At 44.2% G+C, this 130,214-nt stretch overlaps 1 protein-coding gene across 1 annotated transcript; it reads right to left on the bottom strand.

The window, feature by feature from the left end:
* Positions 1-16,235: 16,235 nt before the first annotated feature.
* ABCA12 (ATP binding cassette subfamily A member 12) lies at positions 16,236-106,830 on the bottom strand (the record flags this gene model as incomplete). The annotated part of the gene is made up of 54 exons (XM_082312432.1): positions 16,236-16,355; positions 17,606-17,743; positions 18,472-18,577; positions 19,576-19,668; positions 19,931-20,034; positions 21,412-21,546; positions 21,692-21,836; positions 22,465-22,574; positions 24,225-24,435; positions 25,077-25,345; positions 26,688-26,847; positions 27,451-27,566; positions 29,479-29,656; positions 30,150-30,204; positions 34,020-34,125; positions 35,537-35,624; positions 36,542-36,669; positions 38,214-38,307; positions 39,510-39,596; positions 41,451-41,703; positions 43,064-43,202; positions 44,393-44,617; positions 48,460-48,620; positions 49,019-49,215; positions 49,872-50,090; positions 51,648-51,825; positions 52,606-52,761; positions 53,519-53,653; positions 53,755-53,824; positions 54,730-55,059; positions 56,393-56,507; positions 59,080-59,395; positions 60,859-61,038; positions 62,403-62,493; positions 63,668-63,787; positions 64,364-64,503; positions 65,088-65,289; positions 66,256-66,420; positions 67,344-67,517; positions 68,328-68,452; positions 68,908-69,020; positions 69,139-69,392; positions 70,788-70,894; positions 71,597-71,712; positions 72,341-76,498; positions 76,626-76,725; positions 77,827-77,939; positions 81,449-81,627; positions 82,423-82,608; positions 83,351-83,460; positions 84,877-84,965; positions 87,598-87,745; positions 102,407-102,500; positions 106,762-106,830. 54 exons carry the CDS (start codon positions 106,828-106,830, stop codon positions 16,236-16,238), a joined length of 11,970 nt encoding a protein of 3,989 aa, XP_082168558.1.
* Positions 106,831-130,214: the final 23,384 nt, after the last annotated feature.

Genomic DNA, 130,214 nt, shown 5'->3' with positions numbered 1-130,214 from the left:
AGTTCAGCCCAATCTCCCACTTTTTACAGGTTGCTGTTTTTGAGGTGGTGCTTCCATAGACGCAGCCCCCTGCCTTCCCCGTACAGTGTAATTACTGAAGCACATAAAGCAGTTATAGCAGGAATTTATCACTTTCAGGTAGAAATACTCCTGGCCAAATAAAAGATAGAGCAGGAATGCCAGGAGCGATTTATAACAGGCTTACTGACATTTCGCATCGAGAAGCTCCACCGGTGAATAAGCATCAAGCCATAAATCTTGGGGCAAACATGATTAAAGCGAGCGAGTTATTCTTTGAGGGAACTTCATCATCAAAGGACACGGTGGCGCGGAGCCACAAAACAGCCGCCAGCACGGGGTCCCGGCAGCCCAGCTGAAATTCCAGTGGCGTTTCTCGTCCCGCGTCTCCCTGCGCTCGCTTCCCGCGGGCGGGTGGTGTCCCCTCGCCCCCGCTCGCCGGGCGAAGCGAAAGCAGCGAGAGGTGGGGTACCGCCGCTCAGCTGAGCCACGGCCGCCTGGCCAGGGGGACTAATTTGACCGCTGGGGGAAACAGGGGCATTTTCCACAGCTCTTGCCTCGTTTAGAGAGAAGGACTTCTGCCCAGATGCGTGTTACATAGGGGCTGAAAACTTTTCTTAATCGGCAATCCTTGTCTTCCAAGAAGGAGGTTCTTCAGTTTTCAGGTTTCACACTGCTCTGCTTCGGTAGTTTGTTCCCTCTGTAGCTCCTGAACACCGGGGATGTTTTAAATTGGGATTTTATTTTTTTTCTTTATTTATGGAAGGTTAAATATTTATCTTTGCTACTAACATTAGCCAGAGGTGCAAGGAGTTCAATGCCACACGGGATGGGGAATCGTGAAGTCTCTCAGCGCCATTGATCAGAGAAAATTTGCCTCTGCCGTCCAGGGCAAGACGATGTGTCACAGGGTGAAACACTGCCACGCTGATTTGAATGGTGCCATATTCAGCCTTTATTAAATCAATGCCATTGCATCTCCTAACCTGCTTGACCCCAGCAAACACCGTCTTGGCTTTCTCTGTCTTCGTGATAAGTCTTGATCTTTATCCATGAGAAAGGAAACTGTGGAGGTATATGGAGGGTCCGAAGGGTGAGACAACAGCCTGTCCTTTGCAGGTGACTCTGTCCTTGCAGAGTCGGGGCCTGAGCCCTGAGGGAGGGGATGGTTGTAGGCGTCCCCATTCACACACGTCTTGGGTTCACCGGCGCGGAGAGGAAGGCTGTTTGTTGTCATCGGCAGCGCGGTAGCTGCGTCTGTGCGCCTGGATCCAGCTGTGAAAAGTGCGGTTGTACCTCTGTAATAGCCTGTTGTTTTCTGGTGCTCAGCAATCCCCCCACTGCGTTAACAACACTGAGCGGCGTCCCCTTTGCTGATGGCCTGTCATCCCCAGCGGTGGGGATCGGCAGGCCCTCTGCCACGGAGGGAAGCAGCTCTGGGGAAAGAAACAACAGCCTCGGAGGTGAGCGTGGAAGTAAAACAAAACCAAATGCAAACCGCACCTTGTTAAGAGACATGCGTAGGTGTCGGATGCTCCTGGGCGGCAGGCGGGCTCGGGTGTGTTTCTGGCAGGAGCTGACTGAGGTGAGCTGCTTCAGAGCACAGCGTCCTCCTTGCCTACCTTGGGGAAGGCAAGGGGCAGGGAGAGGTGCCCCGGGCCCTGTCCTGCCCAGAGGGGAGCTTGTCCCCAAGCCCAGCGAGGTCAGGGACCGGCCCATCCCATGGTGTCTCTTCCCGTCCTGCGCACAGGTGCCAAAACATCTGGATGCAGGAGAGGGATGACAGCGAGGGACACAGCTGGACAGGGCACCCTCGCTCCCTTCCCCAGGCTGCAGGGGATGGAGCTGGGACAGGGACTTGCTCCCTCACACCGCCAAAACCAGGATAAACTCACAAAATAAGCTGAAAAAACAGTCATTTTTCCCTTAAACGTGAACAGTTGACAGATGCAACCTTAATGTCCTACTCCCTCTTGGCCATTGTGTGCTCGTCCTGTGCTCCAAAAAACCAGTGCCCAGCGTCTCCGGGTGCGCCAGGGTTACTGGAAGATGGCAAAAGGCTTCGCTGCCGAGATGAACCTTTAATACAATTTGAAGTGTTCAGCGCATGTTACAAACAACACTTGATCCATAGATCTCTTGAGTCAACCTGGCATTTATGTTCACGAAATATGAGATGCCAATATATACTGTATAGGACAATAAAACAGATAAGTACCTCGTCTTCCTTTCCTCCGGCTGAAATATGTTTAGTGTCCCTCTCAATAAATCCGTGTGTGCGCACGTAGTCTCCATTGTGCTGAGATATTATGTGCGAATTTACAAACATCTACAACTAAGTTAAACTGAGGCAAAGCACTGCCCTGGGCAGCCAGCATCTAACAAATACTTGTGTTTGAGAAAGATCTAAAAGTCACGAGTGATTCATTCTCCCTAATTTTATAAAGCTTAAGGAGTTGGCGCTCTTGAAAATCTAAGAAACGTCTTCCTCTGCAGTGAATTACTGCATCCAATTGGACAGTCAGAAGCAAAAAAAATGATGCAGAGAACAGGGGGAAGCGAGAAATATATCTCTAAATTTGGTTTATGCAGTATTTAAAGTACGAGTAAAGCCATTCCAGGCAGTATAAGGCCCACACACTTTAAAATAAATTTGTTGCATGACAGAAAGCCAGTAAAACGGTTTCAGCAGTGGTGTGATATAGTGCGACAGTCGCGTTCAGTACGTGCATGAATCAGCCGCTCCGTACCCCGCCGAGGCAACGATCATCTTTGCCGTGCTAAACTGATAATGTGATTTTCAAACAATGCAGGGCTTCGGAGCAAAATCCACACTGAAGAATGACGCTTGGCTTCCCGGCTGACGAGGAAGGTAAAAAATCCTCATCTACCTCGTGCTTCATTTCAAAGCATTGCCCATCTGGTAAAGACCTTTTTAAGTAAATACACCGGTACCTGATATTTTATTCATTAGCGAAGCTCCCCCGCTGTTTTTCAATAAATATACAATTATTAGGTGATTCATCATGTAACGGCAAGGAGTGTGCAAAGGGAGGCAGTTCCCTCAAGTCTCACAAGTCAGTTGTTTTCCCAGGAGTTGAGAGCCAAAGCATCTGTGAAGGGGGGGTCCCACTCCTCTTATCCGCTCAAATACCAGGCACATCCCAAAACCACTGTGCCCTGCCAAGGAAGGGTGCTCAGCTTCGAAGTGCCAAGCGCCCACAGCAAGCAACAGGATGGATCTGCTTCAGCAGAAGACTGTGGGGAAAAAAAAAAAAGGGGGACAGGAGCAGCCTCACGCTTTGAATTCCCTCTTTCCCCAAATGAGTGAATCAAAGCCTTTAATGGGCTTAGTTTGCTCCTCGGGCCGCCCCTCTGGGGCCAATTTTGCCGCACACCCAAAGCCCTGCAAGCTCACCGTGGTCTCAGAGGAATCGTGGGCTGCGGCGCCAACTTGGGGCTGCTAAGATCATGTGGCGCAGTAATTGGCTAGGGCCATTAGACTATCAAGTTTTAAGATTTCAAATATTGAGGGATTTTGATCCCCAAAGGGAAATAATAAAAAAAAGTCTATTACGCTTTCGGACTAAGCAGCACAGTCAGCATTGCATTACACGGCATTCAGTTATTAGTTGAGTCTCGACAGCAGGAACATCTGCTGGTGTTAGACATGGCATTTTTAATTAAAGGCAGCAGCAGAGAAGCCTGTGGTTCATCGGTTCTGCTTTTACCATGCGAATTGCTAAATCCAAAGGGCACTTGTACAAAAGATTTGGTCAGAGCACATGATCTGGACCCTGTGCTGCAGAAGCGCGAGTGGAAAAGCAGCCGAGGTGACAGGTAATTTACACCTGCGTCCACTGGGCCCGTCACTCACTGAGAGCTTTCTGTGAATTCCCAGCTGGGCCAAAATTACAGGGGATTTTACAAATTTGAGATTACCCTTCTGTTTTTTCCAGAAGAGGGAGAAGAGGGGTTATCCAATAGAAAGGCAAGTAACAGAGAAAAGCAAAGCAGGAGGAAGCTCTGCATCCAGCCATGCAGCTGGGGACCACATGCAAGCCTTTGCTTCAGCAGCCGCTGATGCTCCCCTGCTCCCGGGGCTCACCCGTGCTGGGGTGCATGAATGGGTGGCACAGACCCTCCATATCAAACAGTGCCCCACCCAGGAGTTTTACTTTCCAAAGGAATAAAGGTTTGAACAGGGAATAATTTGCACCCCCTGTCAGCTGCCCACCCAGACCCCTGGCTCTAAGCAGGTCAAGCAGGACCGAAAATCACCATCAGACCTGGACCAGGACTTCAAGTGTGTCTGGAAAATGCCCAAAGCCCCGAGCGGCATGGATACATCCAAGAAATACCTGTGTGGACAGAGCCAACAAAAAAAAAGCCTTCTTGCCCTCTTCCACCTACCGCCACCCCAAGGCAGTCCCGCAAGGCTGTGTCAATGCTAGGCAATCTCCTTTGAAGGGACCCAGCATTTCCGTAATAAAATCTGCATTTTAAATCTGTTCACAAGAGGCTAGGTCCTAACTCAACTCGGCGGATGGGCAGAGATGCAGAGCAGAGAAAAGCTCTCGTCTCAGAGTATGGATGGCAGAAACGTCAGGCCCCACGGACGCACGCGGCTGCCTTCCCATTGGAGCGGAGGGGGCCAGGATTTCCCTCGGTGAGCCCCGCAGATGGTGTTTGTTTGCTCAGCCACGATAAAAAAGGAAAATATTTGGTGCAATCTGCTAGCAGGCAGAGGCAGACATATGGTCGGTGCGATGCAAGCCTGGATGCTCGGGAAAACTCAGTCAAAGCTTTGCAGCAGCTTTTAGATGTTGGATTGCCCTTGAGTTGAGTGGGATCTGAGTCCACCTTTGAAGAACTTGGGTGCGGGTTTTATACAGTGGCTGCTATAGCTTGAACCCTCTTATTATTAGCCCCACACTAATTAGTTCTATTATACTATCCCTATTGTACTAGAGTTATTATAATTAACCCAATTTTAATTAATGTGAGCCTCAGCTCTTCCTCAGTGCTTGGAGAAGTCCTCCGTGGTTTGATGTCTGTTCATCTGGCATGCAAAAAACACAGGTTAAAAGCGGCGGAGGCAATTAATGGCAATTGCTCACGCGTTCGGACACGGCAGGGTCAAGGTGTGGGTACAGCATTGGTTTCATTCTTTTTACCTGTGACTTACAAACCTGTTGTTAAATGTATCGTTGCAGCATCAAGCCTGTGAGAAATCTTTGGGCCACCCCAAAACATAAAATCCTTTTAATTTCCCTTTTAGTTAAATTTTAAAAACCCAAACCCTAATTCTTCTGGTTTCTGTTTCCCAAATATCGGAGGACTAACCTAATATCAGTGGGGACTAACCTCCAGCTAAAGCAGCGCTGGTGGCATTAAAGGTTTCGGCAAGGTTTCCTGGCTGGGCTGAGGGGGCGATGGGGGCAGTGGACCACAGCTGCAGAGCTGCGATGGGGCTGTGACACGAGCCGTGATGGGACCCTGCACCTGTTTGGAGTCTCCGTGTCCATCCGATCCCAAAGGAAAATGCCGAGGGCAGTGCATGCTCCACTGTAAACACTGCTTTTTTGGGTGTTGTGGGGTTTTTTAAACAAAGAAAGTATGATCATTTCCTTTCCATCGGGGTGCTTTTGTCAGGATTTAATTCCCTTTGCCCCATACATCTCCTTTTGAAGACGTACAGCTGAGTGCCCCTTTGAAGTCCTTGCTTTTAAATTTACCTTTTGGTTGCCTTGTGCTCCACGAGGCTGGTCAGGGATCCCCACACCATCGGTCAGGGCTCAGCGCCTCCAGCTTCATCAAGATAAAAAAGATTACTGGGACTGCAGGCAGTGGGCTTGTTTCAGCTGTAAATGTGCTTTGACTCATTAACAACAAACCTGCCTCATTTTGAAGAATTCAAGTTATTTTGGGGGGTTAAGTAGACCCCCCCTGCTATGCCCAAGTGCTCAAAGGCAGGGACAGATGCTGTGTCTGAGCACCAAGATGGGGATCCCTGCGGGGTGAAGCTCTGTCCCCACCGAATTCAGAAAGGCTCTGTGGGGAGGGATGGGGCCACCTCTCCAGCCCTGGCATGAGCTCCACATCCAAAACACCGGGTACGGTCATACTGGTGCTTCTGCCGGCCTTGCTCTGGTGCATGAGCGGCTCAGCCACACCTTTTAGCTTGAATAAAGTAAAATCAGGGGGAAAAAAATATAGCAGCAAGGAGTATAGCTGGCATTTCTGGAGAATATGAAATGCGTGGGTAATGCTTCCTTTACTTAAATTAAAATGCTCCTTCCCTGCTGAGCCTTCCTTCCAAGGGCAGGAGCACAGGTCTCCATCATCCCACAAAACCCATGCCTCGTGCTTTTTAAACACAAAAGCCACAGCTGAGCTGCAAATGGAAAAACCCAGAACTCCGTGGGGTTACTACAGCGACACACAGATGCGATGCAGTACCTGGGAAACGCCAGCCCCAGGCCCTGCACAGGGGCTGGAGGAAGGGCTGGGGGGCGGCGCAGAGAGCTGCCCCTCTGAAACGTGTCAGAGACCTCCTGCTCTTGCTTTTCCCTAGGTGCCAAGTTAGCGTGCAATCGCCAGACAGATTTTGCTCAGCTGCAACTTGGCCTGAACCATTGCACACCCTCACATGCAAAGCTCACACCCTGTTTTCCCGACGCGCTTCCTGGCAGGAGGAAACTAAGGAACAAATACCCAGTGCATCTGTATGTGTTTACAAGTAAGGGAATATATTGTTTAAATAGGTAAGGATATTCTTTTTTCTATACTAATCTATACTAAATCCAAATTAACATGATAGCAGTTCCTGATGATTTATGTTGTTATAATAAATAACAGCAACCGCGTGCCGCTTGGCTGATGATTAATGATCCTTATTTACAGTGTGTTCAGCTCAGGTCTGCAGTTTACACTTGCAAACATCAAAGGAGAGTTCAGCTTTCCTTTTCTCCTGTATTTTGACGCCACATCGTAAATCCTGTAGGAGCAGCCTTGACGGCTGCATTTTAATCCACAAATAGGATTGCTATAAACTGCCAGAAGAAACACCAGTCTGGCCTGGGAGCCGCGGGGGCTGTTTCCCTTTGGCCTGGGAGGCACAGCCGGCTTCGCCAGCCTCTGCAGGGAAGAGTGCCGAAACCGTGGCGGCAGCCAACGCCATTGCAGCCTCTCCTCCGAGTTATCAGGGTCTGTCATTCGAACGTACCAAGCACCAACCCCTATTTTTGTGCTCTGATTTTCCTATAATCCCTCCTCTTGGTTCACTTCTGAGGCAAGTGAGATGGTTTGCGAGCGCCTCTGCAGAAAACCTCCCCTCCCAGAGCCTGCGGGCGTCCCCAGCCCTGCGCCCACGCTGCTCCATCCCGCTGCCGGGACCCCCCTGCCCTGAGCCATCCAAGCCCAAAGGGCTCCTTTTTCCTGCTCTGCCTCACAAACAGGCCCTTGGGGACGGGAAAGCCCAGCGGCACGGACCCTCTCGTTTTCATTAGGTCAGTGCTGAGCACCTCAATGTCACAGCCTGGCTAGATGGAAAAACAGCTTCCCATTTTGGCGTGCTCTATTACACGGGCCAAACGATCTCACCCGGTAATTTCTGCTTGAGCCAGAGCTCAAAAACGCTAAGGGGGGTGGGAGAGAAACACAATGCAGCAGCTTTGATTTATCAGGATGAGGCTGATGAGTAACACAGAAACTTAGCAGTCCTGGGATGACACCTCTCTCTCCCATTTCACTTAGCGTGAGAAGTGGTGGTATATTGTGCAAAGGGGCACTATGTTAACGTGTCATATACGAGGTGATTTCAAGCACTGAAATTACCCCGTGTAGGATATTTACAGTGGAAAAATAACCCCTATAACATCAGGACTCTCCAAGGGAGCTGTGGAGGTTTCTTGCTCTCATGGGTCAGGGCTGAAGCCCCACTAATGCTCACCCAGTAATTACATTTTTCTGTACGCCGGCAGAGTTATGTCGTTTTGGCACATGGGATTTCTGTAACGGTTGCAATATGAACTCTGTCTGAAACTGCATCCCTCGGCTCTGCTGCCTCCACCATCAGCAAAAGCAGGGCAACACCTGTGGAGCAAACCGTCCCGTCCCTCCTCCGGATGGCCGTGGCTGAGCCTTTTCCAACATCTCCACCCCTGCAGGCATCTGGGGGCTCAGCTCTGACACATAAAGGACCTTTGAAGGTTTGGTCTTTTTTGTTGTTTGTGTTTGGGTATTTTTTATTGTTGTTGTTGTTGTTGTTGCTGCTGTTTTTTAAAACACCTTTTCCCAATTTAACCTTCAGCTGGGGCTGCACGGCTAGAAGGCGCGTCCCCTGGGTGGTGGATAGGGGATCCCTCTCTGGAGGGTGCACCGGATAAAATTGAAGAAGGTGCCATGAACCAATGCAGCCTAAGGGAAGGCCACCCTGACAGAAAAACCACTGGCCCTCCAAGTCATGGGGGTTGGGCAGGAGGCCAACTACCTCCTCCCGGACAAAAAAAATAAAAAGTTGCAGAAACAATGAGCATACAACTTTCAAAAAAACGAAATGGCGGGGATGGAGAAAATCAGTAACGAAGTGAGGAGGAGGAGATGGAACTGGATCGGTCATGTCCTGAGGAAAAAACCAACAGAAGACTGCGCTGTGGCCCTTGGACTCCAGAGCACGCAGCCGCAGACCGATCGAAGTGGAAGAACGATGTTCGCGCCTTGTGTGCCTCCTGGCACTGAGAGAATTCAGATCAGATTTCCCAATTTAAAACTGAAGCTTGATGGGGAACAGTTCACAAGCAGCCTCCCCAAACACGTGCTTGTACCTTAGGTGCGCATACCTCGTTTTCAGCCCCAAACCTCCTGGTGAAGGTCCTCATTGCTGCAACTCTGTGGTATTCCCTAATCCTGCCCAGTTTCGCAAATCCCAGTTTATAACCCAACCCTGAGGAGCAGGCGGCTCCGTTTAACCCAGCAAACCTCAGACAGACAACCAGGGTGGTTTATAACGAACGTACAAGCTTTGCCTTTGCTGCCATCCACTGATGCGTGGCAAAGAGCTGTTTATGGGTAAAAAAAAAAGCTGCTTGCTGAGTCTATAATGAGGATGGTCAAATGCTGAAGATGTAGAAAGCAGGTTAAAGGAGAGGCCTCACTGCCCATGTGAGGGAGGAAACCCGTACAGCCGCTCTGGCACGTTCACGCAGGGGGTTATCACAGCGTGAAGCACCAGCCCCTGAGTAAATGCTCCCTTTGCGGCACTGCGCTCCCTGGAGAAGCTTTAATAATTTCTAGGGAGGCTCTGAAGGCTAATAAAAAAAAATGAATAAAGAAGTCAGCCTGAGCAATTGCTCTCTTCTTCGTTCACGGCAAGCCTCGAGCTGCCCTTGTCTGGCTGATCAGGTGCAGCTCTGATTTCCCAGGTTCCTGAAGCAGAACGGATTCAGCAGCGTCACAGCCTGCTTTGTGGTGATGGATGGGAATGATTATAATTGTTAATCTGATTAAGCCTGTGGTCTCAAATTGTGTTCGTCTTACTGACATTGAAGGTACTTAAAGAAACACTTGAGGAGGAGCATATGAAGATGTATGAAGCACGTGCTTCTGTGCACCTATCAGTATTGATCTTAGGGCACGATCTTGTGCAAGGTGATGTGATTTTGTGTTAAAATTGGGTCCCTGGGTTATCAACACACACCAGCCCTCAGGCTTGGTGCTACAATGGGCAAAGAAGAGTCTCCTTCAGCTTTGCTTTCTTTGACAGGATTTTAAATAGGAATTTTGGGGGAGCAAGATGTGGTCCCACAGCCTGCTGCAGTCCAGGGCAGCCTGACTATAGGCTTCGACAGGGACTTCGACTAAGGCTCCAAGCCAAGGGCCGCACTCCTGACTTCCACCTGCTGCACCTGGCTGCTTTGAGGGTGGTGGTGTGCTCAAGAGTAGGGGTAGAAAAGTATTTTGAGTTCCTATACCTCACATAACTCCCCAGAGATGGTCGAGGAACAACGTAGAAGTACTCTGGTGTTTCTATCATTTCCTTAATGTTTGCATTGTCAATTTTTTAATGAGTTGTCTTACCAAACTCAACTCAAATGCTTTAGCTTCCACAGTTCCTGGGAGTAGGGTATGTTCAGTCACTGCAAGAGGGAAAGCCCTATGCACCAAAAAGGGTAGAAAAATCTCTTACCTTTCAGAAGCACCTGGATCTTAATTGCTTTCCAGCAATCATTTATTAGAGAAAATTGCTGTTAAAAAGCTGAAAATGGTTTCTGTGTTTTTCCTCTGCTTTGCTTCTAGAGCCAGTTGAAGATAAAAAAGAGGCAGCCCCTTGGGGTTAGGTTACCCAGCTCAGGTAAAGGCCCCGACTCAGCCTGCGAGCTTCTCCAGGCTCCCGCTGCAGCCACCCAGTGGAGCAGAGAGAGGACCCTTGAGAAGGCGATTCAGGGCTCGCTCTTAGTGAGCTCCATCCCTTGTGATCCATCCCAAAGCAGATCTGTCCGCAAAGACTTTCCACTGCTGGCCCTTGTACGCTGGGGCTGCAGGAGCAAGGGAGGAGGCCCCCAGAGCAGAGGTGCTCACGGCTGGGGCTGACACCCCGAGGAGCACTGGGTGCCCTGTGCAGGCAGTCACCCTGCTCCCAGGCCCGGCTGGGCCACCCCAGGAGCTCTTCCCCCAGTAGACAAGCGGGCCACCACTTGGTGATGCAAACGCATGCATAACTCCTCTGGAGTCCTCACGGATATGGGTCACCAGGCAGACTTCAGCTCTGTGCTGATGGTCCTCTCAGCACGTGTCTATTTGAAACTGCACTGGTGTAATTAAAGGTACTCTACTAATTGGATGTGCAACCCTAAGGGAACTCCTTTAATTGCATTTCAATCTGGTTGGTATCATTTTAACTTAAATTCATTGCTGTCTTGCACAGGAATAACCCAACTGGGTCTGGTTAGGGAGAGGCATATCATCCTGCTTCCTCCTCCCCATCACACTCTGGACGCACTTCAATTTGTTAGGCTCTGGCTGTGAAATAGCTACTGCGCATTAAAGCTGAGGGCTGCGTAAAACCCCTTTAGCTGGTAGCTAGGACATAGACAGTAGAGGGCTGCGAGTTCACCTTGACCTGCTAATGGAGGTAAAAACCTCAATTATTACCCTGTCTTCACTTAGATTTTATCTCGTATGTGTTACCATAAATTCTGTCCTGCCCTGAAGATGCATTCTTTTGTTTCTTTCTTTGGAGTCAGTGAAGACCTGGGCTCTTTCTAAGAGATGCTTTATTTCTACCCAACACGCTTGTCTGTAGTGAAAGACCCACTGCTTAAGATTCAGGAGCCTCCATTAAACTGGAGGTTGGGGTAGGTGATCAGATTGTTGCTTTGAGCCTTAAAGCTTGTGGGAGCACCGCCATTTATTTCCCTTATCTCCCAGCACGGGGCCCTCAGAATTGCTCTCCCTGGCAGTGGCCTATTTCCAAAAGTCTCTTCTAGCAGCAATTAGCAATGAGCGGGGGGCTGCACCCCGCCAGGAACCGAGGGCTGCGGGGAGGTGCCGGGTTTCAAGCTCTGCTCCGTGGGTTGCAAGCACAAGCTCTATCTTTTTTTCACCCTGGGCCAAATGTGGCCACCGTGACTGTCCCCTGTTTTGGCATGTGCTGGCTTTCAGGTGCTGCAGGATTGTACCATGACACGGGTCAGTATTGATACCCCTTGGGGTGGCCTTGTGCAGCTCCCCCCATGCCACAGATAATTTGGGGGGCCCGGTCTGGCCCAAAATGGGCCGTGCTCCCCGCGCTGCTCTGAGCGCGGGCTGCTCCCCAGCGCCGCGGGGCCTATTGTCCTCCCGCATTACCAGCGCTGCGTATGCAAGTAGCGTGAGGAGCGGAGCCAACAGTAAGTTAGAGCTGGCTGTGTCCCATACTAATGTTGTTCTTACTATTTCAGTGTCATCTTCCTTATTTCCACCCTCTCCCTGAACAACTAAATTAATTAGAGTGATTTTTTTTATTTAAATACTGTCGTGGAATAATAATTCTGGTGAATTCTTTTTTTTTTTTTTGTCATTCCCCACTGCTACTTTTCTCTGTTGTGCTCTCTTTTAATACATTGTTGATATTTTGTTATAGCTATGCAAGATCACAGCTGTTGCCTGCAAAAAAAAAAAAAAAAAAAGAGAGTAAAATCATGCTGTGTGCTGTTGCCATCCAACAACCATTTTTCTTCCTCCACCAGCTCACAAAAAAAACCCTTCCCCTATTAAGAGCAGGAGCATACATTTTTCTTGGCTTGTAAAAAGCCAAAAAACCTCACAGCAGCTTCGGTGAAGCTGCAGCAACGTAAGGAGGCCGAAGCCGCTACGACAGGCTGGGGCCCTATCCTGAGCCTGTTACGAGGTCGGATCCTGCAAGTCCTGGATCCCAGGAGTGACTTCACACAGGCAGCAGGTCTGTGGGCATCACCCACTCCTGCGCTTTACGAGTCACGGAGTTATGTTTACCTGGACGTGTTCGTCTGACCTATAAACATGTTTTCTGATCTGTTCCAGTAACAAAACCTCTCCTGCGGTTCTCATGAAAGGACAAAAAATATCCAATTAGGCCCTGAATTTATATTTACAGTAGTGGTCAGGGCTGAGAGAACCAGTGCACAACGTTGGCCCTTCTGGACAGCTTTCCTCGGCCCCTGCCAGACCTTTTCTGACCCTGCAAGTTCAGCCCTCGGTGGCCGTTTGCGTGGAGACCGAAGCTAAGCGAGGATCGGGCTGGAGAAGCACTGTGCTCTCAGCAGCGGCGCAAAGTGATAAATGAAGGGGAGCCAGGATGGAGATTTGAACCGTTGTCTCCGAGGCCACAGCTCCAATTACAAAACTGATTTGAATCAGTCTCACAATCCACATAACCAATTATGAAATTCCTCCTTGACTCCCTCGCCCTGGACTTGTTTAGCGATTGCACTGTGTATACCTTGTGTCTGTAATATTTTAGAGCATTTTTAAATTAAGCTCAGTTGAGGCCCACGCAGTTCCAGTTAACGCATACGGGCCGCGTGATCGCTCCGGCAGGGCTTGCCCAGCACCGTTGCTCCCTGTTGCCTTCAACAAGGGTTATTAGGGTGGCTGAAGTGAGATTGTGTTAAAGAAGTGAGATGAAAAGCTTGTTTTCCCCCCAGACTGCAGCATTCATCTCTCGCTCCTGGAGAGGTGACGTGCAGTGGTACGCAGAGCGCTCCTCCTTCCAGGGACACCAGGGTCAGCGTTTTCAATGATCTTAACCCCTGCTCAGACCAAAGAAAGGACCGAGCTTGTTGGCTGCCTGGCTTTTTTTGAAAGCAGAGTCATGTAAAGCAAAAATTTCTGAGGGGATTCAGAGAGGGCTGACAACAGGGGGCACCTGCTATTACACCTGTACATTGGCAGGATGAAGATGACCGCAAGCACTGAAGACAGGGGAGCATCCCCATCCTTCCCCTGATGCGTACAATGTGCTCATAATCTTTAAGACAGATTTTTTCAGTAGTTTTTTTAGGCAGGGCTATGTATTTCTGGTTACCCCTGGAACCCCCCCTGGGGAGGCAAAGGGGCAATGAGAAACCTGGAGCTGGCGTTCGGAGGCAGGACAGTATTAGCTATCACATTTATCGTCCCGGAATTAAGCCTGGGGTGTGTCCTACCTCCGAAACGGACAGGTTGCATCTGTGCGGCTCTGCAGGGAGCAGGGATATTTGTAATGTGGCACAAAAGGTAATTCAGCCCCTGGTGATGTTATATACAACCTCCTTGCCAGATGCTTCAGCCCCCTAAACAGTTGTAACTGCTTCTCCACAGGTTTCAATTAAATTCCCTTAAGTATGTAAACTTCGGCTTGTTCGGACCAATACCTACAGACCTGATTGCAATAGCAGATGTTTTATTTTTACCTGCAAGTGAAAACGGCGAGCGTATATCACGGCAGTGACACATTTTGCGCGAAGCAGATGTTTCTATTAATGCCAGAATTGGGTGGAAATTCAAAGGATGCAACTTGCTGAAGTATTCCAATGAATCACTTCTTTTTTTTTTTTTTTGATTAGTAGGCTCTAAAGGGACCAAAGAATAGCTTTGTATCAGTCTCCCTCAATTAAATGTAAAGTACATCTGGACAGAGTCTGAAGATCCATCTTTCACTGGCAGTTGCAAAGCCATCGACATAATAAAATAATACTCTGATTGGTATTACAAGGCTGCATTTAAATCATTGGCATTCATGCTCTGAGTCCTTTGCAGGGAGCGCAAGCCCTCCATTAGAGAAAAGCTTAATTTTATACTGTGATCTGTGTAAGATATGCAATGAAAATGAGAAAAAAGGAGCTTTTGCAGAGCTGGAGACATAATAATAGAAGCTACAATGAATGTCTGGGCAGCTTTTTCAGTTACTTATAAACTGCAGGTGTCAAATGCATTCTGGAAATAAGCTGAATTCCAGTTTTAATTACAGTCAGCAGGTTGAGGCATAATTCAGGGCTTGATAATACCTTCAATCCATACCAAAACTTCTCCTGCTATCGGTAAGAAGTTTACACCAAGATCAAGGAGAAAACGTGACCTCCTTGCAGTAACTAAACTCTGAACTTCAGTATCCCACTGTAAAATCCCGAACACCCTTGATATTTAAAGTACCTGTTCCTTGCATGATTATCTCAGCAAGCCTTAGCATCAGATGGGAACTGAACTAGTAAAAATACTCTGATGATCAGGGTGAGAAAGATGTGTCATTGCAGCTTTCATCTAAAGCTTCCTTTGGCTCAAATTAGCTTTGGGGGGAAAAAAGCAAAAAAACCCCCTCTGGCTGGAATTGTGTGTGTGAACCCAAAACCGAGTGCTGTACGGGCCTTCCCAGGTCTTCCAAGGTAAGTACAACCTGGCTTTATCGGCAATCTCTTTTACCAGCAACAGTAAGTTTATTGAGCTCAAAGAGTTTAAGTTCATTATGTGCTTGAATGTACATCAATGCCCTGACCCAAAACTGAGTCTTTGAGGTCTTATGCTGATACGTATAATAAAGAGTAATTTTAAACTCTTCTACCTATTAATGATTGTGTGGGAAAAAGCAGTATGTACGTGGTGGTGTGCTGAACTCAGCTGCTGGGGGGCTGCTGCTCAAAGGAAGGCAGAGGTCTCATTTAAAGCCAGCAGGCAGAGTCTTTGAAGGAGAAGTTAATTATGCCTTTTTATGTGGGAAAACACAGCTTAGAGTTACAGGGGCAGCCAGCGCTCGGGCGTTGAGGAGGAAGGTCACTGAAGAGGAAGGAGAGAGGCAGAACCTCCTCGGAGAGGGAGGTTTTCTGAACAAGGGAGATGCTCGTTGCTTTTACTCTGCTCAGGGAAACACAATCTTATGAAGCATACTTCGTACCAGAGGATTCAACCAATATACCTGCCTCGTACCATTCTGCTGCTGTAATGGACAAGCCCTGAAGAAGAAAGGGCTGGTTGGTGGAATGATCTTCTGTTGGGTACCAAGAGCCAGGAACTGCCCGGGACTAAATAAACTACAGGAACAAACCGAAACCACTGGAAGTGCTGACTTTTAAAATAATTATATTTGTACTGACATAACCCACACATAGAGATAAGCTTTATGTCATTACCAAAGACGGCCCCCACCAACGGCATATGCGATTCTCAGTACGTAACACCTATGTCCTCACAACACCCCTGTGAGGTAGGGCAAGGCCGTGAACCCCATTTCGCCAGTGGGGAACCTGTCAAAACTGAGGGACTTTCTCACAGTCACCCAGAAAGTCTGGTGCTGAGCAGGGAGTGGAGCGGGGGCTTTCAGAGAGTGCAGCCATGAGGCTGCTTTATTTGTCAAACACCCTGCACTGCCAACAGCTCCTCTGCTCCATCATGGCCATTTCTGCTGTAAGCAAATGGCCATGAGCAGCAGGTGATGTCAACTAAGTCCTCACAGGCGTTAAAGTGATCATAAAACAAGAACTGAGGAAAAAAAAAAAAGAACCTGTGGAAAGACCAATCTGACTTGTAACCAAATGCCAGTCTTAAATGCCTACCATGTTCCTAGTAACAAAATAAATGCATATCAAAAAAAAAAAAAAAGTACTTTAAGAAAATGTGACTTTTATCCGCACCATCCCAGAATCATAGGAGACAGGGCTGGAAGAACCCCGAGGGGTCATCAGGTCTTTTCCCCAGCTTCTGTGATCCCCTGTGGTTGGGTCCCTTCAATAGATGGAGCTTACGGTGCTATCTTGGCTACTTGTGTCAGAGCTGTCCAGTGTCATATCAGGACCTGCATCCACGCCGTCAGGATCTGCTTGATCTTTAGCAAAGTTGATGAAAACCTGGAAGTTTAAAGGAAAACATTCAGTATGTGACAGAATAAAGAATTTATAATATGAATGAATATAAAAAACGAATGGCTGTTGGTTTGACTGTGAGCCTTGGAGAGAGTGCTCAGGAATGGATTCACACTGGATTTGAAAATTGCAAATGTTGGGCTTCTCTGGGCTAATGTAAATAAATGGATGCACACTCCCATACTGCTGAATTGACACCTGGGATGCAAAAGTAGACATTCCTGTACAAAACCTAACTGTCCTGCAACTCGTGTTTCAAAAGTACTAGCGAGGTAATACCCGTGTGGTAGCTCATTTTGATCACAGTGTAATACAGCTATATTATTACTTTATAAACCCATCTGTCTATATATAATTGACATCCATGCATGCACAACTGCATATTATATAGATAGGTATATATAATCACACCTAACAGTCTTCGTTTGAACAGTATCTAATGAATACATAAAACATTCTTACTAGAACACTACCTGCAATCACATTTGCATATACACAAATCCAAGCTGTCCTCCCACAAAACGTGACGTGGGGCTTCCTGCGGTTCATCTGCCCGTTTCTCTCACCACTGGCCCTTATTAAAACAATACTGAGGACCTCCTCCCCCAGATCTCTGTTTAACAATTCGTAGGATTACAGGGCTGCAGTTTTTGCTCCTGTCTCTGGGGCAGACCTAATACATCAGATGCTGATGCTCAACAGGATGATTTCTTCTGGATAGTCTTTGCAGCATCGCTTCAGCTGATGTGTTTCCTATAAGATTTTAATGCCAGTGGGAATGTTCTTCCAATGGAAAATGGAAGAAACTTAACAATGAAGCTAGGTTTGGAGTAAGGCTAAATGAACTTACAACCCACATACGGTACAAGAAAGAGAGAAATCAAGCAAATTTCCAGGATTGATGGGAAAAGTCCACTGCCAGGAAGGCTAGCACTGGACTCCGGGGTGATTCATAATCCTCCCCTTCCTCCACACCCACAAGGCTCCTCAAATCAGCAGTCACAGAGGGAAGAACAGATCCTTTATGCTACAGACAGCTTTCTATGTGCGTTTTCCTAGCACCAGCACAGGTATCTGGAGGCAGTAGTACTGATAAAGTATCCCCAGGAGGAATATAGATGGAATTCCCTTTCAAAATGTAGTCTATTGTGTGCAGCAGTCCATTATGTGTAACCATCAGTCTGCTCCCCTGTTAACAGTTTTAAATGGATGGCCACACATCTTTAATTCCTTACCTCCTCTAACGTTGTTTGACTCACTGAGAAGTGCCTGATATTGAAGGCTGCTTTGCTGGCTTCCAGGAGATCGAATATATTTGCTACTCCTCCGGCAGAGACCGGAACGTGATACTCCACCATGCTGAAATGCTGATCCTGTGGGAACAGGAACGATGGGGTAAAGTTAAGAGGTTGCTGCCTATAAAGAGCCAACAGATCTGATGGCTGTTTGGCTGAGAACGAAAGCGAAGAGGAACTGAGCCATGGGAGAATGAAGGGCCAGAGGGTGCGTTCTCTGCTTCTGGCTCCCAAAGGTGAGGAATATTATTGCCCAGGATTGACTGGTGTTTCCCTATTGGAAGTTTTTGTGGTTTTTGTGACTGGGAAATGAAAACTAAGCCCCAGAGCTGGAAGCTTGAAGGTAGCCATAGCGTTTTCCAGCTCCAGGCCTGCTGTTTTGATGCAGAGACTGGCTTACAGTCAATGGATGGGATTTGTGACTCAAGTTACTCTAGTTTTACAGTTATTCAGTTACTAGAAGCACCCGACCATCTCATTACCCACTGAATACGAACTGCATCTCCATGCAGTCCAGGCTTCAGTGGGACCATTCACAGGGGCAGAGGGTCACCTAACAGCTGCCTTATGGGATCACTGCAGCTGTTTGCCTGTGGTTATTTAAGCCACCAAGGAACTTGGGTGCTCCAGCCCGTGGACAATGTGGCTGATGACAGCACTGACAAGCATGTGTGTATGAATCCCTTACACTCTGAGAGCATGGATCTATGCGCACAGTATGTTACAAGATGCCTGTCTTGCAAGATCCTCTTGGTTAATTTGAAGGGATTGAGAGGGCCTCTCCTGAAAGCATTTGTCCTGCTTACCTTCAGGCATGTATTTGGAAAGTGTGACTTCATGAACTCTGTCAGCGTCTCAGTGTTAACTGTGTTGCTATTTAAGTGCATCTTCACAGTGAATCCTCTTCCAAACCTAGGGGGGGAAAAAAGAAAATCACAATTAACACAGTAGGAAAGAGAAACAGATAAAGAAAATCCTTTGAGAGTGCTGCACAGCCTCTTCGGGGAAATCTAATCCAGGCAGAGTGCAGCTTGAATGGGGTCAGGGTTGTTAACCTGGAGTGAATCTTAATAGCTGAGCTATTGTGATAACTAATAAAATCAAAGCTCAGGCCTAACACGCATTTCACATTTTCAGCAGTGAACAGATTACTTTGGGGAACACATCTTTGGGAAAAAAGGCTGTGAGAGAGTAGAAAGTACATTAGTTAACACAGAATTTCAATGGTGTAGTAAGAAACATCAACCAGAAAATGACGTTATTTTGATGCCCTGTTAACAAAGGTCTCATGTTCTGAGCCCTCAAAGCTGTAGGTGTCGTGGTTTAATCCCAGCCAGCAACTGAGCACCACACAGCCGCTCACTCACTCCCCTGCCGGTGGGATGGGGGAGAGAATCGGAAGAGTAAAGGTGGAAAAAAACCTCGTCGGTTGAGATAAGAACAGTTTAATAATTGAAATAAAATAAAATAGTAATGATTAAAGAATATACAAAGGAAGTGATGCGTGATGGAACTGGCCACCACCCGCTGACCGATGCCCAGGCAGTCTCGGAGCAGCAGCCCCCTGGCCAGCTTTCCCCTAGTTTATATACTGAGCATGACGTCGTACGGTATGGAATATCCCTTTGTCCAGCTGGGGTCAGCTGTCCTGGCTGTGCCCCATCCCAGCTTCTTGTGCCTCTACCAGTTGGTAGAGCATGAGAAGCTGAAAAGTCCTTGACTTAGAGTAAGCACCGCTCAGCAACAACTAAAACATCAGTGTGTTATCATTATTCTCATACTAAATCCATAACACAGCACTATACCAGCTACTAGGAAGAAAATTAGCTCCATCCCAGACAAAACCAGGACAGTATGTTAGTAACTCCATATGCTGTTCAGTAAAAGTGGAATAGGTACGCTTTACTGACCTGCTCTTGATATGCTGCAAAGAGCCAATGCACTGAAAACTCCCGTTCACCATAATAGCCAGCCTGGTACAGAGGGCTTCACATTCTTCCATGCTGAAAAACCAACCAAGAAACTCTCATAAGTCATTGAGAAGGTGTAAAAAAATAGTTATTTTAGTAATCGGAGATCGTTACTGATCTTCCCTAAAGTGTTGTGGGTCTCCATGGGCACCCACATTCAGCCACAACAAACCCCCAAACCTGTCATAGCTCGGTGCCCTGAAATTCTGCAAGGACCAATGGGGAGTGTGAAGGACAGGCCTCTCCATACCTCCCGCAGGCCCTCAAACTGGAGACAGAGCCAAACCAGCCCTACCTGTGGGATGTGAGTATCACTGAGCATTTGTTCTGCACTTCCTCACTGATGATTTTCCAAAGGTGGCGCTTAGCATTTGGATCCATTCCAGAGCTCGGTTCATCCTATTGGGAAAGATAGGACTGAATGTAAATTTGCACTCAAAAATCTTGTGTTCTTTTTAGGTTCATCATTACTGTTATGATGTTTGCTAGTAAGGACCCACAGGAGAGCTGACACTGGTACAGATCCGGGAGAAGGATTCTATTCAGTTGCATTATGGATTTGACTGAGACATCCTACTCTCCCTTCAAGCAGAAGCAAGTCAGCTTGACTAAGACCTCCATCCTCACTGCCCTTTGGAACCGCACAGCTCCCGTGGTGACTGGTGGGAACTCTCAGCCTCTGTTGGGCTCTAGAGGAACTGACTGGCTGTGACAGCACCATCCAAGATCAACCCGACCGTGCATTTTATGCCATTGTTTTTTAAATATCCATAAACACCACAGGCATAACCTCAGACAAGAAGTTGTCAACTGGCACTTGGTTCCCACGTGCACCTGCATTTTGTCTCCCTCTCAATATGCTGACGAAACAACTGTTGCATTTCTCCATTTAGAGAGACAGTAAGCCACAGATGAAAGATGGTATACCATCTCCTATCTTATGCATTGTGGATAAAATGGTTAGCCAATTTCCGATTGACAAATTGTTATTGTTGAGGATAACGCCTTATGTAAGGCAGAAATAAAACAGCTTGGGTTCAGGCAGCAGTCAGTACAGAGGAAGTTTCCCCACCTTCTATTTTTACTGAGATTTTTTTATGTCACAAAAGCGGCTAAAGGGCTGGTGTATGTGGTCAGAAGTAAAGGCAGTAGTGTTGGGCTTGATAGAAGTTGGGGCAAGGGCGATTTATGTCCACTAGATATCAAATTTAACATTGGGAAACCTGTTCACAGAGCACTGCACACATTCAAAACACAGCAAGTGGAAAAACTGCACAAAAAGGTATATTTTAACAATGGCATATCTCATGGAAGAACTAGAAAGTTCAAAGTGAAAGACAAAAGGGGAAGCCAAACCTAGGAAAATAGATTTATGTTCTAATCCTGACGGAAGTTGCTCCTTTGCTGTCCTACAGATTTGAAGCCTTGGATGCCACTTTTCTTGCAACACTGTGCAGGGTAGTCAATACAAAAAAACCAAGAAAGCGCTGGGAACAAGGAGAATTTAATTGGCAAATACAGGATCCATTTTTGACCTCTGAAAGAGCCTAACAGAGAAACTGGCAGACTCACCACTCTCTTATGCCCTCAGAGAAAATGTAGGTGGTTGGCTGGAACCTAAACTTTCCTCTGATGCATATGTTGTCAGGCTAAGTATGGGTATTTGGGGAGTGTCCTGCAAGCTGTGCCTGAGAAGGTTTCACTAGACTGTCAAAGTACCTCTGCCAGCCCAGAGATCTGCTCCTCTTCCCCCCCAACGAGGCCCCCATTTCTCACCAGCAGCAGAATTGATGGATTCCCAATGAGAGCCAGAGCCGTCGACAATTTTCTGTTGGTGCCATAACTGCACATAGAGGTGACTCTGTCTTTGTAGGCCATCAGATTCAGCCGGTAGAGTAGCTGGAGTACAACCTATAAGAGCAAGAGTACAGCTTTCACAACAATGTCCAGGCATAAATTACCACACACATATCTATTTATTGAAAGACTAATTAAATCAATGTAAAGGCTCTCAATAACTGGAAAATGCTCTAAGTCAAGCCCCAGCGTTACTCACTCCTTTGATCTCTCTCTCTGGGATGCCATGGAGCCTAGCATAGTAATACATGTGCTCTTCCACTGTCAGCAAGTCATCCAAGGCATCTTCTTGAGGACAGTAGCCAAAAAGTGACCAGTGTGCCTCGCTGATGTCATTCAAGGACCTGTGTAAGGAAGTCAGCAAGTCATTTTAAACATACTGAATTGCCAATGCACTCTGGAATCAGACAGAAGAGAAGGAAAAAAAACCCAAACCTTTCTCCTGCTTCTTACCCCTTCCCCAACCCTGGAAGGAAAATGCTATGAATTTGCAGACCTTCAGCTTTTAGGCCCTCAGTTCTGCAACGGAAGAATTGTATTTGCGATGTCTGTTTGCCACAATGTCTAGTACATCGCTCTCCGATTACCACCAGCACTTCAGATGGCACAGCTGCCACCAAGCCTACTCCTGTTAAAGAGGGCTTTGAGATGAGTCCTACTGGTCTCCAGATACTAGCTCAGAAGTGGGATCACACTCAGCTGAGGATCTGAGTCTGATCCCGTTTGCAATGGAATGAAGTGAAAGAAACACCACTGAGAACAGCAGAGGTACGACAGCAAAATGCAAACCCTAGGGAAGGGACCATACTATCTTCAAAGGATGAAATTCCCTGCCTTATTTATTTTTGCTCTGTTTTGAATGTGTTGTTTTGTTTCAGACTTTTACATTTCTTTTCCTTTGCCATCTGGCCTTAAAAACTGCTCCCAGGCTGATTTGCTCATGCGCCTTCCCCAGAAATCACATCCTCATACCCAGAATGATCCTGGACCCGCAACCTTCCACTGGATGCTCCGATATCGCCTGTCAGCATCTTGAAGATGGTCGTCTTTCCAGCTCCGTTCACACCAAGCAAGCCAAAGCACTGAGTTGTGGGAAAGAAAGGTAGAAATGTAACCATGCTCTATTTATAACACAGAAATATTGCTCCGAGATGAGTGCTCAGTGCATCTTGTCTCTTCTTTTCTCTGGACCCTTGAGCAAGATGAATCGCAAGAGCAGCAGAGGTACTCAGAGCACACGAATGTTATAATGGAGGTTGTTTATGGTGCAATATACTGCAGCTTATATTAGGACCATTTGTTTAATATGGTGAAGAATCAAGGATGTGTCTCTAATAGAGTCATTCCTTTTACTGCAAGGTGCATTTCTGCAGCAAGCTCATCTGATGGGCCAAATCCTGATCATCTAATTTGTGCAAAGCCTCCCATTGACAGGAGCAGAGCTGTTCATAGGAATGAGGTGAGTGAGGTTTGTGCTGTCATTGGTAAAACCTTAATGCGACACAAGATTTTTGTCAAATAATCTCACTAATGCACTACATTAATAAGATTAAGAACTGGCTCCCTGTAGTGCAGTTCAGTATCTCATACTAAAATCTATGTTTTATTGCTAAGGTTGGAGATATGCAGTTGTGTGTTGCATAAGCAATTACCCTTGTGCTGATAATTACTATTATTTTGGTATCGTTAGTACAGCCCAGCTGATGTGAGAATCCTCACGTGTTGGGCCCACTGCAGATGCACAGCATCGATCCAAGGCTCTTCCCCACCTCGAGGTCCATGCAGGGACAGTATCTGTGCACAGTCTCTGGTGCAGGGCCATGGCCTCTGCTGGCACCTGCACTGGGCTGACTTTTGCCAGAAGCTAGAAACCTCGATGCCAGTTGTGGCTTGCAAAAAATCCTCCGCCAGAAAGATCAGCGCGACAGTCTCCACGTGAGGCTGCTGTCCTCCTGCCCAGCACCCTACATCCTTTCATGTGCCCAGTATCTCAGTGGGACCCAGGCAATTAAAAAAATCAGGTACCAAGAATTACTTCCAAGCTTCCCCACAACTCAGGTGGACAGCCTGAGGCAGGATCTGGTCTCCAGAGGCCCCATGAACTTCCCTTTGGGTCTCAGAGGTGCTCCGTATGCTCCTGTCTTTTTTCTTGAGTCAGTGCTTTTGCGGGTGACTGCACTGACATGACCGAAGAATCTTTTTTTCTTTAGAGTTAGTTTTAAGTCTTGATTCGTGAAAATGTGTGTTCAGCTGAAGTGATTTGTCTTTCCCTGATGGGAAATACAAGCAGATAAGCCTGACTCACTGTCTCCCACGCAGTTTAGGTGAATAACTGCAACTGGACAAATTCTGCTGTCCTCATTTACCATATGGTAATCCACAGTGACCCCCCAAAACTGCACTGCGCTAGGTGCTGTACAAACGCAGTAGCTGGACATTTTGCTCTGAATACAGCTCCATCACTGTCCCATCCACATTTCCTCTTTCTAGGGCCTTCAAACTGTCACTTCGTGTCCCAAATCCACCAGGAGCCTTTAGTCGCTACTGTAACCCCAAGAAATCAATAAATAAGGCAAAAGAAGGAAGGAAGAGGTCAGAGCAGAACAAACCATTACAGTTGTGCTGGGAGAGCAGCAAAGGACTGAGAGAGAAGATGACAGTGGGACTGTGGATCTGTTCCAGTTTCCCTCCCCCAGGGCAGAAGGTGCCCGCAGCCTTTTCCCCTCACTTACCTCTCCAGCTGGAATCCCGAGGCTGATATTTTTCACAGCCACGATGCGTTTGTGAGGCAGGTGGTAGATCTTTGTGAGATTCTGGAGCTGCACCACATCAAAGTCAGCTTTGCCAGACTCCACCCGGTTCCTTTCTGCCTGGACGTCCCCGTCCTCTTCAGCCGCAGGTGGCAGAAGTGAGACTTTGCCATGCACTCTGTCAAACAGGAACCTGTGGGGAAGGCAGAGAGGGGACCTTACCCTCTGGTAAGCAGACAGCAGTGGGCCTGTGTGCTTAGGATACTACGGAGCCTTCCCATGAGATCCCACGGCATGCAAAAAATACACAGATACCCAGACAGTTTCTATTCTTTCCTGGTATTCGCACCATTTTGGGAATTTAAAAACCCAGTGTTCTCTTTCTGCCTAATTTTTTTTCTCTTTTTCAGCAAATAGTCTGAGCTGGAGGAGGTCCTGCCTTGTGGACACATTTGTAATGCAGGTTGACAGGACTGTTCTCACTCCTCCCTGTGTGCACCCAAGCCAGAGGAGATGGGGAAATTCAAACAGCTGTCTATGGACTGACTGCTCTTACCAACCAGCTGAACATCAGCCCACCAAACCCAGAGCCCTGAAACGAGGGCCACAGTCTCAGCCAGTAAGGAGCATCAAGGGACTCTGGTAACCTATACCTCTATTAGTTAATACTCTAATTACTGGGACTGCTGCCAGAGAAAACTTACTCCGTGTTTGCAAAGTGTCTTGGAAATTTATGGGCTTCATAATTGACAAGGATGGTGTGAGAGCCCAGAATTAAACCACTGAGCGCTGGCTTGGTCTGTTTTCATTGCGAGGACTCCAGATGTTACTTACTCTAGTACGTTGTTCCAGACTCTCTGAATCATCCTGTCGTGAACTGTAAGACGAATGGCAAAAAACACAGTGCCCTGGATAAACATGGCAAATAGCTTGGATGTGGTCTTGTCCAGCTCAAAGGTTTTGTCAGGGTAGTCCACTCCATAGGCTTTTAAGAAGCCCACCAGCGCCTGATCCTGCGACAGTTCAATCAACCCATAGCCAAAGCAAAATTGTGGGAACAGAAGGAACGCATGCCTTAAGTTTTCAGCGAGATCATGCAAGCCCTGAAAAAAAAACCAAAAAGCAGCACAGTCAGTCACTGTTTTTATTCATGAAATAAATTCATAGGCTTTACTGTGGGACTGAAGTGTAACAATTACATTGGGATTTGCTTGTGTCTCAGAGCAGAGATAAATTGAGAGCAAAGAGCTCTGGAGACAGCTCGTTTCACAGGCACAAGGTCAGAAAAGTCAATAGGCAGCTCTGAGGTTGTGATCACCCATAGTAAACAGCAGCCAGTTCCCAGCGCAGTCCCTCATTGCTGCTCCAGCTGCCTCACCCCGTGCATGCAGCAGCCCGAAACCCACCCGTGAGCCAGAGCTGAATCCTGCTGCTGAGCTGCACTGTGCCTCCCAAAACTACAGAGCTGCTGCGCCAGCCCGCTGCGGGGCACAGCCCACTCACCAGTCCTGCTCCTCTGGAGAACTGTCCTATCTGTTCTCCTTGGACAAACATCTCCATAAAACACAAGATTTGGCTTTAATAGATGTAGAAGGGCAGTCTCACACTTATGAACTCTCATACATAAAGACTTAGTACATTTCTAGCAGAAGAAAGGATTAGTGCACACAGCAAAATGGAGAGGCAGTAAACTAGCATGGAAAGAGACTGACTCCCTGCCACTGGGGCACAGAGGGATAGAAGATGATCATAATTGCACATCCCTAAAATCCAGGGGGTTGCTAAACAAGCATTGTCCAGCTAGAGAGAAAAATCCAACCAAGCTATTGTTTTACAAAGTAATTGCCCTTCATGACAAAAAGAAAATGAAATGTAACGTGTACATTTTAGCCCAGTGATTCCCAGGGATATCTCAGCTTAAGAGAAGGCTTTATTTTAGGGAATCATCAATGTCTCTGAGTAATTTTTCATCCTTGCAGGGAGAAGATGATTGCATTACAGATCTAGATGACAGACAGTCAGTGCTGGGCTTAATGCAGCATACAACAGACTCAGGGCAATGACATCTAGTTGTCACTCTCCACAGTTTGTGCTGCAACAACTTAGCAATGGTTCAAAGTCTCCATCAACTTCTTATCAAACACCTACACCCACCTCCTGCCCTTCTCTGCACGGGCAGTTTTCTACCTCTCTTTTTGTATTCTCCCCTCTGTCACCATCATTTCCTTCTTTGGTGAGGGGGCAGATTTACAGACAAGCAAGATTCATATTTGACTCATGTCCTGTCTATAGGGAACCCCATTAAGTCCTGCGACGTGTCCTTTGCTTGGTCTACCTTAAATATCTTGAAGCTGGCCAGTTGCTAAGGTCCTAATCAAACCCACCATACTCAACAGGAAGCCTCCTGTTGTTTCACCAAGGGCTTAGTATTAGTAGGGTTCCTACCTGGTCTGTGGCCTTTTCCTGGGAGAGCAGAAATACAACCGAGTGAGTAATGATGGTATTGATGCCAAAGAACAAGTTGACGCAGACATAAACGATGAAGGCCATTCCTGTTTCTTTGAAAAACCCAGCCAGCAGGTACATCCATGAAAACGTTGCATATCTATAAATTGTCAACAGTGCAGAGAAAGTAACTCAAAGTGTGACTGCAAACAAACTAAAGACCTCAGACAACATAACAGTTCTGTTTTGGCATGTGACTAGTTTTTCATATTACAGGAACTTAAAGAAGGAAAAATGCCTTTGTATCTGTTAGAATTTGGGGAAAAAGTTTATGATACATACTTTGAACATGGAGCCCTGACTGAAAGCAGGCAGACTGGGCCTGGAGGATTCAAAGCCAGGGAGACAGTTTTGCTAAATTTTCCTGAATTACACTGCTGGGTTTTTTTTCCTCTCTGATTTTGAAATGCTTCTATATCTTGAACTTTGCAATAGTTCAGTAAGCATCTGCTTACAGCTTGGGCTGTCACTGTGACCTTGAATATTTCATACCCTCACATAGAGTTTGCTTTGAATAAAGCAGGCATGACAACAGTAGTTTAGCTCACTGCTCTTGGAAGGAGCAACTAGTCACCATTTTTAAAGTGCACGTTGAAGAAAAAAGCCCACATATTCCTCCCTTGGATCTCAAATTGCAGCAGCCTGCAATATCCAGTTCCTCACTCTGTGCAATGATATTTAAATAACTAAGCTCCACACTTACCCAAACAGTAACAGCAGAAGAAATACTGCCAGTAAGTTATTGTTGTTGCAGAAAGCTGGTATCTGGAAGGATGAAATAACTCCTATTGAGAGTCCAATAGGGACCATAAAAAGTACCTGCAAAACGATATTAAAAAGATGTTACTAGGATGATAATTCTTAAACATTTTTCTAGAACTATGCAGAAGCAACAATGCCAGGTCTGAATCTGGTCCCACAAGTGCAGCTTGGGTTTTCTAAGGGATACCAAATACAGGTGGGGTCTCAGTCCTCCTGAGACTTCTGGAAGTCTTGCAAATGAATTCCCACAAAGCCACTTTGAATAGGCTAAGCCTCAACTTTCTGGACTGGGCAGAAAATGCCTTAAAAAAAGGTTGTGAATGAAAAATACCCCTTTGGGTTTACTGTTAGCCTTGCAGTCAGGCCACTTCATTGTGCCCTGTAAATCTAGTCTTCATACTGTTGAGTCAAGCCAGGGACCTACCAAACATCTGCCTTGAGAGGCTCCTCTCTTCCCCAGCTTTGGGATTTAACAGAATTTACTGGCAGGGATTCACTGAGAAATACGAAGTTGCCGAGAGTGCTGGATTAGTTTCAGCCCACTGAATACTGATTGTGGCAAGGACTCTGGGGATTTTTCCACAGGCTGATTTGCAAATATGCAGTGCTGGAGCAAGGGCCTGGATCAGGGAAGCAGGCAGACACAAGCCTGCTCCATCCTCACCCCTGTGCTGCAACTCGGGGCTGCTCTGCCAAGCAAGACTGCAGCCAGGCTGCCTTCAGACCCCTTTCAAGCCCCTCCTGCAAGGCAGGAGATACTTGTGCTGTTGCCTAATCACACCAGCCCCTATAAGCAGGCAGTTTAGACTACTTAGTGGCGAGAACTGTATTGTTAGGATGACTTTGTTAGTGCGCATCCGTGTCACCTAGAAGATTAGGCTGTGCTCTGCAGAAGGAGTCAAGGCTCACGTTCCCCAAGGGATTTCAGCCCTTAGCCCTCACTGCATCAGAGGGGGCTGGCCACCCAAATGCCCTCGAAGATTTCATATTTTCAGGAACTGATGATATCACTGGGATTTTAGGCGCTAGCAGACCTGCATCAATAGAAATTTGTTGGATACGTAGAGCTGATCACCTACACCATAGCTGGCAATGCCAAAGCTCATGAGCAGAGATAGTCTGCACTTGCAGATCTCTATCTATGTGAGGGTTTAACATCGTGCACCAAAGGTAATTCATAAGACAGAAAGCACTTTAGTCTACAGACACTGCGCATATTTATCCTCTTAGCCCAGCGATGCTTTCCAGCAGTGCTATTAACCCTCTTTACCATGAGGAAACTTAACTTCAGGGAGAACAAGGGCATGCCTACACCGTGTAATGCAGCACAGTGCTAGGGAGCTCAACTATCTATAGAAACAAGGTGGTAAATCTATATGGCGCAGTGCAGCACTGTAGAAAGGAACTTGCTCAAGTCCTAGAAGGCATATAGCTGCATTAGTAGCTTTCCTTGGCTTAAAAACCCTTTATAATATATAATCTTAAAGAGAGCATTCAACCCAGCAATAGATTTTTGCCCAACAGGGGAATGTCAGCTGTGAGATGTCTGCTAGTGTCATACCCTGTACTCCCAGGGTTTCCAAAATGGCTGTAGCCTCAAGCCCCAAAGCCTTACCCAGATGCGTAAAGCCTGCATGACAACTAATCTAGCCCTGCAAGCTAACAGAAAAGCAGCTTGCTGCTTGCATGTTAAAATTGAAATCAAGCTCTGGCCTGTTTTGTGTTGCTCTCACATAAGTGTGCTGAGTGTTTTGCATACACTCGAGAGAGAAGGAATGCCTTCGCTTAGCAAAATCCAGTGTTGCGGTTCACATTTAATAGTCTTCAATGCCTTGGAGAACAATTACTACATAACGCTCTTGGTAGTAATAATATTAAGAAGTCTAGGCAACCAACTTTAAATAAAGAACTTTTTTTCCCCTGCTGCCTAATGCTACTCTTGGTGCATTTAGGAATGTGAATTATTTACCAGATCATAAACGAAGTTAGTCACCCAATAGCTTGTCATCCCAATGCCTGAAATATGCTGCAGTTGTTTGGCTTTGGTTTGATGTTCTTTTACCACATAGAGCACAAAGCTTGCCGTTGTGATAGAGTAGCCAACCAAAACGGACATTGAAACTATGATGTCGAGTAAGCTGTTGAGCCTGGGGAGAAAGTGGAGAAAGATGTATGTGGTGAGTCAAAGTGGCAGATTCCCCTCATTGCCGAGGCATTGTTTAGAGCTCAGAAGCAAAGAGGTCCTGATTCTGTGCCAGCATCTTTTGCTGATGTTAATTACACCTAGCAAAAAGGACTTACGGCACTGAGTTATAACACTGTACCATGGCATTGATTGGAAAGGCCAAAAGGAAAATTCTGTAATTATTATTATTGTGGCACAGCACAAAAACGTGTGATGCTGTAACTGTGACCTCCAAATCTATATGGGATCCTGCAAAGAAACCCTAATAGGAATCAGCAGCTCTGTGGCATGCAGAACGCTATTCATGTGTAGAGGGAATGAAGACAAGGAAGAGAGCATTTTCATCATTTAGAGAAAGATATTCAGTAATTTAGGCTGTTTCATGGTTTCCAAGAAGCTGGTTTACTCCTTTTGAAGCTAAACAATTCAGGCATCAGCCAAATGAACCTTCTTACATTACTTGTTCTTGACTTTGTCCTCCAGGATATGGGTGAGCTGATAAGAAAATACCTATGAAAACAAAAAGAAAAGAAATTGAAAACGTGGCTAACTTAAAGCTTCCTTCACCAGTTCCTGTTATTGACAGTAATACAGAAAACTGTGAGTAGAGAAGAAAAGCAGATCAAAAGCTGGTTTTTGCTCTGTCATCTTGGTGTGATCTTGGGCAGAATTTTGAGCATCCTCATTTTTCCTATGACTTCACTTTGAAGCACAGCAGATTTGAAATTCAAACCCTAGGCCTTGTTTCTGCATCTATCTGGCTGATAGCATCATCCACTTCAGTGAGAGCACTCCCACACCTAAAATTAGGCACATGCTTGTCGGTCCATGTATTTTAGGTTAGATTCCTCAATGCTGACACATTCAAAACTGATTAATATGTTTGGTTTTAAAGCTGCTGTTTGATGACCTCACTTCATTTCATTTGTTCTTTTATAATTAGGAACAAATCATTCCCTGTTAGCTTTTTCCACAACTATTATCTTTCTATGATATATGTCTTTCTCAATACGGGCATCTGCTGAGATGCTAGCATAAACCCAAGTAAGCTACAGATACTTTTGTTCCCAGTTTGGCAGTGAGTTAATTCTGAACTATTCTGCCTTATGCAGCTAGGAAAAAAAAATCATTTTGTCCAAAGGAACTAGCAAAAATCTAGTTACTGCGTTTGTAAGCCCAGTGTGATGTTTTCCAAAAAGATCCCTTAAAAATGGGTTTGTATCAAGCACAAGCTGCAAGAAAGAAATTTTCTACTCATGTGCATATATCTTCAGAAGGTTTAGTTTAAGTACTTCTTTACCAAGGAGAACACTTAGCTCAAAATATACTAGTATTGTTCATCACAGTGCATTTGCTTTGTTCGGAGGCAATTGTGCCTATAAAACCAGAGTTTTCTAACAAAGGGAGGAACTTGAGGGGTTCTCGTGAGCGGGTTCCAGCCTCCAGTGAAGGTCTCTGCCTTGGTCCCACCAAGATGACAGCCCAGAATCTAAGACTCTAGCACCTGAGAAAGGGTTTAGGCTAAGATGTTTATGTGCCTAAAAACAAGGTTCTTAATCCGTATTTAGGAGCCTAAGTAAATGCCTCAGTTCTCAGGGAGCGCTGGAGGACCTCTAGCTGCTATTAAACCCAGAGAGATTTGATAGAACGTGCCACCTCTGAAATTCATAGAATCATAGAATGCTTTGGGATGGAAAGGACCTTTAAAGGCCATCTAGTCCATCCCCCCTGCAACGGGCAGGGACATCTACAACTAGATCAGGTTGCTCAGAGCCCCATCCAGCCTGGCCTTGAATGTTGCCAAGGGTGGGGCACCTATCACCTCTCTGGGCAACCCGTTCCAGTGTTTCACCACCCTCATTGTGAAAAATTTTTTCCTTATATCTAGTCTAAATCTACCCTCTTTTAGTTTAAAACCATTACCCCTTGTCCTGTCACAACAGGCCTTGCTAAAAAGGTGACTTCCAACAGTTATAGGAAGAACTATTCTGGGCTATTCTCCCTAAGAACGAGCACTCTGACATGGGGGGCAGAAAGGAGGAGACTGTGGGTTTAGCTGACCAAGTGCCATACTGAGCAAATAAATTTGAAAAGGAAGATTTTATAGGAAATTCATTTCGGTGCGGAGAAAAAAACCACCTCAACCTTGGCATCAGTGAGAGAAATAGAACTAAATCTTGGGCTGCTGATAAAGCCACACAAACAGCCAGGAAATGTTTCCCTTCCCTAAGAGACAGAGAGAGAGAGAGAGAAAGATACCGTCTGTCTAATCTGCTAATACTTCACTATAAAGCCATTTTCCTTTACTGAAGCTTAGGCTAGAAGTCAAAATTTCCATTTCAATGCTTTCTCTTTTTTGTTGGTTGGGATTGAGAGAAGAGAAAGCACAATATACATAAGTCAAAAGCTATTATGACTTGCTTAGTGACAGGGTAAAAAGCTTTTTATGTATTTTTTAAAAATATACGCAGTCTAAGTCAAACCTCTAAAGCGGGACTGGCACCTCTTTCAAACTGCTGAAATGACAACACACTTTTATCTGGCCATTTCAATGGTTCTTAAACTGTCATTTATTTGTCACAACAACAAATAGATTTAGCTGCCAGGAACATACCACACAGAACGTCTGTTCAATTGTATTTCAAACTGGATTTACACTACCCCGGGGGAGCTATCCTCGTCCATTCATTTTATTTCCCCCATTCTACGGCTTGGATCATTAGTGGGAAGCGGAGAATTATCTGTCTGGTCATTTACTACTAAGCATTTCTTTCCAAAAACACATAAGCAGCAGGACAGATGGAATAAAAACTGCTGCTATTCTTTCCCACTGAAAATTGTTATTTTGCTGGTGTAAAACTTTCCCTGTGAAAACTTTCTGACTGTTCACACGAGCTTCCTGCCTTTGCTCTCGCTACAGCATGTGTTGGGAATACAGAGACAGGGCAAGAAGCTTCACTGCTTAATAATTCAGCTGCTCTGGGATGTTCCTGCTGCTGGAAGCGCCTGGCTCAGGTCTCCTCTTCTCTGCACCTGGGCAGGGGCTGCAGCTTTGTGATAAGCTCTTGCAGCACACACTGAAGAGCTTGAACCTTCTGACCTGGAGGGCACGCTGCAAATCTCAAAGGCACGAGCCAGGGGGTATTTTAGGATGGCGGAGGGGACGAGGCACTGGTTTCACTTGTTGCGAGACGAGCTTGTTGTGAGGGGAGTTTCAGTGCATCAGTATGTGGAGGTGGGAAGAAAGACATGCTGTTTTGACTTGTAATCAGCATTCTGCTGTTTCTTTAATTCATGGCATGACACTCAAAGCTTCATACCAGATGCCTTGTCCATTATAGTTCAATTCAGACACATTAGTGAGGAATAGTCTTATGAGCAAAGAGACACTGTCACCTATTTCACTGTCACCTGGAACGGCAGGCCTCTGAGGTAAGGGGGGCTAGGCATGACCAGGACATGGCTGGAAGGGCACCATTTGTCAAAGAAAATCAATCGGTAGGGCATTTCTGCACACAACTGCTACTCTCGTCAGATCCCATAAATCTCTGTATAAGATTTCTCAAAATGGCATCAACATAAATCTTTCTCTTCTCCCTGCACCCCCTCTCTAGAGACAGGCATACATACACAGACATATTTGTGCCCATGCTGCACCCTTAACGTAGCCTAAACTGTAAATGGTAAAATAGGGTGCCCTGGTTTATCAGCAGGAATTTGGGTTGCTGCAATACATTACTGAGGAGAAGCTATGAGAACTGATAACCCCAGATGGGTTACTAACACTCCTTAGAATCTGTGTATGTCATGTGTCAGAGAGAAAATATAGCTGAAAATTATGTTTCTCACTTAATCTCTCTCTCTCTCTCTCTCTCTCAAACACAAACATACACATACCCACACGTCCTGAGTTGCTCTCAGCAGAAGGGTGACATATTAAAATTTACTAATCTAAACCACCCCCGGAGATGATCTAAAGTAGCCTTTCTATGCATAACTAACGGGCACCTATCAAGAGACAGCTATTTCAGTACCATGATGAGAAGCAATAAATCAAATAGCAACCATTGGCATTTTTTGGATGAAGGAAGTGTTTTTTACGTAGGAGCTGGGGGTCTTCCCTGTCCAGCTCCTCTGTCCCCTTTGACAAAGACAAATGAAGTATGTGATTTATTCATGTTTTTCAATTCTGTTTTTAAAGGAATTGCATAATTGGGAATAAAGAAATGGTCTCATTTAAGTCAAGTGTTGTCATCAATTTCAACAGAACCACAATATTCCCCCCAAAGGGGAGAAATTATCTGCTCATGTAAAGGGACACTTACCATATCTGGAAGTCTCATTTTTTGGCAAGTTAGCTCGAAGAATGAAGTTGTTCAAGCTGTTGAGATAGGCTGGAAGGCTGTGATAACCTTCAGGATTATACCACACCTGCACACAATTGAGAAATTGAAACAATTTGGGAGAGAAATTGTTACTGATAACATTTTGGTTTGTTCTGCTTGCACAAATGACTCGTTCCATGGTTGTTATCTAAAGTCATAAGCTCTACAAGTTAAAGTCCAATGATTAAACCACATCAAGTACCAAATGAGTATAAAAGCACATTTCACTTTCAGCACAAGCAGTCACATCAGCTTCATTTGCCTTCTGGGAGAGAAGAAAGAAGCACTAGCTGGATATGTGACATAAAGCATACAGACACTTGTTTTCTTCTCTGTAGTAAGTTGTTCAGATCTGATGAACACCAGCAGTGGAGATTTCCCAAAGAAGGCTAAGCAGTCAAACATCTAACGCCCCTTGAAATTTGGGGGAAAAAGGTTGCTTTAGGGCAGAAAAGAGCCAGTTGTCACCTTCTCATTCAGCAACAGCCCTTGCCTCCCCATGATAATTTTTCTTACCTCTACCATGATAAACCCTGAGAACTGAGGGGAAAAATCAGATCACAGGACATGCACTTTGGGGGGATTTACCATCACCTGCCTTAGGCACAACCCACAGCACCCAGGTTGGAGGTGTAAGTTACCTACCAAAGGACAGAGAGCTTAGGCTATTAAGGTTAGAGGCTTAAACACAGCCCACAGCATCCACCTTTGCATATCCCCAAGTCCTGCAGGCTCAATGATTTCATTCTCCTTGCCGTAGCAGAGCAAGGACTGGAGTCTGCTCTGCTTTCGACACTATCAAGTCTTCCAGGTATTAAATCTGACATGTGATAAGCAAATAGCAATGCTTTCAGATCTAAGATGAAGCTGTAAGATTGGAGGGGTGAAAACATCTGCAAATTCATTACATGAGCTTTGAGCGTTAGTGAAACAATAAACCCTGTGATTCCCTTTTATTGGAGCCACCTCTGAAAACAGCACTGCCCTTGCAGGAACACTCTCCTGGTAGCTAGGTTTTGCAATGAAATCACAGGATCTTGTCAACTCTCTTGCACTTCCCTGCTACCTCTGATTTCAGCCTTGGTGCTTTTAACGCTGATGCATTGCAACATTTTCACGGAGCAGAAACAGAGAAACGGGTATCTCAGAATGTACCAGCCAGCCCTAGTTAAGGTACATATGTTCTCTCATGAGATAAAGCTGCTACTAATTGATCTTTTCACCTCTGTATAATAAAATTATGACAGCAGAAAAATTGTCTCCTGCTAGCATGAGAAGTCAGACCAATAAAGAAGAATGGGGAGAGGAAAGGAAAGGAAATGCAAGTCATCTCGCCCATGCCCAGCTGCAGATTTCAGAGGGTTTCACTTTATTTTCTGAAATATCCCTGAACTCGACATCACTTCTCCTGGGTCCCACACTTCCCATGCTAGGACGAGCAGATGGAGATTAGTTACCTTAGTCAATGTTCTGTTGGGGGGCACTGGCCTGATATCAAACTGGAGATCTGGTGTCAAAGGCAGCCCGAAGCTCCAGCCACCATACCTGAGTCAAAACCAGAGGGAAATGCATTGCTACTTTCATTCAAAAGCTTTAATACCTTTGGTTGGTGCATGTTAGTGGGCCACTGTCACCCCAGTTAATTCTAGCTTGACTTAGAAGAACTTATCCCAGTACGTAGCGTGTGGCCAAGCCAACGCTGCTGCAGAAGCCCTTATTTGGGGAAAAAAAGGGAAAGAGAATCTTGGCAGCACTATCACAAAACTGTGCTGAAAGCCTCCATCTGAGAAACATTTTGGAGCTGCATGGACTCCTAACGTGCTTGCCTGCCACATTGGAATAAGATGACTGCTGCTTACCCAGAAGACGAGCAGCTCAGTTTAAATCAATGGCAGATGAACATATTCCTTGACAACCTTAATGGCAGGCTATTTTTGCCCCAAGACATGCTGCGCGGCTGTGTGGCAGAGTCCAGACACACTAATAGCTCTAACAGCCCCATGGTGCAAGAAAATGTTCAGACTCTAATTTCACTGGAACGGATGCACTTGTTTAAGTGAAGCACACACTGAGACTCTTCAGAGAATCAAACTTGGAGGAAAGTCTCTCCCCAGGGTTTACTTCATGACAGGCTGTGTCAGATTTTTCTCTTTTTAAGCATTCCTGAGTCAGACAAAGGCTTGTCTGCAGATCCAGCCATCAGCCTATCAGATGATTGACATGTTATCCCTAGGCTATCTCTGCCATGATCAAGCAGAGCACTTGCACGAACCTTTATCTTTTTAACTCTGTGATTGCAGGACATTTTACTTCCTTTCACCAGACTGACAGAGACCACCAGCAGGGAGGCCCTTCTAAACCCCGACTGCCCTATCCCCTCTTCAAGCCCAGTGGCTATGACATGTATAAGAGGCTGCTCCCAGTACAATTCAGAGGAGAAGGACTGGATATTTACGCTGTACCGTTTTTGCAGGAAGTCTTTGGTAGTTGCCAGAATGTAGGTCTCTACATTGTGCCCTGTAAGGTTATAAAGCGTCCGCGTGGAGAAGGTCCTTCTGTGAGGGGGAGTGTAGTTCGTCTGTGGACATGTCTGAGCAGAGACAAATGAACAAAAATGTTAGTGTCTGTTTTAACTGAAAACTAGCGTATCAGGACAAGATCAAGAGCAACATTCTGGTCCTGGGACCGATTCCTACAGAAGCAGATGATTTGCAAATCAGGGTGCAAAGACACATGGCATACATCCCTGCATGCTGTCCTGAACATATTTAGCGAGGTGCTTAAAAAGAACCTTTACTTAAATCTACACTTCAGTTCTACTGACATCAGTGAGACCTTGAAATGTGCTTCATGCTACATAGGAAGATTTTTGCTGAATTAAGGCTGATCCTACTTAGCAGAGCATCAGAGTGACTGCACAGACAACGGCAGAGGGCAAAACAACTCACGGAGCAGAAAACTTCATGGTGGCCTCAAACTCTCATCTTGCATTTCACAGCAGCTACGCTCTATATTTTTGCTTTACTGTCAGTCATTGGGAATATTTTCCAGAGCTTCAGAGAAACCTTGGATTACTCCTGAATATATGATTTAACATGCCGAGAGTCAAAGTCACATCAACTGTTCCATAAGTTTGAAGTGTCCTACCAGACAGCATGCTGGCTGCTTCTTTCAGCTCATCCATAACAAAAACCCTGGCCTCCCTAATTGTGTATCTGTTCATAACTTTGCATCAGAATACACAAAATAGCTTCCTTCATGCTGAGGAACACCTGCCTGTGACTGCTAGAGGTGAGAATCAGCTTTGAACATTATCCTGACTTACCAGAGAAATTATGCCAATACTTCTAATGATGTGAAATTAAATGTATGTCCAGAAAACTCCATAAAATAGCTGCGTTTTAAGGAATGACTAGGAACATTCAACTAAGTACTTGCTTTATCTTACAAATGGCATCACACTGCACCATGAGACTGATTTCCTGGTGGAAAAAAGCTGAAGGCAGGTGAACAGCACTGGAGGGAGGAGAGCTGAACTTCAAACTGGACTGTAAAATCGTAACATCATTGGGGCAGAGTCTGCCTTTTCCCCATGTGCATATAAAGACACTAAGCCCAGCAGTGCCCATATCTGATTCTGTATGTACCACCGTAATGCAAATAACTGATGTTATTAATCATTGCTATTTGTAATACGAAGCAGAGTAAAAGCAGATGGATCTAGACTTTGCATAAAGTTAAATTCTGAAAAGCAAACAGCAATAATAGCTCTGCTTTCATATAATGACAGTGCTTGTACAAAATGCAATTTTCCTCTTGAATACATGTTCACCTCTGCTAAATGGGACAATCATACAACATTGAAAAACACCGTTAAACCTTTTCCCTCCCACAGGAGGAAGGCAGATATATTAGCATGCAAATCTTCTGAGGATGCTGTTTCCTTTCCTGTCCCCAGATCTGTGCAGACAGTGGTTATCCAGTGTACGAAGTCAACAAGGCCAAAAAGAGACAGGAGGAATGTGAACACTGAGTTCCCCTTAGTATCATGCTGGCCCACAGAACCACTCCCAACCTACAAGGCTCCCCAAACAGCCCCCCAGACTCCCTCTCTTTTGGGTTTATTCAAATTACCTGGATGCCATCTGTGCAGTTGCAGGCAGAATACTTAGTTCTCTGGTTTCCACTGAAAATCCACTGGCCAAGCATGTCCTCCTTTAAACACTGCCTGAAAATGAACACATTTTCCACTGAGGTTCTCTATGCTCAGGTGTGCAAACGATGCTAATTGCTGTCATGTTTAATGACAGCAAGGATGGCAGCGAGCAGCTTCAGCAGAAAAGCAGACCTTCTTGTCAGCTCTGGGTGCTTCAGGGAATACCCATCCTCCTGGTGCCGTCAGTGCCTCTCGGCAGAGAGCCCTCACTACTGTTCTCTGTGCCTGGATTCATTCAGCTGATTAGAAGGAATCCAGACACCACTTCATCCCCACAGTGTAAGGAGTTAGCACGCAAAGGCCAAAATCATCTTACAGTGCAGAAATAAGGACTATTGTCATTGCAGTAAGTGGGAAGTCCTGTGATGGACTGTATTGACTTGGCAGCCACTGTAAATACTCAGCATAAATATTTGTCTCCAGATATGTGGCATGCATGAGCATGCAAATCTGCCCAGGATTTCACTACCAATTCCTTGAAAATTTATCTGCAGAGCCCAAAACAAGCCAGCTCTCATGGCACAGCTTTTAGATACAGATAACAAAAGCTATGCTGAGAACTTTCTGGGTGGTCTCAGTGTTATAATTGGGATTACTGGGGAGGCAAGGACTACTTCCTAGATATGACAATAGCTTGCTCTCATCCTGGCATCCTCCCACCAGCAAAGCTGCTCCCTTACTACTCAGAGTAACGAAGGAGTCCACTTGTGGTGAGGAATACTTCTTGAAGCAAGGAAAGAGCACCAGTGTCAAGGTCCTGGGACTGTGTGGAAGTCCCAGTCTCAGCCTTAAAGCACAGTATAGTTTACTGTCTTCAAGAATATCTACAGTTCTGTGCTGGCAGACACAAGACTTCACTCCAAGCCACACGGGAGCCACGTAGGCTCTCGGCAGGGCTGAATGCTTCACACCAATCATGGCTACACAGCTCCCTGCCCAGAACTGACTTGCATCTCATCAGCTCAAGTCTGTGAGCAGTGCAAGCTTGTGCTTGCCTGCAAAAGGCCAGTCAGACATCTCCTAATGAGCTGAAAGAGTCTGCAAGTCAATCTGAAGAGAGGCAGGAGATATTTTTTTTTCTCTGCATGTGGCACCAATGTATGAAAATTCTGCAGATGATCAGAGATGGTTATTAAGGTCTAATGGCTAATAGTGTTATGTCAATTCTCTTGCAGATTCGGAATTTAAATGGAAGAAAACCAAGAACTACTTACGAATTGCTTTCATTCATGCATGTGTTATCCGTTCCAGGGAAAGCAAGCATTGAAGCGACTAAAGCATCTGTGGTTTCATTAAAATTCCTAAGATTTAACAAAGAAAAAAGAAGAAAAAAAGAAAAAAGTTCAAGGTATTTCCACTACCACTAAGCAGAGGAAAACCGTGTCTGAATGTGAGCTGGTTTTGGCTGGGATAGAGTTAATTTTCTTCATAGTAGCTAGTATGGGGCTACGTTTTGGATTTGTGCTGAAAACAGTGTTGATAATACAGGGATATTTTTGTTATTGCTGAGCAGGGCTTACACAAGTCAAGGCCTTTTCTGCTCCTCACCCCACCCCACCAGCGAGCAGGCTGGGGGTGCACAAGAAGCTGAGAGGGGACACAGCAGGGACAGCTGACCCCAGCTGACCAAAGGGATATCCCACACCATATGACGTCATGCTCAGCATATAAAGGTGGGGAAGAAGAAGGAGGGGGGGGACGTTCGAAGCGATGGCGTTTGTCTTCCCAAGTAACCAATTACGCATGATGAAGCCCTGCTTTCTTGGAGATGGCTGAACACCTGCCTGCCGATGGGAATTAGTGAATTCCTTGCTTTGCTTTGCTTGTGTGCACGGCTTTTGCTTTACCTATTAAACCATCTTTATCTCAACCCACAAGTTTTCTCACTTTTACTCTTCTGACTCTCTTCTCCATCCCACTGAGGGGGAGTGAGCGAGTGGCTGTGTGGTGCTTAGTTGCCGGCTGGGGTTAAAGCATGACAGAATGAAACAGGTTTTATTTAAGATGCTAAATAAATCGTTATTTGCGGTGCTAGCCCTGCAAACCACTTAAGTACATGCAGTACATGAGGGCAGTCACACAGGTTTAAAAGGACTGCCTATTGCTTAGAGCTGCACACGTACTCCAGTGATTTGCTGCCTCTGGATCTAAGCAAGGTACTGATGAAAGTTTGGACAATCAAGATTCTGTTTCCAGGGAAAAAGCATCTACTGCAATTTTCAGGCACTGCTCCCAGTCTTGTCTCAATCAGTTCTCTCATTTGTGAAGTCCATTTGTTTTTGGTCATTCAAGATGCTTCTTGCTTCTGATCCACGTTTCTAGCAATGATCCATCAGGAGAAGCAGAGAACATTAGGAACAGAGGACTTGGACACGCAGTTCTGGCTCATTCCCCCATCTAGCAGTACTGAAGTGGAAAGGCATGAGCAGTCCTAAGAAAGAACACCTAAGAGCAGACATGCTTCCTTTAGAGCTAAATTTTATATTTCTGACTTAAAGCTGAGAACCACTGGAGAAAGACAGCAGCTCACATCATGAAATCAGAATGATACAAATTATAGTAATTTTGGTAATAGGATTTTTAAGCACAATTAAATAATTCAGCTGTGACATCTTAATCACACTGAAAAAGCGCATCCCCTTCAAATGACTGCGTGCCTTGGACCAGTGGGGCCTGGGCAGGAGAGCGTGTCCTGTACTGACAGAGAGGAGGGTGATGCAGACAGTTCACAAGATGGACAGAATTTGATCCCAGAGTTGTAATGTTGGAGACAACTGATGCGGGGACCTCCATTTCACATCGGGGGAAGAGTGTGTATATATAAAGAAAATCCCCTTGGGACAGTATGGATGTCACAGGGCCGGAGGACTTCAATGGCAAACACAAAGAATACTCCTCACATTTCACAGTTGATTCCAACTGAGAGGTTGTTTTTCTAAAGCTTTCCGATTGCTGGTCTAAGCCAAGCCGTCTCCCCGAGAGACCCCTTAGGAACAGGATTTCTACATGTTATCTGCGTAACAATTACACAGATAACATAGCTACATATTATCTGCGTAACACTTTTCCATTGGGTCTGCTTAGAAATAATCCTGATGGTAAAACTGACTCTTTATAACCAAATGGGTTTAAGGATCTCAAAGAACACCACTCACCCAAAGAAGTCTGCCTGGTCGGATGTGCCGTACAGAGAGGGGGAAAGAATCAGTTCGGGATATTCAGTCTCCTTAGTTCTCAGTGTCCCAAGTCCCATCGCAGCCATCACAAAGAGGACCGGGAGGATGACCTGAGCAATGAAGCCTCTGACATCCCGCCGGGTATGGTGGAATCTCTTAATGAACAAAGCTGATGCCTTCTTAAGCAGCAATGGCAAACCCTGCAGGCTTTTTGATCTAATCAGGAGCTGATCTGAGTACAAAAGAAGAATGCATTTTGTCATGGATCAGTATTTGTGAAATGCAGGCAACTGATGGTTATAGTACCCTGGGAGTATATTTAGCTTCCTGCACTCCTTTACAGATGGCACAAAAAAACTACTGAATTGGAACACATGCAACAGTCAGGCTTGGGGCAGGACTCAGATTTTGGCTCTTGAGTCATAAGCTCATGTAACACTATTATTTTTGTTTGATTTCATATGCATACATGTAGTGAATAGATTTTGAGATCTTGCAAGAGGAACATGGGCTTCCAGATGCCACAAGTTATCTACATCCTACCTACCCAGCTGCAACTTACAGGGGAAATGTATGATTCTTTTATATTTGCAAACTGAAAATTTTCATAATTTAGAAAGCAAGTCCTCAGACAGATCAAGAAGAGAATTAAATCCTGAAATGAGAAAACAAGGCACATAAAGCAGTTGATCTTTTGCATAGACAGGGTTGTGGTATACTAAAAGCAGAGCCAAATCCTGTGCAACCTATTCTTCTTTATGAAACATTAACCTATATAATACAACATGAAGCAAATCCTTTTCAGTGCTCTCATTAGGGGTGACACAAAACACTTCTCTATGCATATGAGTTACTTTTTACAGTAACATTTACAGTGCAGGTCAGCTTTGAGAAGCGAGTACAAAAATACCTCTGTGTTGTCCCTTGGATGCCTCCTTAACTATAAACGGTATATTTATAAGTACAAATAATGTTTCTACTCTGAGAAAGCATTTCGACCAGGTATTTGCTCATTTTTGAGCCATGCCACCTTTTGCAGCTCTCAAACCCTCAGAGATACTGGTGTAGCTTGATTCTCTTCTGAACGTGAATTTATCCCAATATCTGGCCCTTTGAGCTCTTTTACCGTACTGCAACAGCTGGGACACAGCAAAAAGTGTCAAGGATGACCCAGCTCGGAGCTGTGCTGTTTTTGCAACAGGCTAAGGGGTTTCCACAAAGTTTCTCTCCAATTCTACTAGTTATGTAGAAATAATCCTCTACATCGATTACAGCAATTACTTTCAGAGGTATACATTTGCTCCTTCACTCACACACTGTATTTGATTAGATTAAAACCTGGATCAATTTAAAGGCAGGCAGATGCAAACAAAACTCCGCTGTAATTTATTCTGTGATTCAGACTATTCCAAACCAGTGGATCTAAACAACTGTTGAATGTTATACTTCTAGTGATTTATTGGTTTTGTGATTCCTGGTTGGGTGAAATGTGGTTTTCAAGAAAGAAAGAAGATGGGGAGCTCAAATCACTCTATCTGTCACTGTTTGCATCTGGGACAAATCTGGAATAAAACCTGCAGGTAATTTAGTACCATCTCTTTCTGTGAAGGTATCCGTGCTCATAGACGTTTCATCACTGCCAATTTGACCACTGGCTCCAGGCAGCTGTTGGGGCAGTTCAGCATCTTCTTGCTGGTCCTTCACTAGCTCTTTTGTCAGATTGAGAAACACCTATGGAGCAAGAAAATATGAAGGAAAATTGGTCCAAATGACTCCATTTACCAAAACAATAATCAGAATCCACTTTCCTGCTTTGTAGCTGTAGTTGGTGCACCAATTGTGAACTACAATCCTCTTTCTGTTCCCTTTGTGCTCTGCGAGATAAATTAACTTTTTTTCAGTATAAAATTGTTGTTGTCCAGCTCCTTGTCACCTCCTGTCTCTCTCCTGCTGCAGCAGTGGAAACTTAAACCTTTGCAGCTGCCCTCTGCACTTACCTTGTCCTAATAGCACCTGCTACGTGACTGCTGAGTAGGTGTAAACAAAGCTGCATTTCAGCTCAGGCCCTGCAGAACTCTACTCCCTCCACACCCACACAGTGAGCAGCACACAGACGGCTCTCCCTGCATGGCACCAGTGAAGAAACACAGAGGGCTATTTCCCTGCGATATTTTCCCCTCTAGCCTCTGACAATCACGGCTGCCTCCATGTTGGGAGTGTGCACAGTCATGGCACCCAAGCTGCACATGGTACATGCTGTATAACTCATTCTTGCTGCCTTAGGAAAACACCTTAAAAGCAAGCAAGAATTTCTGAGCAGAAGGCTAACAATCTCCCTCCTTCCTTTCTACAAGACAAGAGTCATCACTGCTCATCATGTAAAGTTGCTTTTTGTTTCTGATGCAACTAAACATTTGTGCTTATTTGACCAGAGATTTCCCATGAGCAGAAAAGTGCCTGTGTTACTCCGAGATGCACCAGGTGACTCATTTGTACAATACAGCATCCATGCTGAAGTTTATCATTTAGATGGTTTCCTAACTCCCTCCCTGCTGACTGCATCTATAGACAAACACAGATTCGTGGAGACCAGGAGAATAGTTCAAAGGGAAACATATTTTTGCCCTCTCTCCTTAGTCTAAGTCCAGCATCTCATTTTCTGGGTAAAATGCCAAAAAGCTGTTAGCAAGGTAAGACAGTGGTACACTTTGTGCATTAGTATATGTATAGATTTATGAATACTTCTACACACTCACATGTTCATAAGTGTAACACAGCAAACAACCAAACCACTTCTTCCCCTGCCTGCAATTCTCACATTGAAAACATGCCATCGTCTAGCCCAGAAAGCAGAGCTACACAATGCTGTGAAGTTAATCTCCATAACATTTCATTAAATCGAGTGGATCCTGAGCTCATACCTCTTCCACAGTTGTGTTTGAAATCCCGTAGCAACCAAGGTGGAGATCACTTAAGCTGGTATCAAGGGCTCTGAGAAGCGCCTGGTAGGCCCCTGAGACTGTGGACTTGAAGGGGGGAAGCACATACACGAGCTCTCCACCAATATCCTCCTTGAGATAAGCCTCCGGGAGGTGGGACTGGATCAAGGAGGTCACTGCTGTGGTGTCACACTCCTCTATCATGTTCTGAAAAAGGAGGAAAACACTGTGGTCACTGAGGGCTGCGAGGTCAAACTTCCTAACACAGGATTTAGCCCAAATCCTGTCCCATAGAATAATCAGTAGGTGATCTCAGTCCAGGGATGTAACATTTCAGTTTAAATATCAAAAGGAGATGAAAGTGGGTTTCTGGCCCTTGAAGAGGAGGGGGGGGTGTGCCCATCTTGGTCCATCCAAGACCTCACTGGGCTCCCTCTGTCTACAAGGATACTGGGAGTGGGCTGAATCGACCGCTTTGCACCAGCTAGAGAGTTTGTAGTACAACGCAGAAAAAGCCTAACCACAGGAGAGCTGACACATGAACTCGACTGCCAGCACAAATACACTCTTTTCCCATGAAAAACAGGGCTTGCACATGGGTCTTTTTTCATTTTCTCTATCTATACCACTAGCAATTTGGAAGAGGGGCTGATCTTTTATGGTATCTGCACGTTATTCTGTGTGCTGGGGCCACCAACAGCCCTGTAATAAATGCTATCAAGAGCAGAGTTCCCCCTTCCTTGCAAGCAGAACATTTTGCCTCAGGCCAGATACTATCGATGGACTCTTCCCATCTGCTTTATTTCTCTGAACTCCAGAATTCACACTCTGCACCTGGCCTTGCCTTCAATCCTCAAGGAGACCCTGTTCTTTTTCAACAAAGCAGAGCACTGACATTCCTCTTTTCTGAGGGCCGCAGAGGCTTGTCTGGTGGCCCCACTGGAGAGCCTCCCTCTGCTTCCAGGAAAGTGGGGGGCCATGTTCTGTTAGCATCTCTCGCTGAGAAGCAGTGTGCTCACATTCAGATCCTCAGTAGTTCTCTGGTACCACTACTGTCCTTGGTTCTGTCACTCAGCTCCTGCTGATACAGCCGTAAGTGCCTGCATCCCTGAACAAGCCTTGATGGCCCCCCTCAGAGATGAAGCTGCCAAGAGCTCTAGCTCAGCTCCATGCAGGCTCACAAATCTCTGCCTCTGCCCCCAGCAGTGCCTGCTGCGGTGACTGTGCTCATGGGACACGAAAGGGAGCTAAGGCCCAGCGGGGAAGGGAGGATAAAAAGGACTGCATCGTACACCTGGGATACAGGACACTCAAGTTCAGACCTCTGCCTTGTCTATTAATGCTGCAAGGCTTTGTGTAGAGGGGCTGAAGTTAAGACTCCTGTGTTTTGGGGAACTCTCCACATCGGCTGTCTTTCTGAAGGAAACTTATTTATAAAAAAACCAAACACACACGTGAATTCCAGCATGGGGACAGGCAGAGAGAGCCAGAGAGTAGAGTGCACTGTAACCTTGGTACCTCTGTGGTTGGGGTATATGAAAAAATGATCTTACTGGCAGCCCAAGGAAACAGTCCAGCATATTCTTGAACCTGTGTGGCCAAACCCAAGGGTTTCAACCCAAAACACATCCCACTTTCACCCAGGCATAAAGTGGACACATAAATAAGTTATTCCATGAAAGTGAAATTATACTGGAACAACTGTTGTGCAGAAGGAAAACTATGACATAGTTGCCATCACGGAAACATGGTGGGATGACTCACACAACTGGAGTGCTGCAACAGATGGCTATAAACTTTTCAGAAGGGATAGGCAAGGAGGGAGAGGCGGTGGGGTAGCCTTGTACATTAGGGAGTGTTTTGATCATCTAGAACTTAACGATGGTGATGACAGGGTTGAGTGTTTATGGGTAAGAATCAGGGGGAAGGCTAACAAGGCCAGATATCATTGTGGGATTCTGTTAAAGACCACCCAACCAGGATGAAGAGGCAGACAAAGTAGTCTATAAGCAGCTGGGAGAAGTCTCATGATCACTAGCCCTTGTTCTCGTGGGGGACTTCAACTTACCAGATGCCTGCTGGAAATACAATACAGCAGAGAGCAAACAGTCTAGGAAGTTCCCAGGGTGTGTGGAAGACAACTTCCTGACACAGCTGGTGAGGGAGCCAACTAGGGAAGGTGCCCCACTGGACAAGGAAAAGGCTGAGGTACTTAACGCCTTCTTTGCCTCAGTCTTTAACAGTCAGACTAGTTGTTCTCAGGGTACCCAGCCCCCTGAGCTGGAAGGCAGGGACACGAAGCAGAATGAAGCCCCCATAATCCAAGGGGAAATGGTTAGCGACCTGCTGCACCATGTAGACACACACAGGTCTGTGGGGCCAGATGGGATCCACCCAAGGGTACTGAGGGAACTGGCAGAAGTGCTCACCAAGCCACCTTCCATTGTCTATCAGCAGTCCTGGCTAACCGGGGAGGTCCCAGTTGACTGGAGGTTAGTAAATGTGACACCCATCTACAAGAAGGGCTGGAAGGAGGATCCAGGGAACTACAGGCCTGTCAGCCTGACCTCGGTGCCAGGGAAGGTTATGGAGCTGATCATCCTGAGTGCCATCACATGGCACATATGGGATGATGAGGGGATCAGGCCCAGTCAGCATGGGTTTATGAAAGGGAGGTCCTGCTTCACTAACCTGGTCTCCTTCTATGACAAGGTGACCCACTTAGCAGATGAGGGAAAGGCTGTGGATGTTGTCTGCCTAGAGTTTAGTAAGGTCTTTGACACCATTTCCCACAGCATTCTCCTGGAGAAACTGGCTGCTCATGGCTTGGACAAGTGTACTCTTCGCTGGGTAAAAAAGCAGCTGGATGGCCAGGCTCAAAGAGTTGTGGTAAACAGAGTTGAATCCAGTTGGCGGCCGGTCACAAGTGGTGTTCCCCAGGGCTCAGTACTGGGGCTAGTTCTGTTTAATATCTTTATCAACGATCTGGACGAGGGGATCGAGTGCACCCTCAGTAAGTTTGCAGATGACACCAAGTTGGGCGGGAGTGTTGATCTGCTGGAGGGTAGGAAGGCCCTACAGAGGGACCTGGACAGGCTGGATCGATGGGCCAAGGCCAACTGTATGAGGTTCAACAAGGCTCAGTGCCGGGTCCTGCACTTGGGTCACAACAACCCCATGCAACGCTACAGGCTTGAGGAAGAGTGGCTGGAGAGCTGCCCATTGGAAACGGACCTGGGGGTGTTGGTTGACAGCCAACTGAATACGAGCCAGCAGTGTGCCCAGGTGGCCAAGAAGGCCAATAGCATCCTGGCTTGCATCAGAAATAGTGTGGCCAGCAGGACTAGGGAAGGGTCCTCTTCTACTCGGCACTGGTGAGGCTGCACCTCAAGTACTGTGCTCAGTGTTGGGCCCCTCACTACAAGAAGGACACTGAGGTGCTAGAGCGTGTCCAAAGGGCAACAAAGCTGCTGAAGGATCTAGAGAACAAGTCTTATGAGGAGTGGTTGAGGGAGCTGGGGTTGTTTAGCCTGGAGAAAAGGAGGCTCAGAGACCTTATCACTCTCTACAACTACCTGAAAGGAGGTTGTAGCAAGGTGGGTGTTGGTCTTTTCCCAAGTAACAAGTGATAGGACTAGAGGAAATGGCGTCAAGTTGAGCCCGGGGAGGTTTAGGTTGGATATTAGGAAAAACTTCTTCACTGAAAGGGTGGTCAGGCACTGGAACAGGCTGCCCGGGGCAGTGGTTGAGTCCCCATCCCTGGATGTATTTAAAAAATGTGTAGATGTAGTGCTTAGGGACATGGTTTAGTGGTGGACTTGGCAGTGCTAGGTTAATGGTTGGACTTGATGATCTTAAAGGTCTTTCCCAACCTAAATGATTCTATGATTCTAGCCATTCCACTGCAGACATCTAAGACTGAGATGAACCTTCTGCAGCATGCTTCATTTCTGTGGGATACTATGACGTGCCTCCTTCCTTCCTGTCATACAACTGACTCAGTTTCCCACCCTAGATGCTGAAAATTTAGGACCAGCTCAGACACAAACCTTCTTTTTTGTGAGTGTCAGGTGGTATCCATCACCAAATGTTTCCTTGAGGTAGAATGGCGAACCACAACATTTGAGCCCTCCATGCTCTAGGAAGGCAATTCGGTCACTCAGAACTTCAGCTTCATCCAAGTGATGTGTTGAGAGAATGATGGTTCTGCCTGGAAAACACAAAGCTGATGTCAGCCACCACAGACTAAACACAGGTGATTACATGAGACAGGCAAAAGCTATGCTGAATGAGGGGAGAGAGTATCAGGTGAAAATCAACTGCGCTTTTTTGGAATTATTAGTGAAATTGGATGAAAGGCAGCACTAGAGAGAAGCTGAAAGTTAATGTATTGTAAATTGTGTATTATGGTAAAGTTACTTGTCAAATGACACTGTGAATTTACAAGAAACAACCAGGATGCACCCAGAGGGCCTGCAAAATCCCAGTCTCCCACAATTTGTTCTCTGTGGTCTCCAAAACCCACAGTTCAAAGCCACTGATATCATATTTTCAAAAGTGGCACAAATCACTTTTGCCACTGGGCAGCATCTTGTCTCATCACGGTACCTTTTTTATTCTTGGAGATAATTTCCCAAATACTTCTCCGAGAGCATGGATCCACCCCTGTGGTTGGTTCATCTAGTATCACCACCCTTGATCCACCCAGGAGAGCAATAGCTATAGATAACTTCCTCTTCATCCCCCCAGACAGGGAGCCAGCTAGCTTGTGACGATGGCTGTACAGTCCAGTCTCCTTCAAAGTCCTTGAAAAGAAAGAAAAAAACAACCCCCAAAGGTTGTCCTTCACGCATCTTTTAAAAGCAGGGAATCTGAAAATACCCAGAAAACCTAACTGCAAATGAAAAACTGCTCAAGTATGGACTGCTCTACTGAATGGTCACAGTGCAGGGAGGTGATTCACCCTGTAGCTCAGTCACTGGGATTTTAATTTAAAACATTTTTTTAGGATGTTTTCAAAGTTTCCATCTGACGAGTCAAGGTTAAAGGCTCAACCTCATCAACTGAGAACACCAAGATCCAAACTCCCTGGGATGTTCTGGCTGCTTCACTTCTCCGCGGAACCAATAAAGTCGACATCATCTTTCTGACTGGTTGATTAAATCTCTTTCTGGGGAAAATTGTAAAGCAGCAAGGACTAGACCCTTAGGCCTATAAATTCATCTCCAAAGAATTGCCACAGAAGTTTGTAAATCCCCTGGAGAAGAGACGTTATTTTCTTACAGCCACAGATATCAACATTCAATAATTCCTCTAGTCAGATGAAGGCATTATTTGAACTCTATGCAGGGTCTGCAACAGTCCTCAGAACCATTCACTTGAGTTTTGCAGTGGCAATGGCACTACCACACAATAATTTTGACAGCCCTCTCTCCCTTCTCCAATCCTGCTATTTTTATACCTCTTCACTTCTTGGTAGAGCTCCTGTTTACTCCAGTGAGGGACTTTGATGTACCCATAGAGCAGCAGGTGTTCCTTTGTGGTGAGGTAGTTAAAGAGCACATTGTGCTGCATACACACACCCATGTTCTTCCTGATAACTTCCTGGTCAGTCCTGATGTCTTTGCCATACACAAAGATAGTACCTGATGATGTAGGGAACAACCCAGTCAAAATAGATCTGAAAGGGAAAAATAAATAGAAAAGGAAGTTAGAAAAAGGAGAAAGCCATAGGTAATTTTTTCATACAGTCCTGTACCTATCATCACTTTCAAAGTTTCCTTACATCACCGTCATACTTCTTCTAGCCAGAGACCACTGACCACTGCTTCTTCTGCTGTCTGACCATGGTTTGGCAGAGCGGTGGCCAATTAACGTTGAACAACATCCTCATGCCTCTCTGTGGGAACGCAAGGGCAAGTACCAAGCTCACACCCTGAACTCTGGCTACTTTTCACATGTACTTTTATCTTCTTCAGCCTTCCCCTCCCAAAGTCAGACCATTGCATATCCCATACATCAATACTCATGAATGCCCTTGGGCTTCCAATTTAATCACTGGGAATTCATATAATGCAGTTACTCTTCATTCTTTGAGGTTTGTCTGCAGTATCCAGACAGCCTCATATTGCTAACCACAACAGAGATGGAAAACCGCATCTTCATCTTACTAACCACATTAGAGCATGGAAACCGGATTTCACTGCCATTATTAACAAAAAATGAGGGAGGGCTTCCAGACAAGACACCTCACAGTGGGCAGCACTTTCATCTAGTTCAAGCAAATAATTACCTACCTAGCAATACCTAACAGACCTGAGTCAAACACCCTCTGCTCAGAATAACTACTTGCACAATATAGGTCATTTTTGGTGCTGTCCTACAGGGGCTAAAGGGAGAAGATGTGTCTCAGACTGCCCTTCACTTTCCCAGAGATTCTCTCTCTCCTGGGACTTTTAACCATCATTAAAAAGGAAACAAGTAACTTGTGACCTTACTCAGGATTTGAAGCCTGCACTGAGTTTTAAGAAGCCATTATACTTTTCTGTATATCACCTTTGCCTACACTTTGCAAAGACAATATGAGATGAATTGATAATAAGCTGAGATGAAGCACACATCTGTCTTATTGTTTTTGGCTTTTTCTGAGGCTTCTATTCATCAGCTTAATGTTGCCTTTGGAGTGATGCACATATATATCAGTGGAGAAATCAAGTTCTACAGGTCTGTTTTAGTGATGTTATCTAACAACTCAAATAATAATTTATAAATGGCAAGGCTGGAAGGGCTGAAAGGCCGATGTATTAACCCACTGCCATTCCAGCCCAGCCCACACATGAGTTTGTAGAGCTGAAATATACCTTTATTAAGCTTTCTTTCTAATATCACTTCAGCTTTGGTGTGTGCACAAGCTACCCACAGCTTTCAGAACAACCTAACCCCAGGCACCGTAGTGTCATCGAACAAAATGCTAGAACAGCTGCTGTGCTGTGTATTACAGGTATCCTACCAGATTAAAAAGCATGTTCCTAAGCAGAAAAGAACCTTTAATTCTAATCAATGAAGGAACTGCTGAGGTCATTCACGAGCAAGATAAAACTACAAGAGAGATTTGGCCTAATAAAGCATCTTATTCAGTCTCCCAACATTGCACAGCCGCACTTCCTCTCTTGTTCACCCAATCATGCCCCACAGTGGGGGCGGGGGGGGGAACAAACCAGCTTTAAAGGATACGCACATGGTCGTAGTTTTTCCAGCTCCATTGTGTCCCAGCAGGGAAGTGATATTCCCTTCATAGAAGTTGAGGCTGAGGTTGTCCACTGCAGCTTTGGATCCATAAACCTTTGTTATGCCATGGAGGGAGACTCCCAAGGTGAGATCAGCGGGCTCCGGTTCCAGGTGAGGAGGGGGGGCACCTTTGACACCAAAAGGAAGGGTCAGAGGACAGTTCCTGCACTGCAGCAGGTGTTTGTGCTACTTTTTTCACCTCAGAGATAAGCAGGGCTTTTAAAAACAAAATACAGCAAAAGTAGGTGCCTTTCAGCTAGGAATGTAGAGAACATTTCACAGGATCGGCATCATTTTGAGCTCTCTGGGATTTCTCCTTTTTACTTCTGCAGCTTCTAATTAACTCCTGATAATAAGCATTAATCACTTTTGAAAAGGTCTCATATTTAGATGTTTTGGAGCACTTAACAATTTATACTAAGCAAGCACAGAAAATTAGAGGACATACAGCAAAACTACTGAGTTCTTTTCAGTTAGGTAGAATCAGCAAACTTTTATGTGTGATCTCACAGTATTTTACAGGCTAGATATTTAAAGAGATGAACAAAGCAGCACACATCCCTTTTGCCAAGTGGAAACATCTATTTGCTTGCACAAACAAAAGTGTATTTCTACACAAAGCACTGTAGAGTGAGATATACACGCCTAAGGTTAACTGCCCAACTGCAACATACACAAATATGTATGTGGATACCAGTATTGGATTTCCACACCAAACAGGAAGAGCAAGTATCATTTAAAAGCCAAATCTCCATTCAGGTAAGTTAACAGCTTCCAGTTTTTCTTGTGCTACAAAATAAGGATCAATACAGAAATGTACTTTCTGAGTATGGTGGCCCTTTACAAATTTCGCTTCATTTACCTAAAATATTAAGTTAGTATCACTACCCCATCTAGCATTCACATACATATCTTATTATTGAGGGTAGCTTCTTTCCTTGAAATCAGCTTGGTGAAGAGAAGGCCTCTTCGTTTCGCATTCCAGAAGGGGAGGTAACTGTTGTATTCGACCCAGTAAGATGGAAGCAATGGGAAATACCAGGGAGCAGCCATGCCGTATCTACCTGCAAGTTGAAGAGGAATCTCATTCAGGTATCTGTTTCTGCAGGAAGTATCAGTATTGGGGTGCACCCAAAATAGCAAAAATAAACTCCACAGAGATCTCCCCCCTCTCGATGTGCTCATGTACTACTGACACTTGGTAGAGAATTTGCCCGATTGACACAATAGGAAGCATTTGCCGATTTGTTATTCTAAGTAACTTCATAGCTGGAGGGCAGGAGTACTTTACATTTTCCACTGGGTAGATTTCTGTATGCCAGTGGACTGCTTCATTAGGTGAGGAAGAAAAGCAAAAGACAAATGTACTGGCTCTTGCCCAAGGCAGGAATTACTTTTTGAAACCAAATGATATAAGTAATGCAACACAAAATCACTCAACTGACAAATGCAGGCTAACATGCTTTGTTCTCATTTTCACCAAGCAGATCGCAAACACATCCTTCCATGTCCTTGGCTTCAGCTTCTTCAGGAGACCCACCTACCCATGTGATAAGCAGAGGAACCCTAATTCTCCCTTGCTCTGGTCTGTCTCAGTTTCATTAATACTCTCAGACATCCACAAAGTCATGTTCCCTTTGATCCAGAAACAGGGGTAGCCTGTGTGTGCAGACTGTCTTACTGCCTGAGCCATGGAATCAGCCAGTGTTGTATTCGTTGTTTTCCAAAAGAACTGCCTGAGCCATGGAATCAGCCAGTGTTGTATTCGTTGTTTTCCAAAAGAGATGGTACAGCACCAGCCTCAATGCTTTGTATCCTTACCTGGGAAAACATTCCTTATATACCATCCCAGGATGAAGTAAATCAAAGAGTCTATCAGAATGAGCCAGCACATCCATCCAAAGGAAGTGTTGTCTCCAATCATTGGGGACTTATACATGTTGTCCCACTGCAGACCTGCAGAAAGGAATTTAGAAATACAAACAGAATCCATATTAATTAATGAAATGTCACAACCATGGGAGGTCAAAGCCTAGTTTTGTCTACAATAAACATACCTATGCCCTGTGCCTCATATCGAGCAATGTATTGACTTGCATAACTGAATGCAGTTGGGGACAACAGACTCTGTGGAATAAAAAAAATGGAAAACAAAGAACTTATGAAGTAGTCTCAAAGAGAAATCAAGTCAGTCAAAAACAATCAGGTACCTCACTGGATTGGTTCAGTAGCCAGAAAAACGAATGGGTGTTTTTTTTCCCCAACAGTCACAAAGAGCACTGGACCAGGCTTATGATGGGCAGTGCTTCTGGTGATGGGCTGTAATGTCTCCTTAGAGCCTGCCTTCCTTTTGCTTCCACATCCAGGACCCAACTTCCTCCCTCATACAGGCCTTTATTTTAGGCTTTTGAAATACAGCAGTGCTTGAGAATTACCTGCCATGTGGTTAATAATTTTACCACTTGCATTAATAGATGTCCTTTCCTGAATTTAGTGACTCAAAGAAAACAAGTCTACCTACTGGAACCTAATACCTACTTATTTTTACCCTTGGTAAGAAACAAGGCTTTACATCTATTTCCATGGCTAGGAATTTGAGATACGTGAAACTAAAGGATGAGCAGAGCCAGCAATGAGTGGAACCAGCCCTCCTTCACAGCCCTGCTACCTAAACTCCTTACTGAGACAGCCTTGTTTTTCACAGGGGTTGAAAGTAACCCATTTTGCTTTGCAATTCGAAAGGGCAAAGTACATAGCTGAAACTACTCTGATTCAGCTGGCAGGTGGGAACTCACTAAAATTCCACAAGTACTGCTTTCAGTCATGGGACACAACTAATTCCAGGTCTCCCTCAAACAGGCCATAGCCAACTCTCCTGTCGTGCTGTCGTACCTGTCAACACCCACTGATGGGATTTAGAAAGGCCCCCGACTCACGTATATTTGTGACGCAAGCCATAATAAGAGCTGAAGTTTATTGAAGGTGAGTGTCTGCTTCCACACCCATGGAAGTTACTGAAAAGCAGAACTTACCAGTAGGCTCTTCACAGAGAAGCTCAAATGATTCTCAATGACGAGCAACACGATGAAGGGGAAGAAGGTGAGGATGTACACGAGACTGCCCACCAAGGCTGCTATGTTGGTGTTATTGAAGAAAACACTGATGAAGTAGCTCATGGCTATGATGGACAGGCTGTAGTCCATAAGGTACAGGAACAGGAGCGCTGTGTTTGTTTTGGGAAGGATGTCTCCCACTTTTAGAACAATGATGAGGAAGGTGACAGTAATTAGAAGGAAGATGGCACACTCTATGAACCAGGCAATGAAATGGCTGCTGGCATTAACACCCATCATTTTCATGTACTACAGAGAGAAAGGTGAAAAAAACAATCACAATTTTTTATTAGGAGATCTTTTTGCTGATATTGAACTGTTTCTTTTTTCAGTTTCTGGACAGGGCATACAACCAAAACATGCTCTTTCATACTTTGGCATACTGCATGTTGATAACCAGGGAGAAACGATGCACTCACATTTCTGGAATGCCCTAGGTTTGCAAAGCAGTCTATTGCAAAACAACAGCATGGACAGGATCTGCAAGTATGAAGCGTCACAGCCCACAAGCTCCAAAGCAACTTCTGGTCTTAGATTTGTAACTTTTCTAAAGCATTTTGGTTAATTTTTTAAAAATATTGCTTATTGATCTAGTGGCTTGAGTGTGAAAGCTCTTAAGTATCTTTGAAACTAAACCATTTCTTGCACACCCCCAAGACAACAAATAATAGCTAAATTACCATGGTTATAAAGAAGCAATTATATTAGCTGACGATCAAGTCCACAAGACTTGTATAAAACTGTAAATTTTTATTGATAAATCCAAGAGAAACTACAGGTGCTAGTGTCTTGTTGTAGATTATTATACACCTAAAAAGATTACTGACAGCCTGGTTCTTAGAGACAGTGAAACTGGGTTCCCTAAACTAGAGTAAGGGGCTGTCAGCTAGCCACTGGGGTTCACTCATTTTCAATCTCATCACAGTTCATAAAGTGCCCTTTCTTAGAAATGTTTTTGGTGAATCAGTATTTGTTTCCATGGTATCGGATAAAAACCAAATCTTCTTGAGCTTTTGTTGCTTGCTGAAGCTTAGTTTTACAAAAGTTCTTTGCTGCTCATCTCTGTTGACTGTGTTCACACTGAACACTTGAGTTAATTTAATAAATTCACTATGTCTCAATGTCATTTCTTTTCCAATAGGCAACCTGAATGAAGAACTTCATTTCAGAGGAGCTGATGTAATATGTAGCACCTTCTGAAATATTAAGTATAATAACTTCAGGGACAGGAAATAAGTCACTTTTCATGTCTTTGTCCCCAGTAGGTATGACTCAAAGTCAATTTTTAGAGAGCTTTAAATCTTCAGAAAACTTGTAATTTTGTGAGGTCGCCATGTTTTCAGTGTTCAGAACTGCAAAGCAATATTCTCACCACTTGAAGGGCAAATGCCCTGCATTTCTGTGGTTTTGAGCTTGGTTACAATGTCAGAATTCAAACACTGCAGGTCAAACAATAGGTATTTGGAATATTATTTTCCTTAATGCTTGTTTTGCTCCATTTAATATTGCACATGAGACATACTATCCACTAATAAGGAAAATCTGTTTATAATTTTGCACGCCCCAGAAAGTTTTACCGTACCTCATAAAGCCTCAGATCTTTCTCTTGAACAAGTGTTTTAACAAAATCAGCTATAAACAGCACCCAGGCAGCCATCAGAGCAAATGGAAGAGAGTAGGTCACGCTGGTTAAGAACCTGTAAAAGGCAAATGCAGGCTTTAGCTGAATACGAAATGTTCTGGGGATTAAGGCTTTATACAGAATATATTTTCAGAGTAATACTTTGGCACAGGAAACGACATGCTTATATTTCAAAACGTGGAGTATAATTAATAATTACAAAAAAAGGCTATTTTGCCATTGCATAGGACTTTCTATTCATGAAACTCCTGATTGTTCAAAGTCTTTTTTCATTTTTCAAATTACAGAGGGGTTTCCAGATGCATTCTGGAAGTTTTGCTCAGCAGCACCACTGGCAGGAGCAGGAACCACCATGGGCAGTGGCATCTCCTGGCTCTCTGATGGAGGGTGCGTCCCATTTTGAAACATCCCAGCAGCCACATGTAATTTCCAGTTCTGTTAATAGCCAAATGTTCTTATCGGGCTATATTTCCTGGTGCCAGAGTTTGGACATAGGTGCTTCCCCTCAGAGTGTCTGTCCTATCACCCCATGGGACAGGTATTGTGGATCCAGGTTTACAATGTGTGCTTCACAATTCTTGGCACCTCACTTCAGTTAAAACCTTCTTCCTGTGCCAAATGTGTGCAGAAAAAAGACAACAATGGCCAACAGTGAATTTCTCCTTTTGTGATGGAAAGCAAGTTTTTATAGCAGGAGATCCACTTCATTGTATCTACAGGGCTTATTTCTAAACCTGGCTTAAAAAAAAATAATCAGTGGTATTCCTGGAAAAAGTTTAATGTATAATAATAGTAAGAAATTAATATGATTGCATTTGGGTTTAATTTTTTTACCTGTAAAGCTGAAAATTTCCCATAAAGCAGTGCTTTCAGGAAATGTTTCCATGCAAATGAAGCCATATTTATAAAGAACAATGAAGGCATTTCAGTAGCTCTACTAGTTCTTTGTTGTTCGGGTTTGTTTTTTTTTTTGGCTACCACCTTGTGCATGATCTCTAGGCTATTAAAAATTCAGCATTTCCCAACACCTTCTGTGTACTGGTACATATATTCCCTCCTTTTCCCTACAGGATGGTAACTATGCAGTAACAATCGATAAACAGTCGTTTTATGATGACTTCTACTGGATGCAAATCCAAAGCCTTTAGGTATTTTAATAATTGAGCAAACTCATGTCCCTCTGAACCTGGGGTGAAGAGGGAAACCCGAAGGCAAGCGGTTTTCCCAGCAGCCCAAGAACAAGAAAAGGAGCAAACAGCACTGTAGTAAATGCCTCCAGCAGCCAGTTAATCATTGTACGAAACTATCTCACAGCAATGATCCATGTATTTGCTGCAAGAAGTTGACACTTGGTTTGAATGCTTAGTGCCTGCATACTTGCAGGCACTTTGCATGCTGCTACCTTGAGAAGAGATTATAGGTCCCCAGCTCTCTTAAGTGACAGGCTGACACAGGATGTTAATGGGTCTGCTATAGCTCCTATAGCTATAGCTCCCAGATAATCTTTTAGCTCATGCAGTAGACACATGGATTTTTCAATAGAAAGAGCTCCTAGTCTAGTCTGTACTTTTGGTCTAAGTGAGACCCTCGTGTCAGGGCGGAGTGACCATCCAACCTACCAACACTATTTGCTGAATATCCTTCAGTGCTTTCTGATGGACATGAAATCCCTTCCCTGTGTGTTTTCCACATAGTCTGGCCACCAGCTGTGGTCAGGGTAATAACTCTGAGGAAGTACCATCTTGCCAGCTTTCCAACGCAGACCAAAATTGTCTTGCCAGAGGGGCAGGTCCTCAGCTGTGAGAGATTTGCTTCTCTCTATTTGCATTTGGCAGAGATGCAGTTTATACTAGCTGGAGATCTGGCTCAAGATGAGTGGAAAGGAAGATGATCCAAAACTTTTTGATCTGCTTCACTATTCAAAACTTATTTTGGTCCACACGCAGTTCACGCTGCACTGCTCTGTATAACAGGCTGTTAACCCTGGCAACTCAGCTTCTCCGTCCTCCCTCATTATTGCAGAGATGAATGGTACAATTTCATCTTCCCTCTTATCCTTCTTAAAGCATCTGAGAGGCACCTGTATTGAGAACTATTCGCTATACACTGAACATTAGCTAGAATCACTGGAATGAATAACAAATACCACAGCTGGATAGCAATCTCTAGGAACAAAGCTCATAAACCTAGGGACTCTTTTTTTGCCCAGTAAATACATTTTCTAAGTTCTGCTGCATTGTCTGCATGTAAACACCTGCAGAACAAGCCAACACTCATATTTAACCCAAGTCCTGCCAACCCCCATCTCAGTTCCACCAGTAGTAAATCAGGGACAGTGAATTTTACGTGCTGTAAAACCTATAGTTACCATGACAATTCAGGTACATACAGAGCACTGAAAACAAAAAATTAGGCAAACTAAACATAGACCATTTATACTAGAGTCCAAAATTCCCTCTTTTGTTCAGCACTTTGAAAAAAAAAAAACAAAACCCAAGCCCACAAAATGAAATTATTTCTATGCCATGTGAACATGGTATTAAGGAGACCAGAGCAGCTGGTAAACTCCACCAGTCAGACAAGATGAGCTTACACAAAGGATGAAGACAAAAGCCACGCAAACTTACATATCCTTATTGTAGCAGGGGTAAGGCATGGCCTGGACTTGAACAGCTATTTCCTCTGGATTCTTGCCAGTCTGTAACTCAATAATGGCTCTTTCAATGCTGTCCTGGATATAAATAAACGCCCGGCTGTAAATCTGGCTCTGCGAGGTGGAGTTGTGTGGGCCCACTGTCCAGATGCGCTCCCTTATTCTGTTGGTGGTTTGCGTGATCCTGCTGCTCATTCGGATGGTGTAGTTGAGCACAGGAGGGAGGGCCAAGTCCCCATGAACTGAGCGTCCAGGGCTGCTGCTGCCTGAAGGCAGCTTGAAAATGATACCTTGGAAAAGAAAGGGAAAAGACTTTCCTTCAGAGTTGATAGCACGGGAGCAGTACACACAGATATGCAGGGACTCCTCATTTTTATAAGCCTTTTCTACATTACAATCCATCATTTCATTTCTTTGCTGCACAAATAATGCTCGGGTGGGTAGGCTGTTTATCGAGGGTCTGGAAGTGGAAACTATACATCACTGCAGCTACTCATACTTTCAAATGTGACCAATGATTCTAGGTGCAAAATACACCCCCAGAGCCTTTAAATCTTTTCCCACTGAGCATTCAAAACCCAAAGGTTCTCAAAGTAACCAGCTATATTTGGAAAAATCTTGCTGTTAACATGGTCTGTCACATATCTGTTAGTTATGTCACTCAGCACATGCACGTCTCACGAACGTGCCCAAAGGTACTCTATCAACAGAGCTCACATAGTGATGCTGTAACATAAAAACCTCAGGAACACAGTGTTGAAAATTGTTCATGACCTACACACATATTCTTGTGCCCACACAAATTCCTGCAAAGCTGAGATGTCCAAGAATATAAAATTTTTTCAAGTTCCTGTTAGGAAATGGCATGCTGTAGATACAGTTTGACAGACGGGACTTTTTTCTCCTTTAAAGTGTCTGTTTGAGTAGAGGCAATATCACAGAAGTTTTTCTCTCCAGAGTATTTTTCTTGATTATTCCATGTACAAAGCATATGATGGAATGGAGGATAAACATGGAAGAAAACTGCTTTTATGGGAATAGACAAATATTATCAGGGTCTGAAGTTCCAAGAAAAGAAAAGGTTTCTATCTACCCCTCAATTACAAGGTATAAAATCAAACAGGTCACAGGACTTATAAGTATATCCTAATTGAGAAGATACTGGGCATTCTTTAAAAATTAAGACACATTTGTATCATTCAAATTAATATAAGTTCCTATTCTCTGCTCCCCCCTGCCCCCCTCTGCGGTCTGATCTGAAGCTGCAATCCAATCCCACAAATGTGAAAAGTGTGACTGAGAAGACCCAATATAATATTGCAGTGTTTGGCTGGAACATCTCAAGAGCTTTATGACCTTCTAATAAATTGAACTGTCTCTCATCTTTCTCAATTAAAGCATCTTTTCCCATGGGGGCCTGAAAGAAGGCAGCTGTCATGATGATCTCCTAAGGGCAGTAAAATTTTGTTCAAACTGAGAATTAATCAAGAGGAAACACCAGTTGACCAAAGGCTTCCTATACAGACAGTGGAGGTGTAATAGAAGAGGAGGTATAAAAAGGAGAGCCTAAAACACTGCCATAAGGAGGTCTCAGTATGCAGGTCCCACACACACTGGCTCAAAATTGATTGCTGTGTGGTGGGAGCTGTGACCACAACAATTGCTGGTGGAAAGCCAGACTTCTTATGCTGGACTCCCACCCTGTACCACACTAACTTTAATTCACAGGGGGACTCGAGATTCTGCCACATACTTGCAAAAAGCTCATTCTTCAGAAAGAGCTCTTTAGCCACCATTTCCATTTCTTCTAAATTTCTGACTGCTTGAATGCGATTAAATGAGACACAGGAGGACACATTTACAGCAAGGGTAGCTAACGTATTCAGCTGATCGACAATGTCAGCGTTGTTCTGTAATTCCAACCGAATATCATCTGAAAAAAAAAAAAAAAACAAACGATAAACAAAACCAGTAGCATCACTACACATAGCAAAAAATCCATTACATCATTCTGCTCTTTACACTAACAATGACACCAGAAAGGAAGAAAAACCCCATCATACTAAACATTAAGTGTAAAATACATTTCTGCACTTAGCAGTGCAATGAAGGCATGTTGTTGACCCAATTTTTATGTTAATCATTTGTAATATGCTCGTGAGTTTGCCTTTGGGAGGATGCCAGCAATGGGATGTGACAGCCATCCCAAATCAGAAGTTGCTACTAACCTGCTGAGGTTTTAGACTCACATATGATGCTCGCCATTCATTCCACATCTTATGGTTTTTGATGTAATCAACTCGTCTGTTGAGCTGCTCTGTCTCAGGGGAGAATGTGCTTTATACAAGCACATCAAGGAAACGTTGTGTCTGCTGTGCTGATGTGTGTACTAAACCTGATAATGCAGTTTAATAAAGATGCTGCTGTTCCCTGGCTGTTTTAAAAGGTGACTGCATAATGCAGTGTAACTAATATGGAACAGCTGCTGCAGGCACGATGATTTTATGGGGAGTTAAGACAGGAGATGCTACTCATGAAATAACACAGGGGTCATCACGAACAGTATGTAAATATCCTTCTGACTGCAACAGACTACAACCACTCTTGGTTTATGCTGGGTTTTGCTGGCATAACCCAGATTTATGTTGACATATATGGCCACTCATTGAAAAAGTGGGTAGGGACAATAAGACCAGCTAGGAAGGGACTGTGATCACCATGCTGTGCACTAACAGGGGATGTATCCACCATTGCTGTTAACTGATGATTCCCACAGTGCAGATCAGCGACTCTCACCTTGAAGGACCATGCAAGACCACCAGAGAACAGCAAATTCCAGCAGAACATCTCCTATAATGGTGCCTCTGGCTTCATCAGCCTGGGTACCTTTATGTGATCCCTTGCTCTTCTGCTCTGGAAAACTTTTAAGTTGAGCCCTGATGTGATACAAGTGAGCTCTCCACAACATTTCCCAGCAGAGTCCCAGGTAGCTCATTTGAAGTGATAATTATGGCTAAACAGTGTCCTCCAGTGGCCACACTCAGCTGCAGAGATTGCCATTCTACTATCCCTTCAACACTCACGAGAAACATCTCTTCATACAAGCCCTTTGCTTTCTAAGAGTCTTTTCCCACAGACCACAAGATTTTTGAATCACAGCTGAGATTGCCTTGCACTAAAGCATCCAATACTGACCAGAGAAGAGCAGTACCAGAGCATGGCTACAGTTTGATGACTCTGGAGCTCCCAGACCTGAAGTACAAATAGGAGGGCAACACATGTGATGGAACAACTTACCCAGTTCGTTTATTTGACTCAGCAGTTCAGATGCATCCAAATCCACCATCAGCTTGATAAAAACCTGCACAAAGGGATTCTGCAGGGTGTTCTATCAACAAACAAAAAGAAAAAGCATCAGTTTGACCAGAAGCCCCTTGAGCTTATTCAGTGTATTTCTGAAATACAACAGACCAGCTGCCTTCACTGAGCATTTGAACAACCCTCTCCTACTCCTTTCCTGACCTTCCATATTTCACTCTGTGTATCAGGAGGGGGAAATGTTAGCAATGAAAACATCATACAGAGCCCTGTGAGTCCAAGCTAGTGTTTCTTGGATTCAAGAGAGGATGCCTATTGAGCCTCCACCAGGCACTGGAGTCCCATGGAAAAATCATAGATAATCTTTGTTATTCTAAACGTGCAGTAGATTTCATTTGTGTCTGTTTTAAGTCCTGTGAACACAGCCAGAGCACAATAGGCAGGCAACCAAAATTTAGCTTGGAGACCAGCAGTAAGATTTTTGTTTGGCTGAATAGTTCATTATTCCACCAATGAGGGCAGTCAGTAGAGAGTATTTCATTTCACTTTTGCATATTCCACTCTGGATTTTCTCTCAGTGCCACGGAAATTACAATGAATTCCAGACACTGAAATTAACTTCTAATGCTTTAGGGTTCCAGAGATCTCATTTTCATAGTTTTAAAAGAAAAGGAGACAATTTTTACTGCGGAGAACGGGAAGCAAGTATGTGAAACATTACAGCCTACTGCTTTCTCTATCCAAGCAAGGCTACGCTCCTCAGGAGGGGAAAAAGAAATTTTATTTACATTCACTGAGGTACAAAGACATCTTCTAGCTCTTATGTGTGTACCCAGAGCTACATGCTTATTATAGATACTGTTTCATTTTCTGAAAAAGTCATTTCTTGCCTGGTCTTGGCTGGCTGGATCACTCCATCAAGCAGAAAGTTAATTTATAAACTGAGGCGCATTCCCTGCTCATCTTAGCTGTCCAGCAGGCCTCAGCATGGCCAGTGTCAGGGAGCATATTACAAACACATCATTTCAGAAAGAGGATTTCCAAGGTGCATCAGGAGTATTTTTGTTATGGGAACAGGCAGGCAGGCACAGCAACTGTGAAGTCCAGGACAAAAGCCTGAGAAGGGTCTCCCCAGCTGGCCTAAGATGTCCCTGAGGTCCCTACAACCCCAGTTTATTTCAGTGAAGAAATCCATCCTCCCAGTTCCCTCCCATTGGAGAGACAAGGGAGGTAGGATCTCATACCTTGATCATTGGAACTGTCTGGTTTAACTTAGTCAGTGAATTCATGATGACAGGAGCCTTTTCCAACCACTCCTGGGACTTCAGGGCTAGATCAGCCATCTGCTTCAGGGTTGCATTAGACTATAAAAAAGCCCACAACATATAAGAATTAATTTATTCATTACCTTACAGCTTTTAAACAATAAATAAATCAATAAAACAGCTAAGACCAAATTTGGTTTCCTTAGGATTTTTCTTATCACCCTATCACTGTTTGGCAAAATGCCCCTTAACACACTGAATTTGGATGCAAGTACTTAAAAATATGGCCTCATATGTGACATTTGGAGTATGTCTTGGATATCAGCTTTCCTTCTACCACTGGTTTGCTTGTGAACAAGTACTGGTTATAGCATTTGTCCTGGGAGACATCTCTCTATTACTGGCTGAAAAAATGGGGGTGAAACTTCATAAACTGAAGGCCTTAAAAAATCATATTGTAAATATTAGACCAACAGCAATTTTTTGGAGGTAAGACTCATTTAAAGGTGAAAGATGACTCATATGACCAGCAATGCAACTAGGAAAAGATAATTTGACTAACACTCCAAACAGTTGGAAAACATACTTCTGCTTCTCAAAGAAACAAGCCTGTGCTAGATAAATCACAATCCTTTTGAGTGGGCATATCCTAATGTACTGTAAACAGAGCCATACCTTTCCCATGATTGCTCGAGTTTCTATGGTATCTGGTGTATAAAGGATCTTCCCAAGCACCATTGGTTTTAAAAAAGACCAAATTAAAGCTCCAGTTGGGGTCTTGACCAGGTCCAGGTAAAAGGATAAGCAAAATGGTGCTGCAAGGGGAGAAAAGCAAAGAAATTGTACAGAGCACAAATAGACCAGACATGAGAAAGCTACCAGTGTGTTTTTTCCCATCTGCCGAGTTTGTTGCTGTGTCCAGTGAATGACTTCAGGGCCCTCTTCACTGACTTAATAATGTGTCTTGACAAAAGCAATCCACCCCCAAGATCTCCTGTTGCTGAACTCAAGACAACAAGAGTCTCATTGTTTGAGCCAAGATTCTCTGCTTGAAGGTTAAATGGAGTTTTGTGAACTCAGAGGAGCTAATAACGTCCGTACAGTTGGAAAAACTACACATCAAGAAAAAGCAGTGACCTGTCAAGCCCTAAGACCAGATCATTAACAAATGGGAAACAGTGCAGTGTCAAGCACTGCTCTGCTACATAGGCTGTTTTCCTTTTAATGTTTATGGAAATAAACCACCAATAATTAGGGCAGTGTAGATCTTCAGCTAGCATAAATCATGAGCACTTACAGTCCTCCAGAGACATACGGGGGAACAGCTCAGCACTGGATCTCTCTGGAAACAGTAGTTTGGCTCTGAAATGTTTTTGCCTTAAGAAAAAGCCAGACTTACTGGAGTCATCAGGAATCCCATATTTCCTCATCATCTTTTGGACATAGACATCCTCCACAGAAGAACTGTTGCTTACAGGGTCTCCAAAATCTGTAAGCAAGGACTCAAAAAACAGGGGTGTGATCTCCTGGTTGCAGAGAACTTTTGACATGGACTTAAATGTGCCATGTGTTATCCTGAAGTTGTTTGGTTTAAATAATGCCTGCAGAAAAGACAAAATGTAAATAAATCTTGTATGGTAAAAGCATCCCATTCTGAGAGGAAGAAGAAATAACAGAATTAGAAAGCAAAGACTGAACATTTTCACACTGCTTTCTTATGAGAAGTTCGTCTCTACAAAAAAAGGGACTTTCCATGGAAATCATGCTTTTATGGTTAACCTCTGCTATGACAGAGGTGGGAAATTCATTTCCAGGTATGAGATCCAATGTAGGAATTGCCTATAATGTGTACCTGGTGACACATATATACCCTGGGTTACAAGACAGAATTTGTCACACAGATGTGCACATCCCCTATCCCCATCTAGTCTATGACTGGACGTTGTTCTGCAGTGCTCAGGTAAAGTGATTACTAGAAATTATTCCTGTGATCTATGCTGTCATGGACTATGGAGCAGGGAGGGATTGGATCCGGTGCTGGATGAAGTTAGTGCAACCTGAAGTTATTGCAGCAGTTGAGGCAGGACTGGGTTGGTACTGAATGTTTTGGGTAGTCTTGAGGCTTTGGGTGTGTTCTAATTCATACTAAAGCTAGAGCAAATTTTTGCTGTTGCCTTATGTGGTTCTTGGATACCCTTTAGCGGGCAGTTCTCCAGTTGCTTTCACAAGCTGACCCCTTCCACTACGCTGGTATATTTTGTTGGAAGTCTACTCTCCTTCAAGACAGTTGTTTATCCCCTGCATTTTTCTTCCTAGTGTCCCTTCAACAGTACATGTTCCTAGTGTTCCCCCCATCACGAGCACATGATGGTCCCACTGCTCAAAGTCAAAGCTGTCCCAGCAAAGCAACATATAAGTTTGATAGAGATTCTTCTTAGGACACTGCTGCTTTAAAAGAGCGTCAGTAATCTATGATTTAATGCACTTTTGGCTTCTAGGGTAACCAATGCCTGTGGAAACTGTTCCAGTGGTGTTTTGCCTCCAAAGCACATGCAGACTACACGTACCTTAGTCAGTGGCACATTTCTAGACTGCCGGACCTTTTTCAGTGAATGAATAGCTTGTAGCAATGGATAAACGCCAGATTCAACCTGGTGTCTGAAATATTTCATTTTTGTCAGAAGGCCTAACATCTTGTCCATGGGTTTCTGAAGTTCCTTTGGGAAAAACATCTACAAGAGGCAGGAAGGAAATCAGTTATGATTAGCAGGAATCTCTCTGCGCGCCTGCATGTACACACCCATATTGAGTTAATTCCAAGACAAAGATTGTGGGATTTTCAAAACTGTTAGGAGGCCTAGGGAGCGGGTGTCCCATGGGAAATGAATGGGATTTGTATTCCTAAATCCCCAAGTGCTTTTGCAAACCACTCCCCTGAATATTACATATTCTGAACAGGGCATGTTTCCAAACACCTACAGTTGGGAAACGTGTATCAGATATTGGCTGGGATATAATCCGAGTCTCTAAGAGGTAGCATTTCACACAACATAGATGTCAAACACTATGAGTGACTTCTGACCTGAGCCAAATAAATTGGCATTCTCATTTAATAACTATTTTCCCCAGGATCACTTCTGTAGCATTTTTCAATTGTATTCAATACATACTTCTCTGTGAATGGTATTTTTACATGCTGTTTATGTAGTTGTGTGCATGGGACATTTGAATCATTTAATAACTTGGCAGTGCCAACTAGATCGGGCAAATATATTTTACAGGACTTTTTCCAGGGCTTCCCTTTTCAAGGAATAAAAAAATTTAGCCCAGTGCCTTATTTTTGGGAAGCCTGAACTCAGCTGGGAATGTTCAAGAGGTTGTGACAGCATATAAACGATACTAGCAGATAGGGAGGCATTTAGAGTAGGTCCAGTGCCTTCAAATGAGGTTTGCTGGTTTACACCAGCTGGGATCCTCATTTATATCCACACTGTCACAGCATGGATATGCAATAAAAATTACTGCATGAGCAAAGCCTGATCTTTGGCTTGTGTAAATCAGCATAGCTTCTGGCCACTGCAATGATATTTTATGACCTTTCAGCCACTACATGCAGCAAAGACTATAGAAAGCACTCTACAAATCCAGCACTAACCTTGTATAAGAAATTGTAAATGTCTAAGTGTCGTAACAGCGTGACCCCCAGGATGTACGTCTCACGAGTCCTCTCTGAAAGAGAGAGATTGCAGAACTCCTCCGCTACTGTTTGCAGCTGTGGGTCAGCAGGACGGACGCGACAAGACTCCAACTGGAGGATCTGAGAAATGAGCTGTGTTTGCACAAAGGAAGAAAAGATTTGTTAGGGGGTAGACTGCTTGCTCCAGTATGCATGAATTAATCTTGCCTTGCTGTTGTTCTTTCTACAGTGTCATATTTCAACCCTAAGAACCAGAAAATGCCTACCCATTACTCCCACTCCAAGGGACAAATCCTAAGGACTGTGTTTTACTGCCCAGCTTGCACAGTAGTAAAAGCTTTGGTGGCTTCAATTTCCCATTGACTGATGCATGTGAAGTTTGGAAATGGGGCTCAGTCCAGACAAGATGGTTGGGAAGGGGAAAAGCATCTGGAGCTCTGTTTGCAGAGGAGGCTGACGAAGGCAAGCTCCTCTCTCATTATGGGAGGCTATTTTTGGACCCCGACCGCTCTCATGAATCGTGGTTAGATGTGTGTTTTCCACCTGGGCTGCAACAACTCCTCAGCACTGAGGACCCCACCAAGGACCCCACTCAGTCCTCATTAGTCTGTTACAGTGAACTGTGCCCTTGCTACGGATCAGAGCACTCAGTCACCGGGCAGTGCATGGCTGCTTACCAGCTACTGGTGACAGCCAAAGAGACCATATGGCTCTTGGTCTCCAATGGCTGAACTGACGTCAATGACTGCTCTTACTGCATTTCTGATGGCTATTTTGATCCATAACATGTTATGCTGTCTATCCCTGTAGGATCGTCTACCTCTCTCTCTGCTGTTACACATGTAGTGATCTGCTTAGCTGCATTCACTAACAAATTCTGATTTTAATGGTCTGAGAGATAGAAAGCAACAAGATCTCCCACCAGGACGACAGCAAACTTACCTGGCTGCTGTTTTCCGGGAGAGATGTTTCCAGAAGAGCATCAATACTGGCTGTGGACATTCCTGTTGTGTTTTTGAGATCCTCTTTGAGCTGGTCCACATTTTTAAATATATCTCTTAATTTTTCTGTAAAGAACAATCAAAGAACAATTGATGTAACGGCTTTCCCCAGACGTACAGCAATCTCAAGCACACAGAGAGGACTTTAAATAAAAGTATGCAAGTGTGGTACATCACTGCTGATAAAAAAAAACACAACTTGCAAATACAGTCATATTTCCTAGGTTTTGCAGTCTGATTTGTGGGTTGAAGTTGACAGGCCTAGTGACAGCAAAAGTTGCTCAAATACAAAGACTTGGGACTTTCAGCACATAGGACTTCTTGGGCAGTACAGAGAACAAAAGGGTGGTCTAGAACAGGGTCTAGAATTACCCTAAATAAAGGATCCCAAGGACGTGGTGTATGGTTATTTCATTAATCCCACTTCTTCCTGGCAGGTAAACAAGTCTTGGGATATCCAGCAGAAGTTACAATACCAGTGATGACATTTACAATATTGTAAAGTAAACACAGAAAACTACCTTGCTTGCTAGAACCTGTTAAATTCTCAGTGATGTTCAACACAGAATTCAAAGTAGTCATATACTGAGGAATCTCTTGAAAGAAAGCAATTTCTGGTACATTTTCTTGAAACCTATATTGGAAATACAAAACAACCAACAAAATTGGGAATATGAAAAGAAGGCAAGAAGCCAATTCATCATTTCATAAATAGAATACTAAGGCAGTCTAACTCAGAGGGAGAGCCTCACCACTTCATTTGTGTCTGGATGTTTGTGGCATCCCCAATCAGTATATTTTGAAGCTCTTGTGAGATTCTTCTGTGATTCAGTATATTGGTCACAACTTGATTGCTCAGTTCAATAGCGCGGAGGAGCTGCTCATGAGTTTGACTTTGTTCACACAGTTCTCCAAAGCTAACATTAGGGAGATGGCAAATAAGCTGTATTGTCTTAAAGCTCTCATAGTCACAAAGAAGTGCTGTCAGATCCCGGAGGCGAGATATCTTCAAAGGAAATTTTGAAAAGGAAGACAAATGCACAAACACCAGTTAGATGACAGAATTATAAAAGGCAAGTTTTAAAGAGTCTAGCTGTCCCTTTCCATTTCTCTTTAGGATTAAAATATTAATATATATTTTTAGTTCATTCAAAAGGTCTCCAATAGAACAGTTCATAACAATCATTCCCACATGAGTTTGTAGCAGACCTGGCTACACAGCATTGCACAGGATCTAATAAACTTTGCAAGCCTTAACATATCATTTCCCCTGCCCAACACACACACATAGCAATACTCCATTTGGATCTACCTGTTGACCAATTAATCTTGGCAGAGACCAAATAAATCTACCCTGTGCAACAGGTTTAGCCTTTCGGACACCACCTGGTCATCTCTACTACAGCATATGAAATGGAGTTGGCTACAAGTCAGGACTTCCGCATCTGTCAACCTGTGTAAAATTATAGTGCTTTGCCTACTCTGCTATTATGGGCTTCCCTCTTGTCTGACATCATTATTTACATTACCTTATGGCAAGAAGGTTATTTACATTATCTTATGGCAAGAACTATCTTCTGGTTTGTGCCTATAAGTACCCGTCACACTGAGGCTCATCGTATTATTGCTACAGATATACTAAGCAGCAACAGCATTGCATACTGTTATCTTATTTTAAAAAGACTTTTTAATTCTATTTCTCATACAGAGAATTAGAATAAAAGGCATGCATGCTATTAGTGCAGTCATGTATGTATGGTGTAAGAAGCATTTTATCCAAATGAGGCATTGCCAAATCCAAAGCTGGTGAGGGAAATCCATGAATCAATATTGCTTAGGTGCTTAATCTCAGAAACCATTATGGTGTTGTGAGACATCTAGGGCTAAGGGAGCATGCGGGGACTTGGACTCCAGCCACACTGGTGTTGGTATAGCTCATTAGGCATAGTGGTGACTAAGTTAGTAGTGCTTATAACTGCCAGTTGGCTATGCACAATTCCATGGATTTTCAGCAGGGCAGAGGTATCTAACTGCTATTTGTGCCTTCGAAAACTCCTCCCTACGTACTTCTCAAATGAAGCTAAGGCATCCCGGAATGATCTCAGCTCTGCAAGGTGCTTTCCTAAGTCTCAATGTACTGAACTTAAAAACTACTGGTGCACTGATTTATGAAGAATATGCTGCACTTGGTAGGGACTCATATAAGAACAAGTTGCTCAGCCCGGTTTAATGGTGACCTTTAAATATAGGCAGCAGGCAGAAAACAGAGTTTCAGTCCTAGTTTTTAATCAGCTGTTCTTTTAAGAAACTTTTTTTCCATATGCTGTTTTTCAAAATCTCCATTGCACATTCATGTATCACTGTGGGATGTCCTTCAAGTCAGCATTTTAAGCAGACTCACTTTTAGCTTCAGGAGCTCTGGTATGGATGACTGTTTCTCAGAGGTATTATTTTGTATAAAAGAGTTCTTTTTCAGATGAGTTTGCTTCAAAAGCAGTGTGATGTTTTCTGTGCAAGGAAGAAAACAAAAGTTACTCGAGACAAAAACACCAGACTTGCAGAAACTTCACAGATGGGAATATCGGCACTTTTATTCTGAGGCCTACTGAGCACTGCTATTTTCCACCAAACCCACATGGCTCAGGACCTCTGAAATCAAGACCAAGATCTAGGTTGTAATCTGGATTATAACGGATCCAGTTCGAGTAGGTGCTCTGGTTCTAAAGAAATCCACCCCATACTGGTAACAGGACTTCTGACAGCGCCCTTCAGAGCACACACGGTATCTCTATTCTCTGAACAGACAAACCTCTCAGGTTTTACAATAAACTCATATGATGAATATCTATGTGAAATACCATGTTAACTCTCAAAAATAACTGCTGTCATCTTACAGGTACATAAAGCTGTGAAGGGAATATAGGTTTCTATTTGTTAGATTTCTTTATCTGAGTGTCAGCAACCTGTCATCACGTAGCAAAAAGTAGACATGCCTTTTGGATAGAGCTGGATGGAAAACTTATATCTGCAATGTGACATAACTCAAACAAAAAAGGAGTCTGGCTTCCTGAGATTTCACAGCTCCAGTTAATTGCCAGCGGATGAAAACATGTAGCACCATTCCTTCCCGTCATTAGACAAAACACTTTGAAAAGACAGGCACAACATGTTCCAGCTGAGGTCCCACCACATTAATGAAATCATGATTACCTGTCAATTTGCTGCCTTCAACTTCAGTGGCATTTATTAAACACATCAGGTAAGGGTTATAGGTGTTATTCACTGTCACCTGTAAGATGGTGTTTTCAAATTCTAAAAACAGAAATCTGAAAAATAAGATAGGATTTTAAATCAGCTTCTCTTTCAGAAACAAGGTATATTAGTGAGCAACCTGTCAGCTGTGTAGATGCTGTTCCTTGGCAGTGTAAATAAGAATTCCAGATGAAGCTGTGTGTCTCCCATGACATCTCCTAAGTGGGTACCCTCCCAATTTTATTTCATCAATTCTTTTTGCTGTTATCTCCCAAAGTTGTCATTCACTCTCAAACCACATGTATAAGAAAACACACTTGAAAGGTTCGCTGTGGATGCAAGATATAGATGGCAAGGCATGCCTAGGGGAGTCTGAGAGTCAAAAATAAGTCATACCACAAAGAAGAGGTTTCTGAAGAGTTTACCACTGGTGGCAAGCCTCCTACAGGATTCTGCTTCCACTGTGAACTGATACATGCCAACACAGCCAATTTTTGAAAGTCTCACTTTTAGCTGTATGTTCAGTTCAAGAAGAAATTTCCTCTTCTTCAACTCAACCCACGTTAGACCTAGTGTCCTAAATTATGGTAATTTCAGGCTTAAGTTGCTCCACTAGAAGAAAATAACATACTTCACATGCTGGAATGAGAATGGTGGTCACTAGCCATAAATGCAATTACTATACCCAAAAAGCAAACTCACCGTGTGATCAAACTGGTTGGTGACAGAGTTTGGTCACTCTGAGTCCAAGGTAGGGTCTTGTTGTACAGGGTTTCTGCCATGACAATGAAGCGATGAGCGACAATATCAACCACACTGTCAAAAGTAGTTTTGCTGGAGAGAAAAGCTGAACTGGAACTTATATTGAATTCATTTAGCAGATCAGAGAAGTTCAGCCTCTTGAGAATGTAGTGACTGGCTTCTATAATTTCTAGAGCTGACACATCATTGGCAGAGTTGTTTGCCACTGCTTCCAACACCTTTGCAAAGGCAGCTGCTTCGGTTAGATTCCTTTTGGTGTTTAGGAAACTGTCAACCACATCCCAGATGCTTGAGTAATAACTCCACTTGGTGAAGTTGAAGGCACCTTGGAGTCTCTGGAGCAGATCGTTTATGTGGAGCTCATCCTGTGCCACACTCAAGAGCATGGACAGGTTATGCCAGTCTGCTAAGCTGTCAGAGAAATTTAGGGAGTTCAGTACTGTTTCATTCAGCATGAAAGGAATGAGCATGTCCAAAAGCTGAGATGGGAGCACACCAGCCACATCTTGGAGCGGGACGGGGCACGAGGCATTACTCTGCAGCAGCCCCTCTGTGAGAGCAGTCAAAGCTCTCGCCTTCTCCTGTACCCAAGGGTTTTCCAGCTCAGAGACAAGGTTTAATTTGGAAAGGAAGCTCAGAGAAAACTGCAGAGACTGGATGATGCATGACAGTTCCTTGGAAAAGCGTTCACTGCTGTTCTTGTAGACAGCAGCAAACTCTGGAGACAGTTTCAGGTTTGTTATGGCAAGCTGGAACATTTGTTTAAAGGTCTTGTTGCGCATTGTTACACTCTCCATGCCCACGGAATCAAAGAGGAGTTTGCAGGGGCTCCCCGCTAAGGCCTCACTTAGAGTGGTATTTTCAAACAGCATCTCAAGTGTCATGTGGAGCACGTCTTCAGCAGAGCAGTTCTGGGGTGTCCCATAACCACTGTTGCTGTTCTCTAGGAAAGGACTCAAGGCTAAATGCAAAAACTCCCAAATTTTTGCCTCTAGTGAAGTATTGTGCCTTAAGGAAGACTCACTGAACATCTTCTGCAGCAGTAAATGTGAGAAATGATAGACAATGTCAATTTTTTCTTCGTATGTTTTGTTTAAGTTGGTGTCATGAAGGACTTTCATTCCTGCTCTACATATTTCAATCAGTCTCTGCGTATAGTTACTGTAAGACTCAAATAATAGGTTGATAGTTTCAAGCTCACTGATATTATAACTTTTCTGCAAACCTTTTAAAATTAAGATACTCCTTTGCATGGCTTGCGAGTATATGGAGATGTTGGTTCCTCTGAAGTCTTCTTCACCATACAGCTCAAATATGGAAGATGCAAAGTTTACCAGCTGCTTCAGTTCCTCACTGAAAGGAAGACTGGAGTCATTTTTCATGGTACTGAACTGATTTTGCAGTATGTCTAGAAGTGGCTGGGAAGAGAGACTGTCTTTACTATTCCAGTTCATAGACTGGAGTACTTCAGCAATCTGCCAGAAAGCACGAAGTTCATTTCCCTGCCTTCCATGAAGAAAACCCTGGAGTTTCTGCATTAGCTTAGACAAAGAAGAGATCAGCAGATAATGATCACTGGTATTCACCTTTGCCAAGGCAGCAAGGAGCTGCTCAAGGTACAAGAGCTGTTCTGCAAAATTTTCAGAAGTTACAGGGGTCAACAAGAAGTCAGAAAATAACGATGACACTTTCTCATTTGTGCTGAGATAATTTTCAATGTCTTCAAGCGAGACTGCATGAAGTGCAATCATTTTGATAACCTCCCATGCTTTCTCTGTATTAAAATGAGTCCTGTTTAAAATTATCTGATTCCAAATCACTGCAGCCATAGTTAGAACATCTTGATTTTCTTTTCCATAGGGATTAGGGTAGAACAATCCTTCACCATGAACTTCATACAGTGGAAGTATTTCTTGAAATATTCTTTCCAAGTCCAGCGTGTTGTTTGTGGCAGAAGTTGAATTGAAAAAGAGTTTCAATGAACGATACAAATCATTCAGATCTGAGGATTTAATTCCTCCACTAGAATTCTGAAAGATGTGATGTACTAAAGTTTTTCCAGGAGCTACCCCAAAGTCTACAAGAATTAGAGCTTTCTTCATAATTTCCAGGAGTTTCACATATTCACCCACTTCCGTTAGGTTCCATTTGGTGGTCAACACGTTGCCAGTGGCATGCCACAGCCGCGAGAAATGTCCCCACTCAGACTGGCTTGAAGCATTTCTGCCCACCTGTAGCAGTTCATATAAACTGGTGTTCCTCGTGGGAACATTCAGTAAGAGATGGGAAAACACAGGCAGCTTATGCCAGTCTGCTAAGCTGTCAGAGAAATTTAGGGAGTTCAGTACTGTTTCATTCAGCATGAAAGGAATGAGCATGTCCAAAAGCTGAGATGGGAGCGCACCAGCCACATCTTGGAGCGGGACGGGGCACGAGGCATTACTCTGCAGCAGCCCCTCTGTGAGAGCAGTCAAAGCTCTCGCCTTCTCCTGTACCCAAGGGTTTTCCAGCTCAGAGACAAGGTTTAATTTGGAAAGGAAGCTCAGAGAAAACTGCAGAGACTGGATGATGCATGACAGTTCCTTGGAAAAGCGTTCACTGCTGTTCTTGTAGACAGCAGCAAACTCTGGAGACAGTTTCAGGTTTGTTATGGCAAGCTGGAACATTTTTTTAAAGGTCTCGTTGCGCATTGTTACAGTCTCCATGCCCACGGAATCAAAGAGGGGTTTGCAGGGGCTCCCCGCTAAGGCCTCACTTAGAGTGGTATTTTCAAACAGCATCTCAAGTGTCATGTGGAGCACGTCTTCAGCAGAGCAGTTCTGGGGTGTCCCATAACCACTGTTGCTGTTCTCTAGGAAAGGACTCAAGGCTAAATGCAAAAGCTCCCAAATTTTTGCCTCTAGTGAAGTACTGTGCTGTAAGGAAGACTGGCTGAACTCCTGCAGTAGAAGATGTGTTAAGTTATAGACGGGGTTAATTATTTCTTCACTGGAAGCTTCACTGGCACTTGTATAATGAAGGATTTTCATTCCTGTTCTTAGAAGTTTAGACAAGCTCTCAAAGGTTTTCTTGTCAAAATTAAAGAAAAGATCTATAGATTTTAATTTACTGACATTATAATTCAGCTGTAAGTCTTTTAATATGTGCAAGGTCTTTTGTATGGCTTGAGTGACTAGTGAGATATTGGCTACTTCAGAGTTTTCCCCAAACTCTTTAAACACAGCTGTTATAAATTCTGACAGTTGATCCAATTGTTCACTGAAGACACTATTTGAATTATTATTCAGCCTTTGTAAATGGCTGTTTAATACCTCTAAAAACTGCCCATAGGCTATGATGCCTGTGTTATTCCACTTCATCGATCTCAGTTTCTCCACAGTGCGCCAATAGGCATTCAACTCATCCCACCAGGCTTCACCCATGGAGCTTTCTACTTTCCGCATCAGTTCAAACACAGGCATCAGTAGATACTGATAACCTATGTTTGTGTCTGTCAGCATAAAAAACATCTTCTGCAGAGCTAGGAGCTGGTCTGGAAAGTTTCTGTCAGACACAGGCTTAAGCAGATAATCAGAAAACAAAGACAGCATTTCTTGCATTCCATTTAAACGGTCTTCGAAGTCTTCCATAAATGATGGCATGCTAGCGGAGAGCAACATTTTGAGAGCATCTTTAGTTTGCACTGTACTAAAATTAGAATTATTTAACAGAACTGGATTCCAAATCACTGCAGCTAATTTTAAAGCACTCTGAATTTCTTTCCACTTGGTCATTATATTGAAAATGGAAGTCCCATTAAAGTCACTGTGTAATTGCAGTGATGTGAAGTTATAGATTTCATCAATTATTTCCTTATTATATGGTTCCTTTAATTTATAATCATGATGTGGATTCATTCCCAGTTCAAGAATTGCATACAATTTCTGTAATGTTTCATTCTTCAAATTTCTGAACAGATTTAAGCTTTTTAATTCACTTCTATTCATTTTTTTCTCAAAGCCTTTTAAACGGTGTAGAGACTTTTGTATGGCTTCTAAATCGTCTGAATTAATGGACCTCTTGGAGTCTTTTCCACCAATCTCTGGTGACTTTATTTTTCTGGAGGGGAAAAAAAAGCATTTTAGTGAATATGAAATCAATGCAAGTGGAAATGTAAGGTGATTTAGAGCAAAGATCATAGATTTGAATTACACTGTTAGTAATAACCCTTTAGCTAATGTCTTACCTCAGAACTTCCTCCAAGTCAGATACTAAAGTCCGATTGTCTTTCCAGTTAACAAAGGGATTACAAATATATCTGGTCACCAAACTTTTTTCTTTATCATCTACAACAAACATGTAAAGAGTATATTAGTAAAAATCACATTAGTTTGGAAACTGAGAAGAGCTGTATGGCTAATCTGTCAAGGATAACAGGCATGTATGAAGTTAGGCTCCTACATCAAGGCACAAGATCCTGTTTAGAAATCTGCATGCTCTTTTGGGGTGTAACTCTTCCTGGCCTTCTGAAGGAAGTCAGGATGCTACCTGCCATCATAGAAATGATTTTCCGTCTCAGGAACAGCCAAATGCCCCTGTGATCTGGGTGCTAATGGAGCTCTCCTCTTGCTTTAGGAGCACTTTGCCATCAGTAATGCAACATAAGGTGGCCTAATATTTGTTATTGTTTCTTTCCCTTCATTTGGGAATGCTTTTTTTACTACTGACACGTAGGCTTTGTCTGCAGCATCATTTATGTCTCCCATAGCCATTTTACAGTCATCTGCTATCCCCATGTGTCCAGTCCTCTCACTAGCCACATCTCCATGTTTTCCCTACTTGCACTGCATTAATCTGCTTTCTTCTTATCCACCTCAACTTCCACAATCTCCATGAAAAAAGTAGAGAATGGAGAGCATTTACCAATCTGTCCCTTGTAGCATTTAGATGCTGTACCCTTCCCTTGCCTGTTCACATAACCTCGGTTAGAGGTGGATGTCAAGGACTCTGCCTCTGCTGTAAGCCGACAGGGGTTTAGAGGAACGACTAATCTTGATGTATACAGCTTTTTGTGCAGCTCAGCCCCAGCCCCTACCTTGATGTACCGAGGAGAGTTTGACAGTGCCCACAACTAGAGGCAGATTTTGACACCACCCTCCTGCTCAAAAAAAAAAAAAAAAGTAAAAAATTTAAAAAATTACTGCTCCCCATTTCCACTGAGACTGCAAACTCATATTAATTCATTGTCTACTGACAAAACCACGCTGTTTTACTTTTCCATTTTAAATGAAGTATTTTATTCACATTTGTAAAAAGCTGAAAGAAGAATTCATTATGCTGAGCCCTGAACAGTATGTAATCTGTATGGTTACTTATTAGCCTGCAGTTTGCCTCTCCTCAGCATGACAGGTTTTCAGCAGAGATATGACTATACAGAGGGGTCTTACCTTGCTCCAAGCAGTTCAGGGAATATGGAGGATCTGTAACCCCATTCTGAACAGTTTTGAATCTATCATCAGTCACAAGCGATGCAGAGACATTCTGAGCTGCCAGCACAACACTAAAGGAGTGGGGGGGAACCCAAGGAAAATAAATTGTGGTTACAGGTTTATGAGAAGAAATAAAACAAATGTTCAAATAGGAAACAGCTGGAGTACAGCCTATCATTCTTAAAATGTCTGACAGACAAGCCATTGCCCCTACTTTTAATTATTTGTTTGATGAAGCACAAAATACAAATACAAAGGGCTTTGATGGGAAAGCCGTGGAGGTATATTAGCCCAAACATATGTGCTGCACTCATTAGATGTACTTATTCAAAGGGTTATGCAAAATCTATAGACCACTTAAATCTTCACAATAGGGCTCAGAAAACACTCAGGTGATATGCCAGCCCAGTGATTCACTGCTGCAGGTGAATCCTCTCCTAAAAGAAAGGAAGAAGCAAGCAGACAGGGCTCAAGGGAGAGCAGGGATCCCTAGGGGACAACATCTGTGGATGGAAGAAGCAATCACAAATAACTGTTACTATTTCCAGTTCTCCTTCTTTCCTCTTTTAGTAATAACCAGGCTGACAGGAAAGCAAGGAATGTTTTTCAGTCTTAGGAAAGAACAAGCTGATAATCAGGCATATTGTATCACAGAGGAAGTCATTTAAAAGACTGTCTGCTCAATGTGTGCAGGTTACTGAAAACTTGACGGTGATTATTAGTCCCTTTTGCTTCTCCTGTATAAAGAGTAGCTCTTCACTGTAGGCATAGGGTCACCATGAAATGCACAATCTCTCGCCTGCCTGAAGTTCTGCAGGTGATACACAAAGAACCTAGCTGAGCTGATTTCAGTGGCATGAATAAATACATACTGATTTGTGGGAACAGACTGCTAGTGAGAACAGAGCACCAGGGATCTCTTTTCTCCTCATTTAACATAATGTCTCCATGCAGGCTTCATGAACTTGGTGCTCACCATTTCCATTCTGCAGAGGTGCTTGTTAATAGGAGTCTTAGAGGGGGAAGAAACTGCAGCTATAAATGACATATTTAGTTGAGCAATGACAGAGCCAAGGAGGAAGCAGGCATAGGCTCGCCAAAAGTGGGCACTTATCATACACATCAGAAGGTGGCAAACATGGAAACAAGTGGTGTTGTTGCCCTTTTATTTCAGTCTTGCATGGCTTTTGCAGACATTGGCTTCAGAGAAGAAGTTCAGCTTACACGCTTATGTGACAAACTATCTTAAAGCAAAAAAAAAGGAGCATTTGTGAATTCAGTCTGTAAACCAGGTTTGTGTGGGTAATAAAATTTGTTCCTAAACTTTCCATAGAATTCATGACTTTGAAGTTACTGTTTCACAGTGGTGGTGTTTATCATATGGTTAATACAGATGCCACAATGAGCAAAAGTTCTTTTCTTCTGTATCTTCATATTTATATGTCCTGGTTTTGGCTGGGATAGAGTTAATTTTCTTCATAGTAGTTAATATGGGGCTACGTTTTGGATTTGTGCTGAAAACAGCGTTGGTAATACAGGGATGTTTTAGTTATTGCTGAGCAGGGCTTACACAGAGTCAAGGCCTTTTCTGCTCCTCACCCCACCCCCCAGCGAGGAGGCTGCGGGTGCACAAGGAGCTGAGAGGGGACACAGCAGGGACAGCTGACCGCAGCTGACCAAAGGGATATCCCACACCATATGACATCATGCTCAGCATATAAAGGTGGGGGAAGAAGAAGGAAGGGGGGGGACGTTCAAAGTGATGGCGTTTGTCTTCCCAAGTAACCATTACATGTGATGGAGCCCTGCTCTCCTGGAGATGGCTGAACACCTGCCTGCCGATGGCAAGTAGTGAATGAATTCCTTGTCTTGCTTTGCTTGTGGACGCAGCTTTTTCTTTACCTATTAAACTGTCTTTATTTCAACCCACAAGTTTTCTCACTTTTACTCTTCTGACTCTCTTCTCCATCCCACTGACGGGGGAGTGAGCGAGTGGCTGTGTGGTGCTTAGTTGCCGACTGGGGTTAAACGACGACTTTACACTACAAAAAAATTCCCTGTACAGCATTTCTTTAGGAGGTCAGTACTGCCTGAGTAAAAGACATGGCCAGGCTTGCTAAGATATGCTTTTGTAAACACCATTAAAAATACTATTTGTGCAATCTCTTTGCAATAACTCTTTACTCATGCACTTACACTGCCAGACGCCAGGCATAAAAGCACTGCACAGTTCTGGTGATGAAATTCTATGTGCCTCTTTGTTGTGCCTATGATAACTTTGCCCAGCTCTGCAGCTGTAGAGCAAAGCAGAGCAGCACAGTAAATATTAATTCTTCCTGGGGACTCAAACAGTGCTTGATTCTCACAGGCTTGATTCTGCAAGCCAGTAAATGCAAACAAATGCAATAATCTTGTGACTGAAACAGCAGCATGGACAAAACAGTTCTGAATAAAATTAAAATTCTTGCCACGCTGCTACTGACTCCTTTAAGGATAAGGACATTACAACTTACAAATAGTTCTCACAATGCAGTATGGCAAATTACCTAGATATTAAATGTACAGGTTTTTAAGTGCCTCGGCAACATGCCAGTGATGAAAAATGAGTCCCTCTAAGCCTGGGTGTAATCAAAGTGGCAAAGTTTCTACAACCTCTTTTGGCATCTTTACCCAACTGCTCATGTATCCAAGAAAAAAAAAAAAAAAGTCTGAAGACACTCAGTTGCTTGCTGTCCTCCATGTGCTGTAACAAGTGGACTATTCAGAATAATTTATAGCAATGTCAGTCACATATCCAGTAGATGATTTGGAACAGAGTCCCCTAAACTCTTGAGTAACTCAAGTCTTCTAGAGATCAGTCAGAGTTTAGCCCACTATGGACCAGGAAAGGGATTTCAAGGCTAAGCCCATTTTAGAAGAGTTTTTATTGTCCTAGCTGCATACCACATCAAATATTTCAGGACAGTTAATTAATGCAGTTAAGCCAGCTCTGTTTTTCATATAACCGTTGAGCAAGAACATAACTGGTACTTTCTTCTTAAAGTCAGACATATTCAAAGACCCATATGCTAAAAACCAGGCTCTCTCTCTTCTCTTTCTTGGGACCAATCTTGAAAGGTAAAACAGCAGTAAATCAGGTAATCAATTTAAAAGAGTTTATGGCTCCCCTACAAATGCTTGAGGTGTTCCAAAGCAACTTGAATTTGGCTCTATGCTTTTCTGGAAAGAAGCAGCCAGCTGCTTTCTTTAGCAGAACAACTATCCAGCCAGGAGGGCTTTTCTTTGACCAAAGGCAGGTTACTCACCATTTTTTCTGTCAGCACATGGGCATTGACAGTGCCTCTTAAGCAGGCTGGAAGAAAACTAAGAGTCCATATCAAGCTCCCATTTAAGAGTAAAAACACTGCTTACTGTTCATAGAGACCTTTAAAGATGCCTTTTTACGGGGCCATATCATCCCCCAAATAAATAATGCTTTTAAGCTAACACCCTTTCTTCAAGGTGAGAGTGATGTCTTTAGAGTTCAATACACAAACCCACCAACTTTCAGTGCCTCTCCTGGAATTTTCTGTATTTTTACCTGCTTGGATTCTGAAGGAAATCAGTTATGCCTTGCAGTTGCATGCTGCCCTGAAACACATCTGGGGCCAGCAAAAGGAGATGCCACAGGGAGGTATCATTCTGCACTTGGGAGATGAGCATTAGAAAGGAGACCATTTCATTGACGAATGCTGCCTGGTACTGTGGGTTGTGTTGCACCTTAACAAATAACAATGCAAGAAATTATTTAAGAACAAGAACGCTTGTTGCCAGTGGGTCTTTTCATGTTTTTCAGCTTGCACTGCACTTGCACACAACTCTACAAACAATACATTCAAATGACTCTAGTGACAGGCAATAACTGAGAGAGTGAGTGTGCTTTACCTTCACACCCCAGATTGTACAATAAATTCTCTGTTTAGACAAGCCCTACGATTCACAATGTCCCAAACAGTCCAAAGACTAGGAATACAAGAAAAATGAATATCAGTCCTCACCCTGGCAAAAAAGAAGGCATCACCTTTAAAGGATTCATTTGCTTTAATTATATAGCTTTCCCAAAGACAAGTACTGCTTCAGTCATGAATTGTTGGATCAGATGCAGGAGTTATTGGATGAAGTTATACAGCTGAGGTAATACACGATTAAATTTATTGCCTCCCCTAGCTTTAAGTATTACACCACATCCTCACACTGTCCTATCTACCTGTCGCTGCAGCAGGGCAAATAAAGAGGAGAAACAAGACCTAGGTATGGTGAGAACCCTTAGTGGCCACTAGCTGATGGTTGGATGTCCTTGCCTTTCCGAGCTGTGTACAGAACTCCAAGGTCTTTGGGCTAATCCCATTCACAAGGATTAGCTCAGTCTCATCATGCACTATATGCACTTTGGTACAGAGATGAGCAAGTCCTAGCCAGGTGGGGTCACGTTCTATCTCCCAAACACTGCTAATAACGTGTGTGAACTAACACAGCTACTAGCTACAGATATCAGGAAAGGTCTCAGGCACTCACCTGAGAGAACTGACTTCTGAACTCTTGGGTAAATGACTCTAAAAGCGATGAGCTGGTAAAGCAGAATCTCCGGTGGATATTGGCTGCCATCTTCTCTTCAGTGAGACCGGGCCGTTCTATGTATCGCGACAAGACCTCACACAGAATGACTTTGAGATTTGCTGCAGTTGAATATTGGGTCTGGCTCTAAAAGTAAGAGGTAACGTTAAAGGCAGCTTTAAAGCAGTACTCCATTTGGGATGGTTTTAAATGCAGTGATGAGACTTTTTTTAAGGGGTAGTAGTGACATCAGAAAAGCGTTGTCATTACAAACACTTACACACATACAGAATTCTAACTCGTGAACAGTGTCACTGAAATCCCTCAAACTCCTCACGTAGATAAAGAGAAATGTGTGCCTAAGTGTTTGTAGGCCTTAATACAAAAACATAAGCATACTGGTGTCCATTACATGGTACCAAGTTTCTGTTACGACGGAGTTGTTCCTATACATAGTCAATACCTACATAATAAACACACAGTTCCTCTGATGCCACTGCAAGAGTGTTGTGGGCAAATAATGAATTCAATGGCAAAGCCTGTAACATCATATCTTTAATTTCATGTGAAAGAAAACACACTCTAAACACACACAAGTTTTGAGCAAAATATCTCACGGTATTGTGTGTGGCCATATTTGGTAGTTCATGGTATTATGTCCCAAGGTGTCTGGTTTACTGGTTTCTGCTTAGAAGCTAATAAATTTACCACAGAGCTTAAAAGTCCACCGACAGTAACTGTCTTCCTCTTCCCAAAATAAAGCACATTCACGTAATAGGGGAGATCCGAAAGCAATAAAAGCTGTATGTTAGTACTTTGAGCTTCTAACTCTTTAAATATGACTATACATAAATGCTCATGCTCAGCTATTATGCAAATACAGACTTACCTTCCCAAAATTGAGGATTTTGTTGAACATGTTGATGCTGGAAGTCAAGTTGGATGGTGATGAAATATTCTGAAGGGTTTTTTCTCCATGAGATACCAAATCCCCAAATCCTGCAATAACAGTTTGAAACACTGTATTTTACTTAACGTCTTTTAACCTCTTTGCTACATCAAACCATGACACATGATAGCTGACTACAGCTTTGGGCATGCCATCATTGTTAATCTGTTTCCAAAGGTACAGCCAATGGCATCCTGTAATTACTTAAGTTTTTTTTCTGATGTAATTAAATCCTGGATTACATTATTTCCTTCTGTAACTGTTTAAAAATTAAATCCATTTAACTATCTGCTTGCAGGTCCACTTTAATTTCCACCTCTTTTCTCCAGTCCTGCAGCTCCCCCATGCAGGAAGAGAGATGGGCAGCCTTACAAGGAAGCCCACATCAGCTCAAGATGATAGCCCTGTAAGGGAGAACTCTCCAGGTGTCTTTGGCACCAGTGGGTGGTACTCAGTATTCAGAAACAGCTCCAACACAGATTTGGAGCACTGCTGCCTGCTATACATGGTGGCACACCGCCAGGTGTCCAGCTGATGCACACGAAAGCCAACATTTGCACTGAGCTGCACTCTCAAACAACACAGCTCTCTGAAACCAAAGGAGCTATGCTAGTTTACACCAGCAGAAGCTATGACCTATGATTTTTATTTTATTTTTTAAAATAAGACGTAGAACTGAATTCCTTCCTGACCATCCATGGCCATCAACAGGAGTTGATAAGTTCCCATAACTATTCATTGATTTTATTCCCCCCCCCGCATTCAGTCCCCTTTGCATTCTGCCTTTTTCTGCCTGTACACCAAAGAGCGAGTGCGTTGGCAGGAATGCTAATTGGAACAGTGAATGGCTGGAGCAGAACAGCCACAGAATGCAAATCTGTAATCATTCATTTGATTGTGAGCTCCCTGGAGAAAGGACTATCCATCACAATGGCTTGTGGACAGTACTAGCCATTACCATCAATAAATAATAATTGTAATGATTTTATGGAAAATTTAAGTCCGAAAGTTCCTTCAGGAAAGAGAAGCACATCAGAGGAGAACATCACCAACAATAAATATCCACTGTGGCACAGAAGAAGACTTATTTGCTGGATAACTGAATAAGAAATAAATTTTAAAAAAATCATAAGCTGTTTATGGACAATTTGTGGGCAGTAAAAGGGCAATACTCCATAAATGGCCAGGTCTTTAATTAATGTCCAAACAGTCTGCGATCTCGCATTGCTCCTGTGAAGCACAACAATTTAATCCTGGTTTCTTGGCCAAATTCCAAAAGTCTTTTCTACAGACAGTTACTTGTAATTATTCCCAATGATTTACACTAATGTCATGGCCATGGTCACGTGCCTGTATAGAACACATCAATCATTTTAGCAGTGCTCTAAGAATTGCATCTCTATCCAGAGAGCTTCGAAAGGTCAGCCTTTAAAGACGAGAACTTTGCACAGCAGTGAATAACCTACCCAGTGAAGCGTTCCTGCTTTTAGGAACCTCGGCACTCCATGGTGATGCATGGTTGTCCTTGGTCACACTGGATGAGTTCCTCCGCTTACTGAGGGAAGGAAAAAAAAAAAAGAAGAAAAAAACAAGACGACACCTGTAACAACTCACAGAGTTTCTTATGATTAAGCTTACACTTAACTACTGCGTGACTCAGAATGGGTCTATAGCTGGATTTCATGGCAGGTGTGTTGAAATCTGGGTTGTGCAAAAGTCTGGTTCCTTCTAGAGGCCTGGCATGTATTTTGGGGAAGGACACTGTAACGCTCTCAGACACGAAACAAATTGAGTGGACCGCATTCATGCCTGCTCTGCAGGGACACCAAGGACAGGCAAGGCTTGATATATGTATTTGGTCTAATCTTTTAAACAAATTCCCACTTCCGGAAAGAAGGCCTCATTGTATCAAGTCCTACTCTCTCCTCCACCAACATATGCTCAGCAGAAGAAACAGGGCAGAACTTCATGGCACTGTTAATGATGATCAGACTGAGCAAAGAGGCCTTGATGTAAGCTGGAACAGTTCTAAGCTGGAACAGCAGGTTGCATGCCCCTACCAAGAAATCCTTCAAGACATCAGGACCTTAATTCATCCTTCCCAAACAGTTCAGTATAGGGGAAAAGAAAGGGTGGAAGATGTTGGTGTTGAGCTCAGTTTCTGTACTTAGTTCGCTTTGATTAAGGGAAATCTCGAGCAACGATGTCTTGCACACCTTGGTGAATGCTTCTAAGGAACAGAATCAAAGATGAGAACCTTGCCCATTTTCTCTGCTGGCCACTAGTAAGACACAGTTTTAGGGCAAGTTATAAAACAGTTTAATAAGAGCTTCAATGAGTTGCACAATGGGAGGGGAAAAAAACAGTCTGGATTAGCTGAATATTACAAACTCTAGAATATTACACAATAATATATCCAGACAGTGAAGGGTCACATCTTAAATACTGCGCCTTTGTGAGAAACTCATCCATGGTGATTTTGCTCCTGAGGCAGAGCTGCATCTATTCATGTTGGCTTCTGGAGCTTTCCCCTACTCAGGCAACCTTCCGCTGAGGTTTTATACTCTTCTGTATCTTGCTAGTTTTGCTGTGGCTATTTAATAGCTGGTATTTTTTCTTGCAGAATATAATATATTTCTAAGGCTGACATTGACCACACAAGGGTATGTATACCCACATAGTTGTGCGATACTTCATATACAGCCAACTTTTAGCATCAGTAGTGGTCAAGATGCTTATTAATGACTCATGTGACTTGAGCTATAGTTTGGCCAAATCCTTTGATTTTCAGTTGGCAGGAAAAAACAGTTATTTCCTAAACAGCTGTACAGAAACCAAAACCAGAAAGCAAGGAGGATTTGTAGCTATTGAAACCCATGGAAGACCTCCAGCTTTGGCACTAGAAGTTCTCATTTCTTCATTTCAATACCCCAAATTAACCATTGTTTAACATGCCCAGGGAAAAACAATGACACTGAGGAAACAAGTGAAGCTGTGAATCCAGGCATCCAGTCTCTGTACAACTCTGCCCTCTTCTGCTGTGTGACCTTGAATTTGATTAGGATTCACCTTGCATAACTTCAGTCATCCAGACTCCTTCTAACCAATGGAGAGATCCTGACCATTGACTTGGCCTGGGAAATGCCCGTCCCTCTGCATTGACTAAGGAGGACCCTTGAGGAGCCACCAACCCCAGGATCCCCCATCCTCCCCGATGGGCTCTCTGGCGGAAGGCATGGGGCCCACCTTAGCTCTTCAGACTCTCAAGCTCTGACCAAGAGCGATTTTGAAGCTCTGACAAAGCCACTATGGAGCAGCCTCTCACCTGAAAGCAAAGATGAGCAACCAGGGACCTTGTATGCAAGATGCCCAGATTTTCACTCTCCATTAACCAGCCAGGCCTCAGAATAGCATGTTCCCCATGGGTGTGCCAGAACCAGGCAGCCAAGAGGTAGAAACAACCCTGGCTGGCATGTCTCAAAGCAAATGCTACTTGGCTTCAACTGAAACATCAATGAAATGTCTCCACTGAACATTTCAATTTCAACAAACCGACATTCCAACAAAACATGGCCAGCCAGCTCCACGCTGCAAATCTACACGCTTTTGTGGACAAAGATTGTTTCTTCATTTTCATCTGTTTCCTGATATGTTTGATGGCTTGCAGAGAGGACACCCATTCTGGCTGGCACCTGGAGGATCTACTGAAAGAGCAGTTGCTCCAGAAGTGTACCTCAAACTAGAGCTGTTGGGGAACATTTGCCACTTCCACCCAAAGCGTCCTGAACCAATCGCCACAGTGGCAAATCAGCACACTGGGCTGCTCCTGGTGTAAGTCTTATCCACTGACATGCTGCAGGACCCGACCCACAATCATGCAAGAAAAGTTTCTTTGCTCTGATCTGGGTGACCACAAGCATTTTTCTCAGGGAGTAAAATTCTCTTCTACTATCAAGCCTGGATCAATTGACACATTACTGATAGCTATCCCTAATATGAACCTTCCATGTTGCAGCCCATATTCTCATTTCTAAGTGTTCAGATATCTGAGACTGTTATAACAGGTGTCTGAGATGGATCTGTTACGGACACACTTACACATACACATACGCATGGCTGCTCCCTCCACCTCAAAGCAAGTTTTGCTTTACAGCTTGTAACACCCAGATATATTCAGATTCCCTTACAGTCTGAGAGATGAGATGTCATTAAATCTTGGCAGCAGATCTTCTGGTGTGTATGGTGTGCCTTTACATCTGGCATCCGCATCACACAGCACGGTTTGCAGGAACGGGAAGAAGCCTGCACTAGGAAGGTTTCGGGGTGCAAGATAACCTAGGGGAAGGAGGAGAAAGAAAATGCCATTATTATAATGTGGACATGCACTTTTTTGCCTGTGTTTCTATCAGTATATGCTATTTTCTCTTCTTAAAAAACCATGGGCTTGATTCTCACTTTCACTGAGGTTCTTTTACTCCACCCTGGCAGCACTATCTGCCAGATCCCGCTAGAAGCCCCTCCTCAATACTGACAAAGCCATGAAAGGCTTTTAGAAAAAAGGGCCAAGTTATTTGTTGATAAGATTCCTGTTAGTCTCAAAGCAACTGCAGATTCTCCACCCCACCCCCCCCCGAAATAGGTGGAAACAGGCAAGAAAGGACAAAAGCATCATAGGTTTATGACATCCTAATTCTGCCCTTTAATAAATAAATAAAAAAAAGCAGGCACACAGCCAGAGTAACCTGAAGCACCCATAGAGCATGTCCTCCAACGCTTGGTTGGATCAGTTCCTATGCAAAGCCGCAAGCTTCAGTTTCAAGCCAGGTTGAAACAGGGCTCTGTCTCGGCTTTTACCACAGGAAGGGGCAACGGATCCAGGACCAGACAACCCCCTTTGCTTTTTGTGCAGACCTGCCCAGGGAAGGGAGAGGAGCAATCTATCACCACCACCAGCTCTGTGTCTCCTGCCATGTCAGAGCAGCTCCCGTACCATCTGCTTGGTGACCTGTGATGCTGGCAGCCAGCGCTGAGGGGTGAGATGTATGTCCCTGTCTCCCATTTCTGCAAACACAGAGCGGACCTGAGCAATTAGAGACTTTAGTATTTTATGTGCCACTTGCCCCGTCCTGCTTACTGCCAGCCCACAGAGTTCACCAACTGCTTTTCCTCTCAGTGACAAATGCTCTAATAAATCTCAAAACTCTTTTGCCGGATCACAGCAACATATTATTTAAAATAACCATTTGGAAAATTACCTGGCAAAGAACATTGCTATTATTTCTACTATGGAAAGGAGCCAGATTTAGAAAAGGCCCGCAGGCAGGCTTGTGGTAATTGATTACCTTGCTCTTTAGTCTCCAAAGACAACCTGTGACTCTTGCCCAGGCACAGCTTTATCTCTAACCCCTCCAACAAGGACACTGTACTACATTTGTACTACATTTATTAATTACAGCAGTGGTCGAAAAACAGATGTTCCCAAAGGGGATGGCAGTGCTAGGTGGAGTACATGGCTGTCGGTCTCCTTGAAGGAGACTTGACTTTCCTAAGCTTTCCTCAGCATGGTTGGTCACAGCCCATGACTGTGTACTGCATTTTTGGGTCAAAATGAAAAAGCTCATGGTTTAGCACGGGAGTTCCCACTGCTTTGAGCAAGATAGCAACTGGCACAGAGGACTGCTGAGACCTGCAGAGTCAAAGACATCCATTTTGTGTGTTGTTGTGATTCTCTTGTATACCTCAGCAGAGGCAGTCCTTCTGGTGTTGGGGCCAAAGGACGAAACATACGCCACTCTAAAGGTGTAATTAAGTCTGCTGCCCATGAGGGAAACTTTAGAGCAGGGCACTTTAATCTGGAAGCATCCTTGTGTGAATATCCCTTGCAGTGTCTGGGACGTTTGCCCTTTGATATCACCAATTACATCCCTGCAAAACAGTGTTTTGCACACACTGGGATTTTTCTCTCATCTTCCTTCTGATCTCCTGCACCTTCATTCCCATGCAGGAAATTGACTCACACCCCAATCCAAAAATGCACATCACAGACCTCACTTTATCAATGTCTCCACCAAAACACAGCTTCAAAGACCCGGGAAGCCATGAGGTTCAGGATGGAGAACATAACCACAATGAAGTGAGACAGGTAGGAGCTAGGAGGGAAACAGCTACACCCTCCGCAGCCATCCACATCTACCAACAACAACCAGGGCCAGGAACTGAGCTCATGTCTCTTAGGAGACCTGGAGCAGCAAAATCTGTGTAACTCCTAACTAGACAGCAGAGTGGGGAACACAAGGATGGGGTTGGGAGCTTGGGAAGCACTGTTCTTCTCTGAAGAGGCGTGAGATGTTTACAGAGACAATTATGCAAGAGATCCTGCTGAATCCAGAGCAGGGGAAGACACTTCCTTGAGATATAAGTAGCAATAACAAATTTTAAAATTGCATTCAAAGGCGCTACACTTTGAACTAAGTGGACAATTAAACAACCAGTTGCTGTATCACAAGCGAGGTGTACAGTGTAAGAACAAGGCGATGATATCAGCTCTTTCTTTTCTTTTGAAACAGCAGCCTGAAAAATAGAGAGACAGGAATGCATGACCTGAAGTTTGCAAGTGCTGCTGCTCGTGGTGGTGGCACGGTGCCTGTGAAGACATCACTGGCCCAATGCGATTGAGATATTCAGTGAGGCTCTGCCAACTCACATCAGATGTTGAGCAGTTTGCTGGCACCTGGTTACAACCATGGGGCCTGATCCATCACTGAGTCACTGCAGGCGTGAACTGGTGTAACCCCATGATGTTCTCGGCACAAAAGCCGTGGAGACGCCAGAGAGGACTTTTCTGGAAGAGGCCTGGACTCTGACAGCAGTTAGAGAATTAAGGAAGTTTTTCCAAGAAAGACCACAACACAGAATAATCTGAAATGTGTCTGGGCCAAATTCCCATTTGGTGTAAGTTAGACCTATGCTGGTTCTTAACCCTGAGTATCTAGCACAACCATGCTCTGTGTCAAGAAGACAAATAACACTCAGGCTTATATATCAGGATGAAAGGAATTGTTACGTTGGCTCTGCTGCCTGCATTGATGAGACCTCCACCAACTCCAAAGAAAGTTTAAAGACCTGGTTCAGATGCAGGCACCCTTTCCGCAGACACCTGGCACTGGGAGGTGAATCCCACCTTTGCTTTCTGGCGTGGCAAGCTGATGGTGCTGAAGAAGCTACACTGTGCACACTGCCTTTTTTATGCACTGGCCCCACCAAACCAGGAACAGAGTGGCCAGGCTGGTGTGGCAGGTCTGTCCTTCAGGGGTCACAGAGGCCAACAGCTTAATTTAACAGAAGCTGAGCAGCGCAGCCACAGGAAGCTCAGCTTCTGACTATGCCGCCTTTGGCTGGTGTGCCTGAGGTCAGAGCAGAGCCAGAGCCTAAGGCACCATGCAGGACGCATGGCTGATTTGGGAGTCCAAGCCCCAGACAAACATCGTGTAGCCTCAGAGCTCTTCCCTGTAATTCCCTCTCACCCTGCAAAGGAAGGAATTTACTGATGAGAAGGTGAGTCAAGAGATTAATGCGCTCCCTGCTCCATCCTCCTGCCCTCCATCCACTTGCTCGTGGTGAGGAGACGTGACTCCACGGAGCCACACAGGCTGCTCTGCCCACACACACAAATTCATTACCTGTGTCAGCCTGTACGCCACTGCAAGGACAGCCAGGAAGGAAGCTGGCTCCTGACTCCCTTGGATGCTTCAGGAGATGTTTGTAACTACCTGTCCCTCCCTTGGCTGAGATTTATTCAGCACGTCAACTACATTAGTACACAACGTAAGCACTAGCTATGAAACATTATTGAAAGAAGGTTGTAAATGCTCTGCAAATTTTAAAGGACAGTCTTTTTATGGGGGTAGTTTCGCAATCTGAAACATAACACTTATCGCCATTAGTGACTTGTGTAGTATTTCTGCTGTTGGGAGTCCATTCAGTCTTCCACATGCTGCAGAAGGCAGCTCCTTCTCCTACTGAAGTCTATGGCAATGCCACATCCAAGGAATATGGATTTCCCTAGCCCTGTAGTCCCCAACTTTATGATCCCACATCACACGATAGAGCAGATCCACAACACATGACATTATTTTTCATTCTCCCAACTGCCTTTACCTTTAAACCTCTTAATTTCCTAAAACTGCAATTACCTTTGGAGCGTCCCACTACACTGCCTATGAGCCAAGAGGGAGAGATCGCTGCACCCGCTGCTGCCCCATGTCTGAGCTGAGAGGTCACCCTCGCATATTTCTGGTCAAATTGGCTTGTCTGCTACCAAAATCTGAGCCCAGATCTGTATCGTCTTAGTAAAGACTGACTTCTGGGTTTGCCAGCAGTAGAATCCCAAGCGCAGAAGCTTTTGCTGTCCCCTCTGAGAGCTTTGATTTTCTGTCACCATTGAAAGAAGGGCACCAAATCTGGAAATCAAGACAGGCATCCCAAAGGGCAAAAGAGGCCAAGGGCTCAGCACTGCATGGGCTAGCTGGTTCTCCCTGCTTAGTAGCATCTAGCCAGGCCAACCACATCTCCAAGAGCTGAAAAGAAATAAGGCATGCACAGCAGTAATAATAAACACAAGATACCTATAATAAATACATGCATGCCACTGGAAATTCTTGCATTTCCACATTTGCTTTCACTCGGAATAAAATGAAGAAAATTAATTTCTCTTACTTCCCTGAATGTTGTAAATTCCAACATACTTCCCTTCAACACAAGCAAAACATTCTGTTTTCTTCAGGTAAAGGTGCTTGGTATAATAACGATGAAAAATGTCAGGGTAATAATAAATGTCATATAAGAAAGATGAAAATTACTATTTCACTACAGTCTATAAGATTAATTGAAACTGACTGAAATGTTTAAATCTAAATGGACCATGTTTTACGTTGCCACATTGATTTTGCTGCTTTCATCGCACTGAGGTTTCAGGCATTTGCACTGGCTGAGTCCAACCATTCATTGCAAGGAACTGGGTGTTTCAGCAGACCATGGGCACAGCACCATGAACGCAGCTCCCGATGTCTTCCCTGTCAGCCTGAGGCAGTGAGGCTGCCTGCCCCAAAGGAGGTAAGTGCTGGGAGGACAGCAGCCATTATTATCCACACCAGAGGAAAGGAAAGTAAATAAGTAGTATTTTCAGGTTATCGCTTCTTGTATTTGTTATTATTGCTGTGCATGAAACAAGGGTATAAAGATAGGACCACACTGACATTCAGTACAGATTATACTCTGGTTTACATCAGCCAGTGGTGTCTCGTGTAAACTAGCAACCACTTCACTCAATGTGCAAGTACCTTCCTTCCCCTCAATTCCCCAGTCTCAGCTCTGCTACTCTGATAGATGCTAACTAAATTGCAGCCCCATAAATTGAACATGCAAATCCTCTTAAATACAATGGAGCTACACAGACCATATCTTTTGCTTTCAAAATATCACCCATGCATTCCTTCTCCCTTTTCTGCCCACTCTATACCTCTGGTTTCAGAGTTTCCTACCTAGCTCTGCCATCCATCCTGCAAAACCAGACAAAATGTATATTCCGTTTTATTCACATCAAAGATAGGGATTTCCATTATGAATGGCTACTTCTTAAATAAATTTGGGTACATTAATTGTATTTTATTCCTCCTTTACCATTAATTTAAAAAAGCATGCTGAGTTTTTCTGTTTTCTATCCACCCATAGTTTAGCGACATACCACTATCCCTCCTTGGGCATGAAAAAATTCTCTTGGCTTCAGATTTCACACACTCTGATACTGCATATACCTTATGAACTATGGAAGGAATATGGACAGAATGAATGCATAAAAAATCCATACAAATCTCAACTCCCCCACTGGTGAATTAAAGGCATTAATGAGCAAATTACTTCATTAGGAAGTATTGTGTTTAATTGAAAATGCATTCAATCATTGCTAAATCATTCAAAGAGACTTAATAACTGGGGCTCTTCAGCAAAGAAAAAGGTGGCCAAAAAGTGGTTTGATAGAGAAATAAATAAAATCATGACCAGTAATGAAAAGCGTGAGTAAATGATCATTCCTTGCAACACAGGGTCAAAGAAACACAATGAGATCATGAGGTAGCAGGCAAAAGGGACAGAAGGTACCTTCTTTAACAAATACCAAAATGCTGTGGAACTCGCTGCCACAGGGTGGTGTATGCCAAAAAGCAGACATTCATTTAAAAAATAATTAGACAAATTCACAAAAATAGATTTGACAGCGGCTACTGAATATGATCACTTGGATTCAATCCCTTCAGTTTCTGGCTGAAGAAACCTTAAACCTTTGAAGATTTTTCTAGTGGAGGGAACACTGTGCTCTGCATTGCTACATGCGCTCCCAATCATGCCCAAGCAGCAGCAAGGGGTCTAACCCAGAGTTGCAATTCTGACTGTTTATCAGCTATGATTTATCTTCACCTAAGAAGTCACAAAACATAAAATGAAAATATTTACTGCTATGGTGATCTCCTCCCAACTTTCTAAGCAAAATGTTTAACTGTATTGTGTACACACAACCTTCTCGCTTCCTTTGTAGTCTTTCCCATAGTCACACAGGATTATTTTAAACTTTATTCCTTTGCTTTGTTAAACAGTCAAAAAGACAAACATGCCTGTTTCATGACATGATGATGATACTGTTTCTCTTCAACCACATACAACTGCCCATTTCCAGCTTTGTTCATATCTATTTATCAGTAACAACTTAAGCTGCTTATTTTTTGTACAAAGCTCTATGATAATGCTAGGACTTTTGAATTCTCTCCAAAAATTAAACCAAATCATCAAATCTATGGAATAAGATTAATTTTGAAGCAGGGTTTGGTTTTTTTTTTCTTTTACACACATGGAGAATGGTCCAAATAGCCAGCTGGCCTATCCCTTATCCATGAAAAGAGAATATTTAATTGCCATGGCACTTGTATTGCTGTGACATTGTGACAGTCATGGACTCTGAAACATCTGACCTTGAAGCTGGAGAAAGGGACCTGCATGTTCCTAGTTATCTGGGAATGAGGTCTTTAGTGGGTGCAGGACTAGGAGGCAAATGCCAGCTGAGACTTTCCTTTACCTTTTTCACACCTGCAAGATCAGTGCCCACACCAGTCCCATGCTTGTTGGAAAAAAAAAAGTGGAGGCAAGAACAGTAAGCATTACCGTTCCCAGCAGTACAGCCCAAATCTTGTCCAGTGTGTCCAAAGCCCATAGCACAGCAGTGATCAGCCCTACTGATTTTAATGGGATTACTCAGACTTCAGGTTAAACACATACCTAAGAGCTGTGCTGGATCGGAGCTAATGGTTCGGTATTGCACTCGCTATTGCACTGTCCCTACGCTGTTGCCTTTCATATCACAAAGCCGATTTTTAAAACCACTCCGGAGCTAGCAGGCGATTTCTTTCATCCTGTTTCTGGCCAGCCAGCAGAACTGCCATTTACCTCCGCAATTTCACCTGTTGAACAGACAGCACTGAAAGAAGAGACTCCCTGAGCTCACCCCGAAGTTGCAAGACACCAAACAGCCTCAATATCTACCGTATCAGAGTAATTTTTGTTCTGCGAGCCTCCATCACTGCTATATGTCACGACAGGTTCACACTGCAAGGTGGCACACAGTAAGCTCAAATACACACGGTGCAACATGCTGCCGCCTGCGCATACCAGCACAGGTCCGGACGGCATGCAGCGCGGGGAAACCTGCCAGCTGGGCCCTGCACCACACACATTAATTACGACGATCTGGTGTTAGTCCAAGTCTCACTGTCCCTGGAGCACACACATTCCCCCACTGCCTTCCTATTATGCTTTAAGCAGTGTCATTCTTGGCCCTCTTTTCCTCAGCTCTAATTTGATTTTTTTTTTTTTCTCATTTCCCCATACAAATCATTAAGTAACAAAAAGATGTTGTGAGCAGCTATTACACATACACCAGTTCACCTGTGTACCACACAGCCTGCTCTGATTTGCAAGTCATACATCCATTACTCGGCTCACCATTTTTCGAAATGAAAGTTCAGCAGGACCCCAGATAACTCCATTCAACCCCCCCAGACACCCAGCTTGGCTAAGTGAGATTTGAGAGCTTGCATTTTTTCATCTTTACAGCAACAGCATCCTTATTTTCTCGAGTGTCCCAACAACATGATGTCCTCAGTTGTCTGCCTACGACAGTGAGATTGAAGCAGCAGACAACTCACTACAAGACTCCTCCCTGTGTTGGTGGCCTCAATGGAGGAAGCATTTCATTGCCTAATTCTTCTCTCGAGAATTTCAGGCTCTGCAAATAAGACAACCAGCCCAGAGCAGACAGCATCTACTTCCATGCTTATTAAGACTCGACAAGCTAGTTTTGCTCACCCACAGACCTTCACCTTCCACCCCCTTATTTAATAAATTAAAAATCAGGACTTGAATTTGAATGCATTGGGTTCACATACTGATCAGGGAGATAGATCATAAAGATCAGAGACCATAAAAATTGCAAAGGAGCAGTAGAAAAAGCAGGTGTAAAGGGAGGAGAAAGAGCCCCCAAACCAAACATAAAGAACAAAGGAGGGGAGATGGAAACCTTCTAAGAGGTGTTGCAAATTCAGGTCAAGATGGGGAAATGACAGAGCTGATGTCTGCACCGTGGGGCAGAGCTGATGAGGAGGGATTGCACTGGAGGTTGACTGCATTGTGCAGGGATGCTCCACTGCCTGAAGCACAAACACACCGAGTGAGAGGAGGAACTGTACACCAGCCCTTTTCCCACAGGGCTTTTTTTAAGCAATATTTGATGCAGACAAGGCTAACTTGGTAAGCTTAGATCCATATCTAGACTCTTGGAAAAAACCTGCACAAAAGCGGTGTTTACTAAACCGATGTCTTTCAATGCTGAGTGCCTTCAGGTAGTCTCCAGAGTCCAGGTTTAGATTCTTTAAACAGAAGTGACCTCCTTTCCACAAACACAGACATCAACAACTGCTGACATCAGTCCAAGCCAAACTGCTCAGCTCCTTTGGAAAAATACTTCTGCACCTCTAGGTCTCAGCATCTGGATTCAGATGCTTCAGGAAGTCAATTAGAATGAAGTGACTGCCCCAAGGGCCTGTTGTAATTCATTGGGGAGGAAAAAAAAATACTGGTAACTCAGGAGTTCCCATCTCCAACTCTAAACATCCTTCAGTCACACCTCACAAGGTGGAAAAGTCCATAGAAAGAAATGGAGGTGTAGAGATTTATGAAAAGGGAGGCATTATAAACATCACAGAGCTCTGTTTAGGCTGTGGGTCTCTGAGCTAAGTGAAAGCTTAGGCAAGTCGCAGCAAACTGCATGGCTGGGCACTGCTTAGGTATGTAAGCAGATCAACGTATATGCCTATTCCAGCAAATGTGGGGATAATTAATATAATTCATACCCCCCTTCAGCACTGTTTCAATGAAACAGAGCATTATATGGCAGTCTGCTCTCTGGCACAACAGCAGCACAACAAAATGAAACAAAACAAAGCTCATACCAAAGCAAGGAGGGACCTGATGAGGCCATTTTGCTAACTACACTGCAGTTGAGCGCAGACAAAAATCTGGTGTTGGGCTCTGTAGAAAAAGGGAGAAAACTGACGGAAAAGAAGGGGAGGAAAATAAAGCAATGTAAAAGATAAAAAGGAGTGGGGCTGCTCCACCACAGGCAAACGGCAAGGAGAGCTGAAGTCTGATGCATGCTTGTCTGTATACAGAGCAAGTGGAACCCTTGGGGTGGATCATGCCTTGCATAAATACCCATGACTTATCCAAATGAATGGAGTGGCCTGTGTAGCTAAGCCACCATCTCAACTCCCTGTAATTAGCATGGGAACCTATTAATCTTTCCACACTACTGGGAAATCAGATGAGTTCAGGTCCCTCCAACTATGAAGCAAATTCCTTTAAAGTGCAAGCATCTTTTCAGAGCTTTCTCATCTCGAGGATGGTATCTCAGAGGAAGGATAGTGCTGTGGCCCACCGTGCTCCATGCCACCTGCCCTCACACATGTCCTGACAGCCACCGTCATCACTCACATTGAGAATTAACCCAGCTCAAGGTCTTTCTCTGTTAACTGTGGGACAAAGATTGAGACAGGGAACTGCCAAAGCTAGAACTGGTTTGAGGTCCTTAGTTACGCAGACACACAGGGCAGGAGGCCCCTGAACTCATCTACCAGCGCACAGCTGCAGCAGCCGGAGGGGCAGAGACATGCATGGGCGATACGGACAGAGGGTGACAGGCGCTGCCTGCCGTGCGCTTGGCAGAACGGACACCTCGCACTCATCACAACCAGCTGCCTCACCCCCTTTCCCAGCAGTGTGGGAAAGGGGATACTATCTGCATTGATCCTTTTCTTCTAAGCTATATGGAGCATCCTGCCTCTTTTTCTGACACTGCCCTGACCAGAGTAACCTGTGCCTCAGTTACCTCTAACACTATAATAGTGCTCAGCACAGAAGTCACAGGAAAGCTCTGTCTGCAGGTACAGCAAGCCACAGCCTCTCTCCTAAGGCATCTCAGATCTGTGCTCTGTGATTCATCATACTGATTTTTCCAACCAGTTCTGGACCTGTTCAAATCCTAGCTACTGATCACAGTAAGACTGAACGGAGTATAAGTCAGAGACCCTCCAGGAGCACTGGAACCAAGAATGAGAGCAGAGTATGAGCATCTGCTCCTGTGTAGTGTTGTGCCATGCAGCTCTGGCTCTAAACTAGACCTAAACAGCTATGCTCGTACCAGCAAACAGTCTAGTGCTCAACTATAACAATATTCCCCCAGAATATTGGCTGTGAAGAGCAGCCTTGCAGAGCACTCTGCTACTGAGTCTATCACAAATAATCTGAGTGAATGCAATACACCCTGCAGGCATCTCCGTGAGGGTTATGAAACCTGGAAATTCTGGGCAGAGGTGAAGGACAAGATGTGCTTCACTGAGAAGAGTTCAGGTAATGAACTCCCTGGCAGAAAGAATTTGGTAGATTTTAAGACCAGACCCAAGAACACAGCTTCTTTCCATGAAGAAGGGTAAGTATCTGTGAATGAGGCATGGCTTTCGCAGCCCACTGGCTGTCCCTTGGAAAGCCAGGGGGAACAGAGCCCTGGGTCTAACAAGAGAGCAAGGTTTCTACCACATCTTCTCCATAGCACTAAAGAGCAGGGTTTCTGAATGAGTGGACACCTAACCACACCCAAGAGAGCTTCTACAGAGAATAATGATGAGGTCAAACTGACAGGAGGGGAGAGGAGGAGAACAGAAAAGAAGGAAAGCGGGCGGGGAGGGTGTGACAGGGTGTGACAGTGCTAGTTAAAGCACAGAGTGTAATTGGGCTTCTCTGTAGACTGTGTGGGTTGAGCCCTGAGGGACAGATTGTATCTCATACACAACTCCCATACCTTGCAAAAACCTGCAGTGATGGAAAGGGACTTTTGTCCCTAATCGCTCTAGAAAAGAGGAAGATACCACCAAACCCAGTTCACTGGCTTTCACGCTGTAGGCTTCCAATCCAGGGCTTCCTATTCCACATGTATGCCACAAAACGCATCCCCATACCTTCTAGCAAATACAAGGGCTGTAATAAAAAGGTCAAAAGCCACAACTGCAATGTGCATAGTAAGTTGGATGGAGATTTTGTGTGGTTAGACTCTCATCATCACAGGAACTGAGTATGCAGAGAAAAAGAAATCTCTTTTTCATTTCTCCTGACAATAATCTCTGCTGACCTGGAAATGCATCATCAAACAGATGCCTGGAAGAAAGAAGAGAGGTGTTTGGGTTTTTTTCTCCTCTTAGATACTAGATGCTTTAGTTGTGAAAAAAAATTATATATCAGATGAATTTCAGCTTCTTGTTTTCCTCAGTTCTTAGTATTCCTATGAGCATCCTCTTGACTGGTGACACTTACTTGGCATGTCCTTTCCCCTCGGAGTTCAGTCTGGCACAAGCTGCCATTGCATTAGGTGCTACACAACGTAATTCAAAGCAAGCAACTTGCTTTTGCAGGAAGCTCTTGCCACTTGTCCAGCCTTGACTGATATTTACTAGGTAATTTCTCTACATAATCCTCAATCTATTGAATGTGTATTAGACATCCTTCAGAAAAACTTACTGCCTCAACTTTGAGATGTTTTAATTGAGCAAATAATAGATTTCATGATATTTCTGTGGCCCTGAATACATGAGATAAGCTTACAGATTGAGATCTTCTGTGGGGTTATCTCTAAGGCTTCAAACTCAGCATCTGAGTAGTTTATTCTATCTCTGTGCCATTGATTCTGTGCTTCTTGACTTCTGTCTACCTGCAATAATCTCTTGACAGCAGAACTGGAAACAGCTTCTTGTCACTACTTAACGACTGTGTCCTTTAAGGCAGGCACTGGAACTCAGCATAAAGTGGATTTTATTCCTGTCCAAAACGAACAAAGAACCCCCTCCTGTAATAGTTTTCCTAGATGTGTCCACACACCCTTTTTTTTTTCTCTATCAGAAAAGAAAGTTGCCAAATGATTTATCTTCTGCTTTTCAAGCAAAAAGTTGATACATTTTTCCAGTTGTCAAAAAAAGAGGGTAACTGTCAAGTGGCTATTCTTATTTGACTAGAAAAGCAGCAGAAACTGGCTGTTTAATGCTCTGGCTAGCGTTCTTCTCCATCCCCTTGGGATTCTTAGATGGTCTCTGAACATCTGGATCACAAGAATACAGCACAACCATTATTTTCCAGCATAAAGCCTCTGTTGCAATAGAGAGCTCCTATCATCCACTTCTAAACACCTACTCACATACAGAGACTTGTCCCAAAATAGAATTATTCTATGGAAGAAAAGGGAACTAGTCCAAAGATACGGCCCAATCTTCCCCTTTCCTGCAAAGCACAACTGATGGAGCTACTTGCTGTTCCTAAAAACATTCCTTCCAATCCATTAATTCAGAGATGCAACCATCCAGAGCAAACATGCTCCAAATAAGTATACATTCAAACTAATAGCTGTGTAGAGTAAAAGAATAAATATTTTACCATCCAGCTGGCTCTCTTGACATTCATCTTATCTGATTTATCAGGAACAGGAAGTACAACCGATGGAGCAGTGTGGGAGGACTTCCATTTCCACACTTGGCAAAATCTGGGGTTTTCACAAAGTACAACGTGTCCTGTCTTGCCTGCTCCAACTGGTTCAAGGGAATTTGGGAGAACTTGAAATACATAACATGCCTAAAGAGGCCTTTTGCTGACAGCAGATGGGCTTGGGGTTAAAAGACTACCCTAACACACCAAGAATGTCCTTCTCCATTAAAGCCTTCCTGTGACACTTTCAGAAAGTTACTTACTCTGGCTTTCCATCCCAGTCTACAAAATGAGATACAAAAACCTTTAGTCAGATTAGGCTGCAAGATCTCTGGGCAAGGGCTATCCTAATTGTATACCCAGTATTTGTCACAATGTGGCCCTTTCTCACACATCATACAGAAACAAAGACTTTTTAATCAGAGAATCACACATGTCACTGGGTCAAAGGTTTCCCGTGCACACACACATCATCAAGTACAGATCCCTCACAACCACATTTTACACAACTGATAGCTACAAACTCTGGAAGCCAACTGCTTGTCCTCACTGCTGCCAGAGTCTGTCTCCTCTCCCCCTGCATCAGTGTCATTGCCCCAAGTACAAAAATCCAACATTGCCCCTGCCAGGGCTTTGTTCTTGTCAAGTCAATGACAGCCCGACGCAGGCCATCCGTGGTGGTGTCTCTCCTATGAATCAGATATTGCAAATCTTTTAGTAAGGATAATTTTTGGGGGCCTATTCCTACCCTGTGCTGGGAAACTATGGCTCTCACTAATGCTGCAGCACATGGATGTGATTCAGCAGACTAGATGTGCAACATGAAGCAAGACTCTTGCATATGCTTCCAGGGTCTCCGCAATGATAAGGGCAAGGAACCCCTCTAATGAGCCGGTAACAAAGAGTGCAGCTCCATGACCGATTTCTCCCAACACAAAGGTAGGCCATCACTGAAAAGAGGGGCCCAGCCCTTTCACCCACTCCTCTCCCCTCCCTTGGGACTGCACTTGTGAGGCTGCAGAGAGCAGAATCGGGGATTTGATCCAACTCAAAATTAACACTTTGGAAAGGAAAAAAGCTTCCAGCTGGATAAAATCCTTGCTCTGTTTTACCACATAACTTCATGAACAAATGTGGCCAGGGTTGGGGACATGCTTCTTCTGATGGTGATAAGGACTCACGAAATCAGTGTAAATTTTTTAGAGCAGATTCAAGCTCACCCATGTCCTGAGATGTAGACATGTTCTCCTGACCCAGGAAGCAAGGTTTGCAAGCAAAAACGGTCTTGTGTAAACTCTTCACCCATTTAACCATCACCAACTGTTCAACCACCCAAATTCATGCTCTTTGACTTGCTAGAAAGGGCTCACATACACCATCAGGTCACAGGAGCCAAACAAGTTCAGCCGAGCCTTAGTAGCAAGCTGCCTAAATAGGTGCTTTTTCCTGTAGCACACACAAGGTAAAATCTTCCATGTTGACCAACCTCACGTTTGTTACCTCACCTTCATAATCCCACTTGAAGCCTATGCCCTTTCTCATTTTACTGAGTAAGATCTCCCCCAGCTGCCCTCTTGTCCCTCACTTTATCATGTAGGTTTATATTGCTGTCTACAACAGCAGTATCGGAGTGCATTTTGATGAGACAGTTCTTTAAAGTTGGTTTCTAATTATAAACTAATTTGAAAAAAACAAACAGAAACAACTTCAGAGGAACACAGACATTTTATTTACAGCATGCTGCATCCCAGGAAATCTCCACTGGAAACTACAAAGAACTAGATTTGTAAAAGTAACAAAACACATCAAATTAACACATCAGTCACCTAAATGAGAACTAAATCCCAAAGACATAAAAACAAACCAGTTACTTACAGTTTGGCTGTGGTTCTGGAGGGAATTTGAGACGGATAATGGCCAAGATTATGAAAACAACCACAGGCCAGGAAATTAAAATGAACGACCATACCTATAAAACAGCAATGAAAATATATTGGTTACATTTGTCGTATTGATGTGTCTCAGAGCTTGTCTGGAATGTACAAGTACTACCCTAAATGAGTTATAGGATGCATTGTAAATCACACCTATCTTGGTATGCATACTATTAAAACCCAAGTATTACCTACGCAGGAAGAAAAACTACATGAGATTTCAAGAGCAAATAACAAGCCTGAAAATAACACAAGCCTTCCTGTGTTTCAGTTTGGCTGATAATTACGGGGGACAGTGTTTACACAGCTTTGAGACACTGCTATGCAATAGCAAAAGGACACTGAGAAGTACAAGACTTCTGGACAGACTGATCGCAAGATAAAAGAGCTAAAGTGCAAAAGGCTGGTTTCACTTTCAGTGAATGGCACTGCTCAAACGATGGGTAAAGATGACTTTGATTTGATTATACCCCAAAATTAAAGTGTTTGAGAAGCAAATTGGTAAGTCTACAGCGTTTTTTTCCCCCAAAGAAGTTTCACTGTTTTTCACAAACAGTAGTTCAGCCTCACAGTAGAGCTGAAAGAAAGGATTTTCATAGTAGTCATTTACAAGAAGTGGAGCTCAAGCATGGTGTAGGAAGGGGTTTATGGAGCTGTGTAATCAGTCAACTGGAGAAGTCACATTTGAACACCAATGACCAGGATCTTTCATATAAGCTTCTGTCCCCAGCAGCCTAACTCCCTGGCACCTTTCCATTTCCAGACTGTAGCAGTCCATGTAGATGAGCTGAGATGGAAGAGAGATGATGTAAAATTAGCCTAGTACAGTGGAAAAAACATGAATATTTATAGAGCTCTTGCCTCTGACACAAGGGTTGACCATTTCAATGGATGAGAAAGAAGAAAATACAGTCTGCTAATCGTCTAGTGTAGTAAACCAATCTAGGTAGGAGGCCCAAAGTCAGTCTTAAAACTACAAACCTTGGAGTTTTGTGAGCTAGGAAAATGCAATTATTCAAGTAATCAACTGCTTTCATCCTAGCTAGCTAGCTTGCTACCGTGCTTACTAGATTAGAGTTTCCCATCCTTCAGTAGTTAAGCTCAAACTACTATCTGCTGCAAAATTGCTGTGCTATCTTCATGACAATTTTTGAAATGACAAAGATGTCTTTCTTCAAAATCATCCCATTTTTCATCATTGTGTTGCTACTTTTTTCAGATCAGCACATATTACCCAAAACTGCTTTTCCAAAGTAATTCCAAGCCCATAACAGTGTTTTCATTTCCTGTAACACTTACTGGAACATAAAAACAAACAAACAGACAGACAAACAAATTCCAGAGAGCAATTCAGCTTAAAGATGGTTGTTTTACAGCAACTCCATCCCTACCATCCCTGATGAGATGACACAGCCATGAAAGTAGGAGCAAGATTCATGCCCCAAAATAGGCAACGGACAGACATCAAACCACAAAGTGCCTCCCCACACATCCCCTCAGAGAGGGTACTCCTCTAATTTCAGCATTCAGCAACATTTTAGCTTTTACAAACAGTACTCTTCCTGTCTTTTATATATACACTGCCATTTATAACAAGATTCATCACTGACACTAACAGCTTTTTATAATTTTTATATCACATGCTTTCCCTATAATCAGTCCCCAAACACACTGTTTAACTCTGATTAATTCACATGCAAATGGTATTATTAACGTATCCTCCTTGTTTAGTACCACGTAGGCTAAAGTAAAATTATGGGGTAACAACACAGAAACTGGTATTAGTCAGAGGCTGCCTAAAGGAAGGGCAAGAGATCTGTCATATTCTTGGGGGAAGAAATGAATACTGATTATCTCTACTCAGGCAAATCTTTGTAGCTCCCCATTTGGAGCTAAAGTGGTGGTTTTACTCCCCACTTTCCAGACAGCTCTTCCCATAGTATCTCTGTCCTTTGACTTAATTGGATTTAATAGTAGCTGGGTACATCAGTTGCAACATTACAGCATTCCCACTGTCCCAGGCATTTCTAGTTAACAAAAACAAGACAACCACACTGGCCAAACTGATTGCAGGTGGAACATGTTGACTTGAAAGGGGCCACAACCAACCTCAGTTTGGCTTTTGGGACATTAAACACTGTGCTGTGATGTAAGTTGCATAATCCTTTGCTTACTGGATTATTTCACTGCTAAAAGTAGATTTAATTGCTCAGACCTTTGTATCTCTGGACGCAGTCACGTTTTGTCTCCCTCCTGCCTCTGTTTAAATAACCAAGCTGCCTAGAGGTGTCAGATGGAAAGCGACAGAAGTGCAAGACACACCGATTTCTCCAGTTCCTCTTCGAATGCAGGCCAAACCTTGCTCCCAAGAAGGTTGCCTCCTAAACTCATGACCATTCCTTTCTCAGCAGGAGTAACCTATGGAGGCACTCCCTGGCCATGGATGCAGAGCTTAAGCTGATTTCAATAAATTGACAGCCAAGCTGTAGCTCTCCCCATGCCACACAGGTAGAGGCAGACTCTCCAGGGGTTCTGCAGAGAGCTCACAGAGGGAATAAAGTGTAAAGCAAACGGCAAATGTGTTTGCCAGCCCTGGAGAGGCTGATAAACAGAGCAGGAAAGCACTCGAGTCTGGCAGGGGGGGAACGGGGGCTGCCTGGTGTCAGACCACTCCGTGACATACCAATCAGCCCCGGTGAGAGCGGCCAACACCACTGCAGTGGCAGGAACCACCTCCACTCCTTATCAGAAACTGAGAAGCACAACACAACGCTTCCCTTGCAAAACACTCACGCTAAAAAAAAAAGCTTTCTAAGAGCCTGGTCTGTAAGTGAAGTCAGATTACACAAGTTAAAAAACACAAGCAGGAGGACAGAGAAATCAGGATGTGTTTGGGAGCAGAGATCTGGGGTTACCTCCTCACAGCCTCTCCAGATTCAGCAAGCTCCCTAATTTGGAGCAAGAGAGGGAAACGAAGGAGGGTTGCAGGGAATGTCTGCCATATAATAATCAGTAGTGGCCAGATTTTTATTTTAATTGACATTTCAATTTACAGAATTGATATTTCAACTCCACAAGAAACTAGAATTAAAGCAAGTGAGACTGTATGGTCAGAAGTACAGGTAGGGCTTAGGTTAGCATTTACTCTGGGTATACAAGAGCTGAAAGAGACCCAAGTCTCCTGCTTTTAATAAGGCTGTTACAATTTCTCGTGAAAAATTAGAGTCAATTTATTGGGATTCCTCTGCATCTCAGAAAAAGTCTCCTGTATCCTTAGCACCAGCAAAGGATACGCTACTCTAAGGTGCACACGTGGACAGCACGTCCACAGCTCCTACGGAGCATCACAAGGATTCAAACGAACTCAGCAGCTCTCTGAATCAGGCTCCAGAACTGAGAGACAGGAAAGGGCAGGCAAGAAAAAACCTTGCAGAAGTGCATGGTGATATGAGGTCTTACGCTCCATCCTCATATCACACCCTCCATAGCCCTTTCTCTTTTGTCAGCATTTTCCGCACCTGTCAAGGCTTCCATTCAACCAAGAAGTTTAAAAAACATCACATTTGGATTACTAGCAAGAGGACAGGTTGCAATACAAGTCCATGAACTGCAGCATGCTTCTGCTGAAATTACAGTGCAGCTGTATTGAAACCAGCCTGGGACAAAACTACTGAGCAGACTTTGTCTGGACACGCAATGCCACCCGAAGGAACACTTGCTTCCCTGATGCTGCTGCAGTTCAGACTGCTCTCTGGACATTGCTGGCAATGGTTCATCTTTTGGAAAGAACGACCATTTGGGGTGTTTGATTTGCAACACACTATACTGCACTGGAAATCTGTCCTACCTACATCTCTCAGAGCTACTTTTTTCTTTGTCCATCCTTTACAAATGGCTCTATATAAGAGCACCCCCCATTGCCCCCCCACATCCCAGGGACTCCTTGGAGGCTGTACGCAGACTGTGGGGTCTGCTCACATGGGAGCAGGTACAGAACTGCAGCCTTACTTCAGGTCTGCCCATGAATTTTTGCATGATTTTGTTTGCACAGACCGCTGCCCCGAGGAAACAGTGGCATCCGTGGTACTCAGTCTAGACTCCTGAGCCCTCATGCATGAGCTCCAATGCAAGATTCCACTTCCATGCCATTCCCTTCCTTCCCTCTGCCTCTATCACCAGCCTCCAAAATATTTCTACTTTCATACTGTGACCTTCCTTGCCTGCAGTGCCTCCCTTGCTCCTCAGCTCCCATGATTTCCAGGTCTCTCTCCTCTACTACTTTGCTTTCACACTCACCGGCTGCCTCTTGACACTCAGCCAGTTCTTCCACAGCAGGATCCTCAAGTGCTGAGAGAGCGCAGCCATCCTTCGCTGACCCAACCAAAAAGCGAACAGGCTGTGTATTCTTCCTCCCCAGGCTTAGGAGGCAAAAGCAGAGGCTCTAAGCCAAACAGGCATCCAGTGTCCAATATCCAAGCTCCTGCCTCTTCCCCACAGCATAGCTCTGAAGCAGCTACTTCATCCACTTGTGGCTGCTGTACTCCCAGTAACTGTAGCTCTTGTCCTCACAGCAATAGCTCCTAGCAAATTCAACAGGTTATTCTTCTCCAGGCAGGCAGACGCAGCAGCCTGCCTCCACTTGTGTTAATTACAATATCCAGCCTCTCCTGGCTGCTCGTTGTTCAAGCCCTAACCGATAAAATGGATAGCATTCCAAAAAGATGCTTCTGCTTAAACAAAAGGTGATGCATGCCTCCTCCTCCTCCCCATGATGAAACTACCTGTCTGCCCACACACCGCTTCTGCTGGAGAGGTGTCATCAACAGCAAAGAGTTAGGCCACTTGCCAGGCCAGTCCAACTTCCCTGAGTTCACACGAAACAGCTGGGAAGAAGAAAGTATCCACAGCCATAGCATGTGTCTTCCTGGCATTGCTGATTTGGAATTAGTTTGGTGGGGTTTTTTTGGTTTTGTTTGGTTTGGTTTTTTGGGGGGGTTTTTTGTTTTTTTTTAAATACTTTTGAATGTCTCAAACCTACCCATCCAGGGAAATTAAATGAAAGAGTTTAAAAAAATATATAAATTAAAATCCCAGGGATTGATCTAATTGCTCAGCTTCCTCCATCTTCCCTTTCCTCTGGGAGATCGGTCCTGGGGTTCTCACTGATTCAATATATCACATCAAATGCTGGGAGCAGGACTGCAGGATCAGACCCTACAAAGATTTCAGAGCACTAGCGTAGCTTGAACACTTATTATTCAACTGATCATTGAATTTTTCAAGCTAGTGGTAAGATACTTAGAAGCAGCTAGAGATGAAAGGAAAGAGTAAACTGCAGGTACAGAGGGAAACAATGACAGCATCGGGGACTGCTCATTGCACCAAGGACTATAACAAATCTGAATTTTGAAACCAGATACAGACTTGTTTGATGAGCTCTGGTCATCCAGCAGAGCTCTGGTCCCCCTCGGGAGAGGAGCATGTTCACTCAAGTACCCCATCTGGTAACACTGAGATCATCCTCAAAGTACCAAGGCAAGCCATGGAAGACTTCACTGCTCTCAGCACATTTCCTGAGAGATCAAAAAATATTCTCCTACATGGCATTTCTTCCAGCCACAAACTAACTGTGTGCCTCAAAAATGAAAAACGCCTTGAACGAGTCCTTGCCAAACTTCACCCAGGGACAAAAGTGGAGGCGGCAGCCCTGCCATCCAGGATGATCTTGGAGCAGCAGAGCTTTGATCTAAGGGTTGCAAAAAGCACTGAGTGAAAGTAAGAGAAAGGGGAGGAGAGAGATGTGGCACTCAGTGAAGAGAAGCAGCTTCTCTGGACTGGTTAGGAAATACTTCAAAGGTGGGAATAGCAACAGAGATGGAGCAGTCCCTGCCCCACATACCTTCAGTCTAAATAGACTGGACATTCCAATGGTGGGAGCGGAGCTGGAGCTAAAATGAGACTATAAGGCTTCCCTGGTATAGTTTTGATAGTGATGACAAGAAACAAATGTCTAACCTCCCAGCTCTACATTCACATTTTTTTCTACCAAAGGTCCTTAGGAGAGAGAGGGGGTCTCATTTGGGTCTGTGAGTCAAGAACAGGCATTGCTCCTCAAGACACTTCTAGTTCAGCTACATGTAAGAGGCACAGCCAAATTCACTGCATTTGGTCCAAACACCATTTGCAAGCTTGATTCACTTCCTCTCTGGGGCTGAAAAAAGAAAGCCAAATATAGATAATTCTGCTCTGAGGGGGTAAGAGAGAAGAAATTTATAATTTCATCACTGACTGCTTTGCCAAGGTCTTTTAAGGCAAGTGTCTGATTGCTGCTTTTTGGTATTCAGTCAAACAACTGTTTCAAAAGAACACTGTGATTTGGATAATAATTTTCCCAAGCAAATGCACATCCTTACTTCCTCTGTGAAGCGAGTCAACAAACATTCCCCTTGGGAAGTACCCAAAGGGCAATTTGTTCAAGTTCACCACTGTAAAACCAGAATAACTCAATGCCAATTGGCTCTCAGAGCACCTGCACTCAACTCCCCAAACACCATACTGTTCCAGTTCAAGAACACAAGATGAGAACTTTATTAAGCCAGTATACCTTTTTGCTTTTTAATTCCTTTACTTAACAATTCCTGCAGATGGCACAGGAGGCTGTGCAACTACATGGCCACTCTTGGACAAAGTGACCAGAGCAGACAGATGTCCCAGCGATGATGCAAATGCGCATACAGGCAGAGGGGGAGAGGAGGGAAAGGCCAAATTCTTCCTTCTCCCAATAAATCCTCAGTTGGTTTATTCCTCTGGTTGAAGAACTAGGGCTCTTCTGGGCTGAGGGGCAAATCATTGGTTCAGATCACAGGGAAGAAAAGCAAAATCTGCTCCTGTGACTCTGAAGCTGACTGAGGAAACCCTCAGGGGAGCTCTGAACTGCAATTTCATCCAGTGCAGGTCTTCAGAGACATGACTCGTCACACGTACTGCAGTGGTGGCTATGGCTTACAACACCATGCAGGGGCTGTAGCCTCCAGGGCAAAAAGACTCTCCCCATGGACCAAGAACTCACAAACTCTGAGACCTTCCCTTGGGACGTCCTTTCAGGTAGAGGAGTTTTTACTTAAGTAAAAATGAATGCACTCCTGCTTCCCAGGTGTGCCAAGTTACGCCTATGAGAAATGAAAGCTTAGGGAAGTGATGCAAGACTGAATTGGTAAGAGAAGAGGAAAAACGCCATGAGTGAACGATCTGCAAGAGTGCTGGAAACATGCTTGCAGGACGACATGCCCTTATGGGTCCTGCTGTATCAGGGCCAGCAGCTGTGTGTGCCACAGGCAGCAGCACTGTGCAGTGCAAGGGAGGGATCCATGAAGAGAGAAAACTGTCCTGTGGAACAGCTGCTGCACAGGGCCACACTGGGGGTGCGAGGGGCTCTCTCCAGATCTAACGCATTGGGAGGATGAGAAGAAATGGCCAGCCTTAGAGTTAATGTTTCACTAGTTGCTTGGTCAAAACAACAGGTCCACGTACCAGAAAGCTAACAGCACCATAAAAAACAAACAGCTGTCTGCTCATTAACAGTCTTGGCTTGGCATTTAAACACAGGAGTAGCTGGGGCAAATCTGACAGGGAAGAATATTTACCCCCTTGAAGTCAGTGCCAGACAAGAAATAAAAAACCTATTCTGCTGGCTACCAGGAAAAAACCCAAACCAAAACACTAATCTTGCAGTGACTGTACATGCTACAACTAAACCGCAGCAGAGACTTCCAGAGGCACACAGGTGAACAGTGGTTAGGTGCCCTCAGGAGGAAATATCGCACCAGCAGAGAGTGAAGAAGCATAACCAGATTCACTGCCATGCCAGAGAACTAGAGGCAAAGCGGAATGAACCGAGGGAGATCTGCAAGGGGAGCAATGGGGTAATGCCATGACTCATGAAGAGGCAGGACTCTGAATTTGGTACTTTCCTCTTATAGAGTGTGCCGTGTCTTTAGTTACCAAACTTAGCTGAGGAGCAAGTCCAGACTGTGCAATGGATGGGCTTTCCCCATGGCTTGCGTAAGCTAATATTGACCAGATGTTTGACACACACTACTTAGAGATCTCAGAGGTGTGCTCTGCACAGGCTTTAGCTGTGATCTCTTATCCACAAACCAAGCCAGGCCAAGGACTGCTGAGTGAGCAGCCTTCAACCCCACACTCCTATCTGCAAGCTGTAGGGCACTCACAGACCAGTGCTGAGCAGACCTACCTGCTTAAAGGTAAGTGCATGCATAGGTGTCCTGTTAGATTGCACTTTGCTAAGGTCACATGCACTAACAAGGTGCTACAAAATACAAGTGTCACCATTTCTACCAGAACACAGAGACAGGTGCAGAACAGAGCAAGAAAAACCTTCATGCAATGGGTACAACTGATTTTCAGCTCAAAGCCCTTAGCTGCTTATTTTCACAGAGTAACCCTCTATCAAAGAGCAGGCCTTCAAATCAAGTCCAAATTTTAGGATGCTCTGAAACCAGAATAAGCAGGAATCAAAGAACATCACATGCCCTTGCAGCACCGAGGAAGGTAAAAGTCTACAGCCAACTTAAAACACAGCCTTCCTCACAGGTAGAGAAGCAGTTGCCTGCGGACTTGACAGCATTAGGCAACACGGTACACAGTGCCGGATGATGCTGAAATGGCATAAGACACTTGTGCGAACTGGAACACCATTTGCTAAATGATAAAAAAGGCTTTTGTTGAGCAGCCCAGGGCATGCTCGATGCGAAACTGCACATACTCTCTGGGTCGCTCCAAATTCCTTCCAAACACATGGCAAGAGCCTAGAAATGTAAATTCCTCCACATTTCCTGGATGCCTAATTTCAGGCACCTGAACAAGGCATGGGTTTTTTTTATCACTCAGCATTTTTGAAAAAAATCAGAGCCCTCAGAAAATCTAAAATGGGCAGCAATATTTTTAGCCACTATGGAAACTGCAGGTGATGTGGCATCACCACAGTACCACTTTGCCACCAGCACAGACATTTCCACAGTTTATTGGTGATTTTTTTCCCCCCCATTAAAATGCATTTGCAAAACAGCCCCCTCCTGGAAGCAGTTTTCCCTCCAGTGGTCTGTAGTGATCAGTTAGCTTGGAAATACAAGGATGTTGTCACACAGGACCCACTCCAAAGAGTTCAAGGAGAACTGTGCTGCTGATTTTTGGCTCAAAGCCCTTGGATATGAACTGCTTATTTCTACAGAGCAGCCTTATTTCCAGGAACAAGCCCTCAAACCAAGTACAAGTTTTGGGATACCTCTGATATCACAGCAGTTAAGCACCAAAATCAAAATGTCTGAGCTTCCTGCAAGTGAATTAGAGGCACCACAGGCTGAAAACATTTGGGACAGGATTTTCAGAAGAGCTCATCATCAGGTTTTTTCCTCTTATGTCAACAATGTTCTGCAGGAACAGATTTAGGGAAGGGTAGGGAAATGCAACTTTTGGCTTTAAAGCCATGGTGCCTCTGTTCAGAAGCACAGTGTTACCAAGCTAGCCCTTTACCCTACTAATTTGCCTCTAAGATCACCTTTATCTACATCTGGTCTTAGCAAACCTACAGGTCCATGAATCTTTTCCCACCACACCCAGCAGCTGAGGGCTTTATTTGTGAGGCTCCCACATGCACACCTACCTTGCCACAGGCTGCTCGCAGGCTTCATACTGCCCCTTTTCCACCAGTTACAAACTCCCATGATACCATTCACACACAACACAGAATCAGGATTAAAAGGTAGTCAGAGAAGAGTTGTGGGCACAAGTAATGGCCAGTGAAATGCAGCTGCTACTGATAGATCCTGGCAGCTACCAATAAACCCAGTTTAGTCTCTCCCTGGTACAGTAGAAGTTCACCAGTGGAGCCACGTACCCCTTCTATTCCACCCTCTTGCTCATCAAATAAGCCCAGCAATGTATAGCTCTTCAGGGAATGTATTCAAGCCCACTAACTTGGGGTCCACTGTGCTCAGTTATGTGTAGTGCCTCTTTAATTAGCACCCTTTCTCAAAATCCTTATTCTTGGGGCCAGGGTCTAACTTTCAGTCTACACAAACTCACTGAATCCCAAGGCTTGCAAGTGGGCATTACCTGATGCAACAACTGGCATGCCTGTTACAATGCAAACTTTGCTCAAGAGCCTTGCTTTGTAAGAGCAAGCGGATGATATCATTACAAGCTTCATTAGTATGTCCTTTAACCCCTCCTCCAGATTATTAACAATGTTAAACCCAGATCTAATGCCAAGCCTTGCAACAAGACATTAGACCGCTACCAGCATCCAAATCCTCTGACATTTCTCATTTATCATTCTTTGTGCATTCAGCTAGTTTCCAATCTGCATGGCAACGCTTACGTCCTGTCACGTGAACCTGGACAGCTGACAGATGGACTAATTAGAGGTCACACTATTTATGGTGAGACTGATAACAAGGTCAGACCAAGGTCACTGTGAAAAATGGATTAGACTTTGCAAAGAAGAATGGGTATTTCCAAGGCTGGGGACAACCATGCTTTCCAAATGAAAGCGTCAGCAAAGCTGCCAAAAAACCTCCAACAAACCAGCTTCCAAATTAAGAGGCCTAAAGACAGACTGCAAGGATGAGGAAACAGCAGAGGCAAGATGCGCTTGTGACAAGAGCTGTATCACAAGTGTGCTGTTCCGTGTGCAATGGAAACACACGTTTTCTGAAAGATTAAAATTGTATTAAGTTAAAAATTAACTATATTCATCTGCACAAGATGGGAAGATAAACCCTCAATCATGTGGATTTAGAAACGAAGTTTTTTCTTTGTTCCATAATAAATGCAAGATTGGCTTCATAGCTGGTTGATTTGAAAAAGTAGAAAGAAGTAACACCAAGAGCATGTATCCTGATAGATACTGCAACATAGAACATGAAGCCAGTATCAACAGAGCAGTGACCACCAGTACTGAAAAAGCAAGCTCATCTTGTTTCTTCCATATAAAAAGGGGACCAGCTAGCTTATACAGGGACAGACATCCTTCCACAGAGCCTGAAATAGTATGCTGAAAGACCCAAATACATGTCTAGGTTGAGTATAGATGAGTGCAAATAATCAAACAGCTGTCTAACTTGCAGAACACGGGGCAAGACATTCTTAGGAAGGTATTTGATGGTCTTGACTGCATAAGGTTACAAAAGAGCTGTTATTTCAGATCTAAGGATGCCACTAAAAAATAAGTCCGATGAAACCCCCCCAAAGCAGAGGTCAAGCAAAAGTTCGACTTGTACAGAGGGTACCTCTTGATTTTATTGAGCTATTCAAAAGGCAACCAACTAGACCAAAAACCTGCTCAGTGTTATAAAGACAACCAAAGCAAAGCTTTGTTTAGCTCCAAACAATATAGAGTCTTTGGATATACAAGGCTGACTGTATCTGATATCAAATACTAAAAAGTCCTTGCCCAAGCACATACCTTGATGACACACCACTTCAAAACCCCAGGCAGCTTCAGCAAAAGCCCATGAGACTTGGTTGACACATGCTGAAGACCACAGAAGCCTAGCAAAATAGAAGACATCGCTAAGCTGGTGAGATAAGAGAACTTAAAAGTAGCAACAAAAAACCCCCATAAACTAAGGCTATTATAGGATAATAAAACACCTACTTATAGTCCAGTTTGCTCAGATTTAGTGAGTTGCAAGCAATGTTTTTTCCCCTGCATAGCTGGAGCATTCATACATGCTCCTTCCCACATGGATTTTCTGTTAACTAAACAAGCACAGGATTCTCAGTCCAGGCACTTAACCTGCTCTTCCTCTTCCACCTGGTTGCACATTTCTATGAAATATCTACAGGTCTGATCATTTCTGTGGGATTTATCCACCAGCATAACTTGGTTAAAATCAACCAACAGTTTTGGAAGCTATGGGGAAAGATAAACAAACAACCCCACAAACTCAATTTCTAGAAGCATATAACAATCTGAGAGAGTACTCTAAGTATATGGAACCACTACACTCCTATTTAATAGGTTTCTAGGGTGTCTCTCCATCACCAAGTCACCTGGGTGTTATTACAAAATCAGCTAATTAAAGCCACACCCTGAGATCTAAACTCGTATAGGGAGTGCTGATGAGTAATGACAAGTTACACAAGGCCTGTCAGCCTCCTATAGCTGGGAACTTGCTTGCTATAGAAGAAAAATATGTGTTGTAATAATCTCATACCAGCAGTGCAGTGATGGAGGAGCACAGACAGAAGCAGAGAAGGGCTTGCTCACCTACAGACTGTTTTTGAAAGCTCCTTAATTTATAGCAAAAGGAAATGTTAAAGAACCCTTTTCCCTCTTCAGGTCATTGATAAAAGACAGATGTCCCAAACAAGGGTTTGATTCTCTGACTTACACAATGGAGATGGGCAATCTTCATTGAATGGGTGAGGGAGGGTGGCTACCTGAGGCTCAGTAATCAGCCTGGGAGAGAGTGCTCACCCTTCCTTTCCCTAATGACTAGCACCCCAGCACCCTTCCTGAGAGAAAACAGTCTGGTCCTTCATGAAGGCTTCCCATCTGATTCACTGAGCTGAAGGCAGCACAGTACACATGAGAAGGGCTTATTATAAGGCATGCTCTGAGTTCATGGCCCATATTTCAAAATCAGTAAGTGCCTGAGCACAAGGCACGCAGCGTGTACCTTGGAGAGCTGGAGAGCAGGTGTGGTACACGTGCTGGGCAAGACAGCGGCTCCCTGTGAATTGCTGTAAGATGGGCTGCTGTGTACCTGGGCCTCAACTGCAGACCTAGAGTTTGCAATTACTCAGCTGCCTGCCACCAGTACGCCCTTGCTAGTGGTTGCATGATGTGCTCTTATCTTGGAAGTTGCCCTTGATGCACACAGAGCTCTTTAGCTATGATATGCCCATCCCGGGATGACCAAATGGGCAAGACCCCACTCTAGATTTATACCTCAGAGAGTTGTCACTGCTGGTCTTATCTAACAGCATGCTGCAGTTTTATTTTTCAAACAGAAATGACAGCAAGACAAAATCTGGAGTTGATATTGTGACTTGCCATCACATGGAAACTTTCTTGGGTATGGAACAGAAAGAGGAGAAGTTAAACTCAAGTACTGTTGGACAGACTTGCACTAAGGGCACAGCAAGTCCAGCACCTTCTGGATAGCCACAGATAGTCACTCACACCCAAAACAAGCCATGCTTGGTGGGCATGTAGCGATCAACCGTGCAGGAGCTCCTCAGCAGGTCAGACAGGTCCTGGTTGTACTGGTCCTACTGTATGTGCGCTGCAAAGCTGAAAGGCAAGTTGTTTAGACCCATTAGTCCAGGACCTCTGGATGTCTGGCAGGCCTGGCAGATGCCCCTGACTGTTAGCAAGGTTGTTTGCTGACTATATTCTGGGCTCCTTGATCCAAAGTCCGAGACATCCCAAATGACTTGCTGGGTTTCACAGCTATCAACTTGCAGAACTGGCCAGAATTCTAGTCACCTCCAGTCTGGATGTCTGGAAATCTCAAACAAATGACCTTGTTTGTTGCTTCTTTGTTTTTTTCTTGCCCAAACAAAATTTCTGTCTGGAAAAACTTTTAAATTATCAAAAAAAAAAAAAAAAAAACAGAACCCTAGCTTTGTGTCCTTTTGGATGCCATTACAACTACCACAATAAGAAATATGTTCTGTAAGAAATGTACAGCCATGAAATGCAGCTGGACCAGTGGTCAGAGAGGAGCACAGGACAGAGGCTGTGCCGGTGCATGAAGATGAATACCTTTCGGCAGGAAGTTACAGTCTGTCTACAAAGGGCCCTGAAGAGCTTTATTATTTACGGATAGTATCATTATTTAGAGTCCAAAGGTCTGCCCTTTTTCTTCAGCGTGTTTCAACAGACATCAAAGGAGGATTCATCAGTGTCTTCCTCTCCATTGCCAGAAGGTAGTAGTAATAATAATGATTGGGGCTCTTTACAGTCAAAATGCTTATAAAAACCATTCTCTAATTACTTAATAACGAGACATTTGATGATGCACTGGAAGCAACATTCATTGCCTCCAAGAAAACAGAAGCAGCACCAGATGTCCGCTTGAGGAAAAAACACCATGAAAGACTGCACTCTATGTAGACACTAATCTACGTAACCCCTTGAAAGGAGCTAGCCGATGCCTTCTTTTCCAAAACTAGTTTCAAGACAGACTAGAATACACATACATATATACAAGTATCTCGCTAGAAATGGGTGAACGAGCATCAGTTTGTGCCATTCTGATAACTCAAAGACAGCAGTAAGGACTTCTGAGGGCAAATGGGATTGTGATATTTATCTGGGATATAACTTCTTCCTAGAAGTTAAACCAGAGGATAAATGTGGAGATAATATCCAGTGTCAGGCAGATGACATAGCAAGGTATTAACCTTCTCACCAGTGCAGGCTGTTTAACTTGTATGAAGAAACCTAGAGTGCGCAAATAACATAACATGTAATAGCAGAAATCGTCAACCAACAACTCAACCGTCTCCCATAGGAAAAATTTCTCCATTCAGCACAAGAACAGCAATACTGAGGAGTCTGTGATATCTAGACACAGGCTTGCATGACTACTCCAGCTATTATAGAACAAACATTTTGTCTCCTGCATTTACATGAAGCGAGCTAGGCACAGATTAATTTGGAAAAAGGCTAGGCTAGCAATGGAATAAAATATTGCAAGCAATTCTGAGCTGCATGACTATTTTCACATTGCTTTGGGCACAACGGTTGCCCAAGAACGCATCATTTTGAGGCAGGCAAGAGCCTTGGGGCTCCATTAATGTAAAACACCGCGTTCCTACACCACTAGTATTTATGGAGACTCACTCAGTCCCATATATTAATGCCACTTTGATGGAATTTCTTACGAGTGGTCCAAATGGATGGGTTTTGACAGTGAAGTATCTTAAATTTCATGGAAAAGTTGATGAAAATCTTAATTTTAAAAAAATCCTTATCAAACATTGGTTAAACAATGGTTTTGGGAAGGGAGATAGATTTTGACAAAAAGCTCTCATGCATGTGAGAAGGTGGAATAATCCCCCCCCCACACACACGCTGGGGTGAGAGCATGGGTAGTTTCAGCAGCACCTTTCCTTGAATATTGAAGAGTCCCTATAATTCCCTTGGTTTTTAGAGGCCTGCATAGCTGTGGCTGCAATGCTTAGAGTTAAGTATGTTCAGTCCCCTGAAAAGTAGGTAATTTGGGAGCCTCTGCCTTCACTTGGTAGTAAGGTAGCTTGGTAACGCTACATTCAGGTGCTGCCTCGTGGCAGAGGGCTTCATAGACGGTTTCCATGCATGCGGCCAGCTTAGGTGCACTAAGTCACTCTCCTGTCACCCTCCTCCCTGCTGCTGAAGAGACACAAGCTGGGACTCCCACCACGGTGTGGGTAGCTCAGTCGTGATCAATAACACAGATGTGGCCTCTCCTTCTGCTCTGTGCTGAGCAGGAACAATGCCAATCCAGCCATGGAGAGAGGCATGGTATATCAGCTAACTATGGACACGTTTCCACAGGTGGAGTATGGGCAGGGCAGGCATATCTGCCTGCAAAAGCCCCAGAAGAAACCATCTTAAAATTCCTAGTCCTTAAATATCCCAAAGCCCCACTTCTACAATCATTTATACACATGCTTAACTCCACAGATAACTTTAATGTGGAACAGCTACCCACATAGGGGAAGAAAAGCCTGTGATGGCATCCTTGCAGGACTGGGGCTCCAGATTGTGGAGCTAGAAGCCTGTCCTTGATGGCAGGAAGGCACTTTGCATGCTGTGGATGCAATGCAAAGCACCACAGAAGTCAAACCTTAATATAAACATTAGTTAGAACTATTTCATTATTCAAATCTCGGGAAAGCTGTGGAGTCGGGCATCTTCTCCTTCTTACATAAGAAAATGTGAAAACCCCGCACCACCTTCTTCCTTTGCCCTGGACTGGAAGTTGGGGACTTCCGGACAAGACTCTGTTGTGTGCATTGGCTTTGCGCCTTTTTTTTTCTGATTTTCTGGGACACACAACAAGCGTCGCTTGCAGTTATTTTTTTCCGCAGACAACAATCAACAGCTATAAAACGAATTCCAAATGCAGCCTGGATCAAGTTTCAAAAAGCTCTCATGTTCTCTGTGTCTGTGTGCTTGTGCATGCACAATTTAATCTACTGTGGCTACAGAACTGCATTTGTAGGACTACATTTAATTTTTTCTTTTTTGATCTCCAAGGCAGTTATCTATGACAGTGAGTGTGTCACAGGACAACATCACTTGCAGCGATTGCACAAATCAGCCTCCAGCCTCTTGCCTTAACAAGCTATGCGACCCTAGCGATCTTCGGTGTGACACTCCTTGTGTTTTATTGCTGGCTGGAAAGATGCGTTTTGACTCTCTTTCAGTGCCAGAGGTCTTTATTGCTAAATAGCCCTGGCTGTTGAGTAATAAGTGAATTTAATGTACTCATACTGGAATGCCCGCTTGGAAGATAGTGGAAATTCAACTTAAAACTGCAATCAGCTCTTTTTTTTTTTCTCTTTTTCATTCTGAGTTTTCTCTTTGCTGTTCGTAAACTACTTCCTGAGCTGTTTTCCATGCTGTTACAGCTCTTTATGAAGCAGACTATCATCACCTCAGTCCTGTTCAGGCACATGAAAGAGATGATGTAGAGGAAGGAGGAGCAGTGGCAAGACTCTTAAAAGCAGCATCCTACTTGTGCTGCTTTGACAAGACATAAAATAGTCCCATTCTTCCTGACCATCTTATTAATAATCAAAATCCATCCACAGAACAAAGCGTCGCTGGTAACATTTCAGCTGTCTGTTTGGCAAGATGCATGTGGGGAGGACATGGAAGAATCTTATGAAGAAGAGCACCAAAGCCCAGGTGGGACTGTTTCATACCTGGAAGAGGTCAAGGAAGGTTTCTCGGGGCCAGGCTTTGGAGAGGGAATAGAAATCATGCTTTTGAACATTCTGCATCAAAGCTCTCTTGAACGTGCCACTGTTGCCTCTGGTATTTTTTGCTAGGAAACAAAAAGCCTGTGTGACAGCTACTAGCAGTTACACGAGTGGAGCTATGTTACTACTGGGGAAAAAGTTCTAAGTCTGTAAATGTGTATCTGAATTTTTAAACAAGTCTGTCTGGCGCTTTTCACAGAGCTTTTCAGCAAGCACTCCACACTTCCAGCAGGAGCACTGAGAGTTTACTGGGAGCAAATCCTGTGTTTTATTTGGAAAGAACATTTGCGGTTTGGTGCTCTCAGGTGCTCTCATTTTTCCCTCATGTTCCTGGTTCCAGGATCTGGGGTATAAGTGAGAGTACTGTCTTTCCTTAAAGCAAAAGATCCATTTTCAGCCCTCACAACTGCAAGAAATGCTGAAAAACATAAACTCTAAAAAGACATGGACATCAGAAAGACCACATAATGCAGAGATGTCACAATTTTTTAATGCTTTGGGGTAGCAAAACTGAACTTGTGGTTGTCCCTCTGCCTGTTGCACATGAGAAATTTGATTCTAAGAGTTATGCTCCCATGATCACTGAAGAGAAGCACACTAAGTAGCTATCTATCCAGTTAACACTCCAAATTTGACCACTGAATATTGCAATAAGCTGCTCTCAAACAAGTTGTAGATTTAATATTATCTGCAGAAATAATAACAACCAGCAATTTGGCATCCTCTGAGAAAACTGTTATTTTCTAATGGGCTGTTCATGGCGACCCCAAATAGACAAAATTAACCTAATAAGGTATTCATTATGTATCATTTACCAGCTTGTGCAAGTGTCAGTCCAGAACGCAAGACCACGCCTGACCTTTTAATAGACACATTTGTCTAACAGCCACTTTCTATCAGGCTATGTTGTAAAGCAGCTTAGCTTTTATTCTGGTGGCTGATCAAAATCTCTCTCCTCCCCTCTAGCATTGAGCATCCTGCTCTGTTAATCCTCCACAACTCTTATCACATCTCTTAAGTCCTGTTCCTGGAATGAAGAGCAGAAGGAGCATTGTGTCTTCTGAGGCCTCTCAGAACATCTCTATTGCAGGTGCAGGCTACCAGAAAAGAAAAAAGAAAAAAAAAGACATCAAGCACAGAAGCAGTGGCCTACTGTTGCAAGGTGATGATAGGACATGGTTATCTCTGGCAGGTCAGCGTGTGTTGGGATGTCCCATCTGTTATGGAGGCGAGCCTGCTCCACGTCAAAGCCCATGGATCAATGTGAAAACCAGACATTCCCCAGGTCAGTGCCCTGACTCTCGTACACTGACGCAAACAACAGTAGCTGTTAAAATGTCACTGCCTGTCCTGCCCCTGCACTCCAAGTTACCATCCCTAGCAGGGAACAGCAGAAGCAGCTGTGCCTCTGCCACAGCGCTGCAGCATACCCATGGCACCCACCTCCACTGGCAGCCCATATACACTAGCCAGCCTCCAAATTAGGAGCCAGGGACACCGGGATGTGTTCCCTGCTGGAAGGCTAGTCACCCTTGGTGGCTGGTCTTGCCAGCAGCTGGGACCCCTGCAGTCTGATCTCCCAGGGCTTCTGTGGTGCAGTTAGTTAGGCCCAGTTGGTTCAAGTTTTAGCCATATGCCTCAAGACCATTAAAGCTAATTTCAACAGGCAAAAGGGCTGTACAAATGGACAGTGGCAAACCGGTTGCCTATGAAAGAGGTGTCATCATGCTGCATCAGACACTGACTCCTGAGTCAGTGCAGCAAAGCATGAAGCTATAACCTAAGTTTGCAACTACCCAGCAGCTCTGAAAATACCAGGGCCCATTCTGAGCTACTGTGAGTGTGTTGAGAAGTTCCTTTTTTATGGCTTTGATGTGGAGCTCAAAGCGTCTTCCCCAATGTTGGGGAACAGACAGCTGTCTCGGACCCAGGGGAAAACTAGTGCTATTCATCTGAAGTGATGCTGTGAGGTGCTCCCACTACCTGTTTTGAACTCCATGGGCTTCTGCATCCCCTTTCTGGGGTCTTCCTGGTCGCTGTGTGTCTGCCTTTACCTCGGCTGCTCTGCAAGGTGAAGAGGATCCAGTCAACTAACTCCTAAGTACTGCTAACCAACACAGACGCATACTGCGAAGAGCAGAGATGAGTCACCTTCAAACTTGCCCTGAGACAAATGTGTCCAGGTGCCTGCTCCCATTAGCTCCAGTGGGGTATTTGTTTTTGTGTCCATGAGAAACCAGGAACTGTGTAAGACGGAAAGACAGAGAAGATGCAGAGATTTTTCTTTTCCCATTTTCTGAAGTGGCTGAAACAACCTACAGACTGGCGCCGCTGTGCTGTGGCTGAGAGAAATCCTTTTTTTCAGTTGCTGGAGAATTAAAGGAAGAAAAGTATGAAGACTGGTTTTGTTTTACAATAAACATCAGGCACAGACAGCTCAGCTGTGCCAAGTATAGACAAGCATGGCTCTAAGCTGCCTTTCGCTCTGCAGGTACTTAGAGTCTCAGTCCAAAAAAGTGACTCTCAAGCTCTCCATAGGAATGCTGCCTGATAAAGTCAGTATTTCAGACTAACCCCAGACTGTTCCATGGCTGTCGATGCAGAACTCAAGGGTGCTCTACAACAGAGTGACAGGTTAGGTAGGGAAATGCAGGCAAAGGGTTCCCAATGAACGGTAACTAGCTCTATCTATCTGTGGCACATTAAAGACCAACTCACATAGGCTGGGGGATTTTTTAATATGGAAGGTCCTTTCCTTTGGGGTACAGTTTCCTTTCACTTGAATCAATGATCATTTGTTACGTTAATTCAGAGACAGAAATCAGCTACACTGCATTCATGCTCTTTAATTGTCCAGCCAGAGAAATCAATGCTTTTATTGAATTAGCCAGTTGCCACAGCAAGTTTTCTTTGATTTCTAAGGCTCCCATGAATCAATAGGAGTCTGTCATTGCCTCTAAGTGGAGCAAAGTCAGACCCCAAGTCACACTGGTGGATGAAAACACAAACCTTCCTGCAGAATTCTCTGCATTAGGTGGATATGGGACTACTTCTCAATGTGCCGAAAAACTACCTCCAGTCACTGCCTCCCCTGCCTCACCAGCTGCCCTCATCAGCTCATAACTCCACACCTGCCTTATCGATTCTCATCTCTCACACTTAGTATCTTCTGTTTTCCTGCTTCCTTATCAGCTTTTTCTGTGCCGTAGGCAAGATCTGCTGCTGCTGTCTCCATATTGTCTTAGGTGCAGGTGTCTATGCCAGAAACATCTTCTCCTACACAGGCCTGCATCTGATAAATCTAAATGCCTCTCCAGGACTCCCCTCCCTGTGCTGTCGGCAATAAGTCATCTTTAATCAAAGTGCTGGTCCAAATATTTTGTGGGTTTTTTTTTCACAAAGGTAATTTTGTTGTTGTTGTTTTCCAGCCTTCACATAAAACTGGCCATTTTTTATCAGCACAGTTGGCTGGGAAGCATGACTCATACATAAATTACCACTTTTACTGCATTCCTTCCCTTTGTCAGCCCTTCTGCTGTCAGCTGCGTGGGACAGGACCATTATTCTTCAGTGTTTAGCAAACACTCTACACATAATGGGCAATACTGTAAATAAATGAAAATAAGACCTGAAATCAAATGAAAGCTGACTGACAGGACTTTTGTGAAACCATCTGAGCTTTGCAGGTTTTTAATCAGCTGTGCTGCACTGTTACATGGCACTTACAATGGCTCTGCTTTACTTCCGTAGCATTAGACAGGATCACAAGGGGATGGCAATGGAAATCAGGTCTTTAGCTCTTTTACCCGTGGCTCACTTGAGTTGATTAGGAATGATCTGTGCCTTATAGGCTGAGAAGAACCATGTAACTTGTGACTGGCATAAAATGATGGATGGCCCAGCATTTATTGCTTAATCAGAATTTCATCCTGGAAAATCAGGGGAAGTGATAGAAATTAATGCTAACGAACGGCAGGTTGCAGGAGATGTCAAAGTGGAAAACTGATGGGGAAAATTTCAAAAGACAAGTTGGCCCATTGTTAGTGAGCACAGAGGTTCATAAAAATCCTGTGCAAACAAATTTTGATCGTGCTGTAGAGAAGAGAACAGCGGGGAAAAGCAAGGATTGCAAAGACGAGTAAGTGCTAATCTGAGCACAACTGAAAATCAGGGGAAAACAGTAAAATAAGCTCAGAGGGCTGTAGTAGTTCAGCTACCAGGTGGAAGTAAAAGAAATGAGTAGCAAGATGAGAACAAAGCTGGTGCATTGCATGACAGAGCTCCAACTGGGACATCCAACTAGTATGAATAATGTTACATGGTATTATTTGTAGGAGAAATAGCAATGTTTTCACAGTGCCAATGAGAAGCTTGTGGCTGCACCTGTGTTTGAAATGGATATTGTTTGTGTAGTACTGTCTACTCCAAACACTCAAAACTTTCAAGTTAGGCTTAGAAACTGTGAAACTGGCTTGAAAATTAATGAGTTTACAAAAACACTCCATATATTCTGAATGTCTGCCTTCTAATTTTCAACCTTCATGCAACTTTCAGTTGCAGCTTTGTTTTCTGCAGTAACTGAACTAGAGCTTCATTTTCTGAAAAAAAAAAAAAACAAACAAAACCAAAAACCAAACCACCAAGATTCTCATCATCCGCAGAAAAAAATCCAAACCACTAATTATTGCAAGATCTGCAGTGAAATCACGCGATCAGCAAAAGCCAGCTGCAAACCAAGTAACAACGAGTCATTGAACAGAGGAGAACATAAATACTGATGGCAGTGAAAAGGTGAAATCAGAAGACGGGAAAGGATTGGAAGGAATTAATCTAGTGGTGGCTGGTTCAGATAAGCCCAGATCAGCAGCTTTGAGGCACCTTGTTAAGTAGGGTCCTTTCTGCCCAACTCAGAAGGGTAGGTTGGCCTGCGGGGAAGAAAACCAGTAGAGCACATTTTGTTGAGCATCTTTCAAGATGGGCTGATTTCAGAGGGAAATGCATATATAGCTACTACTGATGGGGTGAATCCAGCAAGAGCCAGGCGCATGCACACACAGCAGCGTGAGGGCAGGCAGGGCAGCAGCTGATGCTCCTGGTGCCAGTGAGGCACCGAAGGTAGAGAGAGCCCACCCTAATCCAGTCCTGCTCATGCCACCCCTGAACACAGAGAGGGTTGCTGGGAGAACACCAGCAGACCCAGGCACAGCCTCCGACCAGCACCAGCCAGGAAAAACCCGCCGCAGCCCTGTGTTAAGCCAAGCCTGGCATAGTCAGCAATGTCAGCTGTGGCTGCAGGAACCAAGGCATACGCTTTTGTTAATAATGTGGAAACGTCTTTATGGGTTAAACTGGGAAGGCTAATTCTACTCCCTACTATAGCCCTAGCTTACTTCTGTTGTGTGAGGGTAGAAGCTGCTCCAGTTGTCACACTGGAGGTCTGCAACAGAGCTGGAGATTGGACTTCAAATGCTGGACTTCCCGCAGCCTTGTCATTTATCCCTGCTTCTTTGGGAATACAATGAACCCCGTGAAATTCAGCATTCAGGGTCTTCACTATGCCCAAGAGGGTTAGAAGAGGCTCTCTTTAGCCTAAAATATCTCTGAAAAAAATTGCTGCTCTCTTTCCAGATGGGATGATGATGATCCAGTAAAATTAGGAACAGTTGATTGTAAAGGAGGAATTCAGCAGAGAAATGTCAAAACTGAACAAAAAGACAAGACGTGAAGAATTAACCATCCTTTCCCCAAACTATAACATTAGACCTGAGTCTCGAACATTAAGCCAGGAGTAAAAAACATCTCACATGATTCAATCACATGTATTCTTAACTCCTAGTCTCAGTGTGTTCCTTGCTATGGTTTATGGCATCAGTGGGATTCGATGCTGCCTAACACTGGGATTTCAGCCCCTTGCAAGAGTTAATCCATAAATGAAGAACTCTCCATGTTCTATTTCTAAAAGGATTTTTATCTGACCCATCGTGATTAAACTGCCTCTTGCCTGGAGAAATTGTTCTTCCCCCGTGTGTTTGTTATAATGCTGGTATATGCTTGTTGGGCACAAGATGAGTTAAATGGACGTGACCAGACTCAAGCAAGTCTTTTTCAGGCTCTGACAAGGTGTGTATTTATGTGAAAAACAGTGTAAATAAAGAAAAAAAAAAACCTACTCTCCAGAAATAGCTAAATGTTGCATATTGTCAGCAAAATTTTATGTTTTGGGAATTCTGTCCCCAGCATGTTTGCTTCTTTTCAACTACATTAAATTAGTCAATAAAACACAGCAAAATAAACTGAAGTGTTACCCTGTCCTAATAGTCACCCAAGTCTTATAAGACAATGGGATGAGGCCATAATTATGTGATTAATGATATTATCATTAATTAAAAAACGGGGCTGGAGAAAACATTAGCTAGGTAAATTGAAGAACACGGTTGAAGTCTGTAGTTGTGTTTTGCAGGAAGTCCCATTAAGTTCCCTCTGGCCCTGCTGCCCTGGCCTGAGTCCCTGGCTCAGTTTTTACCACTGAACTCATATGGGGCCAAAATTGTCACCCCCACGCATCTGTTAATTTAGCCTAGGAAAACGGCTCTGCCTGTTGGGTGTCATTTGACTGCCTGCTCCGACAGCACAGTGGTGGGTGCTCGGGGGACTCCATCTCCCAGCCAGCCAGTGCATAAAGCCAGGGGTACCTCCGGCCCGCCCAGAGACAGAGTGCATCGGGAGCCGTACGATGACAAACCTGAGCTCTGTCAAAGGACTAGTGCCGCTCTCCAGGCATGACTGAGGACTGACACGTACACTTACTGTGATCTGATCCATGTCAAAATAAAACTTGATGATAGTGGCTGTTTTCTGAGAGCCCTGCTTTCCACTCTGCCCCCCTCTTGTTTCTCCTTGCCGCTGGAATTTTCAGGGCCTATGCCCACAAAATTCAATCTACAACTGCCTGTGGATACACAGAGGGTTAAAATCCCAACAGAAATCAGGTGCTAGAAAAGCAAATAATCTTTAAAAGAATATTCTAACGCTTCCCCCCTGCCCAACCCTCCACACAATTAAAGCATGACTGATAGCTGCAGTGATTCCCGAACAAGAGCCACTCTGAGCCACAGAGTCACAGTTCCAATACCTGAAATGTACGGAGACAACCAAAAGCTAGCGTGGAGGAATGGTGAGCTATTGCAAAGCTAATCCTGCTCTCGCCCCAGAGGGGTCAGACCCAGCCACCTTCTTCGCTGCTGATCTGCAGGAATCAACAAGCAAGTCAGGACACAGCTTGCACGCTGACAGGAACCGTGAGCATTGCGACTGCAGCTCCAGGGTAATTAGTACCTGCCTCAGCTCTGCCTAATGAGGGGTGGTATTTGTCATCCCCATCCTGAAGGCTCCCTGCCTCTTACAGGTGGATCTGCACAGGAACGCAGGCAGTCTGTGCCTAGATTAATGTAACTCAATCCTGCGCAGGGCTTTCCATCAACAGATTTCAACTGCACTGCAAATGCGGACGCCTTGTTGCCCTCTGTTTGCATGCAGGGGAACACAAACACCTGGCACTTCATTTGCAAAGGATTATCATGCAGGAAGCAGAGCCTGCATTTCCCAAGTCCGGAGCTGGGCAAAGCCTGCTCAAAAGTTTTCCTGGGACTCTGGTTAATTGAGTAGTAGCTACATGACTAAGTCCTATTTTTCTGAAAAATATTATCTGGAAAATAACATTGTTTATTCTAGAACCTGGAAATGTTCATTTTAAGGCCTCCTGATCAAATACCTGTTTATTCGTGAAAAGCTGAAAAACTTGGCTTTGATTGAGGTAAGAAATAAAAAGGTTTGATTTAATGACATTTTCTGGGGAACAAAACCCTTCCTTTTCTAGTCATTCCTAGCCATAAAACTTCAGTGAGATGATTTTGAAAAGCCAGAATTTGTCCTGTTGCGACTGGAGACTCTGAGCAAGGAAGGTCAGAACAGAAAGAATGAGCCACAACTGCTTATGAATGCAGGGCATACAGGATTACAGCCTTTCAGAAAGCACAAGAAACTCCTGGGGAATCCAAAGCCATCGAGTTCTGAACACAGAAAAGAAACAACATTTATTTTAATTTTTTTTCTACACAATTCTTCATTAAAATGTTATCCATGTTTCTAAGGCCAAAATACAGTGACCTGGTCCAGTTTCTTGGGAGGGAAAAAAAAAAGAAGTGGTTTATGGAAAAACATTTCACTCTCTTTCCTTCTGTTTTTTGTTGTTGTTGTTGTTAAAATCAGACCATGTGTAAAATCAGCAAAATCTGAAAATGGATTATTTGCTGCAACTAAGAACATCTTCTATTAGAATAAAAACATCTGCCAGTTAGAGACTGGTCCAAGCCTTCGTTGGCTGTGGCACTGACTGCTGTGTGATGCTGGACATGTCTCTTCGTACAACTCTGTGTCTTTTTCCATCCTCCTATTTAGCCACGATTTCTATTCAAATCACAAGGTCTTGCAGCAAGACCTGTTTTCATCCTATATCCTAGCTCTCAGGGGTCTGGATCACAGTTAGCTCTAATGTAACACAGATAAATAACCACCTATGACTGCCTCTCCAGGAGAGCCTCCTTGTGCTATCTTTGGCAAGTTGCCGCTTTTTCAGGCATGCTGCAAAATGGCAGCTCTGTCTGCATTTGCTGTCAGGTCTCCTATGAGGCTGTTGGCAACCTGACAGCGTTTCCTGGGTCCCCCAGTGAGCTGGAAATGAATACAGATTCACAGCATTTGCCCTTGCCTGTAAGCCAGCTCCTGGATATTAGACAGAAAGGTGAGCAGAAAGTTTGATGGAACTGAGTGATGGGGTTTGTGCCTAAACCCTTCAAAGCCAACATGGGCTAGTCTTCCACTCAGGGAAATTACTTTTTCCTCCCTGCCTCCAGAGCCTCTCTCTTCCCTAGACAAGTGTCTCAGGGACTTTGAGAACCAAAGATGACTGAGGCTGGATTGCTATACAAAATGCCTGCGTTCCTTCTTAATCTGTTGCAGGGTCTCTTGCCAAGCTTCACTGATTTCCAGATGCTTCTCGACTCTTTACAGTCAGGCTCGACTCTATTTGCATTGCGTACTGAGAAGAACTCCTCGATGATGATCTGCTTTGCTTTTTGCTGTAAATCCCCCACGCTCTACAACAGACGATGCCCGGTGTACAATAAAACTATGTCACCTATCCCTCCAGGCTCTCGCTGGGAGACACAAGAACACCCCACCCAGGGAGCATTTCATCATCTCCCAGATCCTGTCAGAGCAAATTCCAAATATCTGGGGAACCACAATGAATTAACATGCAAATTGAATCCTAAGCCAAGATTCATGTCACTGTCATCTTTATGTATTAGACTGTAGATCATGAAAGGAATTATGCTCCGGCTGGCTAATTAAGTAAACATGAAGAAAATGAGGGTAGCAGACAAGGGTTAGGGTCTGGGAGCCTGGGTTCAAGGACTGGCTGAGGCAGAAAACTCTTGTGTCATGATGAGCAAGTTTGTTAGGGGCAGTTTTGAAATGCACAAATGACAATAGGAGGCCATTAATGGGGCCTTGAGATGGACTCTTCTCCTTGTCTAAGTACAACACAGATTTTAACCTCCTCTGTCATACAGAGCAGTAAGCTAAAGCAAGGGGGACTGTGAGATGAGACAAGTTCAATAAAAGGCTTGAGAACAAAGCTCCTCCCTGCCCCCTGTGTACAGGCTGGGGTCTTCCAAAAGGTCTTTCCCAGCCCTTGACTCAGCCCAAACCTCAGTGCATTCCAGCAGCTACAGCGGGCTTGGCAGCACACTTCAGCCTCATCCGGGCAAACCGTAGCCAAAAGATGGGGAAACTAGCCAGATTCCCTGTTTTAAAAACAAAGGTGCCATTTCTTACATAGGCTTTTTGATGGTTCCACTCTGATCTCCGAAGAAAACCATCCCCATTTTAACTGTCCTAGCGCGCTCTAGTGGGAGCCCGCTCCCTGCACAGCGCGGCGGCATCCCTGCACGGCTGCCTTCGCACCCACGGGCCCCCAGTTACCCAGTACAGGTGTCCAAACAGCTGGGGCAAAGGGAGGCGACTACAAAACCAGCTCCACTGGGAATGGTTCAGTGATTTCAATGGTCGAATTAGAGAAAAGGTACACCAGCCTGGCGTTATTTCAGGATAATGTTGTTTCCTCGCCACTACACCAAAAAAATCCCCAAACCCCAAAATATTTTCCCCCCTTTTTAATGGGAATTCTTCCTTGCACGTGAATAGCTCAAGGAGGCATGTAAAGAAACGCAAAGCAGATGAGGGTTTTTTTACTGCAAAACCCATATTTACAATTACTAACAGACCTGTTCAGTCACACTCTTCAAGCATCATCTTCCTCCCATACTTGCACCCTGTATGTCAGTAACATACCACCACCACTGCCTCCATCTTGCTCAGCTGGGGCTGCTCTGAGGGCACCTTTCTGTAAAACACCGCTTTGCCCCTTTGCTTACACATCACAGGCTGCTTCCTCACCCACCAATATGGGGCTTCATGCTCTGCGATTCACTGTCTCACTGCACGCTGGTTCCAGACAATAGAGTAGGCACCAACTCGCCAACAGGGAAAACTATTTCTTACCTTTTTATTATTATTATTCTTTCTATACTTGGATAGGAACAAGCCTCTGTGAGGAAAGGAATGGGAACATTCAGAAAATAAATTGTTGTTCGGTTTATGCACCTTTGGGTCTCATTCATAAT

Source organism: Platalea leucorodia (assembly GCF_965183815.1).
Source record: "Platalea leucorodia genome assembly, chromosome: 5".
Classification (NCBI taxonomy): Eukaryota; Metazoa; Chordata; class Aves; order Pelecaniformes; family Threskiornithidae; genus Platalea; species Platalea leucorodia.
The sequence above is the reverse complement of the archived record's forward strand: the minus strand, read 5'-3'. Positions and strand labels throughout refer to the sequence as shown.